The sequence below is a fragment of the Dermacentor andersoni genome, chromosome 2, assembly GCF_023375885.2.
Source record: "Dermacentor andersoni chromosome 2, qqDerAnde1_hic_scaffold, whole genome shotgun sequence".
Taxonomy (NCBI): Eukaryota; Metazoa; Arthropoda; class Arachnida; order Ixodida; family Ixodidae; genus Dermacentor; species Dermacentor andersoni.
The window spans coordinates 91,780,700-91,924,878 of NC_092815.1; the positions used below are offsets into that span (position 1 = coordinate 91,780,700).

Here is a 144,179-nt window from a genome sequence, read left to right on the forward strand (position 1 = left end):
CAGCTTGTTGCTGAGACACGAAGTCTCGCAACTTTCCAAGGCATCCTACAGCCACGACTAGAATTACAGGATTTGAATCTGCCTCTGCCATTGCATTTTCCTTGTTGCATTCTTCTTCTTCAGGACGGACACTGGAAACAATTTCCAGGTTCGATAGTTCAGCACAGGTAACCAGCTCACTGTCACACTGCACATAGCCGCCGCTGGAGGGATGATTTGGGGGCGGCGGGCATCGGCTATGCCAGCGCTGCAGAGCGCAAAATTTTGTTCAACTGAAATATTTGCCATTAAGAAATTCGTTTAAGTGAAAGATTTTTGTAATGAATGCCCAGGAAGGCTGCCAGGGACTTTTTAGAAGTTTGTTATTCCGAAATATGTTCTTTAAACTGATGTTTGTACAACTGAGAGTTTAGTGTGCGTGTATATATACACGTAACAGCGAGTATACACGGAACTACATGCAGAAGTTATTTTGTTCGTAAAACTCGACATTCAAATGCAAATTTCTCATTGCAATGTCCTATCAGTTCCAGAATGAACTACATCCAAAAGATGATAAAATAGGAGTCTAATGGTTCCAACTGGCTCGCGCCAACAACATGAGTATTCTTTACTGGCTTGAAATGTTTTAAACACAAAACAGAACTTGTCTTTTTTAAATGAACATTTAAAACAAGAAGACATGAAACAACATTATGTTATAAATAGCTTGTAAGATTTATTTCTTTTAAAACAGCTAACGACGGACTGTCCTGCACCTATTAGTGCTCGGTCACGTTGCTGTACACTGTGCTATTTACATTGAATGCTGTGTTTCACCATCACTTCTTTACAAAAAAAAAAAAAAAAAAAAGACAGAAAGTCAGATGTAGTTTGTCCGAAACACCTCATAGCACGATGATAACAGTTCACAGCGTCACGTTTATCACCCAGAAACAGTGCAGTGGCACTGAGTGTTGAGCGCATGAGTCCATCAGTCGCGTTAACCGGATCAGTCCAATCACTTCACACTGTACACGGGTCCACTTCAATGAGTTCATCTTCTCTGGCACTTTCTGCCTGGCACTATGGCATAATCCTCTCTTTGCTCAGCTGTCAGGTGCCTGTGATGTGTACATATTTATAAAAGGGAGAAAGGACTTGGACGAAGCTCTTTCAACGTTTCAGTCACTGTCCGATGTAACAAGTGCTGTTTTCTTCTTCTTGCGTGGGGGCTTGGGCTTGGCAGCTTCTTCATCCTAGTAAAAGCAATAAACACCACACTTGTGTTAAGCGCACATAAAAGCCACAACAGTGATAAAAATTTAAGTGAGACTGGTTCTAAATGACACAAGATTGGCACAAATTTGCAAAATGCAGTCAAAAGGTCGTTCTAACATATGACACCCTTACAAATATTACCACCCAGTTTACAGTCCTCATATGCAACAAACAACAGACACCTTGAATAAAGACAGTTACAGTGTCTGTGGGCAGGAGGTCCACCCACCAGTAACTTTTTTTCACTCAGTCCCATCTTCACAGCTAAACAATGATAAAAATGTCATTTTGCACAACAAAACACTTTAATGAAAGGCAGTACTGCTTGCTGTTTGTGTACCCAACGAAGAATGGAATGCAGTCACCAGTACTTCTGTATGAAAGCATGAAAGAGATTCACAAGGCAACTTGGAGAGAATATTGTGAGGAGAGCCCTACATTAAAATCATGGAAAAAATCATCAGTATAGGCAGTACCCCAAGAGAACAAGCACATGTGGCTTAGAACACAAAAATGTGTTTTCGAATGGTGGCAGCTAGAAGAAGAAGAAGAAGAAGAAAATATACACAGTAAAACCTCGTTAAACCGTAGTTGGCTGGAGCTCGGAAAAATTATGTACCAAACGGTAGTACTGCTTAACCGAAATAGCACGAGATCGTCCACTTACCTGCCAAAACGGAACTCACAGAGACTGTAACGAAAGGGGAAGAAAACTTGCAGCATTTATTCACTTTGTGTGACAAAAGTGTTATTTTCGTTTGATGCCACGGCGGCCTAGCAGCGACGACAGCGGCCTCAAACTTACTGAAGCTGCCAGCCAGCTTTTCAGCCAGCCCCCTCTTCTCGGCAAACACTCGCATGGCAGATTCCTCGTTGGCGTTACGTATTGTTCGTGCATGCGCGCGGTAGCGCTGCAAAAGTTGTGGGGCGCCTTTTTCATTGAGAGGCGCTGTTCTCGTCGTGATGATTGTGTTTGTGAGGCTAACGTAATGTGCAGCTTCTACCACTATCGGGCCTGAATCGCCCGTGCTGTCACTTTCCGTGTCATCCTCATCACTGTCGCTAGTCGACACTTCGGCAGCAGCAGAGGCAACGATGTCGAAAAGCTGAACCTCGTAGCCGACATCTCTTCGCCGTTGCAGCAGCACTGCCGAGCAACTTCTTCGCATTCAAAACGCCACACACCGCAGTCAACAGCAGATCCCTCTCGTGTGCCAGCGCCGACTTCTTAGTGTCGCGTTCCATAGCACAAACATGGCACGAACAATGTCTAATTTTTCTTCTATGCTGAGCACTTGGCGTCTTTTTTATCTGAGCTTCAGCATGACGTGAGTCCTTGGTTGCACAACGCCACAACGCTCTCTGGCACGGCGCCGATATGATGTTGATGTTGATTTGGCTTCACGCGCAAACGCACAGGGCGCATGGAGGCCGTTGTTCCAATTTCTGAGGCTTGTTGTTCTGCTGGGCCGCTCGATGGAGACGACGCAGCGCCGTGTTTTCTCGACGAAAAGTGGAAACACTATGTGTTAACCGATACGTATGCAATAAGCTGGTACGATTTACGCGGATACAAAACACATTATGTTCAATGGCCGCTGAGTCGAGGATTTGACTTTACTACATTTAAAATTAGATTGCTGTTTAAACGGGTACGGTTTAACGAGGTTTTACTGTATATAATACCAAGTTGATGCAGAGCATAAGTATTCTTCCTGAGAGCTTGCATTTTGGCATAAAATGTCGGGCTTCGAGAAGCGCAACAGCAACAAAGGTACGTTTTTCACATACGCAAGACTACGAACCAGAGACCCTACTCACTTCCCTCGTGTATGAACAACGCACGTGCCTAAGTGTGTGCATTTTCTTTGCTGCAGACATGTATGCTCCCGAGACTCTCAAGGGACACTAAAGGCAAATATTAAGTCAATGTGGACAGTTAAAATACCATTCCAGAAACCTCAGAGCTCTTGTCTCGTGCCAAGAAAAGACTTAGTTTAAGAGGGAATCATGTCTGAAGGGTCCGCATACCTTTAGCACAATTCAAATCACCTGTCCCAGAGCGGGGCGCAATGACGTTGCATGCACCATCATAGCCATTTGCTGCCGTCAGTGAGTAAAACGGCTCCCAACAGACAGCACTACACTTTTTTTTTTGCGCAAAACGCAAATGCGCTGCAATGGAGAAACCGAGCCAAGACAAAGCGTTGGATTCGCCTATACATTTGCTGCTGCAGCTGCTCTTGCTCCAGTGGCATGGTCCATTTGAATATTCCACAACATCACAGGGACATGAAATTTTCTTCTACTTGCAGTTTGTGAGTTTCGCAAGCCAGCACACGATAACAAAAATACAAAGCTAAACTATCGAAACGCAAAAGTACAGGTGGTACAGAGCCGAGCGAAAACCAAACCTTATGACTGCCTGCATCCTTGTCAAGGGTAATGCAAGTGAGTTCTTTATTCTAAACATTGAACAGAACTGAACAAGTAGCATTTTCTTCCTCTAATAGTGTCCTGCATTTACCTCAATTTCTCGACTAGTAAAGCCCTGTTTTCAATAATATTGACGCCTTAGATGTTCTCGAGCATTGATCTATCACTTTGGTTGACCTAATATTTGCCTTCAGTGTCTTTCAGTTTTACAGGCCTGCTAATAGCTAGGTCTTTGGGCTAGTTAGTGTACTACTAGACTGACCCAATCTGCTACAACCTGATATTCATAGTTCAAACACTGACAGTCAATCAAACAAGCCAGATATGTGTTCATGAATGAATTGAAACCTAATTAATACTAAACCTACCTGAGGAAACATACGAGAGAGACATTTTATTTACAGAAAAAGGCAGATAGGTTGGCCTGGGCTGTAGTGCTCAAGCCTGCTACTCTGCACTGGGGAAGAGGGAAGGGGAGTGAAAGTATGGGGATGAATGATGAAGCTGAGGATAAGAGGAGTAGTGGTAACATACAAATGGTTCTTTGCATAAACCTGGAGATGCTGCCACTGGTTTTGATGGGCCTTGAGGTGAACATTAATTCATTTCACCCTTTGTGTAATGTACAGGTGTACCTCACCTCACTGCTCTCAGTGCTGGAGTCAGAGTCTGCTAGAACGGCTTTCACTCTGGATGCGGCTGCCTTCTGCGAGGAAGAGGAACTAGCATTGCTAGCCTTTCCCCCTCGGCCACCCCTTGATGATGACCCCTTGGGAGGTGTTGAAGGTGGGGCTTTGATCTCTTCCGCATCATCCGCCAAAGCGAAAAGGTCACTGTACCTGAAATTGATGTGGTTCAATGCAAAAAGAATGAGATGTTATGTGCAAACACTTGCTTTTCTGCAAAGCAGTGCCAAGGTTTTGTAATGTTTCATAACTGCATTTTGGGCCAAAGCGCTCCGTTTTGTGTGTCTCTCTTCTGCGTGTCTCGTCAAAATGTTGCACAATCCAACCTCTAATATGCTATATCAACATGCCCAGTCTTCAACCTTTGCATTTTTCCCACCCTTTCATAGACATATATACTTAAGTGTGTAATGAAGATAATATACTGAAAAACAAGATACAGTTATGATTGACATATGTGTTTATGGCTCAGCTATTTTATTTGTTCTACCAGTTACTTTACCTACTGTTTCTGATTTTACATGATACAGTCAAACCTCGATATATCGGACACGGATATATCAAATTATTTCGTATATCGAACACTTTCTATATCACCTGGAAAATTGCATGCATTTTTATTTTTAATTTCGAACAGGGTTGAATGTAAAATGGATATACAGTCAACGACTGAATTTTCGGACACCCAAATTTTCGGACATGCCTGATATTTCGGACGTCTTCGCGGCACCGCCACGAGCCCCATAGAATCAATGTATAAGGACATCTGAAGTTTCGGACGCTCAAACCCCCCGCCATCCAATTTTCCGGACTTTTTGACGGACGGAAGGAATTTTTGGCTCCTCGCGCAGCGCCCTTGAGAAAGAAATCCACTTGCAGCCGAAGCATATCACCGCTTTGAAGCAGAACTAGCTGAATCTAGTCGTCACACACCGATTTGGTCTGGCCACGCTGGCTATGTTCATCGCCGCACTTCCGCCTCTGGCGGAGTTTCCGGAGCGGCGCCATTTTGTTTGTTTGTTTGCGCATGCCACGTTTTGGCTAGCGTGGTGTGTGGTTGTCTGTTGTGTCAAGTGTGCTCTGCGACGCTAGGCCTAGATGCTTCGACGCTCGTGAGCGAACTCCACTGTTCGCAACTTGAGGATTTCGCTTGCCTTCGATGGCACCCACTCCGTCTTCATCGTCCTCGCCGATGGCATCGAAGCGCGGAAAGCAGTACCGTGGGACGACGTGATCAACGACCTCCGCTCTGCTGGGGTTTCCATACCCACGGAAATAACTTTTGAACAGTTTGTTGACGCTGACAACGAGATCGACTTCCGCGCAGAACTGACTGACGAGGAAATAGTCCGTCGGGTTGTGGGGGATTCAGAAGACTCCGATGTTGAAAATGAGGAGCCAATGCCTGCGCCACCTACAGGCGCCGAGTTGACGCGAGCACTGTTGACTCTTTCATCGGTGTACAGTGCTGACATGACCCTTGCTCAGATCGAGGCGAATATGATCGCATGCAACCGGAACGCCGTCAAAACAACAATGAACAAGTTCTTCAAGCCACTGCAGCAATAACACCGCCTGCCCGACGATGCACATGTACATAATAAATCGGCAGTCGGCTGCATACAGAGTTTTTGAACGCCTCTTTTTATAGCCACTTCACTGATGCTGTGGCAGGGTTTCGGAAGCCTGTTACTTCGCCCTTTACCTCTAGATCTGAGAAAAAAATAAAAAGGGTGCGTTTTTTTGCATGCATTCATTTTTTCGGACTGCCTGAATTTTCGGACGTTTTTACGTTCCCTAGAGGGTCCGAAAAATCGGTCGTTGACTGTATTGAACTCCGCCATCCCAGACCACGTGCGCTCTGTGGCCAGGCGGTGAGCATTTCTGCAACATCCTCGAAATTAGCGGTGGTGCGATGAGCGTTCCCGACTGCTGCGCACTATAGCTGCACACATCGATTGCACCTTGCAATCGATGTGTGCAGCTATCGCGCCTTGCGATCGTTGTGTGCAACCAAGCCAGGCGGCTTGGCTAGTTCGGCAACGTCAATGATACATTGCATTCACCACACTGACTCCTCCTCAGTGCCACGCTCTGTGCCATTCCTCGTGAGGCAAGGAATGGCGGTTTGCATCCGCAAGGACGTGCGACAGCGCGCGCTCGCTGGGCTCACTCATAGATGCCTTGGCAGACGCCACTCAATACTTTGTTATTGACAGCGTTTCAAAACGTTTCGATTGACGGATGTGGAGATCGCAGCAGAAGTAGCAGCCAAACGAAGATGCTGCCAAGGTTGATCCTGCAAGCGCTGATGTTGCCCTGCTCCCGACTTCAACTGAGGCTGTAGTTGCTTTGGCCTTTCTATGCCACTACTGCAGCGCAATAGAGGGCACTGGCCTATCACTTGTGGATCGTTTAAACTATGTTGAGGATTCCATGTCTAAGCATGCAGCTCCCAATAAGAAGCAGGCTACACTACTGCAGTACTTTCAGCTAAATAAATAAATACTTTCTGTGAAGCTTCGAGTATTTACTGCACAACATTTGGGGCGCGATCGGGGATCGTTGTTCGGAGCACGCGATTGGCCTAGACCGCACTGACTTCGTGCGGCTGATGAAGTCGGCTTGCTCTACGCTAACTGCGCGCGGTGCTACCAAACGCGTGCTCCGAACAACAATCCCCGATCGCACCCTTGGTTGTATTGATTGATTTGCAGTAGCTTTTGACGCATTTTCTACGTGATTTTATATATAGAATCCTGGCTATATCGAACTATTTCGCGATCCCCACGCTATTCGATATATCGAGGTTCGACTGTAATAAGGTGAGCCAAGAATGCAAAAACATTATATTTTGCTGAGGCTGCCATGTCTGTCAACGTGCTCTGCAACTATAGAAATGTGAATCAAGAAAGCAAAAAAAAAATTTTTTTTAAATATTCTTCTGCCAAGTACACTCACTTTGTTTTTTGTGCTTCAGTGGATGTGGCCTGGACTTGAGAAAGAGCCGCTTGAATGGCCCCCTGACCAAAGACTGGGGAAGGAAAAGAAAGAGGGATGAGATGGCATCAAGTGCAGTGCTCTATCTGATATAAAGGAAAATGAGGTAGACGTGACTGCGCTTTCTACATCCCTCCAATACAGTTATTCATTGCTACAACAAAGTCAACAGTACAGTATGAAACTGTCGCACGGGTGGTTTTTCATTAAATGTGCAGGTTGTGCAGAACCCACGCGACCTTCTCCAGTACTCATGCCCCCCTTCCCACTTGTGTTATCGAGCCCTTTCCTGCTACCTACCACCTCACCGGTGCTGTGTAAAAGGCCCGATACCCAGCTTTGATTATGAGTGCTCGTTCTTCATGTTCTCCCATGCGATTGTCCTTTTTGTGTTACCTTCTGTTACAAGTTTGATTACAGCATTAGGATAGAAAATGTAGCAAGCTGGTACTTATGTTGTGGTTCGTGTAGTGCTCACATAAAAATGGGGACAACAGAATTGTGCATTTCCTTTTCTGCTGTCCCTGCTTTTACATGTGCACTGCACAGACGACGAGTTTTGATTATAACCCTGCACCATATTGAGTCAGGAAAGAGTTCATAACAACTATCACGACAAAAATCAGACATGTTAATTAGCAAAGCCATCTGCTCACATGATGTTTGTTTGCAGTGCTGCCTCAGTTGGTCTAGGTGCGCTAGTGTCTGCTCCGGTGCTGGTCCTTGGTTCTTGCCAGCCAAAGGTTGCCTGCAAGGGACCAAACAGAACAATTAGGTAAAAATGTAGAATTTCAGCCCAGCTATTTGGTTAGACAGGTACAGAATGGGTACAGCGGTAGAGAAACAACAAATTATGTTACCAGACAGGAACATGCATTGGATGTAAGTGGAAAAGCAAACCGTGGAGAAAACTGAAGGTTAAAGCTTTTTTAAAGCAAAGCTTTAACCTTCAGTTGAACCTCAGTACTATAGCATAAAAGAATATAACAAAACAAATCTAATATATGCCTTGCTGATATAAGTGTGTAACAAATATATGCTTACAATGAATATCAGATATAAGGAAGGCATATTTGTGTTACGAGACTTCGTTACAACAAGGCTCAACTGAATTGCACAGAGTAAGACTTGTATTTTAATGGACAGTGTAAATTGCAGCAAACATTTGCTTACTAGCTAGAACCGCATTGATACATTTTTAAGGAACCACAGAAAAAGAACTTAACTGTGTGAGGAAGGCTGCAAATCGCCACAGCAATGAATTCTGAGGTTTTACGTGCCAAAACCACAATTTGACTACGAGGCACGCCGTAGTGGGGGACTCCAGATTAATTTGTAACTCTAGGGGATCTTTAACATGCCCCCCAATGTAGTGCACACAGGAGTTTTTGCATTTCGCTCCCATCGAAATGTGGTCACCGTGGTTGGGATTTCATCCCACAACCTCGTGCCTAGCAGTGCAACACCATAGCCGCTAAGTAACCGCAGTGGCTATTGCTACAGCTATGCCTATAACAGTCCTGAATGGCTGCCAATGACGTTATTAGATGCCTCAGCATTCATACCATCACTGGGGACGGAGTGGGCGCGTGTGTATAATTAATGGCCAGATGTGATGTTCCGTGACAGCAGTCCCTCTCCACTTTTGTTATGCTTCACCTAACTATTTTGCATATGCTTCACCACATGATGCAGCTTTATTGCGATGAAGCTGACTAAAGAGAACCGGTGATTATGCAACGCATATAATACCCCTGACACACGGGCATTCTAAAGTCTTTTAGGTAAGGGGACATCTACCGGAAAGGCGTTCAAGCGGAGTGACACATGATAAAGGAGTATCTCCCTTAAGACAAAGTTCCTTTGTGGGAAAGGAGATCGCGCATCTACTTTTCGAGCGGAAAAGGAGTTACTCTCACACACAGCATGCACGACTCGTCAATAGAAGGGAACCTGCCACACAGCTTCGGTGCCCCATAAGTATTTTTTTACCTTGCGAAAATGTTTTAATTTTTAGCGGTAATGCGATTTGTCGAACAGTGAAGATACTCAAACATCCTCATCACGTCGACAGTGCCACCATGTTGAATTCCGGCAGTGTCATTTCCTGCGTCGTCTTTGGTGTGTTAGCATCGTGAAACCATCGTTCGTTGTGCACGTAGGCCCACCTTCCGCAGTTGGCGGCTCGAGGGTACAGTGCGGAAGCAGTCAACATGAAGCATACTCATGATGAGTGGACGTTTGATGCTTTCTACTTTCGCCTTGCCTGTATTTATCTAATCTAAAAGAGATCCAAGAGCGACCTCAACTCTTGCTTCATCGGTAGCGTTTCGCTGAGCCATGATGCAAATGCGCAGTTCTGTCACGCGAACACAATTGTGTGAATAACACATCGAATAAAACGCGTTGCGCCTGCACGTACGAAGGAAGGGACAATAAAGACGTGAAAAAAGACGACAGTAATGTGGCCAGCACCAGAATAAACAGCATGCACAGCTATTCTAGTACACTGTAGCATAGAAAAACACCGACTGTACATAGTTGCTGGACCAATTTAGACTGCTGCTAAGAGCGCGAAAACACAAATAACATTAACTAATATGCGCATTATAAGCCATCAACAACGAAAAAAAAAATGTTTTTGGGTTCTACAGTAGCTAAGTGCAATCTAAATACACTGCTTTTTAAAAATGTTTTGTCTCTTGCTGCTTTAACAAGCTATTTTTCTTGAGGAATCATCTGAGGAATCTGAGTTCATCTGAGGAATCATCTAAAGAAGTTAGAGCGGTGCCATGTGTCATCGGCGCAACTCCTTTCTGCAAAGGGTCCTTCAGAGTAACAAAAGGAGTTTACTGCAAAGGACTTTAGTTTTGCCTGTGTGTCAGGGGTTTAAGACCCTTGCTGGCCCCAAAATAAATGTAGCCCTGCGCTTGTCGGATCTGGCCCAGTGTGCATGGTTCCGGATAGATTTTAACCAGTGAACCCTTCTTTGGGTGCTTTGCCAACTGCTCTGTGCACGCTGTCTCCCTATATGCTTGTCTGGCTTGTGCAACATCGGTCGCTTGTTGAAATGTATACATTTATTGTGCGAGAACAAATTTTCCTTTGCATCACTACATTTAGGTGACCACTATGCAGGCACATGCCCAGGATTTTTTTTTTTTTTTGGGGGGGGGGGGGGGGTGAGGGGGCAGCCCAAGGTAACTTTTCTATGCAATAGAGGGGGGGAGGGGGTGTATGTACCTTTACTAGTACAATTGTGAATAATGCCCACCATTTACCATAAAGATGCATAAACCCGCAAAAGAGAAATGAAATAAGGTGTATCTCACAGGCGTGTTTGTGAGATACACCTCTCCTTTTCTTGACAAACAAGGACCCACATCAAATGGAGGACTCACGCAGGAAAGATGTGCAGGAAGAACACTGTCAAGAACAAGTAAACAAGCGAAAGAGTAAAATAAAGATTTCTAGTACCGTTTGTTGAATTAGCTCTGGAAGAATTATAGAGAAATATATATTTGCAGAAGTCACAGTTCTTTTGGATCTCTCATTTACTGATTTACCAAGTTATGTGCCAAAACTGACTCGTATTGTTAGTTGGGAAGTTGCGCAATGGTGCATGGCCGCCAGCCCCATACAACCATGTAGAGCAGAGGAAGCTGCGGTTCTAGACGAACTGCAGCCATCGCGGAAGGTTAGAAAAACACCCACTGTCGTCTTTCTTGTGTCTGTAGTTTTGCGCTAAACAAAGTATTCATGAATTCGCACCAACTGGCCCGCCAACGCATTGTGCTGACCCACATAAGCACAGCAGAGAAGTGGCTATGTCAGGTGGCTTGACTGATAACTGTAGAAGCATTATTCAAAACACACCGAATCTTTCTCTTCTACCAGCGGCGTTCTCTCTAAACTTTTTAAATAAAAAGATGTTGATCCATGAATATTTAAAAAAAAAAACGGTTATATTTGTTAACTTTCGCTTTTCCTTCCTGTTTGGCTGTTGCCTTGTCTCTCTCCCAGAGTAGATCACTTAATTTCTCAAGTCCTTGTGACTCTTGTTTCCAGTTGCCAATTTTGCACGAAAAGTGCCGTACAATTAGGGAAAAACCAGACGAGGTAACGAGTGACATTCATATTTCTTATGGGTTTAACGGTTATTGGAGGGTTTGATGATGGACTCTGTTTCACATGATTTTATTTTCCATTTTGTCTAACCCGTATCACGTGTATATGGTTCCGAAAATCTGCCAGCATAGCGGTGCACCGTCACTCGAGGAAATAATGAAGCAAAAGGAAAAGCTAAATGCAACTGGCGTTTTCTCTGGCCGCAACTAGTTTTACGAGCATAAAGACCAGCTGACTAGGAACTGAATCTCCTTCCTCGTCCCTGGATCAGTCTAAACAAAGAATGTTGAACTAACGAAACAACAGCGATGCACATGACCGTTGCAATATATACTGACACCTTGAGTTAATTGCGGGGGCATTGAATCGATGATAAAACTGGTCTTCACACCCCAGGAGATGCCGATAACTACCACCATCCAAAAGGACTGAAAAAGGCAGCAGAACGTTTACTACCAAATAGCTGTCAAGTCTCAAGGTTGATTTGGCAGTGCTTTAGGAATGTGTGTGAGGAGTGGTGGCATGGGCGCAGGGGGGGGGGGGGGGGCTGGGTACGTGCGCGCCACCACGTTCAAATGCAACGCAAGACGCGGGAACACTGCAGAATGGTGACATATCAAATGGGAACATAATGCAGTCAAACCTTGATATAACAAAGCTCAGGGTGTCGACCAAGTTAACATTTTTAAATTCTGAGTTTTGCAGGTTTTCTCTGAGCGACACAGAACTTTATTTTATGTCAAGACAGGCTGGAGCATCACGTTGCCCGATGCTGTTACTCTCAAGTAAGCATTAAAAAAAAAAAAAAAAAAAAAAAAAAAAAAAAAAAAAAAAAAACACATCTTCATCCAGTTTGAATAGTAAGGAGTAGTGTTTATTTTATTCAAAATAGGAAACTGAAGGGAGGGGATAGTAAAATGGACAGCAAATAAAATACATTCAAAAACGAAAAATGATAAAGTCCATTGTAAATCGAGTCGAACATTTTCAAATACGAATAAAAATATATGCATACAGAAGCAAACATTTTCAAAAATGAGCTATTTCTATAACGTGATAGCAAGATCATTGGTATTAGGCCCAAACTTTGTCACATGTGAGAATTCTTTCTCAGCAGTTGGAAAGTCGACCTCATATGTCCTCACATATGTTCGCCCACGCACAATGCCTCCGTTTTGTGTTTCACTGCTTTCAAGAGTTTATATTGGTTTAAATGAGGGTCACCTGCAACTTTGCGTCAGCCAACACTTTGCTTTTTCCGCTCAAGCTTCTTCAAAGAAGAGGCGGCACAGTTCCTCTCCCGATCTTTACTCAATAGGACGGTCATTTCTGTTCTTGTCATCGTTCCGCAGCGTGTTCACCCCACGAACGATTTTAAGCATCCTCTTGGTCAGTTGTACAGTCAACATTCATTTTTCCTACTGCTTAGGGGCCACGAAAACGTCCGAAAAATCAAATCGGACAGTCCCAAAAATTAATGCTCGTCTTTTACTGCACTTAAGGGCTCAAATTCTCACAGGCACGTCTGAAAAAGCTCTGAAGGCCTGCCAGTACACTTATTAGGTATATCGGTGCTCGTACTGTGACAGGAGACGACGCTGGTTCGAGGCGGCGAGATAATCAAAATGGCGGTGGTGGTGGCTTCACTTAATGCCGTTTCGGACCTGCGGTCGCGACAAAAAGTCCAGAATATCAGACAGCGAAGGACTCTTGCATCTGAAATCACAGACGTTCTTATACATTGACTCCATGGGGCAAGTGGCGGTGCCACGAAGCCGTTCGCATTATCGGGCATTTCCAAAAAATCGGGCGCCTGGAAAATCGGTGGTTGACTGTACGCTGGCAACTCCTCCAGCCAACGACACGGCGTCAAATCAATTCGTTACGATTCCTCCATTTTACTCAAGCCAGCAGTGGGAGACTTTTGTTCCTTTTCAATAAAATGACAGCTAATTTTCCCCGATTGAAGCACAAATTCCCTGAGTTTTTCCAGACTATTCAAGATCCCCTAGAGTTCTCGGTTATCCTGGTTTCCCCGGTTTGTAGACACCCTGGAAGTTGTACTTGTAATAAAAAACCGTTAAATCATAAATTTCGTTAATTCAAGATTTTAATGTTGCAGCAGTAAAAACAACTTCACAAATCCCCAAAAGCATTCCTGGTGGATAGAACTTGTCAGTAGGCACTTATAAACAAACACGAAAAGGTCGGGCCACAATAGCGCGGTTATGTGTGCCAGCACATGTGGCACAGAACGTGCCGACAGCAGTGCATCGGTGTGGCTCACAACATCCGGAATTCGCGTGTGTTGCGTCGCGCTGCGCAGTGTGATAAATCATGGACTTCATGGCTGACTACGCTTAGTGCCCGCATCCACTATCATATGGCGGCCACGAATTAAAAAGAAAAAAATTCGCCCTGTCCAATAAAGTGACAGTTTTGCTAGAGAGGCTGAGTAGGTGTGTTCGCATTGAATAGTCCCAATATGTAAAATTCAAATATTTTTCAAATACTTTTCGAATATTTCAAAACGTCAATAGCGCCCAATTAAACATAAAATTGGAGCAACTTAATGTGCAGTAAGTTTTCACCCCCGCGGGCATAGTATAGACATAAAATATGAGAGCTTGTGTAGTGCAGCAGGCTACTTCGCTTGATAGCCATACTTTACAGGCTATACAGCAATCATCTGCGATTTCTGAAAAATCCTGTTCATGTGAAAAAAAGAAACGACTTGTTTCTGAAAAGTCTTGTGCATGCGAAATAACTACTTATTTGCTCCTAATGCTCCATTTCTGTTCTCATAAACAATGCTTCATAACATACTATGTAATGACAGAAACTTGCTATTAAGGATACTAAAATGTGAACATTGCTTTATATTAACTGTGATAGTGGCTGTTCATTACCATATTTACTCGCATAATGAATGCACTTTTTCTCCCGAAAAATATGTGCAAAGTTGGGCGATGCGTTCATTAGGCGGGGTAAAATTTTGAGCGAATTTCTTTTTCTGCAGCCACCTTTAAAAAAGTCAGTTTCGCCTGAAATTAGAACCATCAATTGCAATAGCAAATGTGTAGACAGCTACACTAAGTAAGGACAGTAGTTTTATCGGCCGTATAAACGTGCAAACATTCGCTTCAACACAAACTGAGTGGCGAGAACGCAGCATGCACAAAGGTATGAGCCGCCACCAACTCAGCCCCTGACGCAGATCGCTTTGAAGATAGGGCATGCCGCGGCTGCGCAATGCACAGTTGCTGTCGGAGTAAACCCCCCCCCCCCCCCCCCCCCTACTCTCAACCCCAGCGCCATGCGTACGACAGAAGACAGCGTGTTTCCTTCCCGCTTTCCTCCCTTGTACTCAGGAGATTGAGCCACAATCATCGGAGCTGTGACCGTTGCGGTTGTGCAATATGCAGTTACTGCCAGAATACAATGCCACCTCCCCCTCCCCCCCCTCTCCCCAAGGGGCCTTTTGTGCGATGAAAGGCGGCGCCGAGATAAAGCCATGATCGTCGGCTTCTCTTGCACGCCTTCACTCACACCTACACCATGCGGCGCGTGGCAACGACGACGATGGCAAAATTGCACCTGGAGCGTCCACATAATTGATATCGCAATAAAAGTAGAAGGCACGGTACGATTCAGCATCCGACACGGCGTCGGACACAATCGCACCCGCCGGACGCCATATCAAACGCTGAATTGTATCGTGTGTCTCCTCCTTCATGGCAGCAAGTTCAGGGTGCAATCATTATGCGAGAAAAAGAAGAAAACACACTTCTTGTATGGAAAAGTGGGGGCTGTGTTCAATACGCGATTGCGTTCATTATGTGAGTAATAAGGTATTTGAAAACTATTTGTATTCAATTCAATCTCAAATATTACTATTCGCAAACCTCTAAGGCTGAGCATTGATGACGATAGCAAGAGACAATTACATGAAGTAAGGTTCGTAATTTTATTGGTGTCACGCGCAGTCAGGCAAACGTTAATCTCACTCAATGACCTAGAACTTGTTGTCTTGTCACAACACAAGCGAATGTTTTACACTGTGTCTCTGCCTTGGAAACTTGAGATTACAAGACTGCTAACACTAAATGCACGGGAACACAATGCGCATCAAAGCACCAAGTGCCTTGACCTTTGCATTTGCCACAGATTACCATCAAGATATGGCGTGTGGACCATGTGTGAGGAGGAGATTGACGTGCGATGGGGGAAAGAGCAGACATTCCTCCTCCCTCAGAAGGTGCTTGATCATGTAACCGCACGTTTACACCTTCCCCATCCTCCTTGTGCTGAAAGAATAATCAGCTCTAGCGCTTCTCTGAGCACTACGAGCTGCCGCAGGCTTCGCAGCCTCCTCAAGTTATTTATCAACATGACAATTGGCAGAACAATGTTTCCTGCCTACATCGTCCCAGCACATGCGCTTTGATGGTGTTTTTACCGCACAAGCGTCTCACGTGGAATGCGCTTCGAATTACTATTACCTCAACCGTCATTTCTATAGTTCCTTGCTAGATTTAATAGCCATAAAACCTCTAAGTAGATGCTTTAAATGGCAGAAAGCCTTGTTAAATCGGAAACGTGTCATGAAATTACTTCATTAAATCATGGAAAAATAAAATAAAATTAGAAAAGAAAATGCGGTTTTCAATGGAACTAAGACTGAAGAATGAAAATAGTTTGTTACCTCACCAATTTTGTTAAATTGAGATTTGTTATATAGAGGTATGGTAGTACAAATAAGAGTCGATGGGTTTCAGTTCAGGACCGTAGAAACGCATCGCAGCAGCTGAGAAAACACAACAGCTAGGAACTTATCAAAGGGGTTCCACAGCATAAATATGCAGCAATTGAAGTCATAGCGCTGGATTGGCATGTACAAGAAAGATAACAGAATGTGCACTATCAACTGAATTTTATTTCAGAAAAGTATGGTGCTTATACTGGCCAAATGAGTGAAAATCATCGCAAGGGCAGCCCAAAATTTTCCAGACAGGCAGTTTCTTTTCTCCTTAGAGTAATCGATGGAGCGCTGCTGCATTTAGCGCCTTCATTCGCAATCAAGCCTGCTTCTACAATTTCCCACGTATCTTTATCTGTATTTCTAAACACGACTAAGCAATTCCTAAGCAGTGGTTTACACCTGCAATCATCACAATGCACGGAGACATGTCCAGCTCGATAACAGTTCAATTTTTGCTTGTGTTCCCTTAGCCCGTCATTGAGGCATCTGCCTGTCTGCCCTATGTACACTTTGCTGCATCAGAAAGGGAAGCAATATACAACACCTTGCGCGCCGTGCACAAGCAGCGGCCAATGGTTCTTTGTGCATCCTCGGTGCGTCTTTCTCAATGGATCGGTGGCCTTACATATGCTGCATAGTTTTTGTGGATTTGAAAATATGACGTTTACTTCCACATTACGGGCCACCTTCTTCAAAACATGCGATATCCTATGCATGTACGGTACAACCACCTTCTTTCTCCTTTCGTGGCTGCACTTGTACCTGCCACCCGGTTCCGCACTGATAAAAGTATGTGGAAAGGGTAGCCTGCTTCCAGTAGCCACTCTTTTTGTCTCAAAGAACTCCTAGGCATCCGGTGGGGGCACAATTTGCGGAGCGGATTCACAAAACACAGGTTTGCGATTGCTCGCTTCACCAGCTTTGAATGTGACGAGGCATGCGAAAGCAGCATCTTTGTTTTCCTAGCGTAATATTCCCAACAGCTATGATTGGTGGTCAAATTTAGTTTGATATCTAAAAACTGGATAGCATTATTGTTAGGTAGCTCATGCGTAACAACCAGATTGTCAAGAGATTCATTGAACATGGCAGCCACATCATTTACTGTTTCAGTGTTATTTGAATTGAAATCACAGACCACGAGGTAGTTGTCCACATATATAAAGGTTTTTAAAATCTTTAGCGTCACGAGTTTTTCTTTTAGACGTCTGTCATGATAGGCGAGAAACAGGTTGCTCAAGGCAGGGGCCAGGCATGATCCAATACACACTCCTTCTTTTTGAAGATAGATGTATCCCTCACATTCAACATCGGTAGACCTTAGATAAAACGCTAGACGTTCTGGGAACCCACTGGATGAAAAGCACGTCCTGTCATCTTTCTTGTCCGTGTCAATCCAGCGCTTTGAGTTTTATCGATGCAACGAACGAACTAGCCCAAAAATCTGCACTCCTAAATATGCACATTGTCATGGTGCAGGGGCCATGCATGTGTTGTGACACCCGGGACAGCATCACGGCAGCATGAGCGCACCTCAAGTGTCTATATTTATTGGTATCACAATAAACGAACGGCAAACAACACACCGTTTCCGCTTGGCAGCTGAGCCTGACTTAGCGAAGAGGGATCCAACAAGCTCCGAGAGCTGCACCTCGTGCTCCTGGGTCCAGTACTTCAGTATGGAGACAACAAAGAGGTCGTTGCTCTTGACATCTCGGCACAGGATGTGTTTGAGCAGCTCCATCGAGGGCCTTTGTTAGGACAAGACAAAATCAGTACAAGGAGGCAAAGAAGAAGCAAGAGGCATAGAAAATGCCTTCTTGCCACTGAAATGCATAGGACTATTTATTTCAGGATCAATGTAAACAAAGGCAGAAGCTACACAACCAACAAGAATTTTCTGGACACACCGGGGTGTCAAGTTGACTAAATTCTAGTATACACCAGTTGCTTATTTTTGGTGTACAATATGATTGAAGACATATTAGAACAAGTTAATGTTGTACCAGCAGCCAAAAGAGCATGTTGATTGAAATGTGTTACAGTGAACATGCAAGTTGAATAACACATTTTGACGACAAAACAACCTTTACTTATTCGCACTGCAGCAACAGCAGAGAAATAGAGATGATGTTTGGAAACAGCTACTGACACGTTTTCTTTCCTCAAATAGTTTTGACTTAACTGCCTAAAGCTGTCGCTTAAGTTTCCTTATATTTTGACAGGAAGTAGGAAATAAATCTGAAAGCCTCTAGTCTGAAAAACAAAGAACCTAACAGGGTTTAAGTGAGTGGTACATAAGCACCAAAAAGCAACACCAGAGACTACAAACTGCTTTATGTGCAACTGCAATGGTAGAGTGAATGTAAAGAGGCATTGCCATCTGCTGAAAAGCAATAGAGGTTATCCATCTGTGAAGTTTGAACTTGGTTAAAAAAAATGCTGATTTCACCCATATAACACAGTAGCCAAGATGCAAAAGAATTTTTAGCATCAAATTTAAAGTCCTAAAACTTTTTTAAAGACATCACCAAAAGCAGAGAAAATTGCCATGCTTTTCATGTACAAAGGTAGCCTAACAGCACTTTGAAGCTGAGGATGCATTGTTAACCCATTTCATGACATAACACACAAAGAAAACACAATATGCTTCCCTCTTTGGCCCAACTCTCCTGGCACTTATTTCAGTACTGTCACTTTGACAACAATATAATTCTTTACTCTGGCCCACCACACAAAAACACAATGCATTACATTAAACTTATTCATCCATGTGGCAGTACTGCTTGTCGCAACCTATCATGTCACATGCATTTTTATTGAGCAGTCAATGTTTATGATATTAAATACCTGTTCTTTCAGGGACTTAAATGCCTGACCAACTTTAAGCTCTTTTTTACCCTTTAACCCCCAAGCCTCAGCTGTACTCGTCATGGGACCTTGTACCAATATCATCAATGACAAGTCGCACTTGTTCAGCCCGGTTTTCTGCTGCTCCCACGGCCAAAGACGAGTTAAGGTCAGCACTGATGAAAAGCTACCTTAAGAGTAGCCTTTTCTAAAATAAAAAGAGAAAAGAAAGAAAAGAAAAAGAAACCTATTAAGACGCAATGTATATTTGCAGAATCTGAATGACATAGTAAAAAAAAATTATGACTACATAAAACTTGGGAAATTTGGTACGTTTTTCTGAAGTTATTTGGCGGTTAAATGGTTAAAATCACCATACTCATAGAATGGCAGAGTAAAACTATTTGCGTGACAAATTTAGAAGCTAATTTTGAATACCAACAGACTCTGAGCAAAACCGCTTGCAATTAAAGATATTTACCTCTCTTGCTTCAGGAGCAGCAATATGCTTGTCAAGGCTTCGGCATGGGCTGCACATGTTTAACACCAATGAACACATATAAACAATACTTTATTTATATAATGTCATGCAGTATGCGCAGTTATATTGAAACTGACAAGCGCTGCAACACGTGCACACACAAAGAGCACATGCTTAAAAAGAAAGGTACACTACTACATACTACACACACTAATACAGACTACAAGCACACAAGGTCAGATCGAACAAAATGGCCAGTAGCACCTCAAAGCCTATGCAGTACTACATGGTACATGCCATGATCAGGCATGCACTGCTAGAGAAGATAGTAAGTCACAATGTAGACACCAAGAAAACTCAACTGTAAAGAACTCAACAGAAATGGATAAAGCCATTCCTCTATTGAAGCTTTGTTCTTCTCTTCTTCTCCCCTGGTACTTGTGCCACTTTGTCCTTGTCTTGATGGAACTCCACATTCTCTGGGGCCTCTGAATTCATCCTTCCTGGGATAGTACAGGATGATGTTCTTAACGGAGCTAGCTTCGACGGTGTTTACCCGAATCTCGTAGTAGACCGACCTGAGAATCTTTTGCTGGCTTGCCATCTTAGTGACCATGTACGGACCACTAAATTGGCACTTGGGTTAGCTTGCTCCTTTCTTTAAGAGTACGAAACTACCAGGTCCAATCGCAGGCAACTTGTCGAAGTTTCTCTTCATTCCAAATTTAATTTCATTTGCTGTTCAGTTGTCTTGGGGTCTCTAGAAGAATAACACGGCTGGCGATTGCTAACTGATGATCTGCAGGAAGCCAAGGACTTGTTCCATTTGCAAAAAAGTATGGACTACAGCCCAACTTCTCCGTGTAGCTGTTATTGTGGTGAGTCACTGCAGCTTCCAAGGTATATTTCCACCCACCAGGGAAGGCAGGGTATAAATCCAAGTAGTACTTCTTGAGGTCGCAAATTAAACTTTCTGCAACTGCGTTGCCTTGCAGGTGGTACGGCATCGAAAATCTTAGGGAGATGCCTCTCTGTTCTGCCTATTTTCTGAGCTTTTCGCTACAGAAACAGGTCCATTATCGGAGACCAATACTTTAGTTGCCTTGAAGATGACGCATTCCATTAGGGCAATTTCAGAGTTGGCATTCACTTTTCCACATTTGGCTGCTACCATTCTCGTACATTCATCTATGGTGACAAGGAAAGCCTGCGTCTTTGACACCCCTTCTCCCTTCTTTTCGGTGGACAACTTCAAAGGGTACACTCGAATATGTGGGCATGACCATTTCATTTTCTCTAGGTTTGTACTTGGCTTTCGCCCCTTGACACAGGTGGCAAGTGTAGACATATTCGTGCACATCTTTTTTCATACTTTCCCAACTAAAACACTGGTTTATCTTCCTGAACATCTTTGAGAATCCATCATGTCCTCCAGATTCGGCACTGTTGTGGTAAAATTGCAAGATTCTTGGCCTATATGTCTCTGGCACATAAAACTTCTCGCCCTGTGATCAAATTCCCTCTGTGCCCCCCCAGGTGTTGATGGCACATGCTTTTTCCGTATTTGCTACTGATGGAATGTGCAGCCTTGATAATGCATCAGTTTCTGGCAGCTTGTCCCCTGGTCTGTGGGTCACTTCAAATGTGGATTGTTGCAATTCGTTGATCCACCTCGCAATTCTAACTTTTAGCTGCGAGATATTGAGAAGACAGGTAAGTGCTTTGTTGTTCATAAACGGCTTGAACTGTTGACCTTCAAGGTGTGTTCGGAAATACCTTACAGCCATTACCACTGCAAGTGCTTCCACTTCCGTAGTAGGGTAGTTATCTTGCGCTTTCGTAAATGTGTGAGTAATAACCCACAGCGTTGAGTTGGCACGCTGGTGGCTGTGAGTCATCCCGTCGGTAGAGGACAGCCCCAGTTCCGTAAAGTGATGTGTCCGCGCAGAACTTGAAAGGCTTTTTCAAGTCCGGAGGTATGAAGACTGGATCTGAAGATATGATTTTCACAAATTCTTGATATGTTTGTTCACAATGTTCACTCTAAATAAACGGTACACCTTTCTGTGTTAGAGATATCAAGTGCTTTGTCATGGTGGCGTAGTGCGGTACAAAGGCTTGAAAATGCACAGACAGACCTAGAAAAACTCGCAGTTAATGCAAATCGTGTGGCCTAGGCAATGTCTTTATAACCCTCTCGACAGACTCTGCTCTGGTACTTTTCTGTGGCCATCAAACACCCTGCCAAGAGCCAAGAAATACCACAGACCACACCAGATGAACAATTCACTTTTTCTGACATTTATGCTTAACTCGGCCTTACTCAGTGCTTCCAAAACATCTGATAAGTGATTTGCATGCTGGCCCTCTGTCTTTAAGTACACAATGACACTGTGTACATAGACGTTGCAAAACTGACTAGTAAAAGCAGATAGATTATTGTTCATCATTTTTTGAAACCAGGCTTGTATTCAAAGAAAGGTTTAATGATACGAAATGCAGAGAGGTCGGCATGAGGTACATTCCTCTAGCCAGCTACTCTGTGTTGGGGGAAGGGGAAGAGGGAAAGAAAGAGGGAAGAAAAAGGCGCATGATGGGTGACGATGATGAGGAAAGATGTAAAGCATATAGTAAGCTGTTTGGACAACTTAAAGACTACAGTCCAGGCCCGTGCTTTTTAAAAAAACCAAGTAAGGCCTGGATAGCCTTAAAACACGATTTAACGTCTGACCAAGTGCCTAAAATAATGCCCTCCGACAAAGGTGGGCTGCCGAAGCACGTAAGGACATTATTAAAATTTTGACACTCTTCCAATACTGAGGGCAGTCACACAGCACATGACCTATAGTCTCTTTCACATTGCACAGTTCACAGTCTGGTGACTCGGTACATCCCCTGAAGTGCACAAACTCCCGTGTAAATGCCACCCCCAGCCTAAGTCTGTGCAGGAGGCTGGCACAGCTGTGTTGAATTTCGGGTGGTAGCCTAAATTTTATGGTGGGGTCCAATCTTTCGAGTCGTCTGTGGCAATTATCCGGATTGTCCCAGTGCTTTTCTGTTTCTGTTCGGATGACACTTGAGAGAAGGCGGTTGGTATCCGCTCTTGAAAAAGGAATCGCAAGCAGTGGCTCTAGTTCTTCAAGCGTCTTCTTTGCTTCGACATCGGCCAGTTCATTGCCGTGTACACCACAGTGACTGGAAACCCACTGAAATGTAATGTTGTGGTCGTTCTCTTCCGCTAGAGTGGATAGCTCAGCAGTCTGAAGAGCCAATACTCTGCAAGAGGTTTCTTTCATTATGACTCTAAGTATCTGCAAAGCGGATTTCGAGTCACTAAAGACTGTCCATACTTGAGGAGGCTGTTGCAAAGTATAGTGCACTGCCTCTCTGATTGCCACGAGTTCCGTGGATGTTGGTGTCGTCTTGTTTCGCACGCACGACGAAAGCTGCATCAGACGTATACGACGAGACCAATCCATCTGTATATACGTTCGCTGATGAGCCATATTCTTTTGACATATATTCAAGTGTTAGATGTCTGAGGCCCACGGTAGGTAGAGTATTCGCGATTTTCTAGAAATTCCTGCGACGTATCCGTATTTTGGACATTACCCATGGAGGCAAACATGGAAGGTCAGCAGGGGCAAAGTATGATGGTATGGCAGATTCTAGGCATTTAATGGCTCTTGAAGAAGTGGAGTCCGGCTGTATGTCGGGATGTGTCGATAAGGGGTGGTGTCAGTGACGGCACAGCAGCCGCAGAAATAATCGCAGAGGTTCGCATCGCAGAAAAACAGGTATAGGGGTGACGCAAGCGTTTTCAATTGCACCATAAATTGAATTGCAATATGGAACCCCTAGACATGTTCTCAGAATCTGTGCCTGAGCACTTTCCAGCGTTTGCAAAAACATGACGGGCTCATACCTGATAAAACTGGCAGGTTATAGTGAATGTAGCCAATGTAGAGAGCCTGGTACAGCCGGAATAGCGAATGCTCGGATGGGCCCCACTTCATACCGGCCAGAAAGCGAAAAACTTGAGCAAGTCCAGTTAATTTCTTCTGTAACATTGCTACATGCTTCAGCCATGAAACACTGCGGTCAATGACAACGCCCAGGTACCTGTGGCGGGTCACATATGGAATGACATTGCCGTTGATAATAATCGAATATCGACACATAAGCTTTCGTGTGAACGCTATCGCAGTGCACTTATCTGTGGCCAATCGCAATCCTTGGCACTGAAGGTACCAAGATGCTAAGAAAACCGCTCGCTGCAATCTTGCACGAAGTTGCAGTCCTGTGACTCCATACACCCATATGCATACGTCGTCAGTGTAGGTACTGATGCGTACTCTATCAGGAATTATTTCCGCAAGGCCAATAAGGGCAACATTGAAAAGGGTCAAGTTGAGCACTCCTCCTTGAAGCACTTCACGGACAGCAACATGCCTTCTCGTTTCGCTATCATTTGTGGACATGAAGACTGTGCAGGTAGGTAGCTAGGTAGCTTACAATCCACATGTAGAGACGGCTGCTGATGCGCAAATTAATGAGGGCATCAAGAATGGCTTCGTAGAGTACATTGTCATAGGCACCTTTGACGTATAGGAAAACTCCAAGCCAGCGCGTCCCCTTTTCGTGTTTGATCGTGGACACAAGATTAATGACCCCATCTATAGCAGACTGTCCACGTCTAAATCCAGTCATCATTTAAGGATAAAGCTCGTTTTTTTCCATCAACCACTCTAATCTAGTTAGCACCATCCATTCCATCATCTTACCGAAACAGCTAGCTAAAGCCACTGGTCGGTAAGATGACTGTTCGCAAGGCGCTTTTCCTGGCTTTAGGAGGGCCAACAAACGGCTGGTTTTCCACTGTTTCGGAACTGTACTGGACAACCACGTTACGTTATAGTACGACAGCAGGGCTTTTCATCTTTCCACGCCAAAGTGGCACAGAACAGTATATGAAATACCGTCAGGTCCAGGTGCAGAAGATCGTTCTGCAGTAGCAAGTGCAGCGTCCGATTCCGGCATCGTGAAAGGAAGGTCAAGATGAGCATGTTTAGGAGGTGGTGTGGGTCGATCCAATGTGATACATGTTAACATATCTGTACTCCTAACTCTCTTACAGAAGTCCTCGGCAACCTGCACTTCCGTCACAGATAAGTGAAGTGCTAGAGCATGGAAAGGATGTTTTTGCTGAGGAGGGGCACAAGGACTCCGTGCTATCTGCCAGGTCCTAGGAAGTGGCTTTCGAGGATCCAGCGACCAACAGAATGTCCTCCATCGTTGCTTTCCCATTTTTTGAAGGTGACACCATATTTTTCGTTGAGCTCATTGACATAAGACAAGGTCTAATGAAGATTTTCTTCGCCTACACTTCCTTTCCGCTCGACGACGGATCACACGAAGCTATTCATACTCAATGTCAATTGTTGTTCTTGATGTAGGAGCACTAATAAATTTTGTTGTTTTCTGCACTGACAATACAATAATGTCCTCTATATCAGATGGTGAGGTGATGTCTCCGCAATACTCTTCTACACATGTAGAGAATGTGGGCCAATCAGTGCGGCGTACAGAAGACGCAGTTGATTGCACAAACCATTTCATCTGCACATATGTTGGTATATGGTCGCTCCCATGCGTTTCTACGTCCGAGCACCAACTGATTGAGGACAGGAGGCTCTGAGACACAATAGTGAGGTCTAAGCAACTGTTGTAGGAAGTGCTGCAGATGTAGGTGGGAGACCCATCATTGATGACAGTCAGACCTTCAGTGTCTATGAAAGCCATCAAATTCTTACCTCGACAGTTCATTGTGGCACTTCCCCAGTAAGGATGTTGAGCATTGAAGCTTCGAACAACAACTTGAGGGCCTGGAGAACCTTGTAACACAGTCGATAGGTAGGGGAGGTCAAGTCTTTGTCTAGGACGTATGTAGGCGCCAATGATTGAAAACACCTGTAGCTTAAGTTTTAATGTCACACACACATACTCATTGCTGTCATGTGGAGTGACTGTATGCCGAACAAATGTCATGCTGTTGCGTATACACAGTGATACTTTGCTCTTATGTCCATCTTCACATGACCATTGCTGGACGTATACGGAAAGGCGAAATGGCGATGTGAGATTTGGCTCGCATGGGAAGTGGCATTTGAAAACTCGTTGCCTAAAGTCAAACATGCGACCACTTAGACCTCGAGCATTCCATTGCATTATAACAGAACGATGCATCTTCTGTTGCAATGTCCACTGTTTTATCACGAGAGCCATAATTGCCACTCTTATTTTAGAGCCGCTAGTAGTGGTTAAATAGCATCTAACCCCTTTGCAACAGATACTGCAGTTGGCATTGCCAATCCGGAGAGCAATATTCGCATAGTGATTACTAGCTGTTTAAACATGCCTATCACCTTTTCATTTCCAAGCCTTTCATTACCCTCTTGGCTCTTGGGGGATGCCGAAGAAATATCTCCACCTGATGCCCTCTGAGGTAGTGAAGGCTACTCAGCAGCTGAAGAGGTTGGACACACGTTGGAGGATGCCTCATTCCTTGGCGGGCGCGGAGTTACTGAGGGAGGCATACCTTGTGTGTGCGGTCCTTGCTCTCTCTGTGGCATGCTTTGCAGCCAAGGACGCAAAGGAAGTGCCTCTTTCGACCGGCAACTTACTCTAAGAGCGGCGACGCCGTTGCTGCAACCAGTGCCTTTTCTTGCCGAAGGAATCGACAGCCTCCTTGTGCGTGGAGCTCTCTGACCATTTTTCACAGAATTTGTCTCTCCTCTACCCTTTTGGGGCACTTCTTGGATGCCACTTCATGGGATCCGGAGCAATTTGCGCATTTCATGGTTTCAGCTGTACAGGATTCCATCTGATGGGTACCATCACACCTTCGGCACGATGCAGGATTCCTACACACAGCACTCATGTGGCCCAGTTTGAAACAATTGTGACACTGTAACAGTCGTGGCACATATGGTTGTACTGAGTGCCTCACATACCCTACTTTGATCGATGCTGGCAAGGAATAGGTGGGTGTCGAGGATTTGCACTGTTGACGAAAGTAGAGACCGCAGGTCTTCCCTTACGCTAGGAATGCGCGAACTGGAATGTTGCCAATAGTTTGAATAGCTTTCAAAGCCTCCAATGCTGCTTTAGAACTCACGTCCACCGTCAGAATGTTCTTCCGAGCACTTATGCGGATCTCTCTCACATGTCCTGAAGCTATTCGATTAAAATATTCGGTCAGCAATTGCCTGTTCAATGAATTCATATTTGCTCCTGCTGTAGTTGGCATGCAGCCAACGGAGAAGACCCGTTTGCCACATCTGCTTTTACGAGTGGAATCACTGCCTGTTGACGTCCTGCGAAGTTTGCGCTTCAAGTGGTGCGATTGGACTTGCGTGTGATCACTGTCTGAGTCCATCTCTGCTGCTGTTGAGCTATCAGATGAATTGGGAAGCCTATAATCTGCGATGTTGTGGTTTCCCAAGGGCTGGGCTATCGCCGTAGGACTCGCCTTGTCAGGAGGGCGCAGAGGTTCTCCGTCCCCCATATCCCGGAGGACGATGTCTTCGGTGAAGTTCCTGATAGCTAGAAGTCGCACAACTTTGAAGAACCACTAAACAAGGACGTTCGTTCCGCACTTCTCACATTGTATTCATACACATCAAAAGGTGTAATGCAAGCTGTAAACTTCTTGTATTCTTCTTGGAGAGAAACTTGCCAATAACCTTTGCATAGATTGATTTGCGAAAACCACTCACATCCTCCAGTTTCATTAATTATGTCATCTATCAGTGGCATAGGAAATGGAAACAAGTCTGTCTGTCAGTTCATCAATCAGTAGTCTGTGCAAAATCTGAAAGAACCGTCCTCTTTAAGCGCAATTGTTATAGGTGATGCAAACACTGATGTGGAAGGTCTGATGATTTTAGCAATTAGCGTTTGTGCGAGTTCATTTTTGATCCATACTTTCTTCTCGTGAGATAGTGGATAGGGCTTCTTCTGGACTACATTTGTGTCTAGCAGCTTGAATGGAACTTCCAGAAAAGACGTGGCAGGAGGGTAGGCTCCAATGCAGATAAGGTGAGAATACGTTGCCAGGGAAGATAGTAAACAGTGACGTAGGCACCAAGAAAACTCAATAAGCACAAATACACACACAAAACGTGTAGAAACGCCACAGCAGTGATCAGAGCTCACAAGCAGTGCCCTCTGTAGCCAGGCACTAGGTTGTATCTTGTCCGTAACTGCATCTTGTCTATTAATAATAAAACCTCATTCATTCAAACCAAACCATAACAGGCACACCCCACCACACCACACCGCACCATGCCATACTGTATACTGGTCTACATAGACGGTGCCCAGCTAGAACAAGAAAACCGGCTGAAGGCAGCACGACAGGCAGCAAAAGACGCCAGGTAGACAGAGTCACGCTGCTCAGCCAGAAGAAGAAAAGCACCTGAAGGAGGCACCACCAAATGTCTCAGAAAATCTTGATTCTTGCTCCATGATCTCGACGCAAGAGCTCACATGTTGGGCTACCACTGAGAGAAGGGTTGGCTTCACAGAGCATTCGCTCGCCAAGGCTGGCTATGCGACGTAATGCTCTCTCATATCTTTTTCGTTCCTTCATGAAGGCAAAGCAGCACATCAGACGTTTCCGACACCATGCCACGCTGAAGCTTGGCGAGCGTTGCATATCGAAGGCAAAGCAGCGCTTCTATTTGCGTCTGGCACTGCCACACCACACAGCAGCTCGGCGAGCGCAGTTGATTCGCAGCAAATTCTATTCCCCAGAATTGAAGTGTATGGTGCCCTGTATCTGCCTTTTGAATGTCGCTATTGGAAATGACAAATCAAACTTCAGCGTACTAGAAGTTACAGCTCAAGTGACTTGCAAACAAACATTAGGAAGAACTCGGAAGCAATATTTTTTGTAACTTGTTTGGGCAGTAACTAGAGTATGTAATGGAGTCCTATACAAAGGGTTGGGGGGTCAGAGACTGCATTTTTTAAAAAGTTTTGCCTGGTTGCCTGGATGATCTTGTTTTGTTCTTGCAACATGCCCGTATTTTCTAATTTGAGTGCCCAGATAATGGCTCTGGCTTTTGGCTCAAGGTCACTTGAAAGGTCGCCGACAACGGGAGCTAAAAGCATTTCATGTCTAAAAACATACGCATGCACATAAGCACATACAAGAAAACAAATGAGCTATGGCAACCGACTGGCAAGTATAAGGGATATGCATTGATTCCACTGAGGCTGCCATATGTGTAATGCAGCTTGTACAGTGAAAAGCTGAGCATTAGTAGTATCTCAATACGCTTATCTCCAGTAGCACTGTCAAACCTGAATGGGATAGCAATCTGGAGTCCATGATGTCACATGAGTACAGGATTGACTCTTGCAAATTCCGAACTAGTTATTTTTTTATTTTTTTTGAAGATGCGGGCCTCACACGAGGTAGGCCCTACTGCTATGCAATGTAGGGCAACCACTAGCGGTAGATTATGAATAGATTTACAGTCGGCAACTAATTTTGGTTCGCAGGACAACCAGGCGGCCTGTGAAATTAACCATCAAGCGCGTAGGTATGTAATCCTCACTAAAACTATCTTTTTCAAAAATTTTCTGACTCCAATGTAGGGCTGTGGGCCTTACATGAGTAAATATGGTACTCTTTACACTAAAATTAGCCTTTTTCTGCTATGATCTCAGAATAATTTCACTGAACCAGTCAAAGGCTGAACAGGTACAATAAGTGGTGCCTCTTGCTCTGCTTTACCTTTCTTTTTCTCACTGCTGCAACTTGCAACATTTTCAACTGTTTTTTCTTAACTAAATAGCTTTACGTTCAGCTCCCATCGTGTATGCTTTGCATCTGTGTCTCTTTTACTGTTCCAGTAACATGGTTCCTATATCCAGTAAGCAACTTTTCCACTGCTTACCTTGAAACTCCAGCTTCGGCAAGATGGGGAGGACATAGTCAACCGGGATGTTGTGTGCTGCTATCAACTGCCACAAGCAGAACTGCTCAAACGTTTCCCACTCGAGGCTTGCATCTGTCAGGGGTGTAAATAGTGCATGCTTGTGAATGATGCACAGTGCAGTCACCAAGTTGCACAGTGTAGACCACTCATAACTTAAGTCATCAGAAGTGTGAGTGCCCGCACCTGGCATGCTCTCCTTCACAATGTTTTCCTTAAAGGGGCCCTGAAACACTTTTATAACTAATCATAATATGGCCTCACTATTAAAGGATTTCATCTCATGAATATTGTACCGAAAAATTTTTTAATTCGACGCGGCTCGAGGGCTTACGGACCGAGCCGCAGTCGCAAGCGACACCCCGACCCCCTCCGGACGTGACAGTGCGGTAAATGAGTGGGAATGGGAGGACAGAATGACCACATATAATGACATCACGAAACAGTATAGGTTACAGAGGGGCATATTCCCGCGACCTCACGCAAAATTGACAAAAAAGAAGTCTGTCACATGGCGGCAGTTACAAACCAGGACGTATCCGAATCCTGCGCTCTCACACATCATATATCCAAATGTATATCCAACGGACAAATGCAACACATGTGAAATCCAGAGCCACTCTGGAGCATATATTATGGGAATGCTGAGGGATACATAACAATAAAAAGAACGCGACCTCTAGTAGCAGCCTTCGCACGCGCTGGGAAGCCGCACTGCTCAGATCCGCCCTCGAGGATCAGCCATGGGCCATCCAGCGGGCCGAGGATGCCACCAGGACCCACGAACTCATGGCCGTCACCTAGGCAGGGCCTTTGGCCCTCCCCTCCCACTCGCAGGGCACGCAATAAAGTTATTTCTTCCTCCTCCTTCAACTATAAGGGGTGTTATTGCACCGATACCTGGCTTTCTCTCTCTTCGTCTCCGCTAGCAAACTGGAAGCTACACAGCGGAGAGGGCAAAGCCCTGCCAAAAGCTGAGCGTTGCAACGGCGAAAGGGCTCACTGCAGCATCCCGTGGCGGCTGCAGTAGACAACACTATGCAGCACGCCGCTGCCATCTTGGAGGCTACGCAGAGTTGATACAGCTACATGCAGTGCAAACTTTAAATTATTTTTCTGTCTTTCTGAGATCGAAAACAGATATGTTTCATTTATTTAACTCAAAATTAGCAACTATGTATTGCTGAGAATGCTCTTGCGATCACGAAATCAGCCAATAGCGTTTGTAGACCAGCTGCTTTCTATGATGCTGTATGACAGGATTGCAGAAGAGGATGGATGGATGGATGGATAAAACTTTATCTGATCTATTTAAATGTGGTTGGGCCCCTAGATGTCCAGGAACCCCCTGGCCGACACCTCTATGCAGGCCTGGTCTACCAGCCAGAGCTGGTCATCTGAGCAAGTGGCCCGAAGAGGCCTCCCACGAGGAAAAGGAAGGGTTGGAAATAGGCTCTACTGCTATAGACTTGGGGCAGCTCCACAAACAGTGGAAAAGACCTGCCTGGGACGCTTGGCAGGTGGTACATTGTGGATTACAGAGACCAGGGTAAAATAAATGTGCCAGATAGGGAGATATAAATGCCTTGGTCTGGATCTGGTGCCAGATTGAGCTCTGATGGGGGGTAAGGGAATGGTGAAGGGGAAGTAAATCTTGTATACCTTTCCTGTAATATGTGGTAATCTGGGGGTAGGTGTAGATCCCCTCTCCTGGTTTTTCCATGGGGTTGAGTGAGTGGTCGTCCGGGGTGCAGAGGGACAGGCCTTGGACTTGCACATTAACGCGCTCATTCCCGGGGACACACTCATGCCCAGGCAGCCACGTGATGGTCAGCGGATAGGGAAGCGAAGGGATGTTACGTAACATGTGTGTGAATGTCTTAGGTGCTACGCCATGAAGGAAGCAATGGTATACACTTTGGGAATCGGTGCAGATTTCTATAATGGTAGAATCCACGGCTGCATGCGCCATTGCTAATGCTAATACGACCCCCTCAGCCACGTCGGTGCACTCTGTTATAATTGAGGCAGAGATGTTCTTGTGTCCATTCTCCGTCATGGTAGCAGCCGCAGCCATTCCTTCAAGCAGACCAACCGTGGCGTCGAAATAGAGGACCGCTTTGCGATTTTTATAACGTCAGGCGTAGTAATTAGCCCGCATCTTGCATCGGCTCAGGTAGCATTGTGAATTCATGTTTCGTGGCAATGGTTCGAGTTGCATGTTAGCCACGGGTCTTACGGGAATGGGGAACCACAGCTCTTTATTTGAAATCATGCAGCTTGGCTCACACTACAGAGTTCGGAGTAGGTTTTGCCCAGTGGGTGTTTGGGAGAGTATGATGCAGGAGCTGATTACTCCTCTGTTCCTCTATGATTTCCTGGACAGTATTATAGAGACTAGTCTGTAGGAGGCGAGTAGTGCTATGCGCACCAGTAGCCTCAGTGCGGTCTTAACCGCCCACCCTATTAGCCTGATCCAGTTGTTTTTGAGTGAGGTGGTGATATGGGAGGTGGTAGGTGAGGTGGCTGACCACCAAAGCTTCAATCATTTGCACTGTGTCTGTCTGAGACAGACTGTGATTGCGCGATGCAATCTGGCGAACGGGTCCTGAGGTTTGCTTTATTTTCTTATCGAGGAGGTTCAGGGTAAAATGCACATCTAGGTTAGATTGGATGTGCAGACTAAGGATCCTGATTTTATGTACCTTAGACACTGGTTGATCGTGTGCAAACAGGTCTATGCCTGAGTCACACCTGTGGAGTTTAATTGTGAGCAATTTTGACTTTTCTGGCGAGCGGAAGAGTCCCATTATGCTAATATGCTGTTCTATGACGTTTTAGCTGTTTGTAGGACATCTTGTGCCTCCCCAATGGAGCCTTGTGACACCCATAAGGTCATATGATCAGCCTAGAACGCATGGCGCAATTTAGGTATACAGTTGAACCTACTTATAACAATATTCAAGTGCCGCGAAAATTCCATTGTTATAACCAACAATTGTTATAACCGGGTTGCATGAAAAAATCAAAATAGAGGGATGGCAGAGCTGATGCAAGAAAAATATAGTGATGGGGAGGCCAGTGCCTCTCCCCACCACCTTCCTCCATTCGGCTGCTAGTTGTGTTCCCTCATTTAACTGCTTCCTGGGTGTTGCGATCGCGTATAAAAAGCTGCGGCTGTCAGCATTAAAGAATGGCACTGCTATAACAACTGCAAAGAGGGGTGACGGGCAAGCGATATGTGAGCACCGCAGGGGGCATTGCTTTGGTGGCCCCAAAAGGCCCTTCAAAGGCCCCAAAAAGGGCCTTTTAAATACTGAAAGAAGGCTGCCACGGCAGCCTGTCAGCTTGAGAAATCCAGAAGAAACACTGAGGCGAGATTGCCACAAGCATCTCACTTCTCACTGGCTTGCACGAAATAAACCTATATCCGCCAGCCTTGCATGCTTTATGCGAATTTTGCCGACATCCTTCTCCAAGGCATCCAGGTGCTCCATGTAGTGCAACGGAAGGTTCATCGTGAAAACGGAAGCACCGGAGGGACTGAGTCATTTGCTGGGCCTCCTGCGAGGACAACGCCGAGGCAGCCTGCCCTACTGCGTCATCACTGTTGTTGTCGCCATCGCTATCTGACGCAAACATGTTTGCGACGATCGCCTCATTGGTTAGAAACACTTAGTTTCCAAATCCACAGCCATACACTTTTTTTTCACTGGCAACGTCATGCATTGACGATGATCAGTGGGCACATCAGCCATCTTCCATTTCGGCGGTGAGTCACACCAACTGTTGGTCAAATGACGCTGAGAAACCGTGCGGCCAGGAACGATTTCAACGCAACCAACAAAGACAAATGCGAGCGATTAAGCTGTTTGCAAAATTGCGCTGAATGAGGAGCCAGCGAGCAACATGCGAGCAATCTGCCAGCAGCGCAGTTGGTGCGGACCATTCACGTTTCAGAGAATGGGGCGGCTTAAAGCTATGGGCGCAGCTCATTCATGTTCGGAAGGGTGGAAGGGTGGAAGAGTGACAGGAGACAGGCACGTGGAGATGGCTGGAAAATGAGCACTCGGCGGCTGTTGAAGCAGCAGACCATTGTGCAATGGTTCGAATTTCTTGTTTACTTTTTTCTTTTCAAGGATTTTGCATTTCACAACCTTCCGGCTCGGACACCCAGCAGCCAGACTTCATCGTTATAACCGATAATGCAGCATCGGGGCATTGTAGTAAGCAGGTTATTTCATCATGAAACACATAAAAAATTTGACGGTGCAGCAGCTTCTCATTGTTATAACCAATATATTGTTAAAACCAGTATCGTTATAAGCGGGTTCGACTGTATCTGCAAGCTCTCTGGCAAGTGGAGCCATGGCTACGTTAAATTACAGTGGTGATAGGACTGCTCCTTGGGGTGTGCTCCTGTTCGGGAGGCCAAAAGCGGCGAATGCCAGTGGCCTTAATCTAATCTCCGCGGTGCGATGTTTCAAAAGAAGTTTTCACATACTGCCAGATCCTACGGCTGCAACCTGTGGTGGCAAGGGTCCTGAGGATATGTTTGTGTCCTATGTTGTCAAAGGCCTTTTGTATGTCTATGCTAGGGTGGCTCTGGTGCGGGCTGTCCGTCGTCTGTGATGGAATAAGGTCTCTTTAAAATGCAGGAGGGCATCCTGCGCTGATAAGTTGGGGTGAAAGCCAAATTGAGTGTCGGAGATGAAATATTTAGTTTCTAAATGCGGTTGCAGTTGCCAGGCAATCACAGGCTCAAAAAGTTTGCCTACACAATTCGTGAGCGAGCTAGATTGTAAATTCTGAAGCAGTAAGGATATGCCCTGTTTGGTAATAAGATTATTCTGGGTGTGTTTCCAATCACCAGGCAAAGTGCCCTTTCGCCAGTGTTCGTTAAAGAGATCTGTGAGCTTCTGCAGAGATATGTCATCTAAATTTTGGAGGACTTTGTACGTTATCTGGTCGAGCCCTGATGCAGTGTCCCAGGTAATATGGGCAAGTGCCTGTTTCATCTCCGAGTGTGTAACATCTGCATCCAGGTTCTCATCCGGATCAAGCAACGTTAAAGGGAGTGCGTTTGAATGTGTAGGTATGGGCTTTGTGGAAGAGAGATCACGCAATTTTTTTGCTGTTTTTGACACCAGATTGTAAATACCCTGCTCCATACAGTGCAGCAACATTTGGCTCACCTGTTCACAGCAGCCTATATGACAAATCGTCAACATTTTCTTAATATGTTCAAAAAGTGCTTCAGGGACCTTTTAAAGGGACACTAAAGGCCAATATTGTCATGCTAAAGTTACAGATTAGTGCTCGATCATCTCTAATGTGTCAATATTATCACGAACAGAGCCTTATTAATCGAGAAATTGAGGTAAATGCAGGACATGGTTAGAGACTCTCCCGGAACATTCAAGCACTTGCCCGATGGCGAAAGCACTCCTCAGTTAAATTCTGTCACTAGCACTCAACCACTCGTTGCAAAAAACATCCTTGCATTGTATTATAAGACAAAATAAAATGCTATTTGTCCAGTTCTATTTCATCCTTTAGAAAAAATAACTCATTGAAATTACCCTTGACAACGACGCAGGTGGTCGAACGGTTTCGTTTTCGCTCGACTCCGCGCCGCCCACGCTTTCGCGTTTCACTAGTTTCGTTATCGCGTAGTGCTGCGCTGGTTTTGCTGGCTCGCGGAACTCGCACAAACTGCAAGTAGCAGAGAATTCAACTTCCATATGATGTCGCAGGATGCCTGAACAGTCCATGCCACTTGACCAAAAAGCAGCTGCAGCAGCGAATCCACCACTCTGTCTTGGCTTGGTACCGCCGTCTGTCGGGCACCGTTTTACTCTCTGACGGCAGCAAAGGGTGGTGATGGTATATGCAATGTCACCACTCCCCCAGTTGGGTGGCGGAAGATTTGAATTTCGAAAAAGGCATTTGGGCCCTTTAGATGCAATTTTCCCATAAACTAAGTCTTTTCTTGGCGCGAAACAAGCGTTGTGAGGTTTCTGGAATGGTACTTAAACAGTCCATGTCGACATAGTATTTTGCCTTTAGTCTCCCTTTAAAGCTCGACATCTTACACGTGCAACTCGCTCACTGAACTTACAGCAATCTATCCAGTACTATTATGAATTGTGTGGCTCCACTATGAGCCGCATGAGAGTGCAATACAGTGGACTCTCTCTAAATAGAACCTCAAGGGACCAGGAAAATTAGTTCTGTTTACCAGGAGTTCTATTTACTGAGAGACACTGCAGAGAGCACTGCATGAATACAAAACCAACCAACCATGAGGATGGTTTTCCATTTAAGCACCAGTTCCATTTAAGCGATTTTTGTTTATTGAGATTCCACAGTAGTCGCATTATTATTCAATTTCGAGGTACGAATGGTTACGTTTTTAGTAGTCTTTACTACATAGCCATGTGATACTCATAAATGCTCACGACAGAATGAAACTACTAGTACATAAGCCCTGAAAGAAATACAGCACCATGACATGACAATGTGAACAAATCTTTCTTACTCAGTATGGAGATGAATGAGTCCTTTCGGAACATCACCATGTTGCCCTGGAGTATGTGACAGACCAGGTCTTGAAGCTGCAACCAGAAGCAATGTCGGCTTCTAGGAGCGCAGTCTTCAGAAGCCCCTTTTCAGTAAGAGAACTTTTCAACCTTCAATGACATCCACTAGCAGTCACAATACAATTCTGCAATACTGCATTGACCCGTGTAAGGCCCGAATTTTTTTTTCAAAAACTTTACATGGTGCATTAGGTGAGTCAAGCTTACGGCTACTTATTTTATGCAAGTGATGGTAAAACAATTTTTCTTTTCTTTTATTCTTTTTTTTTTATTTTCAGGCTAGAAAGTGGAAGTGCAGGCCTTCCACGAGGGTGGATGTTAGACGAGTAAATATGGTAACTGGCTGTGAAAATGTTAAAAATGTAAACCATTTCTTAACTACAAATAAACTGCACAAATTGCGGCTATGACTGAGGATGCCAGTCTAGCTCAGAAGCACGTCGTTAAAGGCTTTATCACACGAACGACTCGAAGAGGTCGTGTGACCATTTGCGACTGGCGGCCAAAAAGCCATTGAAGGTGACTGATGCTCACACTGGCAAGTCTGGCTGAGTGCGACCTGCAAGTCGCATTCCCGGAGATTATCATTCTCAGCAAGAACTCCCTACCTACATAGTTTGTGCGTGCGTTGCTCGTTTCGCGTTCTGGGACCAACCATTGATTTTAATACGAGCGAAGAGGAAGACATTGTCACTGTGCTGAATGGGCTCTGCCATGGTGTCAGCTGCGGCAGCGTGGAAGCCTCCAAAGAAAAAGCAACACTTGTGGGTGTGTACGTGCCTCCATTTGTGATAAGGGACCGGTCATGCAGAAAGGCGTCAGGCAGGGAGATACGATCTCTCCAATGCTATTCACAGCATGTTTACAGGAGGTATTCAGAGACCTGGATTGGGAAGAATTGGGGATAAGAGTAAATGGAGAATACCTTAGTAACTTGCGCTTCGCTGATGATATTGCCTTGCTTAGTAACTCAGGGGACCAACTACAATGCATGCTCACTGACCTGGAGAGGCAGAGCAGAAGGGTGGGACTAAAAATTAATCTGCAGAAAACTAAGGTAATGTTTAACAGTCTCGGAAGGGAACAGCAGTTTACGATAGGTAGCGAGGCACTGGAAGTGGTAAGGGAATACATCTACTTAGGACAGGTAGTGACTGCTGATCCGGATCATGAGAGTGAAATAATCAGAAGAATAAGAATGGGGTGGGGTGCGTTTGGCAGGCATTCTGAGATCATGAACAGCAGGTTGCCATTATCCCTCAAGAGAAAAGTTTATAACAGCTGTGTCTTACCAGTACTCACGTACGGGGCAGAAACCTGGAGGCTTACGAAAAGGGTTCTACTTAAATTGAGGACGACGCAACGGGCTATGGAAAGAATGATAGGTGTAACATTAAGGGATAAGAAAAGAGCAGATTGGGTGAGGGAACAAACGCGCGTTAATGACATCTTAGTTGAAATCAAGAAAAAGAAATGGGCATGGGCAGGACATGTAATGAGGAGGGAAGATAACCGATGGTCATTAAGGGTTACGGACTGGATTCCGAGGGAAGGGAAGCGTAGCAGGGGGCGACAGAAAGTTAGGTGGGCAGATGAGATTAGAAAGTTTGGAGGGTCAACATGGCCACAATTAGCACATGACCGGGGCAGTTGGAGAAGTATGGGAGAGGCCTTTGCCCTGCAGTGGGCGTAACCAGGCTGATGATGATGATGATGACCGGTCATGCAAGCCACCTCCTGCCAGAACTCCGCGCGCACTATGAGTATTATCAACAGCAAGCTGTTTCTAGTTTGCGTTATGTGGGAATCAGTGCATCATTTTTTTACATTCTTTTGCTACAGTTTAACTTCCTGCGAATGCTACCGTGTACATTCGACATTGCTGGAACTGCCGTGCCCCAGCATCATGAGGCAAGCTGCCAATTACATTCCTGTAGCCTGCCATGGTGGCGTGGACTTTGTATTTGATGGGATGCAGGAGGGCACTGGATGAAAACACATGCTAACATAACTTTCTGCGCATCGCTGATTGGTTTAGCAGTTTTGTGACCACAGTAGCATGACTGAAAACAATGAGCAGCGAGCGACTGGCCAAATATAGTCGCTTTTCAAGAAAAGTGACTGTTTGTGACCGTTTGCGACTGGTCACTCTGCGACCAACTTGGTCACGCGACCACTGTCAGTCGCCAGTGTGAATGAGCCTTAAGAGAGACCAAAGACCAAGCTATGCCTTCCTTATTATTACTTTATGGGGAAGTTGTTTATTAACTAAGCAGCAATGCTAGGGGGGCTGTGCCCAGCAAGAACATTGCAGGTAATTAACTTCAATGTAATTACAGCAATGAGATTTAGTTTCACTTGCAGTGCCTATCTGCTTTACACAAACTATGACTTCTGAAAACTTTAGCTTTTTAATTTTTTATGCCAACCTGCAGGATTTGGTACTTTACCTGCAGTGCGTCGATGCAGGACACAATGAGGTTGAGGATGTCTGCATTACCAATGGCAACATTAGGGAACTGGAAAAAAGAAAAAGGTTGATGATTAAAACACAAAGTATAATCAATCATCAGTTCAAACAGTACTGCTCTGAACACCACCTGTGTATCTTACAATAACAGATCCTTATCTTGTGCGCCAAAACTTCCATTTCGATAGCAGAAAACACAAGACATACTTATATGACAAACATTTTAAGAAAACTCAAAAGATTGGTATCCGACATACCTGTGTGTATATTTCAGGGACCAGGTAGCAAAAGAGCCGGACATCATCCTCTTGGCAGAGCTGCCACAAGTTGACCAAAGGCAATAAAATATTAATGCTGCAACTATTTCTAGCCCAAGGAACACCAAACTAGCACAAGAAAAAGCAATCTTATAGTTCTACAGGCATGCAGTATACTTCAGAAATGTGCATATAGAAAACATGCAGCAGAAAGGTGTAAGGAGCATTGCTTAACACCAAAGTACAGTCCTGAATGCCAACTTGAGGCGTAACAAAAATGGTACACTTCTTTCTGAAACAATAGAAATGTTGTTGTCCCTTAACTCATCCCACGTAACCCTGACTGCAGTTCTTGAGAAAATAGCTGCTGCTGAGTCGGACATGTAAAAGAATACTGCTTTTGGCTTTCATATTTAAGGGGACACTGAAGAGAAAGACTAACTCCGTCTAGACTGATAAACGTTCTTCCAAAACTGTATTTTTTCTATTTTGATGTAATAGGTTGACTACCAAAAAATAAAGTGAAGGTCTGGGTTTCATTTCTTGACATTCTCGCTGAAACCGAAGCGCCGACACGTCAGATACGTAAGTGTGGCACGACAAATTTAAAAGTGTTTTCTCACATTTGGGGCACTGCTACTCATTAAAAATTCCTGAAATTACTAAATTAAGCCTTTGGCTCTTTAGTTCATCTTTACTGATAAAAAATAAACTAGGCCCAAGCAGAAATATTCAAAATGCATGATGTCACATCGGTGGTGCAGAAACTTCAAGGCCGTGCCGCCCCCATTTTTTTTTTTCTTGGGTCTTTTCTGGCTTATCCAGTCACTTTTCATGGTAAGTGTGGCTTTTTGATATTGTAGCAGGTAATATAAAGAGGCCCTGAACTACATTTTATTGAAGAGGCGAAATTAATTTGAAATTAAAATAGGCTATCTCAGAAATACTTTGCCACAAAAAGTACTTCAATGCGTTCAGCAGAAGTGGCGTTATTGGCCATCAAACACTCTCTTCGCTGTGCTCCCATTCCTCCTTCACTGCCTTGCACTGTGAAGGCTAGGGCAAAGCGGGCGTGCCCACAATGCTCCGTCTTCTAAATGTCACTGTGGCGCACACTTCAAATTTGCTTTTGGATGTTAACGTAGATGCCACTAGTTCCAATTTTGGCCCCTACAACACGCCAAAAGTAAGCCAAACATGGTTGCCCTCAGTGAGCCACAGTGTGCTTAGCCAGGAGACTCGTGGCGGCACACTCCGGCGGCCGCAGTATCTACTCTATGTAGAAGACCACAGCTACATGCAGCTGTAGTCCATATGCGCAGAGTTTGCTTTGTGCACGACAGGGCTCGAGTGAGTGCTCACGCTCATATGCTACAGTCCGACCATGCTCTGTGGTGCGGACCAGCTCTGTCCTTCACCAGCTTTACCGTTGGATAGCTGCCACATCCAACTTGCACATTTTTCGAGTGCTATAAATTAGTCTGCCAAGACGCCTAACCAGGAGGAGTCTGGCCAGGAGTGAGCATGCACTGGCAAGCGTGCGTGTGGTCTAACCTTAAGTTTTGCGTGGTTCGAGGCTAGTTGAGCGTACAAAACTAGCTGAAATTAGTGAGACACAATGGCTGCCACACCGATGGGCAGGGTGATAAAATTCCTATGCCAGGTGGTCGAGCGCACATGAGCAGATGATAGTGAGCTTCTTGTGGAAGTTCGTAACTATATTATAACAACTTCAAAGCACATTTTCGCTTACTTCAGTTGAACTTCGTCAATAAATATACACAGTAACAATAGGAACAAGCGCACTGATCGAGACACCCTTCTTGTCTGACGACAGCTATTGGGAAATAGCAGCTGCATAAGGGAATTCGCTTTATTAAGAAACTAAAGTGTCCAGAAGAGAATGAGTAGGCTGCTGTTGAAAACAGAGCGTTTCAGAGAAAGGTGACATTGCACTCCGCTTTCGAGCTCCACGAGCCGCATACGACAGCAAAATTTCGCTGAGATGTTCACGGCAGCATATGCTATTTGCAGACAATGTTTTTTTCACCAAGCCAGAGGGGTGGTTCAGGGCCCCTTTAAAACCCCACATGGTGGTGTAACACTAGAACTGATTAGATTAGTAGTACATCTGTAGGCATAGAATGCAACCTGTTGATACAGGACAGAAATAACTAAAGATCACTGGGAGAGGCCTTCATCCTGAAGTGGACTCGGCATATGATGATTGTAACAGTGCTCAAAGTCGTGAACATGAGGTCGTCAGTCTTGTGCATTACAAGCTCAGCTAGCTGGGCCTCTTAACTTGGCACAGGTTCACATGTAGACAACAAAGGCATAAGAACAAACCTTGAGGTCATGCAAGAGACAAGAGGACAAGGCGTTATGACTTCGGGCGTAGTCCCGATATGATGTGTAGCCTGACACAGTGCCTGAATTGGCACTGCCTGTGGCACGAAGGAAGTACAGCAGCCGGTAGCCAAGGCGAGGTTGGTGCTGCCCTAGTTCCCAGAGCAGCATCAGCTGGGCTTGCCTGCTGGGATCTTCCTCTGGTGTCTGGCACAGGTTCCTGGTGACACAAAATGTCAGCCTCATAAGCCTTTACTATGACCCTGTAACATGAACAGCTCAATGTTGGAAAATGAAGGGAAATCTCACCTGAATATGACGAACAACGGCGTCCCTAAAGACTCCTCAATGGACCTGTACAAAGTGGAAATTAAGTTAATTCTGGTATCCTCTTGTGGGTACCAATTTTGTTATACATCACTGGCTCAGGTAATTCCTGCACAATGCATTTTTATAGGACAAATGATTGTAACACCCACTCATCATCCAGTTCTTGGGGAAAGAGCTTTCTTGTAAATTCACTGTCCAATATCTGGGCGAGGCAGGTGCCAAGTGAAGTTGCAGTGTCCTGGTCAAAATCCTCCTATAGAAAACAAGAGAAATTCATTAGAAGAACAAAATTACTTTGCTCACGGAGGAACGAAAAATTTCCTTCTCAAAGTACTGCCAAGGAATTCTCCAACTAATACAGTAGTGCAATATCTTATTACTGATATTACAGCACAAAGCTTACTAACTGGCAACACCCATTTTAAAGAGGAAATCCTCCTTCAGAGGTGCCAAAAGGACACTTCCTCATTTTTTTCTGCTTTCAAAGCTATCAAAACTAAAAGCAAACTGATGGTAAACAGCAGTTGCACAAAATGGAGGACAAGGATGGATGCTTCCATCCTTGTCAAGGCAAAGGATGGCGCGGCACTTTGAAGAGACAGTCATCTCTTCCAACTCTGGCTGCTGCCTCCCTACTTGCAGTTTCAGCTGAGACCAACATATGACCACAGAACACTGTGGTGACTGGCTGAGGTACCAAGAGCAGCGCAAGAGGTGGGCCAAGCTATGTCTGAGATCTTTATGCCAAGACCAGCTGGTCGTGGCTGTGACTTCTTCAAGTATTAGCATCTGATGGAGTGCCGATAAATGTGCTCTGCTTCTGCTACAAGTGGTTCGAAGGGATGAAAAATGGTTGGTTTCCAATTCATGGTGCCCTGGCAATCCCAATGTGGCCGCCACTGATGGATCATGGATCACAGTGGCATCATTATTCATTAAAATAAGCATGTTTCGTGAAAAGTTATTGCCTGGGAGTCTGATATAGGCACCCAGGCAATGACATGGCTTGTCTTTACTTTGTGTAGTCAGTGAAGTGCTCAGTTGTCCTGATTTACACTCACGATGGGTGGTTACAGTGTCGACAGTCGCAAGAATGTGTGTGTACTACCTATGATACATAGTAACAAAGCACAAAATATTATGACTGAAATCACAGTACCTCTGTGGAGCCACAATTGTGCTTCCTGTAAATGCAATATGTCAGGACTGTTGGTGCCTTGAAATGTTGGAGATGTGACAGTGATGAAGACATCAAATGAGGTGGTTCATCTCTGGCTTGAAGGGACATTAAAGGCAAATACTAACTCGATGTGGAGTGTTTAAATACCATTCCAGATCCTCGCAACGCTTGTTTCATGCCAAGAAAAGATTTAGTTTACGAGAAAATTGCATCCGAAGGGTCCGAATACCTTTTTCGAAGTTCAAATCGCCCGCTACATAACTAGGGGAGTGGTGACGTTGCATATGCCATCACCACCCTTTGCTGCCATTGGTGAGGAAAACAGTGCCCAACAGACGGCGGTACCAAACCAAGACAGAGCGGTGGATTCATCACTGCAGCTGCTTTTTGGGTCAAGTGGCGCAAACCATTCGGGCATCCCGTGACATAACATGGAAGTTGATTTCTCTGCTACTTCAAGTTTGTGCGAGTTTCGCGAGTCAGCAAAACCAGTGCAGCACTATGTGATAAGGAAACTACTGAAACATGAAAGCGTGGTCGGCGCGGAGTCGAGTGAAAATGAAACCTTTCGACCGCCCGCGTCGTTGTCAAGGGTATTTCAATTAGTTCTTTTTCCTAAAAATTAAATGGACAAGTAGCATTTTATTTCATCTTACAATATAATACAAGGATGTTTCTTGCAACGAGTGGTTGAGTACTAGTGACACAATTCAACTCAAGGGTGCTTTCATCATTGGGCAAGTACTTGAATGTCCCCGGGGGAGTCTCTAATCATGTCCTGCATTTACCTCAATTTCTCTATTATTAAGGCTCTGTTCGCGATAATATTGACACGGTAGAGATTCTCGAGCACTAACCTATCACTTTAGTTGGACTTAATATTTGCCTTTGGTGTCCCTTTAATGCGGAGCCATCTCAACAATTAATGTTCAGTCCTCAATACAGTTAAACCTCGATATAACGAACTTCAATATGACAAAATTCTCGATATAAGAAAGTATTTTACTTTTTCTACCTTCTTGTCCATAGAATGCCATGTATTTAGAACCTCAATATAACAAAGTGTGTTTATACAAATTTCTATAGAATGAGATTTCGCTGCCGCTGTGAAGGAATACGGAGACAATAAAACAATAAATGGAAACTTCATGTGACGTAGATGGTCAAATGAATGAATTACAAGCGGTTGCCTGCGAACGCACCTCTCAAATTGTGTGCCAGGCAACCAAGGGTGACCACCAAAGTGGCTGCGTAAAGTCTAAGTGCCATAAGATACTAGTGTGTCTCGCTCGCTGTATGCTTTGGGTACGGGTGAATGCGTGTGAGGGTGAGCTGAGAAGGATGGTGGCTCGATGAGCACCATCTTCCTGTGCGAGCAAAGGAAAAGAGGTGGTGGGGAGTAATCTCGTGGTAACGCGATCAAGTGCGCACGAGGGGAGGAAGTGTGGGGCAAGTTGGCACACATCTCCTTTACAACGGTGGCAGTGGCTGCGCGTACCGAGATGCCGTGGCATCATGTGCGCTGTCTTCCTGTGTGCTTAGTGCTGGAGGCTGCATAATCCCGCAGAGGTGTTAAAGCAAGAGGCAGATGAAGCGTTCGCTTCGCATTGCCGGCACTTTTCATGACAGTGTCATACCATTGCGGGTGACATTATCAGGTGCAAACGTGCAGTGAATGCGAATGCACGGCTGCCTTCGTTTCCTTCCGCTGATGTGAAGATATCGTCCACATGGCATGAAACCGCATCTTTCGTTGCCAACTCACAAATTGAGCAAAACGAATTTTTTTCTCATTCAAATTTGCCTTTTCCAATTGCCCGCTAATTCTGAAGATATTGTGGCCCCTGATGACGTATGGGGTTTTATGGCGCAAGGGCCAGATATGACCAAAGAGCGCCATACACATGGTGATCGGTTTTCAATGAATTGTTCGTGAAGTGAAGAAATGTACTTCGAATGGTGGATGTGGCATGGCTGTAAATAGGCCTAAAATCAGTCGCTCTGGATTGCGTAAAATAAATAAGTATTAAAACAATGATGATGACCAGAGATGTTAACTATGGAACTGTCATGTGTGGGGATGCGCGACTCTCGCGCGTCCCCTGATGTTTTTCCCGCATAGCGCATCCCCTGATATGCTGTTTTCCCGCACGGCTCGCGTGGCCTGGCGGTCGGAGTGGTACAGGCGCGGTGCGAGAGATGGCGCGACTGTCGCGCTGCTGCGGGGTTACTTGGGCGCCGAAAGGGAAGGCGCTTGCTTTCTTGGGTTCGAGACAGCAAGCAGCACGGACGTGCCGTGCCGCGCGTGGAGCGATGCTCTTTCCCGGCGGGCCGGCGAACAGCGTGGACATTCCGCGCGCGCTGCGACCATGCTTCTGCGAGACCGCCTCGCGTGGCCGCCTTCGAACGCACGACCGTTGGCGTGACCGAACACGCGAACGACCAGGCGTTGGGATCCAGCATGGGGCGAACATATTCGCTCGCAATGCGGTTGCGGTAAGTCGGACTTCTAGATTTGTCGCGCGCCCATCGGCATGTTTTGGGGATAGCAACTCGGCTAGCAGGCATTGATCTATGAAAGGTGCAATAAATGCCCTTGTGATTGTTTGCACTACTGTGTTGTCGTTCCTTTGTCCCAAGAGTACGGAGGAGAACCCCTTATCTCCCACACATGTTACATGTGGATGATGAAACAAAACATGTAGTGAACGCAGCACTGATGTCTTACCAGGGCCCTTGAATGCAAGGGCCTGGAGACACGTGCTATGCTAGTGTAACAAATGCAGCAGCAGCCTCTACTAAGAAGCCGTACTACGTAACACTTGGTCGGATAATGTGCAATGTTTGAATGTCATTTAAATAATTTAAAACTGATGTGGTGTTGAATAACGGGTTCGAGCCAAGAAATGATTTTTCTTTCATATAAGAAAAATCCACCAGCGACTGTACTGATATGCGTAAAAATCGAAGCTCAATGTAACAAAATTTCGATTGTTTAAATTTACTGTTAATTTTAGAATGCCCTCATAATTTTTTGTGAAAGACAGACATATTGTTAAAAACAGTGTGCACATTACTGAAGCTCTAGCATAAAATTTAGCTATGTTGAGGACAACCCTAAAAATGCCAGAGGTCCTTAAATGCCTGTGCACCATATTGAACTGCCACTGCTGAACTCTGTAAGAGGTACAAATCAAGCATCATGACTGTGGGTGTGGATCATGGTGACAAGAGAGAGATGGCTTACCTCACGCAGGATATCTTGCAGGAGACCTTCAACAATTTCACACTGAATTTCACTGTTCCTGTAGAAAACCAGACCATAAAACTAGCTTAGTTCAGTAATGCTCCACAGACAGTGCAGACATAACAGAAAACAGTATAAAGAAAATTCTGCCTAATTATTTATACATTACAATATAACTTAACTAATTTATTTTTATAACAGAGCCTTCATATAACAAAGTTGTACTTGCAGTGAGAAACTTTATTACATTGGAAATTTTGTTTAGTCAACGTTTCTACATTTAACAGCAAAGTCATTCTACAGTTTCGGAGAAGTGTTGGTAAGTAGCACCTTGTCAGTAAGATTTCATGAACATAAAGCACTGCAACTTTACTGGTCAATGAGCAGCTTTAAATACACATGGGAAGCATCAAAGATGTCATGGAAATGCCTCTGGTGCTTAAAATATTGCAATAAATCAATGCAATTACACAACAGCCTCACAAAGCGCAACACCTTTTCAAAATAGCATTGTCCATGGATCAAAACTAGCATGTAACAAGTAGTTCAGTTTGCATCTCGGACTGCAGAAAGTTTAACAAGAAGCATAAATAATTATGCACATAAAACGCACTTTTCTTTCTGTAGGCCTAGTACTTTTTTCCGAATATCCCCACTGAGCTGGTTAAGGTGTTCCGAGATGTCCATCTGCTCTGCTTTGCTGGGCTCCCGGATGGGCTGGAACTTGATGTCCTTAGAACGTAGCTTGCCTGCATGAAAGTCCACCAAAGTCATCAAACGATATCTTGCAAAAAAAAAAAAAAGATAATAAAAAGAAAGCATGCAAAGGAAACTTCTATAAAACAGATGTAAAGTGGAATCTCGTTAATTCAAACTTCTTGTTTAGTTGAACTGATCCTGTGGTCCTGTGAAAATTATTTGTACTTCAACAGGCAAAAACGCCCAGTAATTTGAATGCCTAACCATTTGTGATGGTTAATTTGAAGATACTGTGCCGCTGACTATGCTTTCAGCAGCATATTGGCCGCTGCTCCCACCTACCATTGCAAGTATCAGACTTTGCTTTGCATAATCTGTATCACAAAATTTTTTAAATTTAACGGTAATGTTGGGGTGTAGGTTAATAAGTGAACATTGCCTTAAGGTGCAGCTTCACAGCAGCAATAATTTTGCGTAGAACTCCATTTATTTCAAACATTTTTGGGCCCCTTCAAGTTCAAATTATCGAGATTCTACTGTACCATAAACAAGCTTCTTCCTGTTTGCTATTGAAAGAATGGAGAGTTTATTTGTAAATGAAGGGCAATACGCTCATTTAGTACGTACACAAAGCAAGCAGTGGCCAAACCACAGAAGACAGGCAGCAGTGGTCACTTGCTTATCTCACAATGCATTTGGCATGCCCAACTAGTGTTCAAGCACCACACCTAGCTTTTTACTGTGCTCTCTTTTGTCACCTGCCTGCGTTCTTTCATTTTATTTGCTAGCTGATAAAATGTTCATACTGCCATATACAAGGAAGCAAGGAAATGTGACCAGAATGCAAGAACAGTGCCGGTCAGCTAGTTGGACTATGCCAACATTAATTCTGAGCAAGTAATTGTAATGGTGAAATTGGGCAACTGACAGCCCGGACTTTGTGATCTTTCAGCTGTATGTTTTGCTGGTGCGAAAATCGGTTTGCTGCATATTGCATTAGTTTCAAGCACTTCAAGTTCCCGCATGTCTCCACTCTTTGTTTTCAGGACCCCCTTTACTTCCTTAAACGTTTACTATTAGACAAAAAATGACCTTATACTGCTTCTTTTTTTTTTTATGCCATATTTTCCAGCTTAAAGCTCTTCTAAAATGTTTTCAACCAACTTAACTTCATACTTCATGTGTGTAAACCTGATTTTAGCTCTTCACTAAGCAATATGTATGTAGTTGTCACTGCCACAAAAGACAAATGGTACAGTAAGAAATGAAGAAAATGTTTTATATTGCATTATGTCAAAATTATGTATCCTGCGAGAAACATTCCAAAAATGTAGTCTTTAAGTGCTGACAAAGTGCTGCCACCTGTGTATTATAACACAGGGATCAAATTTTGTTATTATTATGTTATTATGCACTGTGTTTATTCTCTACCCAATCCCCTCTGTAATGCTTCAGCCCCTGAGGGTAAATAAATAAATAAATAAATAAATAAATAAACGAGGCCTTCAAACCTTGAAAAAGTCCTGCCACCTATGTAGTAAGACAAAGAGCGCAATAAATGCCAATTTCGATGGGTGACACTGAGCAGCCATCTGTGCAGTAAAATAAAAACTGAATCCCTTTCAAAATGATAATATCGCTGTAGGCGAGCTTTGCTTAAGGGTACTCTTTGGAATGAACATTCTTCTTGGGAGTCCTGGGAAGAAGCCAGCGGTCAGCCTTTCATATCCCACAAGCTTACATTTTAACTTTTTTACGGTTGTTCAGGTGATGACGGAGTGCCGACTACCTCCATTGAACATAACTTGCACGTGAGTGTTGGAAGACTCGCTGCCACACAGCACTGTCGTAGTGTGAAGCAAAAATATTCTTTTAGGAGCAGTGGCATTTCCTGCGGTGATAGTTTCAACGCTGATCTGCGTGTTAGTGATGACACAGCTCGCATCCAGTGGCCTCGTCAGGTACAATGGGTTGCACATAGTGGTTCTTCATTTCTATCTACCACTTGTGCGAACACTTCACGAGAATGATCCCTAGTTGGCACACCATCCAGTGAATATTACACGATCGAATTTCAGCTGTTTCACCTTCATTCTGAGCTGCAACATTGGGTGGCACTACCATTGCCTGCTGATACGGTCCTCACTGAGAGAGTGGGACAGGCAACTTGCCACTGCAGATGAGCGAGGCACATCAATATGTGATCTTGGTGCACTTATATGTCAGCAGAAACTCGTTTTCTGCATCTTCTTCCAGTACTAGTGGCTCGATTTCGCTGTTGATGGCACTCAGTTTCATTTGCCATTTGCCAGTCAAGCATACAGAATCATCACCTCGTAAGCTTTAGGGGATCATTTCCAATTCCCCATATTTCTTGCCGAGTCGCATTACTTGAGCAGATAGAACTTCTATATGTATAGAACATAGAACAGAGCAGTTCTATTTCTTGATGAGATGTTACATGGTTCAAAACAGTGAGCTATGTCGTTGAGCTCACTGAAATCAATTCATTTCCCAATCATTGCCATGGCTTTCATGGCATGGAGTCATTGACATTACGTTTCACAATAAAAAGTCCATGGCAAAAAAGTCCAGGCTTTTGGCACCCAGCGTTTATGATGTGAATGGTAAAGGCAAATAAAACAGGGCCTGGTAACTAGTAGTAACAAAGTGATTTAAATAAACTATTATGAAAGACGACAGGCCGACACGCTTGTCACAAACATTTCCTTTATTAGCACACTCGGCGACTCTTCCCCCACACTATCCACATGCTGTCCATCTGTGCACACCGCATGCAACACATGCACTTTGCGCCACCCGTGTCTTCGTTCCTCTGTCACTGCTGCACTCGTATCACCTGGTTCTTCCCCTGGAAACTACAGTCAACCACATGCATGGCTTCCAAGAACCGTGCCTTTCCTTGCCTCACCTGGAGCTCTTGGTCTGCTTACGCCGCCCCTCTCTCCTCAAGAAACTAGGGGTGTGCGAATATTCGAAACTTTCAAATAATAAATCGAATGCTGTACTATTCGATTTGGTCTTCAAATCTAATACAGTCTACGCTTTCTACAATGGACCCGCACACAACATACTTTTGGATATAATGGGCCTTATTCCAGCGTTAGTTTGTTCTACCTATTTTATGAATGCAACGAAGTTCACTTATAACGGACCACGCTACAACTGACTTTCAGCTACAGTGGGCCAAATTAGCGGCAATCTTTTACAAAATCGGGTGCATAAAACATGCTTTTGCCGTGTCGACACGCACTGACAATTGACTTGCGAGGGTCAGCCGACGATCATGGCTCAATACTGCGCGCACAAGAAAGAAAGGCGGGGCGGAAACGAGAGAGGGAGGGTTCTACTCTGACGGCTACTCCTTCTGGTATGGCCACTGTATCTTGGAAGCGATGTGCGAAGTGGACAAAGTGCTCACCCATGCGGGCACCTATCTTGAAAGCGATCTGCGATGTGGGCAAAGTGCACCCACTGCCGGTAGCTTCGTATGCGCTGTGCTTTAGACATTTAGTTTGCATTGAAGCGAGAGACAGCATGAAGGTCAATTCACTCGCTGCTGCTGCCGCGCTTATCTTGCTTAATTTTCTAGTGCAATCGATGCTTCTCCTTTCGGGCGAAACTGCCACATTTTTTTTTTTTTTTTTTTTACTTTGGACGTTCGTCATTCACTCTTTGCATTAAAGTTGTTAGACATCGTGACGAAAGCTTCAGAAGTGAGGCGTTTCGGATATTACGTACTCCAGATAAAATGGACGTTTTTTGTCGGATTATCAGGGCCTGTTGTAAAGAGAGTCGACTGTAGTCACTATTCGTAAATGTAAATATCTTTTGATCATATTTAGAATATTTCAATATGTCAACTGCGCCCAAATAAACATAAAATTGGAACAAAAGCACGGTAAATATTTGCCCTTGTAGGCATAGTATAGACATAAAACATGAGAACTTGCGTAGTGGAGCAGGCTATGTCACTTAGGTAGCCACACTTTACGGGCTGTACAGTGATCATTCGCACTCTCTGAAGAGCCATGTGCATTCAAAGAAACTACTTGTTTGTTTCTAATGCTTCATTTGCGCATTTAATAAGCAACACTTCAGAATGTACTATGCAATGACAGAAACTTGCTAACTTTATTTGTACAGTGGTGGAACAGCCCTTTCACCTTTCTGTGCAAGTCCTGGCACAGGCAAAAAAGCCGATTTGGTGCAGCAGCAAGCCCTTTTGGCTCAGTGTCAAACACAGATATGCTTACCATACACCATGCAAATATTAACTGATATAGTCGATATGTTGTGAAGACGAGTTTGCGCTAGGCTTACGTTGCGAGCGCGATCACGAAAGTGTACGACGCTCCTCACAGCAACACAGAAAGGGCGATCCGGCCAGCTTCATTGACTCTCTGATATGGCGCAGAGAAGGCACCAAATCCAGATCGTCAGCAAATGTGGGTTTATGAACCGAGGGATGCAACACAGTGCTTGTGGGCAAACGCTCACCGCAAGACCAATCGAGTATGTGCATGTGCACCGAATGTGACATCATGCAATACACTTATATCATGCTATGCACATTCGAGAGTTTTCAAACAAAGAAACAGCATCAGTGCAACTGCGCAAGACGCAAGGAGGGTTTGGGTTCGCATCAGTGACGCTAATTTGCGTACATAGAGAAGCGAATCAAACTAGACCACAATAGACTAGACTCAAGAAGAAGCGACTCAAACTAGACCACAATGCGTGAACAAATGTGGCGGCACACATCGAAGTAGCGGTTCCTGCCGGGTAACACATTCAATTCAGTCTTCGTAAATCTGCGGCTATCAAAAGCAATAAACGGAGTCGTAGGTTCTCGCTTTCTCTTATTTGATTCAATAAAGCAAGGCGCAACATAATAAAGTTGTGCAAAGAAATTTTATTTTTGCACCTTTGCAATTTTCGCATGAAAAGCATTCTTGCATCTCTCCCTCATCAATATGTGGCCGCCGCAGTCGCAAGCAAACCCGCAATCTCGAGCTCAGCAGTGCAACGCCATAGCAATTGTAAAAGCTACCCCGACGGGTTACCAACTTCGGGGCACACTGATAGCTAAGTGGCAAGTGCGAAATGACGTTGCAAAAATCGGCTGCAATATCTGGTCATGGAAAACAAGTTCAAGAATACATATAAAACGTGACTGTAGAACACACTTAGACCAGCCACAATACTCGCACGGTTCTATTTTGTTTTCTTTCTCAACCATGTGTCCACCTGGAGTGCTCATACATAATGCCAAAATTAACATGGCCCATATCAATGCGAGCAGTAAAACTGGTGGCACTACTATAAATCATAATCTATTCACAAACTCGAAGAAATGCGGAAGCCATCATGTGGTCGCTAATAATATCCTTAACTATGCACCCTGTGCGATTCTGATCACAGCGGCTCTTTTACAAAACATTGCTATTGCCCATAAACATAGAAAAAGCTAAGCTTTAATCCTAGAATGTGACATCCTCCTTCGGCAAACTCTGCGATACCAAGTGGGTTTGATGAACACCAAAATAAATCACCAGCAAGACGGTACAGCGGCACTACATTGTACGTCCGTCAGAGAAAAACGCGGGAATTTAGAAATGGACGACTCTGATGGGCCTCTGCTTCCTTCTATTATGATGATGATCGCATGCCGTTGGTTTTGATTTCAGTTTTGCGAGATGTAAAACATCGATGGATAAAGGGTTTCGCTCGTAAGCTTGTATTAGCGCAGGCTTGGCACAAAGATCCACTCTCGGCGCAGTTTGGTGCGATTGGACCAGCTGTTCCACCCCTGAAACCACTACGATGTGAACATCGCTTCATATTACTTGAGATAACGGCTGTTTATTATTCGAAAGCTATTACAAAAGTATTCAATATTCTATTCAATTTGCTTCTGTCACTATTCGATTAGTATTCATTTCGGTTGCAAGGATCACTATTCGTGGACCCCTACACAACACTTAAAAAGGTTGCCCAGCTGAATTTTCTGTGGACAACTGAATGTTTTTTGTCACATTACCGTATTTACTCGCATAATGATCGCACTTTTTGGTCAGAAAAATTGACGCAAATTCATGGGTGCGATCATTACGCAAGTTAAATTTCCCACGAAAAGAGAAAAATTTTTTTTCGTCCCGCGTTTGTTGCGGCATGCGGGTGCGGGACACCAAAACAAAAATGGCGGCCGGCGGAGCAAGCTGAACGCGCCGAACGAATTTTTTTTTCTTCTCGTGAGTACATTACGCGCATTGCAACAGTTTCTTCCGTATCAGTGATGAATAATATCGTTAATATCGGCAAGTTTGCAGCAATAACGTAGACATGTTCACTCTGAGGGGACAGAAACAGATGGGCACGCTTAGCTGCCAGTGACAGAAACGCATGGCCGGTGTGCTGCGGAAACTACGGCATCTGCCTTCGCTACTATCCTAATACGGCATGTTTCCACAAAGGGTGGGCGAATATCTTAGCTGTGTTATAAGCGTCGGCGTATGAATAAGGTACACTTTTAACATATCAGTGTAAACGTGGCTGCTATCATTGCCGCTCACGATTTGTTGCGTGCCCACGAGTGCAGATGAGAAGAATCGAAAGGCGCCTTTTTTTTTTTTTTTTTAACCACAACCATTATAAAGCTTACCCATAATAAAGGCAAATTTGGTTGTGCCTATTTTTGTCATGGAGGTACGGAAAGTGATGAAAGTAATAAAATGAGGCATCTACTAAAGAATGTTTGGTGCATGCAGACCGCTTGGCTTGTCTTGAAGAGTCGTTCGCATAGCATTCGACAAATGTTAAGCGCGATCATTATTAGCTAGACTTGGCACACAACATACCGCTGCGGCAAGTTCGGAGTGCGATCAATGCACGGGAAATTAAAAAAATCAAATTTTGACGACAAAATTCAGGGATGCGATCATTACGCGAGTGCGATCATTATGTGAGTAAATACGGTACTCTAGGTGCTCTGTCAACCTTTCCACACGCAGTCACTGCCTCTCGCCTCCAGTGCAGGGCCAGGTACCCATGCTGGCACGGCTTCGCAGCACAACCTGGCTCCGAAAGGGAGTACAATTCTGGGGTGCGCCAAATAAACGGGTGAATATATAACGACCAGGGATGGGGGCCACATAGCGTATGTGGGGTCCTTCCGGGAAACTTCACACTGTTTGCCAAGTCTGGGAGCTGTCTGTCCGCAACAGACATAGCCGTAGATCAAGTAAAAAGCGAGTACAGTGGAGCCCCGGTTACACGTCCCCTGGTTTTGGCATGACCCGGGTTTTACAACGGATTAGCGCAGTCCCGGTGAAGTCCCCATAGAAGCAATGCATTTAAAAACCCCGGTTATCCGACACAATTTTATGCCTGACCCGCGTTATACGACGACCCTCGGAAAGCGCGTTCATTTCTCTCTCCCCCACCATCGGCCACCCGCAACAGTCGTGCTGAAATAGTGCCTTTCCTTCTCCACAATCACTTTCTCCCTCTCTTTTTGGTGGCGTCACCTCTCATTGTGCTGGGGAAGTGTTTCTCTCCTTCCAGTTTCCCAGCAGCAGATCGCCGACAAGCTAGCGCGGAAAAGCCTAGGTTTATCGCACGTGTTCTTCGTCGTAATCCTAGCGACCAGCGTTCAGTGGAGGTTCTAAGTTGTGTGAAGATGTCCGATGTCTCGAAAGCGGAGAGTTCTGTCGCTCGGCGATAAGCTGAATATTATCGAGGAAGCGGAAAAGCGACATGGAGCCACGAAAGCCAGCATTCCCCGGGACCTTAAGATACCCGAATCTTCGGCATCATTAAGTGCGTCAAGCAAGGGAACTGGAAGCAGTTAGTGCAGCGTCGGCTGGTGGCTATGGAGCGTAGCGAGTCGGAAAAAAAGATCACTGTGCTCGACAGCATGCATTTTATTGCCAGTTCGTGGAATGCAGTGTCGTAAAGCACAATCGCTAATGCGTTCAAGCACTGTGGCTTTAAGCGAGACTGCTTCCTCTGCTGGGGACGCAACAACCTTGATGCCGCTTGAGGCCGATGCAGGCTTCGCCGCCGACGATTTCGAGGGTTTAAACCTCACCACGACCTTCGCTGAGTACATGGAGGCCGACGACAACGTTTCGATCTGCGGCGAGGTGTTGCTGCATGACGCCATCGAGGAGGCTTTGCCTAGTGCCGACACCACTGTGACATCGGACGAGGACAATGACGACGCCACAGATGCTGTGCCTGTGCCTACCACATTTGCTGAGGTGCTACGGCACATAGACGGCATCCAGAACTTCATCTGTTCACACAACACTGCAGAGGACCTCCTTTTGGACGTTGCCCAACTCGAGCGAAAGCTCTTGGTTCACGGATCAAGAAGGCCCAAAAGAAACTTACCAACTTTTTAAAGTGCGCGCTGGCCGGCGGGAATCACGGCAGTGGAGTGCCGTAAAGGTTTGTTTGAATAAAGCATGGTTGGTACCTGTACTGCAGCATTAATTCTTATCGCATTTGCTTTTTTTGGTAATTTGGGTTTCTAAGCCCTGCAGAATATGTTAGTAGTTTACATTGAAGTTTCTCATAAATCCATCGCGTGAAATAAGTAGTATTTTTATAGGCATAACTTATGTTCGGATTTTACGACGTTTTTTCGCGGTCCCGAGAAAGTCGTATAATCGGGGTTCTACTGTAACTGAAATGTGCCATCTAAGTATGCCAGAGCTGCTGTGCCAAGAGCTCGCAGTGTTGTCAGTGTTTGGGGAGAGGCACAGGTGTAGTTCTCCATGCACTTTGCTATGGGTGTACTACAGTCGAGCTTTTTTATAACGAAGTGCTTGGGGACTCTGAAATCATTTGTTGTACAGGTCAATTCGTTGTAAAGGTCGCGCATCTCACAGCTTGCAATAGAACCGGGACAGAATTATTCCTTCGCTATACAGGTCACTTCATTCTAGAGTTGTTCATTGTAGAAGCGCTTGACTGTACTAAGTTTCAATGCTACCCACGTGTTGTCCCATGAAAGTTGAATTGTCTGGATGTTAGTTTGACTGCCTTATCTGGCGAATCAGCACACCTGCCTATCGTACTCTGTGTGCCAAACATTCATACTCACCAAGTGGAATGTCATCTTCATCTTCACTAAACTGAGCTTCATTCTCACAGTTCATCACAGAGTTGTGGTTGCCATCCAAGATCATCGCTCCCGGAGGCATGGGCACAGTTTCCTCCACTTTTCCTGAAAACAAGGGAGGATCAATGCATGGGTCAATTCAACAATCAACTGTATCCACAAGCCACTCCTTGCACAAATTAACGTTTGTTTTATCAGATGGGAGTCTATGAAAAGGTTTCAGGTGCAAATCATTATATTATCCCGGCATAACGAGGCAAGATGTACCTCTGCATACTAAATATCTGTTGGTATCACATCTGAACTTTGCTTTCTAGGGATGGGCGGATATTCAATGTTGTCGAATATTCGATCGAATAGTTCTCTATTCGTTATTCGCTTTGATTCAAATTACGGTATTCAATATTATTGAATTATTAAGTGGCCTCGAATAGGCAGCCAAAAGCCACAAACGACCAGCACAAATACAAATCTCGGAGGCTATGTTTTATACCTCATGGCCGCCATACAGCAGCTACAGATCTCGAAGGCTATACATTTTTTAATTAAAAAGCTGGAAATACGTCATCGCTGTATAGCTCACTACGTGGGCGGCCCCGTATTGGTGTAGACATCAATTTTTTTTCCTTGCTTTTCCCCCGACCCCCCTGACAAAGCCTCGGCATTGCCCTGACCTTCAGTCGCACCACGCCAGTTGCGCTTATTCATGTGTTGGCCGCTGCCGCTTGTGGGGATGCGCGACTCTCGCGCGTCCCCTGATGTTTTTCCCGCATAGCGCGTCTCCTGCAGGGCGGCTTCGCCTGCCGCGTGGCCTGGCGCCCGCGGCGGTCGGAGTGGTTGAAGCGCAGTGCGAGAGATGGCGCTAGTGTTGCGCAGCTGCTAACGCCGCCGACAGGCGAGGTTACTTGGGCGCCGGTAGACAAGGCACTTCCTCTTTCCCGGCGGGTCGGCAAACAGCGTGGACATTCCGCGCACGCGTGGCCGCCTTGGACACCATTCGCGTGACCGTACACGCGAACGACCAGGCGTTGGGATCCAGCATGGGGCGAACACATTCGCTCGTTTTCCGGTTGCGGTAAGTCGGACTTCTAGATTTGTCGCACGCCCATCGGCATGTTTTGCGGATAGCAACTCGGCTAGCAGGCATTGATCTATGAAAGGTGCAATAATTGCCCTCGTGACTGTTTGCACTACTGTGTTGTCGTTCCTTTGTCCCAAGAGTACGGAGGAGAACCCCATATCTCCCACACGCTAAAGGCGAAGATGGCGTCGACCTCGCCTGTGTCTGGGCAGTGCGCACATGAACATGATACGGAACTTTTTTCTGAAAGTGCCTGCTGGAGGTGAAGCGCAGTGCGAGACCTGCGAAGTTGTTTTGAAGACGCCTACTAGCACTACGACAATGCCTGTCACCCACTTGAAGAAACATAAGGGCAAGTACAAAGAATACTCGGAAATGCACCAACGTTACAGTTTGCCGAAAAGAAAGGCGAGTCAAATGGGCTATCATTGCAGTCATTCGTGGACAGTTTGTTTAAGCCTAAACTTCAGTCGTCATCGATAAAAGCGCAAGAAATGACTAAGAAGATAGCAGCATTCGCTGCACGTGGCCTGCAGCTGTACAGCGTGGTCGAAGAAGAAAGCTTCATCGAGATGATGTGCTGTGTAATTTCGAAGTACGCCATTCCGTCGTGGAACACCTTTTCACGAACGGTCATTCCGAACTTGTACGCGACGAAGAGAAATGACCTAAAGAAGCGTGTTAAGGACGTATTTGACAACGGCGGTGCCGAGTGCTTCACTTTTACAACGGATGAGCGGACATCGAGGGACGGTGACAGCTACATGTGTGTTACGGCCCACATGATGGATCACGACTACAAACAGCACGCATACGCCCTCGCCTGCAAACCAATGCCACAGGAGCACACTGGAGAAGATATAGTTCAGTTTCTCCAAGACGTGATCAAAGAGTGTGGTCTGCCCAATAACACCCTGACTTTTGTCATTACTGACAATGGCAGGAACTTTGTTTCAGCTGTTGCCAAATCGCAGTGGTCAGGACTTCTCTGTTTTGTGCAAACCCCGCAGCTGTGTATAAATGATGCTAAAAGGGAAGTGGCAAGTTTTTCCCAGCTTTGTACAAAGTGTCGAGCGATTGTGGGTCGCTACAAGAGAAGCGTGCGTGCATGTGCGCGGCTTATGGAGATTCAAAAGGATATGCACATGATCCAGCATGAAGTGATTCAGGTTCCCACATGCTGGAACAGCGAGTACGCCATGATGGAGAGACTCGTCGCACTCTGTGCCCCATTTCAGTTGAACTTCGTGAATGTGATGCAGACAACTTGAACTCCAAGGAATGGAAATTAATGGCTGCAGCTGTAAAAGTCTTGCAGCCCCTTGACCAAGCAACGACCAAGGTGTGCGCAGACTGCTACCCTACAGTTTCCCAAGTGATACCTCTAATGCATTGTACACAAGTGGTGCTGCATTGTGTCTGAAGCTGAGGAAGCAGCATCATTTGCAAAGAGACTCCTGCGCAGTCTAGCAACAAGGTTTCCTGGCTTAAAAATGGCTCATGTTCCAGCAAATGCAATGCTAGTCGACCCTCGCTACAAAGACATTTGCCACACTAATGAGAGACAAATAAAGTGGGCAAAAGCCACACTTTCAACTGCAGCAAATGAGCTTATGTCAGCCCAAAACGATTGTGCCCAGACATCTGTTTGTCCACATATGGAGAAGCCTCCAGCTAACACTCTGTGGAGTGTCCTTTCTTCATTAAGCTCCAACGTAGTGCAAAAGAATGCACATGAAAGTGTTTTTTGACAAGTGGCAGACTACTTGGCTACCCCTGTGCTTCCAAGGTCAGAAAACCCTTTGGAGTGTTGGATGAGCCATGACAGCCGGTTGTACCCAGCGCTGGCCAAGGTTGCACAAAAGTACCTCTCGATTCCTGCCCCACAGGCAAGGAGTGAGAGGCTGTTTTCAACATCAGGAAATGTTGTTAGCAACCGGCAGGAACTGCTGCTCCCAGACCACGTGGAGCAGCTGGTATTTTTGCATGAAAACTTCTGAATGCAGTAAAGAAAAGCAGTGTGTGATTTCTGAATAAAATTCAACTGTTAATAGTGGTCAATTTCACAAAATGCTGTGCCTACATGTGTTCTAATTCTTCCAAATTTGTGTAAACTAGTCAGGTCATGATAAAAATGTTCTTTTTTTAAATATGTGATACATACTATTCGAACTATTCGATTCGAAATTATTCGACGAAATCACTATTCGCTTCGAATTTGCTTCAAGCCTCAGTTTCACTATTCGCCCATCCCTATTGCTTTCTTCAGAATTTTTAGAAAACCAAGTGTCACTGTACAACACTGATAAACTTGAAGAAACGAAAATGTGAATTCCACGACAAGTAAGCTTTCTCAGATCACTCTACGGCACATGTAATAACATACATCAGCTGTCATAGTTACGGAGAGCATCCAACACTATCAGGAATCTGGAAACCCCTTTCTGCAGTTTACTATTCCTCCATTCCCTTCAACATCATGCTGGGGCTTTTTGATGTGTTTGTGTTTAAGAACAATGGCACAATCTTATTCTGCAGAAAAAAGGTTATTTACAAAATCGCTCACCTTCAACCGGAGAGCAAAACTCTGTGAACTGCTCCCTGATCATTGTTCGAAGCTCCTTGTCAAGCTTAGGGTTGTCGAACAGAGGAGACAATGATCTGCAATATGATATAATGCATGTGAGTGGCTGATGTCAATATTCTGCAGTGGAAAGTGAATACAGTTTTTACACAAAGAAAACTGACTTACGCGAGGACCCGTTTTTCCAAGATTTGTCGCAGTGATGTATAAATGCCCTGTTTCACCTGGGCTGCTAAGCTCTTACAAAAGTTCGGCATAATCTGTAAAAAAAATCCCCTCACATAAGCACATATAAGTGCATAAAACCACACATTTTCAAAAGGAATGTCAAAAATAGCTGTAACATAGTAAGCAGAGATAGCCGGATTCTGAAATCCTCCTAACCTTAGACCGTTTCCTTACCTTCCGCAAGGAGCCCTCCATGCTACCTAAACGTTAGGCGCCCTCGGAAGGCCACCGCGAATTCTAAAAGCTTCCTTTCGCCTTCCCTGCGGAAGGAGCGCCTCGCCAAAGGAAGTGTAACGTTAGAGGCTTCTGGTTTCGAGATTACCCACAAAAAATGCGAAATATTTGTAATGAGTTGCCGAGACAAAGTGCTGGGACTGTTAAAATTGCATTTCTACTTTTATACTGGGGCATAAATTACATTTCTTTGGTTAATAACGTAAAAATGGTTCGAAAAGGATGCGCGTCTAGCAACTATGGCAGCATCTGAGTTCGTTTGGTCAGGCGTCGCTTTTTTCCTTTCTTTGCGTGCGCTTTCTTTCGTGTGTGTGTGTGTGTATGTGTATTTGCCATGCCGGGCAAAGCATATTTTACGGAAGAAGAAAAGGACTTGTTCACGGAACTTCTACAAAGGTACAGCAATGTGATTGAAAGCAAGAAAACAGATGCTGTGTCGCTGAACGCGAAGGCGAAAGCGTGGGAGCGGCTGTGCACAGAATATAACAGCATGCCGCACGTGCGTCGACGCGAAGTAAAAGAACTAAAAAAACTGTGGGATAACCTGAAACAAAAACTGAAAAAAGCAAAGGCGCAGCAGATCAGAGACGTCATGGCCACAGGTACGTTTTCGTCTTTGTTTCCCCTAAACGTTGCAAATATTTTCCACCTGAAAACTTGCAAAAAGAGAGCGTAACGTATTTCAGGTGGCAGACCACCGCCTGAGCCGCTAGACGACAGGCTCACCCGAGTCGAGGCGCTCGTGCCGCACGTGGCGGTGCGAGTGCCGAACCCATTTGACAGCGACAGGCAGTCGCAGACGCCAGCCAGTGAAGCCGTTACAGACATTATTGACAGCATGATGCATGAGACCGATTCACGGTACCACGACAGCGACGATGGTAAGTATAGTTTCTACGACTACAACTGTTTTTTTTTTGTAGTTTTGCGGCCACCTTGGCACGCCTCACCGCTCAATATGTGCAGTAATTGCTCGAGTGCTGCTCACGGGCCATTTCATTACGATAAAAGCCCAAACACTTGCTGGCCTCGCTGCCCGACGTTTCCATCATATAGCGCGGCAAAATTTGCGGTTGGACCGCATGTCGTATGTACTGTAAGGAATTAATGAATGTCAGTGTAATTGAGGGTTGGGATACACACACAAGGTCTCCTACAACAGTTTGCATGGAACCCGTTCCGTAAAAACGCAGTGCAATGAGGACCTTCAAGAGAGCAGGTAGCGGCGCTCCTCTGTTGTCAGTGTTACAATGCAGTTGCAGCTCTGCCAGTATGGCTGTAACAGCTCGCTTGGAAAAACGATACCGGGCTAGAAAGTCCCCTTCGTCGTAGTATTCCAGTGGATTCTGCCTGTCAGTCAGGCGCCGGGCTAGAGTCAAAGGTGGAGGCTTGTACACAGTCCCGTAACGGAGTTCATTTGCTCGTCGAAGAAACCGTGCATAGCTTTCGAAGCTATCGTCTTGCAAGGCCGTCATTCTCGCCGCTCGCTTTCCACAAGATCACAGTGCAAAAAAGATATGGCACAAAACGCGGTCCGCGTAACCAAACTGGGCGTCAGTACACGGCGGCTGGCTACCGCGGCCTTGGCTGCGCACGGCACCTACCCTAGCCGAGCGTACCGCGTGCAAAGTCATGCGGAGAAGCATACGTTCAGGTAAAGGAGCGCGGTTAGGACGCATGAAGGTAGCATGCCGGCTCCCTAAGCGCGGGGAAGCACCAAGGAGGCCCTAACTTAGTGCCCCTTAGTAAGGTACGTTCCAGAATTGACGCCAGGTCGCCTCACAGCGTGTGAGGCATCCTTAGTTAGGAAAGGAGCGTTTCAGAATCCGGGCCTAGAGTTACAAGGACTTTTACTAGTGCTACTGCTTTCAAAATTTAATCCTTTGAGGGTCGATTTTTTATTGCAGATTCCGATTCTTCTTAGGGAGCTATTTAGAAAAAAAATTACCATAATTTTTCTAGGTTGACCGTAAAGTGAGAAAAAGATATTTTGCGTTGGTATATATGTACTCTTCATTCATGAATAACAACAATAAAAAAAGGAAATAAGTTTAACAGAATAAAAAATTTGATGCATTTTTATGCACATAGTTCAAGGCTTTGAAAATCCGCACACGAGAATATTTCGCAAGCCTCAGATGTTCCTGCTCATACGTACGTCCACAGCGTAACCGAACTGCGTAGGTGCGCACACTCAAGAAAACTGTTTGGTTGTGTGCCCATCAAAAAAAGCAACACGTGTGACAAACTTCCGCTAATCTTCATCTTATCATCAACCAGCTATCGCAAATAGTTTTTGCGAGTGTTAAAAAAAAAGAAAAGAAACAGAAATGCATGCACGGGGGCATCCTTCCTATGCGCACCCCTGTGAGCACTAAACGAGCGAGAAACAAGCGGTCACCCTCTGAGCGATTAGGAACGAGATAGCCATCAGTTTCGCAAGCGCAAAAAGCCGAAGCCTCCCGCGAAACAAAATCCAAACGGCCGCCTGCCCGCGCGCACGCCAATGAGCGAGCGGTGGTATGTAGACGTGCGGGAGCAAACTAGTGCTAAAATAAACCATGCAACGAAAATCGAGAGAGGGAGGCGTGCGAAAAAAATTCCCTGTATCCCCACATAGTAGTGGCAGCACATGACAGAAAAGAAAAAGTTAGGAAAATGGCACGCTTTTTAAACGTACAGACGGCGCCGTAAATATACGGCATTGACCATATTCGCACTTGTTCGTGGCGCCGTATATTTACGTCATTGACCGTCAAAGGGTTAATGATTTCACACTGAGCGTTGAATGCGATCGGATGGGAAAAGAAAGACACAACAGTGCAATGGATCAGGACTAAGAAAAGAAGCAGACAATACAAGCAGCACTTATGATGCCCCCTTCCTTTTTGCCTTCTGCATCTTTTTTCAGTTCCTTTCTCAACCATAATGCAAACAAGAATGAACTAAACTGCTGAATTGCCTTGAAACACTAGGAAATGGAAAAAGAAAGAAGCACATACTCACCCTGCAAAGAAAATCTAATAGTGTGGCTGTAATGGCTGGGTGGGGACGCATAGAATGGTACATGACCAGAATGGCAGGCTCTGTAAAGATGGATAATTTTTTTTTATAGACTTGCTCAATGCTGCCTCTCATAATTTTGGTTCATTTAGAGAAAAACCTTGTTAATGTTTGTTAAATATGACAACTAATATGGGCTCACTGTACCGACAACATGCACTATACAGTGAAACCTCGTTAAACCATAGTTGGCCGGAGCTCAGAAAAAGTATGTACTAAACGGTAGTACTGCTTAACCGAAATATCATGAGATCACCCACTTGGCTGTCAAAAACATAACACGGAGAGAGTACGAGGAAAGGGGAAAAAACATGCAGTATTTATTTACTCTACCTTTTCACTAAGCCCGAGGGGCAATTCAGGAGCTCTTTAATACTAAGCTAAGAAGTTTTTCAAGAAGATGCACGTATGGAGGGCCGTAACTATTTTGCATGCATTCAGGTAAACAGCTGAAATGCTACATTAAGCCTGTTTGACGACTGCACAGAGTCCGAAGAAGTACCAAATCGATCAAAGGCACAGTCAATGGTGATCTGCACCTTTGGAACAACACAACTCTTGTCTACATGCACAATGTGTTTGCCGTAGGCCTGTCGTGGAGGGTGCTCTTGCTGCGACTCAGAGATTGCAACAGAACATGCACTCATGCAAGCCAGCGTTTCCTCACCTATGTTCATGATGTTGTCCCTGTCAGGGGAAAAGAAGAGCCAGTCATAGAACAGAGCCAGCTTGGCATTGGAAGCAGCCACGTTGGAGGTGCATGTTGTGAGCAGCCAGCCAATCACGGCCCACCGGGGGATGATGTCCGAGCAGAGGAGCTCGTTTGATGGATGAATCACGCCACAGATGAAGCGAATGAGGTCGCAGCGAAGTGACTGGCTCTCAGGTGTACTCAGGTACTGCGAGTGGACAAACCATGAAATGGTGAGGACACCTGTCCCAACACTAACCAAAGGCAAGACAAATGACAGAGCACAGAGAAAGCAATGACAGCCACGTGTCATACCCCCTACGCCTGGTGTCATCTACCTTCTTTCCTCTGTGCTTTGTTGGTAGTTTTAGGCTGTAAACAGCTGTTCCCCAAAAGGCTCAGAAGACACCAAAATTTATTTTGCTTAAGTACCTGAGAACACTGCACTGTCACCATGGAGTGCCAACAAATTCTGGATTCATGCTTGCAAACAACTCCAACTTTCAAGTGCATCAGTGCAATGAATCAGACTCTGGCTGCTGCAGCCATTAAGTTACATGCCAGTGGTGACAACTGAAACTGACTAAAGCTAAAACAAATGCTTCCCAGGCTACTGCAAATTCTTGCATGCTCATTTTTAAAAGAAGACATACCAGAAAAAATATATGTGTATGTATATACAGGGTGTCCCATCTAAATTGGACAAAGATTTTGGAAAAGACCTATGCGTTCTTCAGAACAAGAATCGCGTGAATGTTCTTAGCGTTTATTTAAACTTACAGTACCATTTTTTTGCTTGTCTTTTTTTTTTGAGTAATTAGCCGAGATAAATTAACCTTTTAAATATAGCTTGAAACGTTCAGGTGTCAATAGGAAAGTTGTGGAGCTTCACAAATATTGCCCAACCCAGGTACTCTTATTCGGGAAAAACGAAAGACCGCGGAGTTTAAAAAATACCACGTGACAGCGCGCTCTGTGCGCTCGAATGCGCCGCGATTACAGCTCTCTCATGAGTGATTTGTAAAAAGATTGCCAGCGCCGCGCCTTCCTTTCACTTACGAGAAAGGGCTTCAACCTTTGCTTGGCTCTGACATCACCGGAAGCGGCTGGTGACAGCGCTCCGAAAAAGCACTTCATCAGCAGCCGCTCGCGCCTGTCGCCGAAGAACGCGCCGTCATCAGCTATTTATTCTTATATGATGAGAAGAGCAATTTTTTTTCCAGCGTACAAGTCGATGCGGAATAGAAAAAATACACACAAAACATGCATTATACATCTGGAACCTGTGCGAGAGAGGGCATCATTTGTTACAACGCCATTTTTCTTCCAAGCTGTGCCAGCGGCTAGATGCATTTGAGCTCGACTGTTTCGAAGAATTTGTTTGCAGTGCCTAAAGCATGCCGTACTCAAGCGAGCAGAAGGCGAACATGGTCTTAGCCTTGGGAGCAGCACGGGGCGACAAGAGGAGAGCTGCCAAGGTATCCCGAAATTGGCAATGTGGGGGAAGACCCAGCACGAACACAATTATGAGGAGTTACTTGACACTGAAAGTAGCAGGCAGCTTCAAGAAGATGCGGCACAGAAAGGGGACCATCAGTGAAGAGGCTGAAGGAGACATTTTGGCTTTCATGACTGCAAACGCTCCTTCCAGCTTGCATGATGTGAGTGGTAAGGTCGGCATTTCAAGGTCTTCAGTGTCAACAGTTCTTAGGAAGGCTGAAATGCATCCGTATCACCTCCAACTGCATCAAAAGCTGCAAGAGAGAGACTTTCAATGGCAGCTTGGTTTCTCAAATTGGATCCTTGTGAACCGTGACGAAATACCAGATTTCGTTGACAAAATGCTCTGGACAGATGAGGCAACCTTCTCCAGAAATTCTCAAGTCAACATCTATAATGCACATTACTGGAGCGATACGAACCCGCATTGGGTGGCGCAGACTAGATACCAGTACCAATGGTCATTCAGTGTGTGGTGTAGTATGTTTAAGGGAAGAATAATTGGCCCCATATTTTTTTACCACATGCTCACTGCTCAGCGGTACGTGAACGACATCTTGGAAGGCCCAGTCGAAGATTTTCGCTGGGATCTTCCTCTTGCATTTTTAAAGCGAACTTGGTATCAGCGCGACGGTGCACCAGCTCACAGCAGCAGCCTTGCCTTAGCCTGGCTTGACGAAGCCTTCAAACGCCAGTGAGTCGGGCGGCATGCACCAGTGGCATGGCCTGCAAGGTCACCGGTCTTGACACCTCTTGACTCCTTCTTGTGGGGACATGTGAAAGACCGCGTGTACTGCAAACCTACAACTACACCAGAACCGCTAAAGGCAGAGATTGCTGAGGCCTGCAGCGAGATACTGTCTTGCGTCATCAAAAAAGCTACATCGGACGTGCTGAAAAGACGCCAATAATGCATTATGGCAGAGGGCGACTTGTTTGAGCACATTCTTTAGACAGACATCACAGCGAATAAATCTCTACAACCGTTATCCATGAAAAGAGCCATCTGTGTGAAACTTTTGTACGATGTGGAAAAGGCGCGTAAGTAATATGAAATTACAAATTCTCTGCTGACAAGGAATGGACAGGAAGCTAAAAAGCAACCTTCCGTGTCAGTTTACAATTCTTACTTTTGTGACAAAATATGAAATCACGTGATGTTTGTACCACTCCTTCCTGGGCTTCCAAATGGAAGGCGGCAGTATTGTGAAATAAATAAATAAATAAATAAATAAACTAAAACCAGCGTAATTCACACGACGTTATCAAGCTCGTTATAATGCGTGTTTGCTTGTTGGGGTCTTGCTCTCAAATTCGAACTCATGAGCTTGTAATTTTTCCTCCACATGCATTCTGCTAGCGTGACAGCACAATTAGTATCGCCGCAGAAATGCGAGCCGCACTGTATTTCAACTGCGGCCTGAACCCATTAGCGTTTATCTCAGAACCAAACCAACGCAAAGTTCTATCGTGGGCAGCATGAAAGGCGCGAAGCGAGCAATGTTTTTTACAAAGCACGGTTGAGAGCGCTATAATCATGGGACATTCGGGTGCTCAGAGCGCACTGTCATGTGGTATTTTTTAAACTTCGCGAGCTTTCGTTTTTCCCGAATAAAAACGGCCATGCTAAGTCTATCTCGTTGGAAGTGCCTGGGTTGGGCAATATGTGTGGAGCTCCACAACTTTTCTCTTGATGCCTGAACGTTTCAAGCTATATTTAAAAAGTTAATTTATCTCGGCTAATTACTCAGAGGAGCAAAAAAATGGTACTGTAAGTTAAGATAAACGCTAACAACATCCACGCAATTTCTGTTCTGAAGAACGCATAGGTTTCTTCAAAATCTTGGTCCAAGTAAGCTGGGACGCCCTGTATATATATATATATGTGCCACACTTATCGTGACAACTTATGGTATGCATGCTTCTTGAGTATGCGTCAGAGACAAGGATACTTGCAGGTTAGCAGTGTTTCTTATAGTGTAATGTAATTTTTGCAGGAGGACATGCAGCCGATTGATGCTATGATGTTTCCAACATATTGTGGCTTGCGGCTCTAAACGAGCTGTTGATAATGACAGCTTTTACTGCTTGCCCCCGGTGTCATTACACATTATTATCATCATCATCATCCTCAGCAGCAGCAGCAGCCTGGTTACGCCCACTGCAGGGCAAAGGCCTCTCCCATACTTCTCCAACTACCCCGGTCATGTACTAATTGTGGCCATGTTGTCCCTGCAAACTTCTTAATCTCATCCGCCCACCTAACTTTCTGCCGCCCACTGCTACGCTTCCCTTCCCTTGGAATCCAGTCCGTAACCCTTAACGACCATCGGTTATCTTTCCTCCTCATTACATGTCCGGCCCATGCCCATTTCTTTTTCTTGATTTCAACTGATGCCAGTAACTAGTGTTTGTTCCCTCACCTAATCTGCTCTTTTCTTATCCCTTAATGTTACACCCATCATTCTTCTTTGCATAGCTTGTTCCGTTGTCCATACGTATTATAGTATTATGTATTATATTACATATTATAGGAAGACACAAATAAAAAAAAAGCTACGATCATTACTATTATAAACATCATTATTGCCCAGATTATAAACCTTCATTTGCCCTCTGATCCATATTGCTGTTTTTCTACGTCATTACAGTGCATATACAACTCCTTTTTTCATTATTTGTTGCATTTTCCCGATAACTCCTGGATAAAAAAGATAAGATTGTTGGTACTAGTAGCAGCCAATGTGATGGAACAGGCTGCCACAAATGCTCGTTCACCGTCACTGGTGTCCTTTAGAAAGTCACAAAGCCAGACAGTGTCTTGTGCTCACCTGCTTCTGAAACCATTCCTGGTAACGCTTTTGGTTCCCAAACTTGACCTGTGATGTAAGAAACGTAATCTTGCGCTCCATATCTGGCGTTAACCGGCACTGAAGAAACCTCCGCGATGTCCTCTGTGTGAGCAGCTGCTGAACTCCTGCAATCAAAGGGCAGCAGCCAGCTCAGGTGCACTGATTCATACATGTGCACTGTTGCTGGTACTGTACGTACCTCTAGCGGTGCTGCCTATGCTTACTTTTCCAGTGCCCAAGTACAATAACTAATGTGTGCTTGAGCTTCTTAAAAATGAAGGAGCTTCTGACATGGAAGTTGAAGTGTTTCTTTCAATGAACCGAGTTACTCAGGTTACCTATCACCGATACAGAAGCAGGCAGCACGTTAGAGGGCCAAGAAAACCTATTGCTTCAGCACTGCAGAGCCCAATTTCCAAAACAACAGCTTGACATGAATGGAACGGAGGTGATTTTGAATACTGTGACAACACATCTTAGGTTCTACTGCTGATTTCAATTGAAACTTTAATTCTGCTCTTTTAAACACAGTATGCTGCTATACAAAGCAGCATACTGCATTTTGCACACAAAACAAGAAAAAGATCAGGCACCTGTTAACGTTGGTGAAAGTGAAGCTGGGTTGAAAAGCAGGTCCCGCCACAACTTCTCAAATTCAGGTATCCGAGCCACATTCTGGAGTAGCCGGATCAGGTCCCGCCCGATCATGCCGCACTCTGTAAACTGCACCGAACGATGCGGACGACAGCTCATCACTCCAAATGTCAGCTTGGGGATTGAGAGTTAAAACAACTTGAAAGTTATGGCGAGGTTAAGAAAAATTCTGCATAGACAAGAGTATAATGTATTTCACTGTACAATGTTTCTGCCACAAAAGCCTTTCAAGATTAACAAAATATAACATTTAGTAAAGGACAGTGAAACCTAGCATACTCCTAATGCGGCTCCTTTAAGAAATGTCTAATGTGTTTACCGCATTGTTTACATCAGAAGTCCACCAATTTACACCTTTGCGAATTAACTACAGATAATTGCGCTTTGCAGTGTCTGCATGTGAGGGCAGTACTTTCTTTAGTGGAACACCTGAATGAATTCTTACGTGCTTTTCGTGATGTGAAGCACCGAGCAACGTTCTCGGCAAAAGAATGTATTTTCAGTATTGTGCTTCACGGAAAGAACTTGCGTTAGTTTATTGAATCCGAAGATACTTTTTGTGCACAGGAGGAGTATGTTCCACCTTCAGATGAGAGCACTGAAGAAGAAGGCGATGATGAGGATGCAATTATTTCTGTGGTGATTTCTTACAAAGTGATCCTGGTTGGAGATGGCAGACTGTACGAGAGCCTAAGAAACAAACAATATTTTCTGAGATAAATCACCTAATACAGTAAAACCTTGTTAAACCGTACCCACTTAAACAGCAGTTTCGTTTTAAAAGTAGTAAAGTCAAATCCCCGACTCAGCAGCCATTGAACATAATGTGTTTTGTGTCCGCATAAACCGTACCAGCTTATTGCGGACGTATCGGTTAACACGTAGTGTTTCCACTTTCCATCGCACAAACACGGTGGTGCGCCGTCTCCATCGGGTCGCCCGGCAGAACAAGCTTCAGAGATCGGAACCATCTATCGGAACAACGGCCTCCAAGCGCCCTGTGTGTTTGCGCATGAAGCTACATCAACATCATTTCGGCGCCGTGCCAGAGAGCATTGTCTTTGTTCTATATTAAAGTTGGTTTTTTATTCTATGATGGCGCTGTGGCCTCTTGCAAACAAGGACTCGCGTCATGCCGAAGCTCGGACAAAAAAACACGCCGGGTGCTCAGCATAGAAGAAAAATTAGACTTCATTCGTGCTGTCGAACGTGATGCGAAGAAGTCGGCGCTGGTATGCGACAGGGATCTACTGTTGACTACGGTGTGTGACATTTGGGATGTGAAGTTGCTTGACAGCGCTGCTGCCACCGCGAAGAGATGTCGACTACGAGGTTCGACTTTTCGCCATCGTTGCTTCTGTTGCCGAAGTGTCGCCTAGCGACAGTGATGAGGACGACACGGAAAGCAATAGCACGGGCGATTCAGGCCCGACAGTGGCAGAAGCTGCGCTTTACGCCTGCCTCATGAATGCAATCATCGCAACGAGAACAGCACCCCCCAACGAAAAAGGCACCCCACAACATCTGCAGTGCTCCTGCGCCCGTGCACGGAGAATATGCAACGCCAACGAGGAATAAGCCATGTGTGTGTTTGCCGAGAAGAGGGGCTGGCGAAAAGCTGGCTCGCAGCTTCAGTAAGTTTGAGGTCGCTGCGGCATCAAATGAAAATAACACTTGTCGCGCGAAGTGAATAAATACTGGATGTTTTTTTCTCTTTCGTTGCACTCTCTCAGAGTTGCGGTTATGACAGGTAAGAGGCCATCTCATGCTACTTCGGTTAAGCAGTACTACTGTTTAGTACATACTTTTTCCGAGCTCCAGCCAACTACGGTTTAACAAGGTTTCACTGTACACTTTTGTTTACACTTGCACTCTTTTTGCATGGTGTCCAAGGTGTACAAAAAAGCTCTTCACTGGAACAGCCGTAAAGTGGGTAAATGCTTGTGGCCCCAAAGTGTGAAAACCACAAAGCAAGTGCATGAGAATGAAGAAACGAACAAAGTAGGTTTCGCGTGCAGCATAGCAGACCCAAAGTGAGCTCACCTTTTCTCGCAGCATGGAAATGCAAAAATCCACTTCTCGTTGCCGCAGTGTAAGAAATGGTAAGTTTCCATGGTCCACGATGAGCCGCAAGTATGTGTACACAGCCGTTGCGATCAGCACGGGCAGGGAGGCTAACCATGCACTATAACACAAGAAGCAAGCGCAACACATGTTCACGCATGACAGACAGCAATGCCATCGACCACTTACTGCCTATACAACCACGGAGGCACATTTGCAAGTCCTTGGTAAAATGGGGGGCTCGTTAAGCAAGACAGTAAAAGAAAGGCTGTGTGTATGTGTGTGTATATATATATATATATATATATATATATATATATGTAAAAGTAGCAAATGACTATTTCTTACAGAGAAACATTATGATGAAAAATTTTACCAAGAAGTGTGTTCAGAGTGCAGTAACCTTAGCATTGACGGGCAACAAATGAGCATCAGGTGGCCTCACCTGTTTTCGATGAAGATGTCGAGCATGGCTTCCGCAAGCCATATGTTTTTCGGCGTTACGTCGCCGCCTGCAAAGAAAGAAAAAATTGGTGAAGTAAGAAGGGAGTGGGGGGGGGGGGAGGACATGCATTGAAAAAATGTTTCAAAAGCCAGGGGAACTCCTACTTCAACGTGTTGTTTTCACTGGCTTTACTCAACAATAAAATAACAAAAACAGACGTTTCGCCACCTATGCGGGTGGCATCGTCAGTACACAAATGGCAACAAATGAGAAATACGTCTTATTTATGTATGATACTGCCGTAAACATCCGGCAGGGGGCCACGGGTAGAATTGCATGAAGATTGATTGCAACGGATGAGCCATGATTCCACAAATTTTCTTGGGCCCCATCGGTGTTCCCGTGCTAATGTGGCTACATTATCAAAATCGGACATGTGTCCCTATGTTAAACAATGATCCACCAATTCCATCTTGGCATGTGTGGCTTTCGTAGCATCCCTTAACTGTTCCTTGAGTCGAGTGCGATGTCGCCGCCCCGTCTCGCCAATGTAGCTGGCACCACAGTCCGAGCAATCGACCTTGTAGACGACACCACTTTGTCTGTCCGGATGTGTGCGGACGAACAAAGTGAGGATAGGAGGATAGGATAGGGATAAATAGGATGTATTTCTCATTTGTTGCCATTTGTGTACTGACGGTGCCACCCACATAGGTGGCGAAACGTCTATGTATTTATTTTATTGTTGAGTAAAGCCAGTGAAAACAACACGTTGAAGTAGGACATACATTGTAACTGAAACATGCAAGAAACACCTTTAAAAAAAAAAAAGACATTAGCATTTGCAGAATGAGGATCAATTAGGCACCATATTGCAAGAATGGACATAAATGTGCTGATGTGAGCACTATGATCATAAAGTTGATGGTGCAAACACGAAGGTGCTGGCTGGAGTTCCATTCAGACTAGCAAATTCAGTGTTTAGAGGCACACCCAGTGCTACTATGTTCAAGGACCTATAAACAGAAAATGCAGAAATCTTATAGTCATTCCAAGAAACAGCAACTTGCTTATAACTGCAGGTGTCCAACAATAAAACAACACATGATTCATTCCCCTGATGAAACCTACAGCCTACGTCTAAATAGAATCAAGGCATCAAGCTCCATGGTCCATAATGGAAGCAAAACTTTGCCTACGTCTCATCTTCGTTTACCCCTTCTGTGATATTTCACAAATGTAGTCAACTTAAAGCACCAGATACAGAAGAACTGGGGCTGTACTCTCGGTCATTTAATTTCGGGGATACTTTTACTTTTGTGTGAAGTACAGTCCAATGCAATGACTCTCGGGAGCAACGGGCACCTGTGTGCTGGCTTACCTAATGAATGCGCACCGAAAGTGATTTGCACTAAAGTGACTGACCAAGGAACGGCCACTGCTAATCAATCGTTATAGAAGTTTCTTTAAAGGGCCCCTCACCAGGTCTGGCCATTTTGAACTGACAAGTGCAATTCATACAATGTATTCTAACGATAGTGTCTGCTAAGTATTACATTGCTATGTGCCGTGAAAAAAAGCTCAGCATATTAAACCAAACGCCATTTGCCCTTCTCCTCATGGGCACCGTGCTCTCAGCCGGAGAGGTAACGTATTTGCACAAGTGTGCCTATGTACATGTATATGCTCATAGTCATCTCTCATAGTGACACACGAGTTCGAGAATTATTCAAGGCAACATCTGTTATTTGTGTAATCTGTTGCTTCAATTGACTAATTAAAGTTTAGAGAAATAATAAAACACAAAAATAATGTCTGCGCGTTTTTGTTTTACTTTGTACTGTAGCAAGAGAGATGTACTTCTGCTTCGTCTGCTTGTTCCCATGTTGTTCAATTGCGAGTGCAGACAACGAAACTATGTACGTTTCTAACGTGTTTTGCTGTGTGATCCGCTTGTGTCTGCCTCAGTGTTCGCATAGCGCTGACTTATACCGCTAGTCAGGTGTTCTCGTGCACAGCACACAAAATTTTGCGCTGTGAGAAACAAGGCAAACGCAACAGCTCGTGTTCAACACTGCCAGTGGAAGTGCACTGCACATAAAGAAAGCGAGGGGAAAAAAAGAAAGGCGGGGCCTGTGATGTAGGCATCACGTGATCCTCGTGCTCCAGTATGAGAGAATGCGAGGAAGGAATTTCGCTTATAGGGGCTAGACAGGGCAAATGGAGAGAGTGTTATGTTGGCGGTGACGCTCGCCTCCTGAAATCATGGGTTCATGGCGTTGAACTATTTCTGTGTCGGCTATTAATGAACCAATTTGAAAAATTGTTGTGGTAGAATGCTTTCTGGAGGGCATGCAAGAACTTCAAGCATACAACCACAATTTTTCATGTGGCCTGGCGAGGGACCCTCTAAGCTGTAAGCAGCTGGGATGCAGACACACACACACTATGTCCAGATTAAGAACAATGGGTTGGTAAATGTTTCATATGTCAGAGGATGGGAGAGTGTACCTGCGATCTGCCTGAGAAGACTTTGACAAAGATTGTCGACTCCAGGCACTGAATTCTTGATGAGCTCCTTTATTAGCCATATTAGCTGATGAAAAAGAAAGAAAGGACGCGAAACAAATGAGTAGATGAACACAAGCATTGGTTAAGAAACAAAAAGTCAGCCAAGTGAAGTTTGTTGACACAGCACAATTATTATAACTGTTTCTTGAGGCCAACTCTGACTGGGAGGCACAATGAGGGGTCCTCCAAACACTTGTGGCACGGTTAAGTTTTACGCAAACCAGCTAGCGCACAGGAACTTTGTGCACATCTAGACACCCTGTAATGAGATCGCAACTAACAGATACACAGTCAATGGTAGGTTAACTCTGAAGGTAATGATTCAAGCATGAACCAAACAAAATTGAAAATTTTTTTTTACTGATTTCTAATCAAAATTTGCTGATCACATGAAAATGTGTGAATTGGTGATAAGCAAAACTTTCTTTTATTTTTACTGAAATGTCCTCCCTTGTGCTTTTCTTCTATGCAGCTCAACGGTACTCTCTCAAGGCACGCTCTAGCCTGATTTTGTTCACTCAACTTTTTTCTCCAGGATCCACTCCACTCCATGCTCCATCAAAATAAAATTTTTTTTTATCTCTCTCTTCTCCACGATCAGCTGCTGTTGCCGACTTCTTCAATTTTCTGCTGCTTACTACTTCACTTCTTGCATCTTGTTCTACTTGTCTGTTCAAGCGCTTACACAGTGACGCAAACTCTGACTGGGCTATTGGCTAAGAATGTTCACATACTTAGTTGCCAGCACTCACAAAGTGGGCAGAAAAGGCAAAGAAAGCTTCATATTAAAAAACGGAGAGCCACTGTTTTTCCCATTTTTCCAATGCAGGCTGGGGTGTCGTGAATAAAACTTTAGAGTAGTCCCTCCAACACATCTCGGGCACAATCTCCTGATCGTTGCGCGATGGTCCCAGTTGTCCCTTTTCTTTTTTATTTGTTGATGACTGCACAAGAAGATAAGGCCACAAAGTTCACATTATAATATTCACATTAAATTTCAGAATGAACCATCTCCCCACAATACAAAAATAATAGACTTCAAAAACAGTACAAGGAAACTTTCGATTATTGTTTTTTAATTTAGGAACCAAACTGTGTCGATCACTCCATATACTGCCATCAACCTGACAGATGATCTTGGCCATGTGAAAGCTTTATGGCACATAGGCAACTTACGCTGTCAAGTTCAAAACATGACAGAAAAAAAAAAGAGCAACTGAAATATTTGTATGGAACTGAGTCTTGGAATATACAACATCCCACTTTATGTTCAAAGTGATGTTTAAAAGTTCAGTGAGCACAGAGAAGTAGGACTTTGGGACGGAAATGAGGTTACGAGATTAAGTCTATATCTAGTCATCATCATCAGCCTGGTTACGCCCACTGCAGGGCAAAGGCCTCTCTCATACTTCTCCAACAACCCCGGTCATGTACTAATTGTGGCCATGTCGTCCCTGCAAACTTCTTAATCTCATCCGCCCACCTAACTTTCTGCCGCCCCCTGCTACGCTTCCCTTCCCTTGGAATCCAGTCCGTAACCCTTAATGACCATCGCTTATCTTCCCTCCTCATTACATGTCCTGCCCATGCTCATTTCTTTTTCTTGATTTCAACTAAGATGTCATTAACTCGCATTTGTTCCCTCACCCAATCTGCTCTTTTCTTATCCCTTAACGTTACACCTATCATTCTTCTCTCCATAGCTCGTTGCGTCGTCCTCAATTTGAGTAGAACCCTTTTCGTAAGCCTCCAGGTTTCTGCCCCGTAGGTGAGTACTGGTAAAACACAGCTATTATACATTTTTCTCTTGAGGAATAATGGCAACCTGCTGTTCATGATCTGAGAATGCCTGCCAAACGCACCCCAGCCCATTCTTATTCTGCTGATTATTTCCGTCTCATGATCCGGATCCGCCGTCACTACCTGCCCTAAGTAGATGTATTCCCTTACCACTTCCAGTGCCTCGCTACCTATTCTAAATTGCTGTTCTCTTCCGAGACTGTTAAACATTACTTTAGGTTTCTGCAGATCTGCTATATCTAGTGATCAAGAGGAAATGGCTGTCCCAGGACTGGCTAGTTCTATTAAAGATTATTAATATGTGACATTTAGTAATGGCTACTATAATTTTATTATAAGACCTGTCACTCTCCTATCACACACTATCACGCACACCAGAGCACAATGTGTTGCCAATATGGACAAGGTTCTCTGGTCAGAATCTACCATTGGCAAAAGTATGCTCGACTCACTTTTCATACATGCTCACCTGAGATCGGCAGGAGTCTAGGAGCTTTGTGTACTTTTCCAGAATGAGAAGGCTTAAGGTGCTGACAAAATTCTGCAGGCCATCGCGTGTGGTAAATGTCACGTCACGGTAGTACTGCGCAGAGGAGCAGGGGTCAAGCAATATAAACTTCTTCACCAAACTACGCATGCTTAAGCTTATTGATCCCATTTAATAAAAAGCCTGACAAAATTCCTCAGGTAGAAAATGGAAGGCAGGGATGATCATTACTTGCATATCCTGGTAGGTGCCATTCTTTAACATAAAGAACTAGAGCAAGGTATGCACCACCACAATGTGTGGTATGACCTTCTTGTCTGCTTATGTCATGCCTATGTGGTGCAAGCCTGGTGGTGTTAATGTGTTGACTATCACAGCATTACTAGAAATTTTGGACACCGATGGACATCACTCAACTAAATTGTACTTGCAGTGCTAGATGGCAAGCTAAACACGGCATTTTATAATAAAACCACGCCACTCAACAACAAAAAATAACATTAACTGCTTTTTTGCCTTAAAGTTTAATGTCAGTCATGTGGTGCCACACGAAAATGCTTAAAGGCATTAAATTTAATGCCATTTGCAGCATAGTGCATTCTCGCAACTCATGTGGCCATTGGACATAAGCGGCGTTTACATGAATACGACAGAAGCGTATCGTATCAACTTTCAAGCGTATCACATCTCATGTAAACGAGATAATTCGCTAGGAAGGCGTATCGCATCGAATACGCCAAACAAGGGTAGTTTGAGGTGGAGAATGCGCATTTCAGCGGTGCATGTAAACAGAAGCGTATCGCATCAGGAATTATGGGAAAGCATTCGCTGCGGGATTTCTACCGGCCAACCAACCAGCGGTGCGGCCGTATGGCAGCGGAAGCATGTTTACCGGAAGTAGGGGGCTTATTTTGAAATGTGACACCAGATGGCGCTAGCTTGCCAGCCAGTGAGATGCGCATACATGTAAACGGAGGTGCATCAGCGGAATGCGATACGGCGAGATAATACGATACGCTTCTACCGTATTCATGTAAACGCGGCTATACACTTGCTCCCAATGTTGGCAGTTTTGGCTGCACATGAAAAATAACTTTATGAAGTAAACTGAAATGATTCAACATAAGTTATGCCTAATAATCTTTTTAGTGGTATTTCTTGTATTTATGTCTGCTAAATAATTTTTTGTTTATGTATTACAATTGGTAAAATAACATTGCATTCATTGCAGCTACCATCACCATGATGTTTAATGTCACTAAAGATGTATGATGAGAAGCCAACAAACACTGACACCAAGGACAACATAGGGGAAATTACTTGTGCTTAATAAATGGAATGAAGAAACGATAAATTAATGGCTTCTCATGATATGACTAATAAAAATCGGGCCCCTCGGTTAACCCCCTCTCTTCTCGTTTAAAGATGTATGTGTAGCAGGAACTTCAGACATCATGGATAAAGAATGAGAATGATAGATCCTAGACTCTGAATGGCACTAACGCCGCCTATGTAGCACAGGTATTAGACCCATCATTAAAGTTTACCGAAAAGGAAGGGGGCATAATAATGACAAGTCATTTAGTGAGCATGGAGAATATCAAGGGGAACCTGTAACATGCACAATGACTAAGCCAAGCCAGTGATAGATTATTAGAAAAAGAATGTGCAAGTTTGCTGAGACAATTCTGAGGCAACGAGCATAATGAGAATAATGAAAACATCAGGTTCAAAGAAAAAATAAATGCGAACCAGGTTCGCAAGCATGCTAACATTTTGAAAAGCGTGGCTTAAAGATATAAACGAATTGAGATTGCACGCAGAACGGAACAATGCAACACCAAAGTGTCGTAAGCTACGCACAATGTGTACGACGTCGCACATCTTTGCAGCCACAAACATAAACATGATGAGTTATGACAATCACACAAAGTAAATTCAAGGATATGCACTAAACTGCTGTACTTTCAATAGCTACGTTTCTGGTGCATGAAAATTATGCTGAAGTATGGTTTTGAACTAAAGGTCTTTGAATTTTCTCAAGTGTTCACAGTGTTTTGTCAATACGATGTCAGATGTTGTGTACATGTGGAGTCCGCAACAGCAAATGGTAAAAGGCAAGCAATATAAACAGTGTTCAAAGAATACAGCAGCGAAGCCATACTTCTTAATAAATTGCAGTAAGGCGGGAGTACTTGAACACAAGTCACTACGTCTTTAAAAAATGACGTTAATCGGGAGATTCACTTACTCTCGCTGCATTGGTGGGGTCGATAAGGATGCCATAGAGAAATCCACAGCAGATGTCATCATGAACCTGTGCTCCCTTGCACACCTTTAACAGAGGACAGTAGACATTTTAGCAAAACATTCACAATCACGCAGCCTTAAACGTAACATTCAGCGCGAAAAACAAGTGTCAAAACGTTTCTTACTGCTGCATTCAAAGCGTCGTGCGCCTCTTTCTCAGACACACCACTGATGAGAGACTGTAAATACGTGTAGCTCCTCTCGAGTTTCTGGAAGGAATGATTATACGGCGTTAAGACTACTGTACCAACTGGCACCCACAATTCCGCTTTTCCGGTGGGCACCAAAAGTTATGGGTAAACCAGCACAGAAATCGGGTACTTCTAATGCATACTTAGCTGGCATCCGGCTTCAAAAACGATTCAGTGTACCTACAAGAACATTCATATGTGATGCACGCAGAAATTTACGACCTTTGACGCATGGTTAGAACTTTTATTCGAACGAATTTTAGAAGTGTGTAAGCCAAGGATGAGTACGGAAAGCAAAATACGGAAAAACGGCGTGACCAGCACGCGCAGCAAGGCAAGTTGCCGGCTCTGCTATAGCCACGAATTAAATGTCCGTAACTCAAGTACAATGGTTTTTCACTGGAATGTTATAGGAGTGATGGTGATCTATTTAATAGTATGTTCACACACACTCAACAAAAAATGTCACCGCGGCAACTGCGTAAAATGTAACGAACGTACACTCCCGAGCACATTGCGCGCAAGTGAAAGTTCGAGCCTCAGGCAAACGCTAGTTCGATAAGACCGGCGATCATGCAAGCTCGTTCGCCATCGAGCCCGCTTCCAAAACATTCGTGCAACTAGCGCCGGGAATGATCACGACAAAGTTTAGTTAAATTAAATCGTTGACCAGTGTGCAACGTAAAAAAGTGAAACCCAAATACGACAGTGGCGACACCGTGCGAATAGAACCGAAAATTCGCGCCTTTGTGCACGTATGCAGGGGAAGTGGGAGACATGCTTTTTTAAATTGCGCCTAGTCCAGTCCCGTTACCTCGTCTATTTCTTCTTTAGCTTCTATCGGAGAAAGAGCGAATATCCTCGATGGCGTCCCTTTATTTGAATCCATCCTATACGCGAAATCCTTGGACTGGAGTCATCCAGCCGACTGCAAAACCCTACCCTCTATAAGGGCAGCGCCATATTCGCGGAATGATACTTTTCGACCGATGAGAGCAGATTGCGAACTACTTTCCAGGCTCGCGTTTTTATTTGCGAGAGCAAAATCTGCTACTTCATCCGCTACAACATATAGTGACACTTTCACTAAGCCCTTCCGCGGCCTTCAATGCCTTACATTGCAAAAGTAGTAATATATTACAAGAAGAATGCATATTAGAGCATTAATAATAACCTATTAGATACTTGCAGTCGCTATTAAATTTACAGCGCACATAGAACTTAACAAGCAAACACCCCAATTTGATCTAATTTGGCAATTTATATTGTATTGCACAATTTGCATTGTAAGGCAAAATTACTCTTTTAAAAAAACTATTCAAATACTAAAAATATTATCAGAGTTTAATAAGTCCTGCGTCCAATGGTAGCGATGTCGATGTTGCACACACGAGGAACTCTCTCGGCGAAAACATAGATGCGAAGTGGAGCTGAAAGCAATCAATAGTTTAAAAACACGCTGTAAATAAACACCACAACAGCGCTTGCCAGAGGCCAACACAGGTAAGTCACGAAGAGACCGCCGAGCAAAAGTGTAATTATTAACGCCTGTTGATGAGTGCAGTGACGCAACGCCAGCGGAACGCTGCGCCAGACAGACCTCACGCGTGTACACCACGCTCGTTTCTCGCCACTGGACGTTTAAAACGACGTAATTCAAAGCGTTACTTTAGCGTTTGCAAAGAACTGTATGTCCAAAACCTCAGATCGAAGCTCGGTGCCCTGTAAACGCTGTTGCGGTCTTCGCAGGCGTAGCGTGAGTCCGATCTGGTGAATGTTGTCGGAATCTCGCTACTATCGTCTGCCTATACGCCAGACTATCCACTTGCCTTCATCACAACTGAGCTGCCTATTTAGGCTGGTTCGGGTCCGCGAATTTACCGGTCAGTATAGAGCTGTGGGCATGTTAGCTGTGCACAGGCGTCTTATCAAGCGCAGGCAAGCACTGTTTGAAATTGGGATCTCGCGCGTCTCGTGCTTTAGGCAGTGATGATGATGATACATTTGCGCTTTGCGTAATGGATTGGACGACGCTGGATTGAAATATGACTAGTAGGTGGCACTGGCGTTCCAGCCGCGCCTTCGCTCATGGGTCACGCGCGTCTGCGAGCCGTTTCTGTGCCCCTTTGGCGGTTCCTGCGAAGTGAGTTGTTACGACCACGGGCTCGGCGGGTTTCAGGCTGGATCATGGATCCAGGTGCCTTGTAAGCCCGAGCGGCCTTTCTTATCGCACTGGGAAAAAGGACGCGTGGACTTTTAACACGCAACCACTGACGAGTAGGCTTAGATGTTGCCCCGGTGTAGCGTTGTGTATCGCACGCCTCCGGCGACGTTGACAACAGGATGCAGATATCGACAGACTCTTTCCCATTCAAGTTGGGCACCCGGCGCAATGTGCTCCAGGTGAGCGACGCTTCTCCGGAACAAGAAGCCATGGGCTCCGAGTCGAGACTGAAGCGCGCCGGCAGTTCGTTCGTCTCTTATGTGGACCTCGGTGTTGGCGAGCGGTCGTCTGCACGCCCACCCGACGCAGCGCCTCCTCCACCGGATCTCATACCGCAGGTGACACTGAAACCCGTGTTGTGCGACGGCGAAGTGGTGGTGACCGAGGTAGACAACGTGCTCAAGTTTAACACGTTTAGTGACCTGCGTAACGGCGTATCAGGCGTACTTTTTTGCACTAACTTCAAGTTGAGCTTCGTCACCATGGACACAAGCGGCGAACGCAAGCCCCGAGCGCTCTGCGCAAACCGCGTATTGGGTGAAAACGACATTGGTCTCCTGAACGTGGAAGCCCTGTTTCAACTCTCCGGGGGCCGCCGCAAGCGGCTGTCGCCACAGGCGGCCGCTGCGCAGTCCGTCGAGGTGCTGCAGGTCCACTGCAAGGACATGCGCATTTTCACATTTTCGTTCAAGTTCTGTCAAAGTGACCAATGCAGCGCCAAGGTGCTGCAGTTCCTTTCGCGACACGCGTTCGTCTCCAGTTTGGATAAGCTGTTCTGCCCGCGCGGTGGCTCGATCGGCAAGCGCGAACCGCCTTTCGAGAGCGCCCACGAGTGGGACGCCGAGCTTCGACGTTGCGCCGCCTCGAAGTTGTGGCGAGTGACCGAGCTGAACGAGCGTTTTCGCCTGTCGGGTGCGCTTCCCGGCCGGTTTGCGGTTCCGCGCCGTCTCGTCGACTGCAAGCTAGAACGCCTAGCGCAACACTTCTGCGACAAGCGTGTCGTCGCCTGGTGCTGGAGCCACGCAAGTGGCGCGGCGCTAGTGCGTGGTGCCGCCTCCGACACGGGCTCCGAATCGGCGGACGCCGAGCGGCTGCAACTACTCGTCCAGTGTCTGGGCGCAGAGGTCCACTTGGTGAACCTGGATCTTGAGTGCCCAATCGTTCGCGAAGTTGGTTCCAGCTATCACAAGCTACAGGCGCTCTGCATGCCAGCTGATGAAGCGGAGTTTCTTGAGCAAGAGGCGCGTTTCTACGCGGCACTCGAGTCGACCCGTTGGTTGGAGTGCGTGTCAGGTTGCCTTAAGGTGGCACTCGCAGCCGCCAAGGTGATAACAGAACGCAGAAAACACGTCCTGGTGCGTGAACAGACAGGCGCTGACATGACTTGTGTGGTTGTCAGCCTGGTGCAGATTTTTCTCGACCCTTACTATCGCACACAGGCGGGCTTTCAAACCTTGGTTGATAAAGAGTGGGTAGCTGCAGGTCATCCGTTTCCAGAACGCCTGGACCATCTGGGTCAAGGACGTGCATCACCAGAAGCAGCACCGCTGTTTCTGTTCTTCCTCGATTGTGTCTGGCAGCTTCAGACACAATTTCCTGCAGTGTTCGAGTTTTCCGAGTCATATTTGACTAACCTTTGGGACTGCACTCACGTGGGCATCTATGACACGTTTCTTTTTGGGAACAACCGGCAGCGATGGGAAGTGTTGAAGGTACAGCCCTACCGCAACGTGTGGGATTGGGTTGGTCCACAGTCACGCCTTTCTCCACAAGACCTGGAACTCTTCAAGAATCCATTGTATCTGCTTCAGCGGTCCAAGGAGTTGCTCAACACGAGATCACAAGAGGGGGCTGGTGACCGAGGTGTACCATCATTTAATGAAGATCTGCTCTGCCTGGACCCCACAGTGAAGTCACTTTCAGTGTGGACACAGTGCTATTACCGCTGGATTCCGAAAGCAGAGGTGGTTAATGGTGATCCAGCAACTCTCTTCCTCCACAACGTTCGCGTGGCCAGGGATATAAACTTTTTGGCTGCTCAGATTCGACTGCTGAGAGAACACCGCGAAGGTGGGGAGATGGTGCAGCTGCGGCACCGACGTTTGCCCTCAGACGAGTACTTCTTTGCCATCCAACGTAGTTCTGCGCGCCCTGGTGTAGCAATAGACAGTCAGCATCTTGTGACTTCTTCATTTCCATTTGCACCTCCAGGTCCTGTAGATTGGGGAAGCTGCCATGTGCCTTCAGTAGCACCACTTCCAGACAATGACTATGGAGACTTGGATGACTAAAACAGTGACCTTAGTTTTCCTTTGAAGGGGGTCTTTTAAGTTAATGGGCTTGTTTTGCAGAGTGCAGTGTCTGGTTTGGTTTCTTGCAAGGCACAGCAGGCACATAGCTGCTGTAAGGGCATCAGCCAAGCCATCTTGGGGCATTTCTTTATCACTTCTTTGGCTGCTGTTGAATGTTTAAATTGAAAATGTTCATCACAGCATGGGGTGCCAGATATTTGTTATATTAGGTACTCTTACAGCTGTGGAAAGTTGTTTGACACTCTGTTCTGTGAAAACTTTTTGGTGTAGTGGGTTTTAATAGCAGCTAACCAAACAGCTCGGCAGCCAAATGTTAATGCCTTGTTTCCTTGATTTTGCGTTATTCTGTGTTGGGCAGGGATTTTGTTTTGTTAGTTAGTCGTTCCCACTGGAGGCTGTGGTGCTGTATTGTTTGTGAAAGTTTTTTCATTTTTCATGTTTTTAGTGGCTCCTGTCTCCAAGCTTGAACATGTGCTTGGCACAGGGCATTGTTGGGCTTAGAAGGAACGTACCGGTAACTTATTGTACAAATTGTTTAAGCTCCTGCTTGTTTACTAGTGGCGGTATGTTGTGGCTGTTAATATGTATAGAGAATGTATTTTTTGTTTGAATCTGTTCCTATGCTGTGCGGATTTTATTTGCAAGAAAGCTGAGATGGTGCAACTTTTCTATATATATATATATATATATATATATATATATATATATATATATATATATATATATTGTCTTGAAGAAGCCACTCTTCTTGTAATTAGTGTTGCCAGTATTGAAAGTGGTGATGCATAGTCCTGCAATATTATGCTAAAATTAAATTTACAAAGTAAACACTACTGTGAGAGACAGTATCAAAGTAGGCAATATGTCCTCTGAACCAGCCATGATTTGCTGGTTTTCTATGTTATTATGGCCCACAAGCAGCATATATCGTTGCTTTTGCTTTTCATTCTTTGATCCCTGGGCCAAACTAAATTCAGAAACTGTATACATTTTGGATACAGTTTCTTAATGCAATGACATTGTTCCTAGCTTAGAACAATGGTAGATCTTTTAAAGAATTGGTGGTACTATGTACTAACCAGTACTTGAAAAGTTGAGAAAGCAAGTTGTACTGTGATGCCCAAAGAAAGCAGTAAAGATTGGCCCTTGCATGTGCAATCTGGTCCTATCGGTATTAAGCAGGTCTCTGCTGTCAACCTCCTGTCTGTATGAAGGAGGCAGACTTGAGGCCACTATTACAATGAAAGACGCCTATGCTGTGATAGTGCGTAAAGACACCATGGTATGAGTTTATAGTTCTGCATCTACAAACTTGTGCAACAGGTATTGATTTTTTTCACAGTAATGCATTTTAATGGTGTAGTAAGCTTGATAATATGTTTGGCACAGCACAGCTATTCGCTTAATTGAGCACTCTTGCATGGCATTAAGTCCTGTTGTACCTTACCTACAGCTGTCTGCTGAGAATTTAGGCATTCATGTTGATCAGTTCTCTTAGGCTTTTGGAAATGTCGATAAAGGTAGAGTAGTAACTCTGTGCAAACAATTCAATATTTTAAACCATGTGCAAAAGCTGCGGCTAGTTTGATAACATATGCTTTGCTTCAATTGCTGTAAGCTGCCAGCATTGGTTGTGTGTGGGTGTCCTTGTGCTCTTTGTGACCACATAAGTCTGCAGTAGCAATTTGCTAGGCTACTGTAGAACTATGTCGAGATTGTACTGACTGTCATGCCTTTTTAGGCATGTTCAGATGTACTGGCAAGCTGTGTATCATTTTGGCATAACTGTTGCTGTTCCATCTTTGACGATCTAATATTGCATCTTTACCGTCTTTTGATACTGACAGGCATTCAGTATGTTGTCTTACATGTTCATGTAGATTTTGACAAACGGCCTTTGCACTTCAAAAATAGTTTTGTGATACTAGCTTAGCTGATCTATAAGTCAATGTGTGGGATCCCAAGAGAATGGAAGGAAAAATTCCTAAGAGATGGACCTACAAAATATGGCCAAAGCCAAGTTCGGTGCCATACTGATTGGCAACAAGTATTAAAATTGAGATCAGAAAGACCAAAGCTATGGAGGGCGACAGCTTTGCTTATTGGAACCACTTGTTATGCATGCAGAAAAAAAAAAAAAAACTGAGTACATGTACATGAGATAGACTAAGCTTGCCCAAAGTAAGCCTTGCATTCTATCTTATCAGGGCGCAATTAATCAGATTTGCAGCCCTGTAAGGATACCTGTAGGGCGCAAATTCTTTGTGCTGTTTAAAAGCAGGTCTATAGTACTTGTCGATCAGGCACTTTGATATGGGACCTGTGGGGTGCACCCAAGTGTGGAATGAATTAAAGAGATTATACAATATGCCTTGTTTCCTGTTGATTTGCTGCTACACCTGTTTTAGGAAACAGGTTGTCAAAAACAAGGAGCTTGATCACTCAAGTTCATGTATATTTCTTTGCCATTGCCACTGATTTTTTTTTTTCAATCGCTCGGTTGTTGAAAACGAGGAAAAATAGCATATGCAGTGTGTGTTCAGATAAGGACAGACTTAAGGGGGTGCCACTGTTTTATGTCTTCAGTGAAATTATGTGAAATGAGCAATGTCTCTGTAGAAAGGAATCGAACTTTGTTTTGCAAGACGCAGTGCGGATTTTTAGGGAAGAAAATTCACTAAAGGTGGAAAACATTTTGCAATAGCCCAGTAATTTTAGTATAAAATTGCCAAAGAATTTCGGCAGTGTACAATGTTTTAGGTTTGGAGTGATAGGTCTTGAAACTTGTAAAATCTGCAAGTTGAAAAAATGCTTTTCTCCGTGTTTAGTGAATTACAATCTTTTTTTCTCGAAATCTGCAGTGCTTGTTGCAAAACAAAGGTTGATTCCTTTTTATAGACATTTGCCCACCTCATACAAAAATTGCCATGAAAACAAGAAATAGCTTGGACTCACTAAGTCTGTCCTTATCTGAACAGACCTTGCAGTGTTCCTGGGAGTTGTTTCTTTTTGCTTGCAAGAAAGAAGGAATGTTGATGCAGTGTAAAGCAGCTTTGGGCCAAGATCTCGTAGTTTACATCTCGTGCACCTCTTCTAACATTGCCGAGAATTTCAAAACAAATCATCCGTCAACACTCAAGAGTACTGACTCACAAATTTTCTTTTTTTTTGCTTAAGTAGCTGATGCCTCTAATTGTGGTTCCAAGCCTCAGTTCCGCAAGGGTATCAAAAATTAATTGCAGCTCTGTTTATGTGAACCATTCTGTGCCAAGTGCACTGGACAGTTTTGGGTGTGAGAAAAAACCTATTCACGTGACGAAGTGAAGCGGAGGTGGTGGTATCGCAATAAGCTCCAGAGCATGCTAGTTGTGGGGTTCTCACCTGTGTTCTTGGGATGAAGGAACGACAACACATTAGTCTAAACAATCGCAAGGGCATTTATTTCACCTTTCATAGACCAATGCCTGCTAGCAGAGTTGCTATCCACAAAACATGCCGATGGGTTTGCGACAAATCGAGGAAGCCCGACTCGCCACGACTGGATAGCGAGCGAATATGTTTGCCCCATGCTGGTACGCCAACGCCTGGTCGTTCATGTGTATGGTCACACGAACGGTGGCGTGCTCGAACGATCAAATTTGTCCATTCTGGTATAGGCCTCGCGAGATGGTCTTGCAGAAGCATGGAACAGCGCACACGCGGAACGTCCGTGCCGCTTGCCGACCCGGAGCCAAAGAAGAGCCTTCTACTTTTTGCGCCCAAGTAACCCCGCTGTTAGGTGGCGTTAGCAGAGCCATACTCGTGCCATCTCTCGTACTACCCTGCAAGCATAGCGACTGCCGCCATAAAGCCACATGGCGAAGCCGGATTACAGGAGACAGGAGCTATGCAGAAAAGCAACATATCAGGGGACACATGAGTTGCGCATTCCCACACAGTCAGCCCACCGTGGTAGTTGAATACCTTGCAATGATAGTGTTGCCAGAAGCTATTAAAATGGCCCTTGCAATAGTGCACTTCTCTTGGAGATTCAGAGGAGACTACAGAAGATAGGTTGTTGCCTGCCTGCAACACTGGCGCAATGGCTGATCCTCAATGGCTATGGTATTGCGCTGCTGAGCTTGAGGTCATGGGTTCAATCTCGGCCACAATGGCCTTATTTTGATGGGGGCGAAAGGCAAAAATGCTTGTGTTTTAGATTTAGGTGCACATTAAAGAGCCTCAGTTGGTCAAAACTTATCCGGAGTCCCCCACTATGGCATGCCTTGTAAGGAGATCGTAGTTATGGCATGTAACACCCCAGAATTAAAAAATAATGGAAAAGCGACTCAATGGGTGTGGTGTTCTCCCACTGAACAAGACATTGTAGGTATCATTTTCCAACTATGGTGGCTGTATTCCAAAAGAGTGTGGATGCACACACATTTCGCCCAAGATTCCAGAGCAGGTTAGAGGACCCCAAGTTGTTAGTTAATGTGGAGACTTGCTATGGCATCAGGCAGCCAAGATGTGTGTCAGTATGTAATACCCAGCCAATTAAGATAGCCTTTACCCAGAAAGTGGCCAAAGATTGTGAAACAGGTGTAGTGGTGGTGCCATTGGTTTGCAAGCAGCATTTCTGTACTGATGCCAAGTCCTCTAGAGTGGTAGGTGTGATTTAGAACACAGAAGGTAAGTATGCTGATAATGGGTGGCTTTTTGAGTGAGCACCCACTTCTGTGGATAGGCTGTGCTGTTGTTTTCACTTGGACAGGTGAGGCAGAGCCGCCATCCATCAGATCTGCAGTGATGAATGCAGGAACTCTTTTCAATTTGAATGCCAAGCAGGAAAGCAACATTGCAAGAGAAATAAGATGAGTTTGTAGATAAGAGCAAAAATACAGGTACTTCAGTATTGCACACTGCTAGAGGCACACCCAGTGCATTAAATTGGAACATAGCACATGAGGGAATAGGCATCAAAGAACTAGGAAATGGTGGATGGCGAGATGCATGTGCCAACAAAATGTTTGCATACTTGAGAAGCAACAAGACAAACAGCACTATGCATATGTAGAGCCCCGACTCTCTTGTACATAGTGCTGATGGTGTTTGCCAACTTTGAGCTCACTGTGTATGTCAATCTTCCTATTAACCAAAAAACACCAGCTTTCTCCGCACTTCTAACATCCTTCTAGCATACTGATTCTAGCGCTGTACACATGTTGGCGAAGGTGAGCATCATAGAGTTTCATACAATTACTAGAGGGAACTGTGGTGCTAGTGTCTACGGGAGCTGCAAGCAGGGCAGTTCATCCAGCATGTGAACGATGGGTAGTACATGGATTTGCCTAAACTTCATCCTTCTGGCTTTAAATGGCTTCATGACTTTGTAAAATGATCTTTTTTAAGAAAGTATTGCATTATAATTTATTCATGATGTGTGGTGCTTTATGGCGCAAGGGCCAGGTATGGCCAAAGAGCGCCATGACAAGTGGTAATGTTAATGATGCATTCTGAATGGCGTGGACAATGAATTTCTCATGGTAGATGTGACATGGCTGTAAAAGGGCCTACATTATAAATAACTGAAGTAACATTATTAAAATTGCCCGATTGCAGGATTCGAACACAGGACCTCTAGCACAGAAGCCCAATATTGAAACCTTTACACCATGGATGCATCAACACACGGAACCACTACAATTGGCAGCAATTATGCATGCTTGTCGAGTCGTGTTACCTTCTGCATTAAAAAAGCATAAAGTGCTTTGAAAGTTAGGCTAATTTAGGCCTGGTAAAGCGTAGTAAATGAAACTACAAGATTGTCCGAAGCCCCCGAGCACAAAGATCAGACAAATCTACGTATGACCCATCATTCAAATGATGGCTGAACAATCGCTGCGCCAGAGTTCCCTCTAGTGTTTGTAGGAAACTCTATCGTGAGCATTGCTTTCCCAGGCCTTGACTCCTTTGCTTTACATACTGTAAATCATTGCCAACCATTTCAGGCTGCTTACTTTGGTGCTGATTAGTGGGATCCTCTTCTTATGCATACTCCAGCCCAGCCGATCAGAGCTTCAGCAGCAGACAAAAGGGACATGTCCACTAGGTGGGCGCTTACAAAATACTCTCCCTAGTTGGCTGTCCTGAACAGGAGCAAAGGCACAAAAAGAAAGGAGAGAAGTGCAAAGAATGCAAAGTGCACACACGCCATAGAGGGGTGTCGTGCAGCAGCACTGTCAAAGTATCACGTAGGCCTGTAAATCTCAAAAACAGGAGTAGCGCAGGTATAACTTGTTACATGAACGCCTGTCTCCTTCTCATGCGTACCCCAGCCCAGCCAATCAGAACTTAGGCAGTAGACGAAATGAAGATGTCCACTAGGCGGGCACTTGCAGTATACCGCTGAGAGCTACCTCTGGTTAACCTTCCTTGCCAGCGAGACACCTGTCTGGTCAACTTCCATGCCTTTTGTTGTTTCTCTAGCTATCAGTGGTCTCATTTGAGTTTTGTTTCTTTGCCTTGCAGAGGCCAGGTAGAGAAGATGACTCGCTGGGCAAGGAGCAAAAGTGTCCTAAAGCATGAACGGCAGCCAGGAGAGGCTACCACTTGGTCTGAGTTTGTAGCACAGCGGCAGGAGGCTGCGAAACCAAGTTGTGCACGTGATGGCAGTAAAGCGACAAGGTTGTCGAACACTAGCAAGAAGCATCCCATAGGTATTAACATTGCTATCAAGAGGAAGCTGACAAGCACAGAAACTGGTGGTGCTGAGGCCAATGTTTACTGTAGAGGTGCAGCTGCTGATGTAGTCCATCTAAAAGGAACAGCAGCAGTGTCAAGTAACAGGCCTTCACAACATGTCATCGGAAATAAGAGCAACATACAGGTGAAGTGTTTTTGTCATTATCTGATGCAACCTCAGGGCAGCTTTTGCTGACAGAGAGGTTATGTAGTTGAAACATTTTCTCATGCCAACACATTCCTCTTCGCTACAAAGTGATGTAAAAAGCTTTTGTGATGACCACAGTGACAAAAAGGCTGGTTGCAGTGTTCGTTTCTTTAGCATTGGTCATCATCTGTATTGTGAGTAAACATTTGCTTTTTGATGAAAGAAACAAATTCTATGGAAGTCCACAAGGGGGAGGAAAATTCCTTAAAAGTGTAAGTTTGAATCCATCTCAAAGCACAAAGCTATAAAGAAGGCCACAAGAGTTCACCAGATAGCTTTGCAATTGAAAAAACACTTGTGCTGATCTGGGGTTCGAATCTAATAGTACCACCGACTCTCCATGGCATATGCTCTACCAAGTGAGCTGACAAGGAGGCTAACAGGTGACAGAGCAGTAGTGAATAAATCAACAACTCGAAACACCACATCATTGTTTTTAAAAAGGTGTTGTGTGGTAATCCGCAAGGTGAGAGACGTTCACCTGAGAATATCACAAAGCTACATCCAACTAATTTGGTGCTACATTTTAGTTGATGCAAACTTTTTCTTTCATGGTTGGCTTTTGTGTCATAATTTTCTGTAGAATTGCAAGTAAAATGTTCCAGACTAAACAAAGGAACATTTTGGAACACTAATTCTGTTCTACCACCACCGTCATCAACCCTGCCAGACACTCATTACAAATGTGCACTACGTTATTCATAGTGTATGCCCAACTTGCAAGTGACAGTTGCTGAAAAAAAGGCAGTAATTTGCAGGCTAAACTATTCTGGTAATGTGCCAGGGGCCAAAAGATTATGAGCTACAGACATATGAACTGAATTTCCTTGTGATCAATGCATCAAGCCTGAAATTGCAATGTGTGGCCTAAATTTCAGTGTGACAATACATTAGTGCACCCATCAATTTAAGTATCTCTGCCTCAGCCCTAGGAAAGTTTGCCATATTAATGACACCCAGGGTTGGCAAAGTCTAGTTCCTGTGTAAGCATGTAGAAAAAGTGATGCAAATTTTCACTTTGTAAATGTTGTTTTCCTTCTGCTGAATTTTTGCTTCAATGCAGGCTGAAGGCAAAAATGCTGCCAAAAGAAAAGAAGCTGCAGTGCATGATGAAGAAGCAGAAGCACTTGAGAAGTTGTTGCAGAAGCACAGAAAAACTGAACCAGACCTTCCAGTTGCACAAAAGACAGTGGAGGTAGCTCCTGAAAAGAGACTTGCTGTAGTGCCAGCGCCAAGTTCCAGTATGACAGGTAGCAAAAGTAACGCATTTCCCAGAGAAGTTGCAAAAAGAAGATCGTCACCCAGTGCAAAAAAGAAAGCCTGTTTGCTTAAAACAAGAACTTCTGCTGCCGAGACTGCTGTGCCAGCCTCAAAGAATCAACTCTCACTCTCTGGTGTAACTAAGAAATGTGGTGATAAAAAGGAGGTTCAGTCTTCTGCTGATATGTCAAAAGCAAGGAAAAAGAAAATTATTTCTAAGAAGCTTCTCCCATCAGTCAGGAAGAAGCTTCCAGTTCCGCCCGAAAATCAAGGAAAGTTCGGAAGTTCTGACACTGAGAAGTTAGGTAAGGTTAGGAAAACCCTCGGCCATAAAGCTGATGCACCATTCATGAAGGAAGAGGCCTTGTCCTTTGATGAAAATGAAAAGGACAGCAACAGTGAGGTAGAGCAGCCTGTGTTGAAGAAGCCAAGAACAGGTGTACTCGTAGACGGTAGTGGCAGTGGCAAGGCCAAGCGACTGCATCGGATGCGCCAGGAGCGGGAGGCCAAGGGCATGCTGCTCCTGCCGGAAAAGGTAGAACGACGCATATACCTGACAAAAAAGGCCATGCGCAAGAAGGGCCTTCCTGGAGAGCAGATCAAGGAGGCTGTGCGCAAGATGCGTCGAAAGGAAGAGCTGCTGTTTCGCAGGCAGCTGGCCAAGGTGAGAATGCTGCTGCCAATGCATTGCTCTCATCATGTGAAGGGACCATTCTGTCAGGAGCCGATCATTTCCCGTTTGCGCTGGAAAGCCAAAGTATGTTGCGACTCAAATAACAATTTTGCTGCAATAAAATGGTGGCACCACCTGTCACGGTTACAGTGAACACTTTGTGTTCATTGTAGTAGTGCCAGATGGCACCACTATTCCATTCAGTGAAATCGAACACTTTTGAATGGCATCCCTGTAGAGAATACCCACTTTGATTTAATTGTGAATTTAATTATGGAATTGTGGAGGTACTAGGTAATGACCACAAGTGTGGTATTAAACTGAACTGGTTGCAAATTGCTGTGTATGTGTGAAGCAAAATATGATCAGAAATAAGCCAGCAGTTTAGCTGAAAGAGTCGTATTCCTGGCTTTCCTATTTGTGCAACTCTCTGTAGCTTTTGGCAGGATGCTAACACCAGTGCAAGGGCTGCGACACTGGGCTTTCCCCAACAGAAACTGCTTCCAAACTAAATTGCCATTGAAGCAACCAAAAGACACTTTAGAGGGATTGACAACCAATATTTATGGTGCCCGTTTCTTTAGTGCAATGGAAAGCTTACTGGTCTGAGTGTCCAATCATGCAGTGGTAAGGCAGAAAACGCTGTGTAACATTTTATATGTGTAAGCATTTCTGTGCTTACCCAATGAGTAAGTGAGTCAGTAAAGACTTTTTTGGAAAACATTCATTGTGTATGCCTACCCTATGAAAAGTTTGTCCGTTCATCACATAAGGCAAATGCAGTGGCTCATACCCACATAAAGCAGAAGCTACAAGCGCTCAGCAAAATGAAGCAAACTGTGGATACATTCATTGAAATCACCCATACAACACACAACACAACATACATTTTAATAAAAACAAGCTCAAGACAAATATCTAAACAATCAATAAAGCATTGCATACCCTCCTTAGCAATTGTAGTGGTGGTTTTGCAAGAACTTCGCTGGACATTCAGGTTGATAAGGACCGATAAGAGTTGATAAGCATTGGATCATGTTCTATAAAGATGATAACGACTGATGAGGGTTGATAAGGGTTTATGTTGGTCGAATCAAGTTTCATAACATCGATAATTGCACCGGGCTGCGTGGAGATGAGCAAGTAACACAATGCTTACGTATACTTAGATAACTCCCAGAGGAGCTTCTGCATAAATTTTTTAATCGGAATTTTCCAATCTGCATTGAGGATGTAGTCGGGCTCAAGAAACATGCCGGAAACAGTGATAGGTGAGCACGATAGTGATTGCACGCCGACATTGGTGGTAAGCAGATGACAAGTGCAGCTCTAGCTGTAAAAGAGTAATGTTTGTTTATGTCTGGTAAAGCGTTTAATTACTTTTACAGCAATAAGTGGTATCTGAACGTACACCCCAGGCAATGGCTACAGCAATAAATAGTGTTGGATGCCAGTGCAATGTGTTTCGTCTCTCTATTTAATTAAGAACTCTTTAAGATCGTTAATTAAGCTATCTTAATTAAACAAATTTCAATTAAGGGTTTAATTAAGAACTGATAGATGGGCTAGTTGATGACAGAGCACATTTATAAAAGCAACACAGGCACAGAGCACACCAAAGAATGAGACTGTCTTGTCCATTTTTGTGTCCAACTTTTTTGCATATTTTGTGTATGCATTGGCTTTACATTATTTGTGGATAAATAAGCTGACAGCTGGTTTTATGGCTGTGCCCGTTGTATAACTTCCATAACTGTACACATATTTTTTCACTGATAAAGTGAAGATGGGCTCTGTATTTCAGTTTCAGTTTATTCTTCATTCAAAAAACAATGAGTAAATAACAAATAGTATGCAGACAAGGGTCCCAAAGTCAATGACTGCAATGGGACCCTCGGTTCTAAAAAGAAAAAAAGAAAGGCATGTGCAAAACGTAGGTTAAAGCAGCAAAGATTTAAAACAAGTACAAGGAAAACAAATTAATGTGCGTAATGCAATACATTGGTAAGAGAAAACAAACAAAAAGTACATATATCAAAAAGCATAATTATACAAAGAACATGTTATAGGACATGAAACTATTTACAAAAAGAAATAAAACATCTTAACTCATGTTTGAATACATTCAAAGATGACGTTAGTTTAAGTGAATTGGGTAGGGCATTCCATATTTTTAATGCTGAAAATGAGGATGTCATTTTTCCATAGTTTGTGTTACATTTGTTATTTGTCTGCGTGAGCTCTTTTAGCCATGCCAAGAAAACTTGTAGGATATGCCATTATTGCAGTTCTGGCACCCATTTGTGGCACAATTCCTCGATGGCATTTTGTATCTTGGAGACCACAGAACTTGAGGTTCTAACTCGCATGTGTACAACAGCCTTCATGTGCACCACCGTGCATTGAGCAGTGCTGCTAGTGCACTCGTTACTACGAAGGCAGTGTTGCTCATTAGCATGCACTTGTTTTACTTTGTAATACACATATAATAAGGTGCGAAGGCCTACTAATATACGAACTGCAATTTTTAAGCAATAGGTATTCTGTTTAATAACAGCGGACTTACGTACAGTAATCTCATATACTACATCCGGAGTACCATTGTGGTGGCTTGCTAACAATGGTGTTGCGCTGCTAAGCACAAGGTCGTGGGATCAAATCTCGGCTGCCGAGATTTGATCTGATTTGATGGGGGTGAAATGCGAAAACGGCCATGTCGCGTGCATTGGGGGTACGTTAAAGATTCCTTGGAGGTCGAAATAAATCCGGAGTCCCGCACTACAGCATGCCTCATAATCAAATTGTGGTTTTGGCATGTAAAACCCCAGAATTCAATTACATCCAAAGTAACAAGATTTCATCGTCAGGCCATGCCACTTACTGGTTTTTGAGACTTTATTTGCAATTTAAAATTATAATATTTTCTTAACTCGCAAACAGCATGCCGGATTCTGTCACTATAAATAATGGTCATTTTATTGCCATCAGCGTCTCACAACACATCCTGGCCTGCTCTCAGTCCTTTTAAGCATTGGTGACAGGCAGAATTACCTTTGACGCCACAATAAGGGCAATTTGTCAGGCCTGATGTGATACAAAGGGCACAGTGATAAAACCAGTTGTAAGCTCATTTATCCACAAATAATATAAAGGCAACGCATACACAAAATATGCAAAAAAGTAGGACACAAAAATGGACAAGACAGTCTCTCATTCTTTTGTGCGCTCTGTGCCTGCGCTGCTTTTATACAAGTGCTTTGTCATCCTCTAGCCTATCTATAAGTTCTTAATTAAAACCATGTACAGCATGAAGGACGAGAACTAAGAAGGACGACACACACTGCATTGACTTCCAACACTATTCATTGCTGTAGCCAAATCATATGTACATGGGGGTGTCTGCACAGAAAATGAAAAGAAAACGGAGGAGGCGCCCAATATAGCAAGTCGTTTGTACTAAGCACATAGTCACGTGTAAAAAAAAAGGCACATTAGTATCGCAGTCTGTTCAGATGCATGACTTCACTGGGTGTCTGTGCGATAGAAGGGGACTAATGCACAACCTGCCTAGTTTTCTGATGAAATCAGCTTCTATGATTTCTCATGCGTGCTGCAGGCTGTGTCTCCCCAAACTTCAGCACATTCATAGAGAGGCACACCATTGCAACTACAGCAATACATGCCCAAATGGCCTTGGCTCTCTTTGATCGTGCTGAAGTTTTGGCGAGACACAGCTTGCAGCTCACACGAGAAATCATAGAAGCTGATCATTGAAAGCAGTGGCTTTCAATTTATTTGTTATTACGCCATTGTCAGACGTGAGGCGTTGCATACCAATTTTATGTTTTCTGGCCTTTTTTTCTGGCAAGCTTCCATATAATATTGTCATTGTTTCGAATCTTTGGCCCTAAACTACTGAAAAAATGATGCTTCGCTTCACTAATATTCGACTTGCATATTTGCTGGACAGAAAGTAAATTTTCCAAAATAACTGGCATTTTGCTTTTTTGCATTTTGTTTCTAAGGAGTTGACTGATTTTGTGGGTGATCCATGGCTTATCTTTCCGACATTTGGCAGTTAGAAATTTTGATGGTACTATGTGCTCTGAAATTAGTGCAAGTATCTTATCCTTCAGTACGCTCCAAGCAATGTTAACATCTTTTTCTGCACAAGCCTCTGTGAAAGCTGGGAGAAAATTGGTTAGTTCACTATTCACTGCTTGATAGTTTCCCTGATTGTAAAAGTATATCAGTTTTGGAGTAAGCCAAGCTCTATTTTGGTGTGGATAAGAAATGCTGGCTAAAACGACAGCGTGGTCACTGATAACGGGAACACAGACAGCTGGAGACACCAGATCAGCTTCATTTGTGAAGAGGAGATCAAGGGTGTTGGACGACAGAGCAGTAACTCTGGTTGGAGATTGCACGGACTGAGTTAGGTTGAAGCTACTTGTGAGGTCCAACAATGCAGAATGTAATGATGAGTTTGATAAATTGGTCGGTAGACCACGACTCCAGGACACATCTGGTTGGTTAAAGTCACCCCCAGGTAGTACTGCATCATAAGAAACTGACTGCAGTGCTTCAGACTGTTGAATAATTCTCATTCAAAAGAGTGAAAATTTGCTCTTTATTAAAACACAGATTACACATCTTTGGCTATGTCCTTCTATTCCATCGTCTGCCATCATATCGCAGGCTGCTATCGTTAGATGTGTAGATGATGCCACTGTTTCACAAACATAGTGTGATAGGAAAATATGGTGACCACCCTGATAAGAATTCAGGGCAGCCAGTGCACGAAGGAATTGTAGTAACTGAAACTGTGTGCTGAAAGCGTGGCAAGTGCGATCATTGTTTAGCTGCATCATCGTCAGTACATTCTAGTTTTTCGTGCCTTCAATTTTCTGTTTATTATTCTTGTTTTGCTCAGTGGCACAGCTATTTATGTCATCCTAAATAGAGTAAAGAGGTGTATTTTTAAAATTTTATACATCCGTTTCTTCACTTGTCCATCTGCACTTTATCAGTGAAAAAATATGTGGACAGTTATGGAAGTTATTGGGAATGGTGTTGCCCTTCACCATTGCTGTTGATTTACTATAGTATATGCAGGTTCACTATAATGAGGTTCCTCTGTAGTAATAGTGATTTTCTACAGACGCATGTAATTTCAATTTTCCTAGCGACTGCGTGCTAGTTCCAGTAGTCGAATTCAGTTGGGTACGCATGCTGGGTGGGAAGCAAAAGGCTTGCTATGTAGAGTGTAGGTAGCGGACCTGTTCAGCTTGAATGATTTTGAATAGCTTTACTGTTTGAAAAACCCTCTAGCATTGTTTCTCTTAAGGATTGTCTTTTTTACAGTTCCACGATTTCTTAATCATAGAAATCACACATTTAGTTTCAACAGCTCTTGACTCACGCTGGAGTAACTGTGTTTTGATTTTGTTTGCTTGGTGTAGCTATGCTTCAAATGTCGTCAGCCTGGTCACAGGGTGTCCGACTGTCCTCAGATGCTTCAAGATTCCAGCGAAGGCATTGGAATTTGCTTCAAGTGTGGATCTACAGAGCACTTCTCATCTGCGTGCACAGTTCAGACAAGCAAAGACAATGGTATGTATCCAATCTCTCCTCAGAAGAGAGCAGTGACAGTAGAGTGGAACCAAATGGGACTCTATTTCTCACTTATAACTTTTAGTTATTAGTACTTTTTTTGTCACATGATTTAACATGTGCAGTGTATCACCACTGCGATAAGTACTTACCGGTGTGTGTTACGGAATGGTTATACTACACTTGCAAGCTACTTTCTGTGGCATTGAAGGGAAAGCTACAGGGGCAAAGCTTCTGCAGCTGTGTTATTGTGCCAAGTAGTCCGGCAGTGTTTGACAGCACTTTTGGTTTACTGCAGCCTGGTGCATGTGGCCGTAAAGTTACACCATAAGGTGAAAGTAGCACTGCCGTGAAGTCACATCTCAGGGTGAAATTCACATGTAACCCGCACCAATTATTTGGATTATTCCGAGGGCTTCCGAATATTTGATATTGCAAGCAGTTGCTGCCAAGTCTGAACAATCTCTCGGCTACTCTATATCGCCTTCTATTAATGTGCGTACTTAAAGGGGACACTAAAGGCAAATACAAAGTTGACATTAAATAGTTAAAATACTATTCCAGAAACCTCACAGCGCTTGTCTCATGCCATGAGAAAACTTAGTTTAAGAGAAAAGCATGTCTGAAGGGTCTGTATATCTCTAGTGCGATTCAAATTGCCTGCCCCTGAGTGAGGAAGCGGTGACATTACATACGCCATCACCACCCTTTACTGTCGTCAGTGAGTAAAACAGCCCTTGACAGACGGCGCTACGGATTTCTGCGCAAAATGGAAATGCACTGTCATGGAGAAGCTGAGCCACGACAGAGCATTGGATTTGCCACTGGCAGCTTCTCTTGGTCAAGTGGCATGGACCATTTCGGAATCCCGCGACATCATGTGGACATGGCATTCTCTGCTGCTTGCAGTTTGTGGAAGTTTCGTGAGGCAGCAAAACGAGTGCAGCACTACACCATAACGAAACTACTGAAACATGAAAGCGCAGGTGGCGCAGAGTGGAGAAAACGAAACCTTTCAACCTCTCACATTGTTGTCAAGGTTAACGTAAGTGAGTTCTTTTTCTAAAAATCAAATAGAACTGTAGAAGTAGCATTTTATTTTGTCTTATAATGCAATACAGTGATCTTTTTATCACGAGTGGTTGAGTACTAGTGAAAGAATTATATAATGAGGACTTCCTACGTTATCACACTAGTACTTGAATGTCCCAGGGAAGTCTTTAATTGTGTCTTGCATTTACCTCAATTTATCAGTTACTAAAGCTCTGTTCGGGATAATATTGATGCCTTCGACATTCTCGAGCACTAATCTGTCACTTTAGCTTGACTTACTATTTGCCTTTATTATCCCTTTATAGTGTCCCTGAAATGGTTTGGACAAGTTTTGTAGACGTTTAGGGTACAGTTACAGTAAACTGTAAGACATTAGTGCCTCAATTTAGGTGAAGTGTCTCATATTCAGAGGGCTAAAGATGATTACAAGTTATTCTCCCTAGCCATGCTTTTCCTCCTCAACTCGTTGGCCAAGTGATCGGGGCTAAGCTCTGCCTTCACTGGCTCTGCGTCATGGTGTGACATTGTTTTGTCTACTTCCTGGAGCCAGTGCGCGAAGCCTCTCCAACCTCTCCACTAGCTGCCTGGCCTTCGATCGTCCGTGAGAGCTATCCAAGCAGCATGCTTTGCGAGCATTCTGCCGCAGCGCAGAGCTTGTCCGGTATTTCAATTACCGCAGGCGAGCTGGGCGTTTTGGCGGATGAGCGGAGGCGTAAGCTAAAGCCCCTCCATACTAATATCGCTGTGATGAAAGGGCTTAGCATAAACGTGAGCGGCCTGCACCGTGTAGCCACCTGGTGGTGCAGAGCTTGATACGCCAAACACAGAACTACTGTTGCTGTAACCAAGTGTAAAACATTTTAACCATTTAAAATGATGTGTTTGTTATTACACTTTTGCGGAATATTTACACCAGCAGCAAAGTAGAAACGATTGGTTACTGCTATGGCTCTGTGTTTGTCTGCTTGAGCTCTGTGCCACCAGGTGGCTGCACCATGCAGGCCGTTCATGTTTGCATCTCTGTTCATCCGGTAAAATGCCTAGTCCGCTTGCACTTGCATTTACTTAAATACCAGACATGCTGAGACTCTATTACGATAGTAATCCTCCGGTGTGAAGTAACAGCTGCAAACGCATAGATCCTGGCGCCGATCGTATACCAATAGTCCGATGTGCTGCAGCCACTCCGCTCGTCTGCTGCCTTGCAGAGGGACATGATGTCGCAGCTTGACATATCGCCGATCATTAAGTTTGCAGCCCGCAACGCAACAAGGGAAACCATGATGCTCGGGAAAAGAAAGCTCAAGACCAACACTGATCGCGCAGCTCGCGTGAACACGGAGCACATTGTAACACAAGCAGATGACACTTGCATGCTGTGTGCTGGAAGTGCTTGAGTGTAGTGATAAATTGTCGTTGTGTATTCTCTTTGTTTTTTCTTTTTTATGGAAACAATTTAACCAACATGCCAACTATTACAAACAACATTTCTTCACCATAAAGTTGGAAAAATTATCGATCACGCGACATGGGTAGCCATTCGGATAGCTCGTTCAACTGATGTCAGTTGGGCAAGCACGCCAATTGGGATAGCGGGGCAAAAAACTCGAGCGAGTCGTACCACTGCAATTGGTAGTGATGCATATTTTTGAAACCTTATAATAAATAACACACTTTATGCAGAGCACTTAAATGTGTCACTTAATGATCAGAAGAACCTACCATAACAACTCAGTATGTTTGTACAGAATTGTCAGAATCATTTCAGGGTCACTTTAAGTTCTTTCACTCATGTTCTCCAACTGCACCCTCACCTTGTAATCGTGACCGCTTTGTAATCTGTAAACCCTTATTGTGGCAACAGATCTCTCATGTGACAAGACCACATTACACTGCCTCAAGAGCCTCATGTGCACTTGCCTGGGGAAGTTGTGCCTGTACAACTGAATCTCTGCAAGTGTATATTGCAGTCGTGGACCAGATTGTTGAACATTTTTTTTTTTCATAGCCACACTTTTCTTGTCGTTGCACTCTTGCTAGTTTTATTACACATGATTTTTAGTGCCACAGTAGGGGTGTGTATGCCTGCGCATAGAAATTGCACACAGAAATCTTGTTTTATATTTTTATAGATATGGCACTAATATTTAAACGTGATAAAGTAGGAATATGGTGCCAGCAGCTTACACAGTAGGAACTGCATTCAAGGTTCCTGTGCTTATGAACTTTTCAAATGATAATGCTGCAGTACCTATCGTATTCGTTGCTTGCTGGTAGATGTTCAAAAAGCCTTGATAAGGTTTGGGTGGGCATTCATTCCTGGCAGCAATGTGGAAACTTCGTCACCAACCTATGAAGTTTAGTATTGGGAACATTCTATATCTGAGTGTATGTTTTCCATTTATAATAGCCTTGGCTTAATTGGATGGGTCCCCCCCCCCCCCCCCATGATGTGAGTATATATTTACTATAGGTTAATAAAGAGATCATAAACAAAAGTTATGCATTATGGAAACTGTGGTTGCGTTCGCTTATAATCTTTCTGGTATTAGTCTTTCTTTTTTTTAATAGAAGATAAATTCTACAGGTTATGTGAACAAGCACGAGCACTTCATTATGGAAGTATCAGTTTTTGACTGTGCTTGTTTATGCAGCATATGTTCTGCACAGCAGTATGTGTCACTCTGCAACACTTGACAGTGGGCTAGTTGGTGCCCTTGACTGAATGTCACATATGCATGCAAGATGGCACATATAAGCATACGAAATGGTGCACACTTGCCCTTTCTCTTTCTACATGTCTTGTTTGTACTTGCACTTGCCATGTGTATGCTTGTGCACCATTTATATCAACATTTGTAAAATAGCATTGGCATGCACATTGTGACAGAGTGCATAAATGTTTTCCTAGCTCGGTTGCTGTTGTACATGCATAAGTTCCAGAATATTGATGTATTTTTTTATGTATAGTTACAATACCTCCAAGTTAGCACTTCAGCCATTTCTGGCATTGCTCTGATGGTCATTTTTTATCATTCTATCCAAACAGAGTTCCCATATGCGAAGTGTTTCATCTGCAAGCAACAGGGGCACCTGAGTCGCAAGTGCCCACGTAATGATAAAGGGGTGTACCCAAAAGGTCAGTGGTTATAACTTTTTTTTTTCTTTATGTTCAGAACTGCAAACAGCCGCACAATTCAGTGCACTGTAATGACGTACCATGCGCACAAAGGTCACATTGTGTGCTAGGGGCTGGGGAATTGTCGCCAGGAAATTGTAATTACGGTAGTTATTACAGACAAGTAAATGGTCTCATGGGAAAGAAGTTAAAAGAAACTTATAAATGATTACTCTTGGAAAGTATGGCAATTGCTCTGTTTTCGAAGTATGACATTAATTCTGCTATGAAAGAGTTGCAAATGCTGCAAAATGTAGTTTTCTCTAACTTATTTTCTTTGGATTTGTTAGCAAACATGCTAAAAATATTTTGAAACATGCCCCCTTTTCGCTAATTCATTTTCAACTTTAGCAGGAAACAAGGTGACACAAACTGTAAACCAGTCCTCAGGCATACAGAGAAGTCTGCTTAGCAATTTAACCGAATCTTGTAGGAAGTAACTTTTGAAGATAGAGTAGCTAACTGTACTTCTTTTTTACCACGATATTCATCATTCATGCATGAAAAATGTTCAGTGCAAACCGCATGAGTGTGTATTCATAATGGCTTCAACTGGTTATCTGACTCTTGGAGTGTTAAGGGTAGGCATCTGCTTTGCCGTCAAGAGAGATCTGTTATTATGGGCCTACAGCTGGTCCTGTTAGCTCAGTGTCATGTAATAACTTTCACTGCTCTAGTGCGAGGTTGGCAAAGAAAATTAAGTGCTGATATAATCACTGTTCCTGCAATCGCAGTTGTGCATTCCTATGTTTCCATAAAAAGAGGCACGTGTCCCGTGTCCATGGTAGATTTGTATAATGCTGATTCATGGTTCTTATTAATTTGGCATCAGTTTGACGCTTTTGTGTTCATTGATGGCAGCATGCATGAAATGTACAGCCTTTTGCAAAAATATAGCCTACTCTTTTACAATATAAGTTGTCCGGCTGCTTGGTGCTGTTTCTATGGTGCTCCTGACAGTCTGAACATCTGGATAGCGAGTATGAGAGCTCTTTTCGTTTCCCAGGGTGTTGGAACTTGTGGTTTACCAAAGAAACTGCCTTAAAGGGACATAAAAATATGACCACTTAAAATCACTTTAGAACTTTAGACTGACGAAGTATTCTGAAAAGCTATCTTTGTATTAATCTCTGAGTAATATGTGCATTATTAGAAGAGGAAATGAAGGTCAGAGTTCCATTTTTTAAATTTCATGCTGAAATGCCAGCTCCAGTGCATCAGTATGATGTCATAGATTTCAAAGTAGTATTTCATATTTTGGCCCTTGTAGCTCATTAAAGTTATTGAAACTTGCTAGGTTCAGTCTTTTACACCTTCAATATACAATGCAATCCATCTTAAATGAAAACAATTAGCTAGGCCTAAGTAAACGGCATCAAAATCTACGACATTGGCTCTTGTGTTGGACTGCTAAGCATGAGATTGCGGGATTGAATTCCAGCCACGGCGGCCACATTTCAATGGGGGCAAAATGCGAAAGCAGCCGTGTACTTAATTTAGGTGCACAGTAAAGAACCTCAGGCAGTCCAAATTTCCAGGGTCCCCCACTATGGCGTGTCTCATAATCAAATCGTGGTTTTGGCACATAAAACCCCATAATTTCATTAACAGTGAGCTGGTGTGAGAACTTAAGACAACATCGCCACCTTTCCATCATAATCACACCTTTTCTTGCTTGCCAAGCCCCTTCTTGTGGCAAGAGTGGGTTTTTTGGTATTTCAGAAGGGTAGTTTACTAATACAGCTCCACTTAATTTTCTCTTTAGTGTCTCTTCAAACAGCCTGCAGTCAGCCTGGTCATCGCAGGCAACACAGCCTGTATAATTTTGTCAAAGACTGTACATTTTCTTTTCCTGAAAACATATCTCAGCACTTGTGGATATATCGTTCCCACAAAGATGCATATTGTTGTTGTTAAAGGGTCCCTGAAACGGTTTGGACAAGTTTTGTAGACGCGTAGGGTACAGCTACAGATAATCATTCGCACCATTCGTGTGAAGCGTCTCATATTAAGAGAGCTATGGACGATTACAAGTTATCCTCCTCCATAGCCATGCATTTTCTCCTTAAGTCGTTCGTCGAGTGATCAGGGCTAAGCTCCACCTTCACTGCCTCTGCGCCATGATGGCACGTCCTGTCGTCTACTTCCGGTTGACTAGGAGCGAGTGAGCGAAGTCTGTCCAGCCTTTCCGCCAGCCGCCTGGCAGTTGGCCCCAAGCAAGAGCTATCGACGCAGTGTGCATTGCGAGCATTTCTGTCGCAGTGCCGAGCGTTTCCGGTATTCCGGTAACCACAGGTGACATGGCCGTTTTGATGGATGGGTGGATGCATAAAGTCAAGCTGATGTAGGAGGTTTAGCGTAGACGTACGTGAGCGGCCTGATTGGTCTGCATGGTCCAGCCACCTGGTAGCGCAGAGCTTAACCAGCCAAACAAAGAGATAATGTTGCTCTAACCAAGTGTAAAACATTATAAACATATTATTACGATAGTATCTGGAGATACTCAAGAGACGAGCCGCCGCGAGAACGACGATGAAGTTGGTCTGTGCCTTGGCGCGGGCGAGTGTCGGCCTGGCTGTCTGGCTCCAGTGTAAATAGCCTGTAAATAGCCTCTTTCATCTGTGTCTTTCTACACGTAACATTCTGGTGGAGGTTAGCGATCCCCGTCCTCACCACGGAACTCCGAAGTGGTCGGTACATCGAGCTTGTCACCATGCCTCCCGGTGACGAGATCGCCTCTGTAATGGCTTCGGCTTGTCCAACTGCTCCAGTCGTCACGGTTGCCCAACATTGCGACACTGGTGTGTTCTCTGGCCTGGAGCGACAGGACGTTGACGACTGGATCAAGCTCTATGAACACGCCAGTGCTAATAACAGGTGGGGCCCAACGATTATGCTCGCCAATGTCATCTTTTATCTCAGCGGCACCCCATGCGTATGGCACCAAACGCATGATGACGAGATAACCAGTTGGGACAGTTTCAAAGAAAAGCTACGGGAACTGTTCGGTGACCCCATTGGCCGCAAGGTTGGCGCGAGAAAGGCTCTTGCGTCTCGTGTTCAGACATCTACAGAGCCGTACGTTTCATACAGCCTTGACGTCTTGGCTCTATGCCGCAAGGCTGATGATGCTATGTCTGAAGCAGATAAAAAAAAAGGGCATCGCCGACAACGCTTTCAATTTGCTTGTTTTCGGCAATGTCTCGACTGTCGACGCCATCATAAAAGAATGCCGGTGCCTTGAACAAGCTAAGAGCTGCCGTATCACACACCACATCACGCGGCTACCCAACACTGCTGCTACGTCGACATGTGAGGGTCGACCGCGTCAGACCACCACCTGTGACGACGTAACCCGTATTGTTCGCCGCGAGCTCGAGGCCGCCTGTTTGCCAGCTTTCTCCGCGACGCCTCCCGATCCACCAGCAACCACGATTGCGATGATTCAGGACATAGTCAGACAAGAACTTGAGAACATGGGTCTGAACTCCATGTGTTCAACGTCTCAACCCAGTGTTCCCCAGTTCTCTACCGGCCCTCATCGTCCCCGGCGGTCCTTTTCTGCCATGTCTCACCGCAACCCGTACGAATGGCGTACCCCTGATGACAGGCCGATCTGCTTCCACTGCTGTCACATCGGCCACGTCGCTCGTCACTGCCGCAACTGCTGGTCACCACCTCCTTGGACATATGCCGCCACTTATTCCCGCACCTTTGGACCTTCTGTTCCCTATGCCACCCGCCATGAACCCACTGCCCCTGATGCCCCTGCTCCGAACCTTCGCTACAGCCGCTCGCCCTCACCTCGACGCCGTCAGTCTCGTTCGCCCCAACCCCGCCGCTTCTCTTCGCCACCTATCGCCTCCCGGACCTAGCCGGAAAACTAGGCACTGCAGCTTCTGGAGGTGAAGCTGCGTTGTCGACCCTGCCTCCAAATCCTCTGCTCATGTTACCTACGAACCAAAACTTTCTTGACGTTGATGGCTATCCTGTCACTGCACTCTTCGATACAGGCGCACATCTTTCTATTATGAGTGCTGCCTTCTGATGACGACTCAAAAAGCTCCGCACGACAGTGTCGGCACGTGTCGGCCGCGTTGCGGATGGCGGTACTGTGCCTATCGTCAACATGTGTATGGCACGTGTCAGCATCGCCGGCCGCCACACTCCTGTCCTCTTCACCGTGATTGCTCATTGCCCCCACGACCTAATTCTCGGCCTCGCCTTTCCCTCCGCGCATTCTGCTCTTATTGACTGCTCTGCCAGTACCCTTCGCCTTGAGTTGCCGATTCTCGCAGAACCTTCCGACGCACGCCAGTGCCGCTTACACCCCACCGGCTTTCTTTGCCTGCCGCCAAAGTCAATAGCATTTATTGAACTGCTGTCTTCGCACCAGTTCCTGATGGCGAGTACCTCGTCACTCTTCTGCCTGACATTCCCCTACAGTATGATGTTACCGTGCCTCACAGTATACTTACTATTACTGTGAACCGCACTCGCATACCTATCATTAACTTTGGATTGGCAAAGCGAATTCTACCGCAAGGTCTTTGCCTTGCCAATGTTGACTGCCTCGGCAACCATCACATGGCAGCGTTATCAACTGATGGTTCTTGCGAGCTTAGCAGGCCCCTCGCGCCAGCCTCGGGCGCCGATCCCAACATAAGGAAAATGGTTGCGACGGACTTGTCCTCTGCGCAGGCTGAAGACCTTTGCCAAGTATTATCGTCCTACCGAGACATTTTCGACTTCGACAATCGCCCTTTAGGCCGGACGCTTGCGGTCAAGAATCGGATTCTTACTGGCGATGCTACGCCTATTCACCGATGACCGTATCGAGTTTCTGCGTCGGAACGCCGAGTAATTCAAAGTGAACAAAATGCTAGATAAGAACATCATTGAGCCTTCTTCGAGTCCCTAGGCGTCACCTGTGGTGTTGGCTAAGAAGAAGAACAGCACATGGTGCTTCTGTATAGGCTACCCTCATCTGGACAACATTACTAAGAAGGATGTCTACCCGCTCCCACGTATAGACGACGCCCTTGACTGCCTCCACGGTTCCAGCTATTTCTCTTCTATTGATCTTCGTTCTGGATACTGGCAGATTGTTGTTGATGGTATGGACAGAGAAAAAACAGCGTTCATCGCACCTGATGGCCTATACCAATTTAAAGTAATGCTGTTTGGATCATGCAATGCCCCTGCCGCCTTTGAGCATATGATGGACTCCTTGCTTCAAGGTTTCAAATGGTCAACATGCCTCTGCTTCCTCGACGACGTCATTGTCTTCTCGCCAACGTTCGACACTCACCTTGGGCGTCTAACAACTATACTTGATGTATTTCGAAAGATGAAGCTGCAACTTTACTCGTCGAAATGTCGTTTTGGCCACCGTCAAATTACTTGTTGACGCTTCCGGAGTACAGCCTGATCCCGACAAAACTCGCACTGTCTGAAACTTTCTGGTTCCGAAGACAGCCACAGACGTCCGAAATTTTGTAGGGCTATGCTCGTACTTTCGTCGTTTTGTTCCAGATTTTGCGACAATTGCTAGACCCCTGACTAATCTTTTGAAGAAAGGCATACAATTCTCGTGGGGCACTTCAGAAGCCGCCGCCTTCTTTAGTCTCGTCACTCTTCTAACCTCGCCACCCATTTTCGCCCACTTCGACCCTGATGCCCCTACAGAATTGCGTACAGATGCCAGCGGTCATGGCATAGGTGCCGTCTTAGCCCAGCGTCAGCGTACCGTCTTAGCGTCAGCGTCAGCGACGGTACTCAGTACCGTCATAACCTTCATCCGGACGGCTCTGAGTTCCTATTTGTAATACCTAAACGCCTCCGCTCCACCGTTCTAGAAGAGCTTCACGACGCACCAACGGCAGGACATCTCGGCGTATCTTGAACCTATGACCGTGTACGTTGCCGTTTTTTCTGGCTAGGCCTTGCCCGTTCCATACAACGTTACGTCGCCGCTTGTGAACTTTGCCAACAATGCAAGAAGCCTTCCCAGCTCCCCGCTGGTTACCTGCAGCCGCTCGACATGCCTGCCGAGCCCTTCCATCGTGTTGGCTTAGTCCTTCTCGGCCCATTTCCGGAATCTACATCAGGAAACAAGTGGGTTGCAGTCGCGGCTGACTACGTGACTCAGCATGTGTTGGTGGGCTAGTTGGTTAAGCATGATTACAAAGACGGCGCCGAATAAAACAACACACTAAGAAGGGGGACACGAGACAGTACGTAGGCGAGACAGCCTACGTGCTGTCTCGTGTCCCCCTTCTTCGTGTGTTGTTTTATTCGGCGCCGTCTTTGTAATCATACGTGACTCGCTACACCGTAACCCGCGCTCTTCTAACCAGTTGCACAACTGATGTTGCGGACTTCCTTCTACATGACATCATTCTGATGCATGGTGCTCCGCGTCAATTGCTAACAGACCGTGGCCGTACGTTTTTGGCCAAAGTCATTGACGACATCATGTGTGCCTGCTCAATACAGCATAAATTTACGACCTCCTACCACCCTGAAATGAACGGCCTCACTGAGCGTTTGAACTTCACCCTTACAGACATGCTGTCAAAATACATTTCAGATGACCACCGTGACTGGGACCTGGCTCTACCTTACATTACCTTTGCGTACAACTCTTCCAGTCTCGAAACTGCTGGCTTTTCCCCGTTTTACCTTTTGTATGGCCGAGAACCTACGCTGCTACTAGACACTGTGCTTCCGTCCACCACAGCTTCAACTAGTGCTTATGCCCGTGATGCAATCGCCCGTGCTGACCATGTTTGCCAACTTGCGCACATTCGTCTACAAGTGTCTCAAGACAAACAGAAGCAACGCTACGACCTCCGTCACCGTGATGTCCATATTGTGCCCGGCACCCTCATGTTGCTTTGGTCACCATCGCATAAAGTTGGCCTTTGTGAGAAACTGCTTTCCTGTTATACAGGCCCATATCGCGTGCTCTGCCAAGTGACCAATGTTACCTATGAAATTGTTCTCGCCATGCCCACTACGTCCTCCGCTGTGACAATCAGTGACATTTTCCACGTCGCCCGACTCAAGCCCTACAACTCTCCATGCGTCTTGGATATTTAACAGCACTGTGACGGCGCTTTTGCCGCCGGGGGGGGTAGTATTACAATATTATCGGGAGATACTCAAGAGACGAGCCGCCGTGAGAACGATGAAGTTGGTCTGTGCCTTGGCGCGGGCGAGTGTCGGCCTGGCTGTCTGGCTCCAGTGTAAATAGCCTGTAAATAGCCTCTTTCATCTGTGTCTTTCTACACGTAACAATATACAAAAACAAAGTGTTCACGATTAATGATTATGCTCCTGCGGAAAATTTACGCCAGCAGCAAAGTAGAACACACTTCATTACTACTGTGTTTGGTTGAGCTCTGTGCCACCAGGTGGCTGCACTGTGCACACCGTTCACGTTTGCGCCTTTGCTCATCACATAAAACGGCATGGTGAAACAGCCAGGACCAGTCCACTTGTGCTTGCGTTTACCCGAATACCGGACAAGTGAAACACGGTTGTGGTATTAATTCTCCGGTGTAAAGTGAGTGACAGCTGCAAACGCGCAAATCCTGGCGCCGATTGGATAGTGACACTCCGATGCGCTGCAGCCACTCCGCTCGTCTGCTGCCTTGCAGAGGTATGCGATGTTGCAGCTTGACATATTGCCACTCGCTATGTTTTCCACCCACAACGTAACAAGGGCGAACCATGGTGCCTGCAAAAAGCAATATCGAAATTAACACTGACCACGGAGCTCGTCAACATCGAGCATGTTATAACACAAGCAGGCGACACTTGCTTTGTGTCGGAAGTGCTTAAGTGTAGTGAGAAATTGTCTTTGTGCATTCTCCTTCTGTTACTTTATTCCTATAGAAACAAATTAACTAACATTCCAACTATTACGAAAAGCATTTGTCTACCATTAAGTTAGAAAAGATATTGATGACGCGCCCTGGACAGCCAACCAGATAGCTCGCCTTACTAGCGTCATTAGGGCAATTTACATCAAATGGTTAAGGGCGGCTGAAAATTCAGTCAAGTGCTGTGCTGCGATCAGCAGCGATGTACATTTTTAAAACCTTACAATAAATTAATTACATGCCTTAGGCAGGGCACTGAGATGTGTCAATTAATGATCAGGACCTACGACTCAGTACGTTTGCACAAAATCCTCAAAATCGTTTCAGGGTCCTTTTAATGTTTCAGGCACCAGAAAATGTGAAGGGACTGCTTATCCCTCCTTACTAACTGACAATCCCCCCCTTTTTTTTCATTCATTATTCATATAGTGTACATATTCGCTGTGCTGTGGTTTGCAGGAGGTCACTGCAATTTCTGTGGAGGTATTGACCATTTCAAGAAGGAGTGTCCCGAGATGGAGAAGAATAGGAGCAAAACCAGTGAAGAGAGTGAGGTTGCAGCTGACATTGCGAGCATAGGCCTGAGTGCCGACGCCGAGAACATTGTGCCATTGCACCAGGACATCCGGGTAAAGAAGAAGGTGATCAGCTTCTGAAGCTGTGTTGCCTGCAAAGTTGGCCACATGCCCTTGTATTGAAGCGTCGTTTCATAAAGAAGTCCCTGAAGGAAAACTGCCATTTCAGTCAACACGAGAATTGTATTAATTGCATGGATGGCTCATCATAGAGCTTACAATACTGAACAATCTTTGTGACTTGCATTACAAAGCAATGATAATTTGACCTGTTTTAATCCTGTGGTTTATTTGTTTTTGGAGCTTTCTTCAGAATATGTTATAAACATAGAAAAGAACAATTCACCCTAAAGTTAATGGTGCTATTTAAGTACTATTACCTAGATTTATTGACACACACACACATACAGAAGATCGTAATCATTCATATGATGCTCTGAAAAGTTTTGATAATTAGAACTTGATTTGTATGCATGAAGCTGTTTCATGCGACTCTTTTTGGGGTCTTGAATATAAACATCCTTTATTATGGCTGTGATGTATGTAATTACTTATAAAACAGTGCCAAGCTTTGGCTGGGTATACAGCTTGCTTCAACTTTGTGAAGAAGTAGATCATGTGCTAAAATGTCATGTCATCCACTAAAGCTCATCTCTGCCACCGTCTTTTTTTCCCCTGAAGATTGGCACTGCAACGCAGCTAGATAACTTGTTATTAATAGCATCAGATGTGTTCCAACACATTGTCATGTTAGTGTCAGAGCACTTTTGATAACATGTTCAATTAGAGGCTGCTTCTTCAAAAAGGCTTAAGTACAATATCATTCCAAGCAGCTGCAACCCCTGCTGTGATATGGCTGATGCAGTGAGTGTTATTCAATATTTCAGGCGGTACCATTTGAGCAGCCAGAGCGCATATTCTATAGAAATGTCTCTGCTGACGGTTGTGTGTTTAGATGACATGGAATCCACTGAAATTTTAGCACGTGGGAACACTTGAGCAAGTGATCACATTGTGAGGTGGCTCCTTCTCCGTCCAATCAAATAATCAGATCAATCAAGTAAGTAATTTTTCCTTTCATAACGAGAAGGATGGGGCAGCCACTAAAAGCTACTTTTACAAGGGGCTTGATGAGGCAAGGGTTCCTGTATTAGCAACAACTTATAGCACATCAAGGAACCAAAGTATGTACAAGGTCACCATTCACTTCATGAGGAGGAAACATACATAAAGGGTGTTTTCTAAGCACACTGAAATTCAGACAAGATAATTCTAACACTAGGGACACTAAAGGGAAATACTAAGTCATAAAGTAATAAAGTCATAGATTACTGCTTGAGAATCTCCAAGGCATCAATATTATCGCGAACAGGGCCTTAATAATCGAGAAATCAAGGTAAACGCAGGACATGATTAGAGACCCCCAGGACATTCAAGCACTTGCCCAATGACGAAAGCACTCCTCAGTTGAATTCTGTCACTAGTACTCTACTAGTTGCAAAAAAACATGCTCATATTGTATTATAAGATGAAATAAAATGCTTCTTGTCCAGTTCCATTCCATGTTTAGAAGAAAGAACTCATTGAATTTACCATTGACAATGACGTGGACGGCTAAAAGGTTTCGTTTTTGCTCGACTATGTGCCACCCATGCTTTGCATTTCAGTACTTTCCTGATCATGTAGTCCTGTGCTGGTTTTGCTGGCTCGCGAAACTCGCACAAACTGCAAGTAGCAGAGAATTCAACTTCCATGTGATGTTGCGGGATGCCCAAACGGTCTACGGCACTTGACCAAAAAGAAGCTGCAGCGGCGAATCCACCGCTGTCTTGGCTCGGTGCTGCCATCTGTCGGACACCACTTTACTCACCGATGACAGCAAAGGGCGATGATGGCGTATGCAACGTCGCCACTCCCCCAGTTGGGTGGCGCGAAATTTGAATTTCGAAAAAGGTATTCGGACCCTTCAGATACAATTTTCTCATAAGCTTAGTCTTTTCTTGGCACGAAACAAGCGTTGCGAGGTTTCTGGAATGGTATTTAAACAGTCCACGTTGACTTAGTATTTGCCTTTAGTGTCCATTTAATTCGTACGGGGAATTTTCTTTGTACAAGATCACACATTTTAAAAGAAGCAAACACAATGTTTCAGACACTTCAACAAGTACAGTTGACTCTCTTTACAAGGGACCCTGATAGTCAGACAAAAAAATGTCCGTTTTATCCGAAGTCCGTAATATCTGAAAAGCCTCACTTCCAAAACTTTCTTCGCAATGTCTACCAACTTTATCATTGCAAAGAGCGAGTGACGAACGTCCAGACTAAAAAAAAAAGTTGCAGTTTCGCACGAAAGGCAAAGCATCGATTGCGATAGCAACTGAGCATGTGCTGGTGGGCGAGTTGGTTACCTATACATGATTACAACGAAAGCGCCAAATAAAACAACGGATGAAGGAAGGAGACATGGGACAACCACTTAGCTGCCTACATGGTTGTCCCGTGGCTCCTTCCTTCATCCATTGTTTCATTCGGCGCCTTCGTTATTATCAAATTAAGCAAGATAAATGCGGCAGCAGCAGCGAGTGAAGTGACCTCCGTGCTGTCTCTCGCTTCAACGCGAACTAAACGTCTAAAGCACAGCGCATATGAAGCTACCAGCATTGGGCGCACTTTGTCCACATCACAGATTGCTTTGAAGATGAGGCCCACGCGGGCGCGCACTTTTTTCACATCGCAGATAGCTTTCAAGATACGGCACCCGTGCGGGTGCGCACTTTGTCCACGTCACAGATCGCTTTCAAGATACGGCGCCCGCATGGTCTCGCATTTTGTTCACATCGCAGATCACTTTCAAGATACGGCACCTCCGCAGGCGAGTACTTTGCCCACATCGCAGATCGCTTTCAATATATGGCGGCCGTGATGGAAGCAGCAGCCGTCGGTGTTGAACTACCCTCTCTCACCTCCCCCCACGCTCTGTGCCTCCATGGTAGCTGGGTGAGGTCAGCACTAGTCTCTGAAAATTTGTCTAACAGGCAGGGAAGCGTGCAAGTTATTAATTGCAAGTACGTAATAATTGTTCACTAGTGTAGGAATAATCCATGTTTCTGGACAATTCAGATTGTAGGTATACTGCCTTTTCTTTAACATTGACAGGTCGACAGAGAATGAGCTATGAGTATGACTGCGCTAGGCGGTACATGTAGAGGCAAGTAATTTTCATTATTCGATAGAAATCAAACATCTCTTGCGTGCGAGAATTAAAGGAAGCATTTGTTCTTGCCCTCGTAGATTTCTTCTTTAACATTAGTAAACAGATTAAGTTTTTCTTCGTCGTCACTCCCCAAACCAAGTCAGCATAATTCAATTGGACTAAGGTTAGGAATTTATACAGCTTTCTTTGTCCCTTGTGTTTGCGCTGAAGTATCGTAACCATGAATCAAACATTCCAACTAGCCCAATTAGCAGTCTTTATTATACAGCAAAAGCTTTATGCATTCAGGTAAGAGATATTTATATTTATTAGCCCAATAACTTTGCACTGTTTTTTTTTGTGTATTTCAACCATGTATTCATCCTAAGTTTGGGTGCTAGAAAAGTATGCGCCTAAAGCCTTTACACAATCCAGTACTTTTGATTGCATCTGATCCAAGTTTAATGTGAGACAAAGCAACAGTTTTTCTCTTAGGTTGACAGAGGACTGCATTTGTCTTTTGCGAGTTGATAGCTAAAAAAATTCGTTTTACCCAGGAAAAAAAGTGAGGCAGAACACATTCACAAACCTCCTCAATCTCTGTCGTTTCTCTGCCCAGTGAAGCAAATACACTGTGGCGAGGAAAGCATATGTCGCCTTGAAGAAGACAAGTCCACTTGTCGAAACGTTGGCTCCTGCATTCACCTTGTTCACGTTTTGCTCATCGTCATAATCAGAAAGTGGTTTTGGCACGTAAAACCCCATAATTTTTTTTAGGCATATCATTCACGTACATTTCACACGCCGTTGATAAAAGACTCTGCTGAGGGGGTCACTGAATTCTCCAGGTTTTTTTCAGGGTCAAAAAAGGATGCAAAGCAATATGAAGTGAGGTGTACACACAGTAACATATTCATTCTCGAGGCACAGGCTCTCCACACCATTTTGAATAATTGTTAGTTGGCTACCTCCTCCTATTTAAAAATATAGTAAACTTTGTACTGTGTATATGTTTAAATATATTGCGTCTGTGTATGGTGTTCACAGTGGAAATTAAAAAAGATATACTGAAGCAAAAAATATGGTTGAGGTAGCCACCAATGATGCTTCTGGTGCACTTGTCCTCCCATCGTCAGAATTTGCAGAAAACAAGTGAAAATATGATTTAAAAGCCATGCTTGTCCGCGCCGACATTGATGCAGTAAGCTTTTAGCCACAATAAAATTTTCACTGGAAAGGTAGAGGCAGCTCAAAATAAACCTCAAGAGATGTCGGTAACAGAACTCTGGTAATAAAGCTATATGGGGGGGGGGGGGGGGGGGGGGGGGGCAGAAAATTTCGGAGGGGGCTCGGGCCCCAGACCCCCTCATAGTTGAGGCACCTGCGAGACTGCATGCCATGACGAAAGTGCTACTGCTGTTCATGCATACATAAGTTTTCATTCTCTATGACCCATCAATTGAAAACATGCTCTCGATCCCCAATGTCTGCCTTCTAATGCTGATGAAGCTAACCTTTCCAGAAGTCGCTATATGAAGTTGGCAGCATGGCCAAATGGAACTGCATGCCATGTGTAACATATTGGTGGTGCTTTTGGAGCTGGAGGGGGGAGGTGTCCTAACTTGTTGGAAGAGCCTTTAATCCACACTCAACTTGAAAATTAACAGTGGCAAGAAGTTTTCGAAATTATATTGTTACACCAAAGTTACAGGCGTTTGAATAAACATAAGCAGTCATCACAGTTTCTCAAGAATGCTCTCTTGACCTCCTTGTGTACTTTCACCAACTTTACGCAGTACAGCAAAAGCTACGAGTCACATCAGCTAACTAGAAGGGCTCTAGCAATCATCATATTTAGCAAAATTCTGACTGAATGGAATGTTCAGGGATTAGAGGCTTCTCAAAACACAGTTGGCTCATCACATTGGTGCTCTTGTCCTTCATTGATTGACAGACAGATTTTGCCCTGTAGACGTCATGCACATTACCTCTCTGGCATCATGACAAGTGAAGAGACTGGGAAAGCCCAGACAGGAGCACAACACAGTTTTCTGAATTTGTGGCTTCCCTTTGCGCATGTAGCACTGCCATGTTTGCCAAAGATGATCGCAGTATTTTATAAACAATACCCGCGTGCTTACGCATATTCAGTGCTTTGGAGATGGTTTGGGGGCTTCTTAACACACACAAGCTGGACTTGTGTTGCTTCTGTTCATTCAGTAACATAAGGCATCGATCTAGTTTGTGCTACAAATGAAAACCTGACTACTCTGTACAACACATACATAAAAAATGCATGCAGCTAGTTCGATGCTGAATAGAACAGTGTTATTCATGTCCTCTTTCCAGGTATGTCTCATGAGTGCAGGGTACTTTTAGACCATTTGTCACGTTTATTTATATGCCTGCACGGAACACGTAATGAGAACCCCACCCACATGGCTGAAACAGCTTTGCGCAATTTCAATTCACCTGACTGGCCAAGGAAAAAATATCCAGCAGCAAGAAAAGTCAACAGCTCCGTTTATTCACTGGTACAACACTGCCTACACATGTTAAAAGGCACGCCCCATGTTCAGTAACAAAACAATTCTGTGCTCGGAGCGGCACAGAAGCAGCAACTAATGTGACTGATTGAAATGCAGCACTGAAGGTAAGATCACCGTAAGCTACAGGTGTGACCAAAGCTTATGTATAACAACTGTGCCTGTGTGATTCACTTTTCGCGGTGGCCATTGCAGGGGCAACACACTAGAGAGCTCTTCAGAACAAGACACAAATGTTTGAACCAACACTGTCTGCTTGCATGCGAAGCAATGCAAGCTTCATGCAAGTTCCAACATGGATTTCGTTCTGCAATGGTTAAAGTAGTGTGCGGAGAGGCGATGATGGAATGTGAAATAAAGTCAGAAACTATATCATTATATATTTTTAAAAATCTGTTCATTTGATGTAACTCGGTTAACAGTTTTGTTCACAACATGGCAGAAAAACAAAGCACTTTTAGAGCCAAGGTGCCAGATTTTGTCTGTTATATAATTAAGATAACTGCATTGAGCGGCATGTCAATATCATCCTAAATTTTATATACCTATACAAAGCATTCAAGCTTGCAAGCACCATGCACACACTGCAAGTAAATAGAAAAAGCACAGTTCCATGAATGTTGCATGAAAGTTGCACAGTTGCACGAGAGTTGTGGCAACTGCCACTGTGGCTGTTGTATAAGGGTTTCTATAACTGGAATGCTGACACGATGCCTGCAGGCTATGGCATCTGTTGGGCTGACTAGCTACACCTATAGACTCCCTGCTATATACGAGCCCAAAAAGTATGGTGCTGGGAACCCTTGCCCTGCGCAAATGAACTTTGCATGGCTTCTTCACTATGCTCAATTACTTGCAATAGCATCAGAATGAGCAGGGGAAAAAATCCATTCTGAATGTAAACCAAGCTAGCTGCAGCAATACTTTTTCTAATCAGAATCATGATTTATTTATTTATTATTTATTTAATATCTGCAGGTACGATTCTGTCTGGACTAAAAGGGGAAAAAAATAGAGAGATACAATGAAAAGACACACCGGGCACAAGGTTAGTACAAGCTACAGCAGTCACGTTACAATAAGCACATTAAATAGGTCACTATCCTCTTATGTATCACAGCCTAGAAAATACAGACAATCTTCACATACTGCCAACTCAAGGCACAATTCTTTGTTATTACTCGTTGAAAAATTCGGGCTTGCTCTCAGTGAAGTGGCTTGAAAGGCAACTTTGCTACGAGAGCCATTTAATTTTGTTGCAAGCTTGGTTGAGACAAAACCACAGTAGCCTTGCAGCTCTGTCACCTAACACGAGTTGTACTGGAGAATAGATGGTAAACAAAACACAGTACTGTGACACAGCTGCATTTGCATATAATGTAGCTTGAAACTGGACTATGCAGGCAAATGAAAAATGTGCACAATTTTACTCTTGATTCATGTGGAAAGTTCTCTGTTCTGTCCTGGAGAAACAGGTATAATGCAATGATCGGTACACTTCCTACAATACTTAGACATGTGAAGATAGAATGCTCCGTTTGGAAAATTTGCAGAGTATGTCACAGAAAAGAAGAAAAACATGAGAAAATCTACAATCTTGCTTTTGTCTGAAATGGCTATATTGCGCCACTCAGATTACATCTAATGCCTTTGGCATATTTCTTCTAATTTGGTAAGAACTATAATGGATATTCCAATATTGTGGATATAAGGTATCCTGGTCGGGCACTCTAACTGGCAATGAATGCTTCCCACTACTTACATTCCATATTAGGATATTATATTTTTGAAATGGGTGCATGAATTCAAAGCCAATCAGGGTGCTAACTTTAGATAGAGGTTCACTCTATAATGTGCAGATTTTGTTTCTGGTTCGCTTGCTTCACTGTGTTCACACTGCACACATTAGCTGCCAGTGTATTGAAACATCTTTCACTTCTTGTACATGCTGATAATATTTCACTTATTCAACTGAGCAGCAGTAGGTTAGGGCCATTCACTGTGAATAGTAGCTATAGGGTACAGTGCTTTCAATGGAGCCGCATGGGCCCATTTAGATAACATACCAACTAATGGACCCACACTGTTGCCTGCAATGAGCCATGCAGCGACAGGCAAAGCTTTTAGCAAGCACAAGCATCATCAGTAGCAGGTAATTAAAAGATATGTGATCAGTGAGGAAGAAACAAGAGCAGCATTGTGATGGTGCCAACACCTAGGACCATAGAGAGCACCTTTGGTAGCCTGTTATGCGTGTGGCTCATTTCGTGGGGCAGCACCTCAAAGAAAGTCACGTAGAGGAATGTCCCACATGCCAAGCCCTGAAGAATGCCATTCAACAAAGCTGCTTCCCCGGTGTCTGCTTGCATAATAAGTATGGCAAACACCATGCCAAGCGGAGCCATGAGTGAAAAAGTGAGTGCACTCGTGAAAATGCTGCAGCGCCCGAGTCGGCTGTGCGCCAGGTTGATTCCTAGGGTAACAGCTAGGATGCTCTTGTGTATGGACACTGCCACCAGGATTTGAAGCAGGAGCTGTACATTTGGCTGCAAGCCTATGGCGATTCCTTCAAAGATTGAGTGCAGTGAGAGGGACAGCACAAGCACTATGGACCGGAGGCTGGAGTGAGAGTTGGGGTCTCCGTGCATGGATTCCATAGTATGCTCCTCTGCCTCTGCATCTTCTACGCCGGTGTTGTCGGCCACACCACGCACAAGTCCGTCACCATATGAGTCTGACTGCTGGAGGCTACCATAGTTCGCCACAGGCGTGTCCCGGCCAAATGGAGACGAGGCATTAAAAGTGGCCCTTGAATGAGCTTCCTTCCAGAAAAGTGCCACCTATTAAAAGGAAAAATGTTTCAGCTTCAAAGCAGTCTGATCACTTGCAAGACCTCTGTTCACATACCTCTTCAACATGTTCACTGTGTTGCGGTTAAATGACGGGTCACATTGGTTACTCATGCTTGCAGCAACACGTCTTTCCATTAGCGAAGCAACAATACCTTCGTGAATAATCAAGATAAGTAAGAAATCCTGGCGTATGCTCACAGATCTGATGAAAGTCAACCTTAGTGGGAGTGTTCTGACCCCTACACTCTAGCACAGCCAGATGGGTTGCTCTCTCGGTGCAAAAAAAAAAAACTATATTAAGAAAAATTAAGATTACTTCGTTGGTAGGCTGATGCGTGCCTTTGAATGTTAGCAGTTAAACAAGGTTGGGGCACTCACCTGCTCAATTATAAGAACGAGGAGAAGGCCCCCAATGCAGAGGAACTCGACAAATGGAAAGTCGGGTACATTTTCCCAACGGTCCACGATGCCTTTGTTAAACTGGTTGCGTGCCTCAGGAAGCAGATGAAGTAGGCATGTAGCGAGAAAAACGCCACCACCAAAGCAGCTCACAAGTGAGACTGCTGCCTGATAGACATGTCTGAAAGTAGAGAGAAGCAAAAGCGCTCATGGAGTGCATATTTCTGGCACTGCGACCAAATTTGCAGATCTAATGCCTATGCATCTACTTGGGTGAAGAAACAGTGCATTAGAACAGGACACGGGGAAATGACAGACGTGAGCACTGTGTCTGTCGTCTCATCTTTTCCTGCTCTAAAGCACTATTTCTTCACCTAAGTACATGCCAATAGGCCCAAATTAACAGTATTTATGTACACCTGGAATGTGGCATAAATGAACATGCCAGGTGTATGTAAATGTTTTGGCTAAACTGCTCACTCATCTGCTTGCGAATTTCACACAGAGGTGGAATTTTGCAGTGCTTGCTATGCAATGCAACGTTAGAATGCATTACCTGCCTCTTGAACTGAGCTGCCCACCTGAGTCACGCAAAACAGCAGACTAGGTCATAGTTCTTGTGTGGCGCTGTGAACAGAACTATAAGCAGCTACGTACCACTTGATTTGCCAGAAACAGGCTCATCACTAGTATATCTTTTATGAGCACCTCTGTCTAGCCGTGGCTTAAGCAACCAAGCATATTGGTACACTGGCTTAGCTAGTTTCATTCATTACTGGATGACACATAATCTGTTCCAGCCAAATATATAGTTGAAGCCATATTGAAGTTACTTGTAAATATTACAAATATAAGGTCAGTCCAATTGATTTAAAATTTTTATCTATTTCCATAACAACTATTTAGTTTTGTTTAGCAGCAGCAGCGCTTTAATGTGATATAGGATGCGAGGAGATTTGGCACAAGCTTAGCACAGCAGGCAAGCTGAAAAATTCGGCAACTCTCTACACATGCTCATATGCATTTGCATGCCCTCTCTGCATGGCAACAGCAATGTCGATACATATAGGTTGCAAAACTTGGAACTTAAAATGTGCCAAGAACTTGTAGCTAGAGACATCATGTATTACACACCGACTGAAGCACGACTAGGTGAGATGAGGAAAAGAGACGAGGAAAAACACTGAAATAAAATAATGCTATGTAGAAAATTTTTTTTTTAAATGTTAAAAAATGTTTAAGCAGAATACAGCCAACTAAAGCAACAATTCACTGAGGTAATACTGGCGTCCAAAAAAGGCAATTGCATGTTTTCTCTATATTAAAATATAAAAGTTGGTTCATGGTAACCCCTACAGAATAGTGCTTCTGGCACAAAATTTAGCCAGTCTGTAGAAGCCTTTTTACAGCTTTTAGGTTGTGCAGAATGGTGCTGGTCGATTGAGTGTCGCGGTTTGGTCCAAGTTTCTTTAATTTGTTTGCCCAAGGCGTGGCCTGCTCTTGACTTCAAATTTTGCTGGAGCTAGCACAGGGCATAGGAAGATGTGACTGCACATTGTGTGTTATCATGCATCTTGATGCTGCTGCATCCGATGTGCTCTGTCCTACCGTGATGATAAAAGCAGAGCGCTATGTGAGGATACACCGTGCACTTTTTGCTCACTCTTCGTAATAGGAGCTCTGAGTGCACTACAGGCAGCGATATTGGCAGGTTGAAATGCTTTTTAAATGGTAATATGGTGCAATGCTGTCATGTCAGATAACTGTCTCGTATGAATACAAGGAGGTGCAAAAGCTTTTGAGTGCTTTGTGGATTCTGTCAATAGGTTTTTAATGAATTGCAATATTGTGGCAGCGTGTTGGCCATAGTACTTTTCATCCATTGAAACATATTTTCTTCGTCGTTCATGTATTTTGGCTTTATAGTTCTACGCTAATAAAAGTGAAATGGCTTTACAAACCACTTTCGTACTGTCATTCATTCCCATCCTAGTCCCTCACGTTCTTAGGGAATGTGAGCCAGCCTTATTATGTTCACCTTCAGACAGAGACCACTCTTGAAGAGACATGCTGGTGCGTAAGCTGAGGCAACCTGTACGCTAAAAAAATAACAAATTAAAAAAAAAGAGAAAGAAATCTATTTGAGTAGCGGTCAAAATGCCGGACCTTGTAATTTAAATATTCGCGCCAAGGAACGTAAATCACGACATAAATCCCACTTCCTAATGTGACGGCATTATTCACTTTTTTTTTTCTTGACAGAAGTTGTCAGCTCAACACAGAGATGGTGATGGTCGCAACATGCTGCCAATGAAGCTGCACAGGGTGATATGGGCTGGACAAGTTTTGAAGTGAGGGAAGCTAACAGTAATATTATGAAGAACGACTGAGGAATACGGAAGAAAGTAAATAGGCTGGGAGAGTGCTCAGGTATTTGTACAGGAATAACATTGATTCACAGTGGAGGAAAAGAACTAGGAAGCTTATCAGCAAGTATGCTATGGTGAGCAACACAGCAATAAAGAACGTCAAGTGGAAAGTCAGAGAGGCTGGGATAATCTGATGGGTGGCGGCAATGGAAAAGAAACCTGCCATAAGTAACTACTTAAGAGGAAAAAAACAAAATCAGGAAAGAAAATTTATAACTTAAAGAGAAGCTCATTACTTTTCGAAGCGAGATCAGGATGCCTTAGAACATGCACTTATAAAGTGAGATATAAGAAAGAAGAAGAAGAAGCATGTGATTGCTGCAATAAGGCTAGGGAAACAATAGAGCATGTTTCATTGAGATGTGAAGATATCTGCCCAGCAGTCGGCCTAGGAATGTCTGGCCTCCTTGAAGCCCTTGTGTTCAGCGAGATCAGGGGGAAAATAAACATGGCTGCAATAGAGATTAGTGAGAGGTGATTGGAAGTTTGGTGGAAGTAGAAAAATGACAAACAACGGAGGCATACAAAAACAAAATTCACAATCAGGGTTCAGAAACTTTGGTTATGGGAATTCATTGTGGGGTTTTCTTTTCTTTTTTAACATAGGTAGGACATTAGCTAATAAAATAACAAGAGCATGTTGGCGCTACCAACCGCCCCGTTCCAAAGGGGATCGATGCTCATAACATTCATCCATGTCATTTTCTGGACATGTGCATTTCGATGAAAGCTGCGCTACCATTTTACATGCACAGGCGCCCAAATCTTTAACTGGCGTGCGCGAGCGGCGACTTTTCCGTGCGTCAGCGCCGTATGACGGGGCGAGGCTGGAAACAGTCTGAGGCTGTACAGTCTGAGGCTAAGCGCATGCGGACACAGCGCGCTCAGCTGGGCCCATCGTCTGCTAGGCTGTTTCCAGCCTCGCCCCGTCATACGGCGCTGACGCACGGAAAAGTCGCCGCTCGCGCACGCTAGTTAAAGATTTGGGCGCCTGTACCTTGGTAACAGCATGCACTTAACACATGATTGCGTGAGTTAGGCAAATGTACACGTAGTGCGCGACCTGTGTTGTGACTCACCTCCGCCTCGGGTCCCTCACGTGACGAATTCTGTGCGAGAGACTGAGAGGCAGGAACACTAGGGTCGCCGAGAAGATAAAAAACACGAAAACCATAATATACTTGAGGGGGCGGAGCTCCATGTTGGCTCACATGAGAGAGTTGCTGCCGCGAGCGAACACCACGTCCTGTGGGGCCTTAATTTGAACCAGGCGGAGATCCACCTGTACTGAGAAGAAGAAGTTTTATGAAACGTCCCGCGCACATGACTAGACTATAAGTATCTGCACACGTTACTCCGGAAGTAAAACTGCGAGTGAATAATGCATATTAGGGAGTTTTGGTTCTGATTGGTGTTGTAGAAATAGCGGGGCGCTTTTTTCGTTGCTGGGTGCTTTTCTCGTCGCGACGATATATTGAATTTTTAACAAGTATTGCCACAGGAGGGCACATATAACCAGCAAACGGAGGCCTTAGGAAAACACCCGTCGCACGCACCTGCTTTGCTTTATCCGTTTCGCCAACTCCGCGGCTCACGCCTACCGATTTTTGCACATGTTTTTGCAGAAGGACTTTTATTTAACTCAAAGCGGGTCATTAAAAATTATTACGAAATGTCCCAGAGAGAAGTATACTAAAAGCTTGGCGCGAGCGAAGATACCCCAGGAGAGCAGGCCCGGTCTCTACTACGGCCCCTACTGCTCTCCCAGGGAAATCAGTGATTTATTTTGAAGGTAGGGCGCCGTAAGGCGCGAGAAAGGTACAATTTGGCATGACTGACTCAGCACGAGCGCTGGAGGCGCGAGAAAGTGTGTCCGACGTACACCCAGCAACGAAAAATGCGCCCCGCGACTTCTACAAAATTCAGAACCTTGCCCGCAAAGTTAGGGGACGCAACCGCCGGACTGACAAAAGAACGCGTACAAAAGAACCCCAAAGATGTACAAAACAACGTAAACCGGGCGTGGCACTTCGCGTACGTAAATGTCCTTTTGTGTACGCAAAATCTAGACCTTCCTATGGTCATACTAAAGTGCGCGACCCATGAAAGTTACTAATACATTCGTGCGCGAGATGACGTCCAGTCCCGCAGTCAAGACGACAAAATCATGCATTCGTGTCAGCGTCGGGCATCACCACAACACACAGCACACATAAAATGTACAGACATTACAAAAGGCCATAACGACTCACTCTGTGCAGCACAGCTCAGCAGCTGACATTCACATAAGCTACACAGTGAGGCTGCACGGTCAGCTCCGAGAATGTCCCGACACCTAGAGCAGGAGCATGGCTTGTTCTTAGCAATGTGTTGTACCGCGGTCCGGCATTTGGTTTTGGGCTGAGCACAAGACAAGTGAACGTTGTATACGCGCTACCAGTCGCAGTAGCAGCCAACCACTAAACTCGGTACAGACTCAAAACACTGATACATAACGTCGGATGACATCGTAAGACGCACTAGCAGCACCGCTGTCACTTCTTCGTTGCAGGCTTGTTTTCGTCGAACCGGTTCATGTCATCACAGCAGTTTGATTAGCAGTGAAAAAATAATAATTTTGCAAACTTCGTTGCCTAACCGCTCGCAGCCTCCCGAAAGAGGCGGCTGGCTGACGACGCAGACGATGTTTTCTCACATGCATCTAATTCAACGACGGAGGCGGCATCTAACTGCCTGGCCATTGAACTAGAGCGTACACATACTACATTGGTCTGAAAGTGAAAACTTGCGTGCACAAATATTTTGAACAATAAGAGCTCGTATAGCAAAGCATATGTTATTAGTGTTGGGGCAGGAATAAAAATATCGCAGTATCGCAATACAGCCAAGAACCAAATACAACTAAAAAATTAAATGCTAGTGCGCTTTACAAAGAAAAGCAGCAGATGGAGCCACCATACCGAGCGTTCGTGCACATGGTCCGCGCATGGTTCGCGCTCGAACATTTTGTTAATTTTGTGTAGAGTGGGACAAGCGAATGGGGCGATGCAAGGGTGATGCGTGCTTGGCGTACTTTGCAGCCTCGGGAAGGGAAAAAAAGAATTGGCTGGGGCTTAGCTAAGGTTAAGCCTGGATATCTCGAAGCGAAAAGGTTCGGTGATGCTTACGGTTTAGCTTATGATTATGCTTTATGATTTAGCCTATGGTTATGCTTACGGTTTAGTTTATGGTTATGCTTTATCATTTAGCCTATGGATAAGCTTACGGTTGCACTTATGGATATATGCTGGTTAGCTTATGGTTATGCCATACGTGTGCCTTGTGTAGCTATGTAAATTGCTTATCAATGATATATACCATAAGTTATGCCGGATTATTAAAGTTATTTATTCATCATATTGTTGGGCACATTGTCTTGCGATTTCTGTACAGCCATAAACACAGCTCTCTGTATCGGTAGTATCACTCTCTTCTCCTGCCATTATGAATGCGCACACCTATTCTCTGGCAAGCGGTTATATAGTCGGCCTCCGCGATAATCACGCGCTTGCGGCGAACGTCTAACGATGACGCATAGCGCGTGGCAGTGGCCACCTGCGCCTACTCCGAGCACGCTTTACGGAGCCAATTCCGACATACGCCGGCTCGCGCGAAGCGCGGTGTTGACTAGTGTAGTGAAGCTTTTCGCTTCAAAACTGAGGAAAGGCTACACCCATTCCGCGCGCTAAGAGAAAGTGTGGAAAAAGTGACGTGGTGGTTTCTTCCATCTATGATTTCTTCTTTATTTTTTCCTTTTGTCTTCCTTGTTATGGTTGTGTGCGCTCACACGTGTTGCTCCTTAGGTTTCGTACTGTGGCAAAGGCGTCGTGTGGGCAGGTTTGCGTTAATCTCCGTGTTTTGTGGCGCTGTGTTATCTGGACCGTGCTCTCCAGTGGCCAGGTGTGACAGGAGGAACTAAAACTCGTGAAATGAACTCGCGTGCAACGCTGTGCGCTATGTACCGCGCCACGGCAGGCAACGGACGAAGGAATATCCGCGGAGCATTTTGCCCTCTTCGGCGGAATCATGCTAACGTGCCATCGCAGGCCGAAACAGATGCGTTTCAGAACCTGCACAATGAACGCCTTCAAGGCCAGTGATGCGTAATCCTGGTTTTAGAACTTCGTGATCAGTAATAACTTGCTTTCGTGCATATTAGAACACGTACGTTACTCAACACAGCACGAACTCTTTTACGCAGAGAGCGTTCAACGGTCATACACATTTATTTATTTATTTATTTATTTATTTATTTATTTATTTATTTATTTATTTTCGATACCCTCAATCGCCGAGGCATTGCAGAGGGGAGTGGGTGTAACAACATGTGCATAAACGAAGAAAAGAACAGAATGAAACGTGCAGCGTTATACAGCATTAGCGACAAATGCACAGGTGCATACACGTGCTGGTAGAGCTTTACGCAGAATATCTGCATTTTACTGCCCTCGATATCGCACGTAGGCCGGGTCTATGCGCGCATTGTTCGGCATTTATTTCTACGTTACACTTATTATCCGTCTCTCAAGGCTGACTGATCACGTTGAAAACAAAAGCCCCTTGATAACGCGGCTGAAGCGCCGCTCTGACCACTGTTAAGAATGGCGAGCTGCAAGGAAAAATTGCCACCCAATTACGACTGGGGGACAAGGCGCGCATCCCCCACTCTCCGTCGCTGCAGCTAGGCTGCGTTTGAAGAAGCGGGCTTTGTGCTGAAAACCGCCTCCATCCACCAGCCCCATCGCCGTTGTGACGAAACGGGTTCGACGGACGAACTATTGTGCCCGAGGTCCCCAGCGCGAACCTGATTTTGTTACGCGTGAGCAAGCCGCAGCGGGACAACGAGCTACCCAGAATGTCTCCGAGCTTCCCGGAACGGCGCCCCTCCGACGACGGCTCCAGACCTTCGCACCTGTGTGTTTGCGTGTGTGTGGACGTAAACGATACTGCGGAACGGCGCCCCTCTGTCGTCGGCTCCAGACCTTCGCACCTGTGTGTTTGCGTGTGTGTGGGCGTAAACGATACTGCGGAACGGCGCCCCTCTGTCGTCGGCTCCAGACCTTGGAATGTGTGTGCCTTTGTGTGCGTAAACAGTTCTTCGGGGCGGCGGCGAATTTACAATGAGTAAATGAACGCTCGCGTCACCTTGTCGCGGGAGGCGGCTAGTTTTGTGATGACGAAACGAACGTTCGCTGCCTTGTATCGCCGGAGGACCGAGTGTTTAAAAACGGCTGTTGGGCGGAGGCTCGACACACTTCTCTCGTGCAGTCATGTTGGACTGACACACTTTCTCTTGAGCAGTCATGTTGGACTGACACTCTTTTTCTTAAGCAGTCATGTTAGACTGATTTAAATTCTGTAAATAAACCCATTTTCCTCGTTCTCGATGAGAAGCAGTTCTTCCCTTCATCAACGTCCTCAGCGTGTTTAAGTTGGACGACGGCATGGGCCAGCTACCTTCGAATTCATGCCGGACTCCAACCTTGGCAACGGATCTCGAGCGATGGGACTGAGCCCCCAATCCTGACACCACGCACGAAATGCGAAAAGCAATGGAATAGGCATAGCATGTTTCAAAATCCGGGCATTGCTTGCACCGCATCGAAAGAGTGCGCGCGAAGCTATATTTCGCGCCAAAAACTTGCTTCGATCGGACCGAAGCAAAATTAAAGTGGCCGTTTTATTTTTCATGCAAGTGTACACGTGCTGCAAAAACAGGTTCGTGTCAAAAAATAAAAGCGAAATAAACAGACCGGGAAGCGACCAACGTGTAGAGAGAATTCTACGGCAGACATCCGTTATCCTTGCCTTGAACTAATCTGACCTCCGTCTCGATCATGTCAGCACGATCTTTCACATAACCCCAAAGAAAGAAATCGAGTGGAGAGAGGTCAGGTGACCTGGCCGGCCGATTTACAGGCCCGTGCCTTCCAATATGTTGCGCATGAAAAGTCGCATCCAGTCAGTTTCGTGCTCAGCTGCTGCTGTGTGCTGGTACCCCACCTTGCTGATACCACAGAAGTGGAAGATGTGATAGGGGGACTTCGCTGAGAAACTCATCCATCACTCCTTCAAAGATTTCGTTCACGTAACGCTGTCCAGTCAGTGTTTGATCGAAGAAGATCGGACTGATTATAGCACCGGCGTAAATCCCGAACCACACACTGAGCGACCACTCCTACTGGTGCCGATTGCTCTTTACCCAGTGAGATTGGAGCAAACTTGCCTAAGCGTTTCTGTGAAAATTGGCTTCATCTGTGCACATGATGATGCCCAAAAAGTCTGGTGACGCATCGGCTTTTGTGAGACCCAATTCGAGAAATCTAGACGATTCCGTAGGTCCCTGTCTTCCAAGCGCTGGTGCTCGTTAATGTGGTACGGATGAAAGACCGTCGTTTAGAATCCTCCAAACTGATGACTTGGAAATTCGTTCCTGGGCGGCCACATTCCGCACTCTAGCGTGAGGGTTTGAGACCATAAATGCAAGAACATCTGTGCGTATACGCTAGGACTCAAAGATGGAGTCCTCCGCCGCTGTTTCTTGAAGCTGCCGGTTTGTCTCAGGTTTTCATAATTCATGATGCTAGTCGATGGGTTTGGTCTACCATCACACTTCGATGTTGGATATGTATATCTGCGGCCTTCCTCTTGTTGCCATTTGCAGATTACAAGGCAAGTATCATGCCTACCTTCTGCTCATTAGAGAAAGACATGGTGACTGGGACGAAACAAAATGCACCTTTACACCTTTGCACTGACGTTGTCAATTCGCTTTTGTGGCAATAGGTTTTGTGGAAAAAAAAAAAAAAAGAACCGTGCACTTTAACTACGCTAAGATAACAGCTATCACAGCTTGTTTCCAACTAACGCCAAACGCGACGTGTTACTTCGGCCGGGGTGCGGCAGATATAAGGAACTAGGTCGATCACAATGTTTTCCTTAATTTCCTTTATGTCGTTCTGGATAACTCAGAGGCAGCCTGTTCGAGGGCGCTGCTTTATGATGCGGGTGGGAACACAGTCACGTGGTATTTTTCATTTCTCGTGGGGTTTATTTATCAGTCGGAAAAAAAAAAAATTGTACACAATTAGTACGTCGCTGAAAATACCGCATTTAGATGTCCCTTGGCTCTGCCTTCAAATGCCTCATTGACACTTTGATAATTAGGATACTACGACTCGAGTTATATAATTACAATAACCTAATTAAATCTCAGTAACGAAACATTCTGGCAGATACTCCACTGTACTGTAAACAATATGCGCTAGGTTTTTTTCGAGTAACGCATTGCTCTTTTTTACGCTTGGTGCATTATATTTAATTGGGACACCCTATATATATTTATTACATTTGCATACAAGAGACGATGTTTCCATGCCTAACAAATGTTGTAAATTATTAGAAATTATTTTTTTCATGAGTCGTTACCATTGCTTTCTGGAAAGAGAAGCAATAACGAGACACACAACAGTCATGTGCATTTCACATGTCATTCATAAATGACTCTGCCGATGAGGTGTACAGGTTTTTTTTTCATGGTCAAAAAAGCACGCAAAGCAACTTGAAGCGTGTTGAACATGCAGCAACATATTCATTCTCTAGTCGTAGGCTATCCATACCTTTAGAAAGAATTTTTAATATGCTAGCTCCACCTCTTTCCAAAGTATAATAAACTTCGTCCTGTGTGCATTTAAATATATTGTTTATGTGCATGGTATTTACAGTGGAAATTTAAAACAATGTCGCAGTCAGAAAATACGGATGAGGCAGCCGCCGCTATTGCTTCTAATGCCCGTGTCCTCCTATTCTCACAACTTGCAGAAATAAAACGAAAGCACCTCACGATTAGGTGCCCTTTAGGTGCCCTCAAGTATGGCACTTTAGGTGCCAAACGTGAGGGCACTTTAGGTGCCCTCACGAGAGCGTGTGCATGCGTGTGAGGAGAGGGGGCTTCGGAGGGGGAGAGTGCATCGCCCGGGGGAGGGGGGCTTAGTCCCCGCCGGAAAAATTCAAAGCCAGTAAAAGCAGTGAATTCGACCTCACGACCCAATTTGCGAAGTTCATTATGAGGTTTCAACATGGCTTCGGCAACGGAGAAACACTTTTATTTATTTTATTTTATTTATTTATTTATTTATTTATTTATTTATTTATTTATTTATTTATTTATTTATTTATTTATTTATTTATTTTCAATACCCTAAAGGTCCCGAGAGGCATTACATAGGGGGGATACAATTCACACATGATATCTCAACGTAATAAAGATGAATGAAGGCAACAATCAAGCACAGATTTCGGTAAAAGACACTCTCTGTAAAAAAAAAAAAAAAAAAAAAAAGAATAAAAAAGATAATAAAAAACGAAAAGAAATTGGGGTGAGAGTACATGGTACAATTCACATTTGCTGTACATGGCACTTTTCAACAAGGCACAAGTGGCAGGTGGGTGTTGGGAAAATGTACATTTAAAAATTTATACATATATATAACACAGGCCAGTCAAGAAGTGGCAGCTGAACATTTTATACATTTAAATACGTGCACAGGGCTGATTGGAAGGCAGACGGATCAGTGATCGTTACAATATCTTGGGGTAGGGCGTTCCATTAATTCACTGATAACACCAAAGGGGAATTTTGGAATTTTTTGGTCCTAGCAAATATGGGAGACACTTTGCATACATGGTCATTTCGGGTGGACAGATAATGGGCGGGTAAGATGGGAGCAGATGAAAAAGATGAACCGCAATAGTAAAGGGAGTGAAAAAAAGACAGACGGAAATATTTCCGTCGTGTGTCAAGATCCGGAAGTATAAGGGTCTGCTTTAACGCCGACACAATTTGATATGGAGAGTAGGAGCGCAAAATAAAGCGGGCAGCCTTATTTTGAATTGATTCGATACAATTAGAAAGGTTAGCTGTGTGAGGGTTCCAAATAATTGAGGCGAAATCGAGGGTTGTTCTGATAAGGGAGATGTATGCACGAAGTGTTGTGTCACTGTTTGCAAGGTACAGACGGCGCTTTAAGAAGCCAAGTTTCTTTATTGTCTTGTTAGTAATATGCTCAACATGCACGGCCCAGCTTAAATCAGATGTAAGAATAACGCCCAGATATTTAAAGGAAGATGTTCGTTCGAGTATGCAATTGCGTAGAGTGTATACGTTAGACGGAAAGCTTAGCTTGGAAGAAAATGTCATGTAGAACTTTTATGTAGAACGTATTGAGCAACAGAAAGCTACATCCGGAGTTTTTCATGTTCTGCAACTTTCTCATTGACTCTTTTCATCGATTATAATAGTTGAGAAGTTGATTAATTAATCAAGATTAATTATCTAATTAGGTGGGATGCAAAAAGTAATCTGGGTATCTCCAAGCGGCGGCAAACAACGTTACCTTGGTTCTGTCCAGCTACGTGGCAGTCGCTCATTTTAAAATCTTGGCGCGTGATAGTTTGGACACTCTGTATATTCGTCGTGAATATGTACGTGTACCCTTTGAGTCAACTGCCTGTCAGCAAAACCTGGCACGGTTTTCAAAGGAAGCTGGACTTTAAAGAAAGGATGGAGCCGGCTGCCGTCCGCTACTTTGCCAACTCCGATCTCCCTACTCTTTCTCTCCTCTCATTGCGCATTCACACTCGTAACGGCGTATACCCGCATTGCATCGTTACCTCGAACCTCACTATCATTTCGGTCTATCACGCGCTAAACCCAGTTTGTTTTTTACCCCGCCGTGGTTGCTCAGTGGCTATGGTGTAAGGCTGCTGAGCACGAGGTCGCGGGATCGAATCCCGACCACGGCGGCCGCATTTCGGTGGGGACAAAATGCGAAAACACCCGTGTACTTAGATTTAGATGCACGTTAAAAAACCGCAGGTGGTCAAAATTTCCGGAGTCCTCCACTACGGCGTGCCTCATAATCAGAAAGTGGTTTTGGCGCGTAAAACTCTATAATTTCATTTAGCTAAACCTACGTAAGTTCGCTGCGCCGGAGGATACACAGTTTATTGTTTTTTTCTCGTAGTCGCGTTATGGCTCACTTGAACCGGATGGATAGACTAACTGTTAATGTCGGTGCTAACCTACGGGTATTCCCTATGCCATAGACACGCACGCTACCATAGTGGGTATGAGACATGACAAACAAACAAGTAAGCAAGGCAAGCCAAGCAAATCTAAGCTTAAGGGTGTGAAACCGGCTACTCTGGCCATATATGGACCACGACGGATCCCGAAGGTCTACAGTTTGAGAAAGTAATGGGGGTAGAACCTGCTCCGCAAGGACGAGCCTATCTCACAGGCGTCGATGGTGTGTGACAATTTCGAGCTGCACATTCTTTTTACGCGATTTAGTGGACATAATTTATTTATTTATTTCAATACCTTCTAGGTTCGTAGGGCGTTACAGAAGGGAGTGGTTGTTTACGAACATATTACAGAACAAAAAATAAATCTGGTAACAGACGTGGAAAGTCGACAATTACGATGACAGCAAAAAACACAAAATCACTCGTGGAAACTAAAACACGCCACACAAAAATGTTTTAAGAAAAAAGGAAACACAGTTAATCAGATACAAAGAAGTGCTCGGCAGCGGTTTTGAAAGCAGCACAATCAGCAAGATTTGCAATGGAGGACGGCAGGTTATTCCTGCCGAACGAATAATAGAATGAATTGGCACACACACACACACACACACACACACACACACACACACACACACACACACACACACACACACACACACACACACACACACACACACACACACACACACACACACACACACACACACACACACACACACACACACACACACACACACACACACACACACACACACACACACACACACACACACACACACACACACACACACACACACACACACGCACGCACGCACGCACGCACGCACGCACGCACGCACGCACGCACGCACGCACGCACGCACGCACATTATCCGGATCACCGTCAGTTGCACTTCGCTCCTCGAAGAGGCAGGACGTATGTCGAATGAGCTCCTAAACTTTGCATCCGGAACCTCAGAGAGGTGTGACATAATGCTAGCGCATTTACCGCTAAATCGCCATTGCATTTTAAAATGAACTTTGCACAGTTAAAAGCTAAGCTTTCTGTTTTCTTTCACCGCTTCCAGTCTTCCTCCCTCAATTTCCCTTCCCCCTCTGTCTCTCTTAAAGAAAAAGAACTGTTCACCATAGTTCGCAGCCAAAAGGGAGATATATTTATTTGTAACTAAAGTAATGATGTATGTTTAGCTTAGCCGCAGTTGGACACGCCTTAAAAAATGATAAGAAGTTAAGAAAAATGATCAGAAGGAGACAATCCGCCCTAGTGGGTACCCGCCATAATATACCAAGCAAGCAAGCAAGCAAGCAAGCTCTTCCAACAACCCAATTTCTGGCCGGTCCCCCGTCAGTGGTATGTACCACTGATGTGTACTTTGTAGATCAAAGTAGATATCAGTGGAATGTACCATTTGTGCAGAGGAACAACAACAACTGAAGCGATATATAGTCTGACACAGTCACATGATAGTCAGTGAGTGAAAGCACTTTATATGGAGGTCCGGCGAGGATGCGAACTCGTCGCGCACCCGGCTAATTTGACGTAGAGACCGGCAGGTCTAGCCCACTGGCTCGGTCGCGGGCACACCGGATAGCCAGGATTTGCTTGTCTACAGTGCGCAGAAGCGAGTCCCACCCCTCCTTGCTGAGCTTGAGGTATCTCGACCCGCACTCCCAGAGCATGTGTGCTACAGAGTGGAGGTCTGCCCGCAGGACGGGCAGGCGTGTAGAACGGCCAGACACGGATAGACATAATAGTCGCAGCAAATCGAAGTCAAAGCAGTGTTGCCGTTACCTTGGTGCCACCAACCCGCTAGTGGGGGGGAGGTGGCAATATTCGGCAACTCAAACGCTGCCCCGCAATGTATTTTGTCAGCTCTTCGTGGCGGCTTCTGTGAACAACTCGTGTCGTAGATGCGAGGAACGCATAACCATGCGATCGCGAAAGGACGCGACGTCGTGTTTTAGTGGCTGCCGGGCCGTTGCGATATTTCTGGCAACGACCTCGCCGACGAAGCTGCTAACAAAGCACATCAAGGGACGAACCTGGTGTTTATACCTTTGTCGAGGACTGAGGCAGCCCAACACTTAAGCAAACTAGCGCAACGTATGAAATTGCATAAGTGGCACGCACCTGAATTCATTCAGCATCGGTTGCATTATCTCTACCATCTATGCAATTGTGCCTGTTACCTGGTCTTCCCCGAGGGGTTGAAACAGTGCTTTGTCGCTTACGCCTGGGGGTTGCATTCACCAATACATATATTGACCAATACAAATGCCTTCTTTTCTTTTAAATTTTACTTTGGTCGGCGTAGTGCTCGGGGTTTTTGTTTACCTTTAAACCATGTTTCATCTAGACCAGACGGGCTTCCGTCAAACACTGAACTTCACATATTCGTGTTTGATTGGAATGGCCGATAGCGCCGAGTACAATGCCTGCGGTTTCAAGGAGACTAAGGTACAGCTCCCAATATACTGCCCGCGTCCTTTGAAAATGAAAGACATTACCTCCGCAAATATTGAAATCAGCTAGGTAGAAAAAATTTCACATTGAACAAGATCTTGGCACCATGGCCTCCTATATCGCAGCTACAAACGACCACCATAAAGCTGCTGCGATTTCTGAAGGCTGCTGGACTAAGTGACCGTCTGTAGCCTACCGGGCTCAGTCTTGCCTTGCCTCGTATCCCAGACAGCGGCGCATACCAAGGAGGATCGGCCAAGAAGCAGGCGATTTTCCGTATGCTTAGAAGTAAAGCGAAACTAGATTTAAATAGTGGAGCTAGGGACTTAGAATCGTAATTTAGAAGGGTAATGAAAATATTAAGCATTTTGATAAAGTAAGTTAACGTAAAGAAATGATATAATAGAAATTATTGATAATTTTAGAAATTCAGCAAGGTACTCTTTTGGTCTCTCTAATAAAATTGTAAACTGCAAGAAAAGCATCCCTGTGGCTGGATCCCAGTGAAGTCGCCCCAAAAGAAAGAATTTTTGGCGAGGTTAGCGATAGCACAAGTTTGATAAATGAGTATTCTAATAGTTTTCTTTGTCTTAGAAATCGGCAGCGACACAGTCCTGGCTAACCTCCCTGCCTTTCATTTGTCCTTTTTTTCCCTCTCTCTCTTTTAGTACGCTCGCAGAGGAGGTTGAAGTTTCGCGTGCTCGCGTTCGTGATCGCGTTCGTGCTCTTTCTCGCGCTGCTGGCATTGGTCGAAGCAGAAGAGGACATCGTTCGAAGGTGACCGAGTGAGCAGAGCCTGCCCATCAAAGCGATTTCTCTCCGGTCCGGAGCGTTTGACTTCCAAGGCGTTTGAAGGTATGTGCATGCGTTAAGCCTTCTACAGGCAGGGTGTAGAACCGAACTGGAACTAAACCGAAAACCGGAACAGGAACGTTATCTTCAGCTGAAACGGACATGAACCGAAGCTTTATTTTCCCGCCAGCTTGTAACTGAAGCCGAACCGGAACTTACTGAAGGAACCAAGCCAGTTCGATGAACATTTCAGGAAGACCTGTGGATCCTCTGCTAGGACACGTCAAACGGGAAACGCCAGACAAAGGCTCAAAGGCTACCATTGCCGCTAAACGATTCTCACGCTACAGGCAAGGCTCAAATAAGTTCAAGAAGCCTCAACTCAGTGCAGACACTCATGTTGTTAATGTTGTTAAATGCCGCACGTCCATAAAGTAATTTACGCCCATAATATGTGCAGCAAACTACAAAACGTTGCAAAAGTCCATAGTGTACGTGATAGTTAAACACAAAAGAAATGTTAGTGTCTAAGTTTCAGCCACTTGCATGGATGGTCGTGGGCTGTAGACAACAGATTATCCTTAACGCCTTTTACATAGCCTTATGTCGCTGTGAAAACGTAATATATTAGTCCCTCACTGGTCCTTCAACTTCAATGTCTGAAATTCCCACATATGTAAGGCCGTTCGATAATTCAGAAGCACACGGACACTGAATATGGCAAATCAGTTCCGCTGAAGCCCTCAAACCGGAGGAAGGTTCATGAAAGAGAAAATTTTCATACACTTGACTAAATGGAATCAAATTAGTTTTCAACGAATTGCGCGTCGTGGCCTTGGCAAAGAAATTTCAGTACGTCTGCGCGCCTTGAGTGATGATACATCCAATGTCGTGCGCAATATTAAAGCCACAAGATATACATTAGTCCCCTTCACGTAGAAATAAAAATACTGTAAAATCATATAACGTATCAATAGTTGTTGCTGGGCTAGTTGCTTCATCTAATTCCGCAAAGTTCCCAGGGGCGGAAAAAAGCTTTAGGACAGGAAAGAGCGTCACTTGCAACTAATTTATTGAAAGCAGACGGTCACATTTACAGGAGAAGGTGGCCTCCAGGACCACTGGTTATAGAAAATCATTAGAGCACGCACAGCTTTCTGGGTTGAGTATTAGAGAGGCCAAGCACCTGCAGGATCTTCGCCTGTGTAAAGGGTCGACCATCGAGTTGGCTTTGCGGAGCCTGACATCGGACGTCAGAGCGGTTGCAGCGGCACAGAAGGATGCTCGATCGTCTACTAGCAGTTATAGTGGTCGCACATAGGGAATTCGGCCATTCCGACGAGGAAGAACTACATGCATTTGTGAAGGCCACAAGCAGTCATAGGTGGTACAGCAATGTAATGTCACGCCGGGAGGAGGTCGGTGGTGATCGTAGCTGCGGTGATGGATCAAGCATGCGCAAACGAAGGTTGGATTACTCCGCAGTTTTCCAAAGATCATTTACCTGCCAGCGTCCGTTCTTAATAATGGCATGAGCATTACTTGCGCGTTATCACGAACTGATATGGCGGGTTGGTCAGCAGGATGGTTGCCGCAAATGGCGCAATGAACAGGCAGCCACTACGAAATAACATCATGTCATTTTTCGTCCCCGCTGACGTAAAATACTATTATATTTGAAATCACTAAAGGAATAACCGTAATCCATCTGACTGTAGCACGAAGCTACAAGAGAAGCGCATACGGGCTTTTCTGCAGAAATAAAGCTTTGCAACTGAAGAAAATTTCGTCATGTCTGGGGATCGAACCTGGAGGAAAGGTATTCCGGGACGGTCGCTTTACTATATGAATTAACCAGGAGGCTAACATATCGCAGCGCGTGGGCGAATTAATCGACAATTCAGAAGGACACGGACACCGAATATGGCAAATCAGTTCCGCTGAAGCCCTCAAACCGGAGGAAGGTTCATGAAAGAGAAAATTTTCATACACTTGACTTTAGCGCGAAGCTACAGTCAGGCACTTTGTCTAAAAGCAATAAAGTAAGCTGACTTGGAACTGTTCACGTTTGGGCCTTCTCAGTAATATCAGTTATTTGGAGGCGTACTTCAAGCATATGCCATAAGGGAGATTATCTTGCAGTGGTTGCGAAAATCATTGGAAGGGAAGGCTATTACGTCAACATAATTCATGAATATGTAGCTCGAGGCCTCTCATCTGGCAAACAAGTGAGACGGTGGATATCCCTGACCACAAAGTGGACAATGTGCCTCTGGCGTCCTCACGGATGAAACATGAAGTAACCTATCTCATAGAAATATGTCACTCCCTCTCTTCCCAGGCCGGTGGCTCCCCGTGCAATTCTGCCCCTTCGCTATGCAATTCTTCCCAGGAATTGCATAGTGAAGGCGTGCTCAGCCAAGTAAACTGCACCACGTTATAGGAGCCAGCAGGCAGGTCTGTCTGCGGCGGCTGCTGCGAATCGCGTCACGCTTCGATTCGTTTGCAGCGCGCCGCACGAGACAGATTGACCGCGCCAGCCAATGCATCGCGAAATGAAAACACCGTACGGAGCTGCTCTCAAATTTCGCCTTAGAGTACCGTAATCACCGGCGAATCTTTACAGCAAGGCTGTGTACAGGGCGCCCAGCTAACTTTAGCCAGAGTTTAAAGATATGCGAATGCCACGTAGCTGGACAGAACCAAGTTAATGTTGTTTGCCGTCGCTTTGAGATGCTCATATTATTATTTTCTTTCTACCTAATTACATAATTAATCCTAATTATTCAATAAAGTTCTCAAACATTAAGATTAGATGAAAAGTGTCAATGAGAAAATTGTACAGAAACACAAAGAACTCCGGTACATCTTTCGGTTGCTCCATACGGGCTACATAAAAGTGTTTTTCCGAGCGTTAAAGAAGCCCCCGAATACACGCAAAGTGCCCCGAGCGGCCAGTCGCGCGGCAATTTTGCTAGCATTTGCGGGCTTCTTTCACGCTCGGAAAAACGCTTTTATGTAGCACGCATTAAGCTACAGAAAGCTGTGTTGGGAGTTTTTCATGTTGCTCTACGATTTTCTCATTTACACTTCTCATACAACTATAATATTTGAGAAGTTGGTCAATTAATTAGGACTAACTATCTAATTAAGTGGAATGAAAAAAGATATAATCCGAGCATATCTAAGTGACCGCAAAAAAGATTATCTTAGTTCTGTCCAGCTACATGGAATTAGGATGTTCTTAAACTCTGGCTAAAGTTAGTTGGGACACCCGCTATATACCCCTCGGCGGTGGCCGCCTACGCGTCGCGTCGACGCGAACAAATTTTCGTCTCCAGCATCTCGCGAATGCTCTGCAGCCCTCAATCTAATGCAGGTATATTGAAAAAAATTATGCTGAAGTAGGCCGCTAAGACGACTCTATCATTGCGCCGAGTTTCATTTACTTGTCATAATTAATTCACACTGAGGTTGTAAACGTTACAGAATTCCTGTCAATACGTGACCGTCTATGGAGGGAGTATGGTTACAGAAAACGGCTGTAACTCTTGTTTTATCAAAACTATCCCAAAGCAAACCAAACTGAAATTGGCCGCTAAGATGACTCTATCATTACGACGAGATTCATTTACTTGTAGTCATTAGTTGGTTTACAGTGAAGCTATAAACGTTACAGAATTCCCGTCGACTGTCAATACATGACCGTCTATACGGAGGGAGTTTGGTTACAGAAAACGGATGTAACTCTTGTTTTATCAAAACTGTCCCGAAATAAATTGCATGACAATTAGCCGCTAAGACCACCCTAACCTTACGCCGAGTTTCATCTACTTTTCACAATTATGTAGTACACAGTGGAGTTGTAAATATTGCGGAATTCCCGCCTGCCATGCCGCGGTACTTGCACATGTCGCCATAAAAGAATAAGAATAAATCACTCCACAGTGAAAAAAAAAAAGATGTATTCGTTGTCTGTGTCCTTCAATAATAATAATAATAATAATAATAATAATAATAATAATAATAATAATAATAATAATAATAATAATAATAATAATAATAATAATAATAATAATAATAATAATAATAATAATAATAATAATAATAAATCAGTGGCAAAACTGTAAGCGACCTTTTATTGGCCGAACCTTTGCCCACAAAAGCAAGTTACAACTCGAAGAACATGCAGCGATAGTGGCGAACACGGTCGGCGATCGTCGAAATGTCATCAGCTTGTCAAGTGCGTCGGCTTTTGTGGATGTCATAGAACACGTTCTAGAGTAATCGCTGGTGCCCGCGTGTCTTCCAGAAGGTACTACACACATTGCGTCGCTGATGTCACCTTGTGTTCGGTGACATCAGTGACATCACATTCGGTGTTCGTCTTTCTTCACAGAGTGGTGAAAATGAGGGCTGATGAATTTTTTTTGAGCTACTTTGTCTCTTCTCTTCACCCAACGCGCACTACATGATATAGTATTTTTCGTGCTCTAGTTTACGCAGTACCACTTCATTTTCCAGGCACTGGCCCCATCTACTACTTCGTGTAATCCCTGGCTTCTCAATACTTCCTCGACACCTGTCTACGACAGTTTGTAACGCAGTAGGGCGGCGCCTCCTGGTATTCTAAATCGAGTTGTTTTGAGCCACGCGAAATAACTCGGAACGAGGCGGCCGAATGGTGAGGAGGGTCTTCTGAGGGCGGCTAGCGCTACGGACAGGGCTGGTGCGCAAAGCAACATTACTGCTATATGCTTTAAAGGAAGTGCGCATTGGTGCAACGGGGCACAGAGGGACCGAAAAGAAGTCTTGACCGAGAGACCTGAAGGAAAAGCTGATCGAATTTGAGCAGCCATACACCAGTGCTTGGCGCCTTAAGACATCACGAAAAAATCTGTACCAACTAGCCAAAATTGCAGTTTCTGACGAAAAACAGAAATAAAAACAAGAGGCTTGCGGTATACTCGAAGGCGAGGCTTCTCCTTATCAATTGAATTTTCGCAGCGCTCCCATGGCTGATAATGACGATCACGGGGGCCCAAACAAGGCCAAGGACAAGAAAAGCCTACGGAGCGCGCTACGCGGCCTCGCTCCCGCAAAGAAGCCCGAGAAGCAGGGGAAAGCCGCGCTGCCCAACTTGGCGGAGGGGAGGCCTGCCTTGGAGCCTCCACGCCAGTCCTCGGACATTCCGACGATCGAGAGCTCGGCGCCGGCCCCGCTGCCTCCGACCGAAGGCGACCGCCGCTCGCTGAACGTGCGCCAGGATCAGCCCGCCCTGCATCAACTGCTTCCCGTACAGAAACGCGACGACAAATCGTTGGTCGCTTCGGCGCCCCCCAAGGACATTGCTCCTGCGGCAGCTGCCCCACCTGCGCCCGACGAGAAGGCCACAAGGCCGAAGAAGGAGGAGGGCTTGCCACGGTCTTCGAAAAACGAGAAGGGCGCACAAGGCTTCGTAAAGGGCAGCGAGGCAATGCAGCGGTCAACTAAAAGCTCGAACGTCAAGGAGAATCAGGCCGTGGCCGAGCAGGATAAGGTCCCGATGGCGGAAACTTTCGGCGATGCGATGTTCCCTGACCCCGAGCCGGAGCCGCAGGCGACACCACCACCAAGCTGCAAGCCCAATCAGCGGAACCTGCTCGCCATCGTAGTAGCGGTTCCCGTGGCGATCGTCGTGCTGCTGGTAATCATGATGCTCCTCGGAGGCTCCTGGACACGGACGGGGGCCTGCCAGTCTGAACACTGCAAGCACGTCGCCAAGCTGCTACTAGATAGCGTCTCGCCAGACGTGGATCCCTGCGACAACTTCTACCAGCGTGTCTGCGGAGGGTGGAAGTACGCGGTAAGCGACTGAACGCGATGATTTTGACCCATAGTGTGAGGAAAAATGCCGCCCTCAATCTGACTTGACAGTTTAAGTTCGTCTCGTTTTGTTCGATCAGGAATGAAACGTTGCTTTATTCTTTTTTAGTGCGTGTGTTCGAATTATGGGCAATCTGTGGGCAGAATTCACAAAGCTTTTCGCTCGTACAACTAAACTTTGCTATTGTCCGACCACCTTCGTTAATATGTCCGGCAGCACGATGGACTGGCATCTGGTCTTATTTACGGACAGGAAGTCCTTCGTTGCCACCACGGTCAATAAGCAAGGTCATGTCGCAAACGCTCTTACAGTCAAGACCCACAACTCTGAGATAGCAGAACAGGTTGCAATCCCACTCGCGCTCACAGACCCGACCACCACCCACGTCTACAGCGATTCACGCTCAGCCGTCAAAGCCTTTAAGAAAGGAGCCGTTGCAAGACAAGCACTACAAATAGTCAATACGTCCGCACCGCTGCAGCATCACACCATCTGCTGGTTCCCGGCACACCTCGGAGAGATCGAGGACGCCCCTCCAAATTTCAATGAGATGTCTCACAGGAGCACGCGAGACCTAACCCTCCACGGCGCCGCCTATTCTGGTCGTGACCATCCCAGCGAGAATCGGGACCCTCCCTCCACATAAAACGAGTTCACAAAGCACTTTTATCTAGACCGCAGAATATACAGCACAGCTCACAATAAGCTCACCATGCTTCAAGCCCTCACGTTAAGAATGCATCAAACCAACACGTACCCCACGCAGAACAGACTACATCACTACATGCATGAGCCATACACAGCATGTATTGCGAAAATTGCCTTAGCACACTAGACGTACATCAATTGCTCTGGCCGTGTGGTCGGACCCACGCAAACAAGAATCAAGACTCCGCCAGGCTACAAGGAGCATTACGCAGCACGGACCTGGCGGAGCAGCTCTAGGCAGCCCAGCGAGCCCACGATGCGACCAGGGAGTTAAAACTCCCGGTCCCAACGTGGGAGCAGCCCGCTCTATGGGGCCTTGCGCCCCATAGCGCGGGCTACATAGAGCTGAGAGCTACGGGCCTTGCACCCCGTAGCTCGCAGGACCTTTCAATAAGGTATTCCATCCATGCATATATAGCTTAAGAATATCTTTGTACATATGGGCCTATATATATATATATATACGCCCACTGCATGGCAAAGGCCTCTCCCATACTTCTCCAACTACCCCGGTCATGTGCTAATTGTGGCCATGTTGACCCTGCAATCTCACCCGCCCACCTAACTTTCTGCCGCCCCCTGCTATGTTTCCCTTCTCTTGGAATCCAGTCCGTAACCCTTGATGACAATCGGTTATCTTCCCTCCTCAGTACATGTCCTGCCCATGCCCCCCATTTTTTTCTTGATTTCAACTAAGATGTCATTAACTTGCGTTTGTTCCCTCGCCCAATCTGCTATTTTCTTATCCCTTAACGTTACACCCATCATTCTTCTTTCCATAGCTCGTTGCGTCGTCCTCAATTTAAGTAGAAGCATTTCCGTAAGTCTCCAGGTTTCTGCCCCGTATATAGGTGAGTACTGGTAAGATATATTAATAAAGGGAAAATCAGACATCCACCTGTTCGTAGCAATTGCTACAAAGGAAACCCATACGGGTTCCTCGAAAGAAAAGCCTACTACTGGCAGCCACTCTACCATCTGAGCTAACCAGGCGGCTAGCAGATGGCAGGGCGAAGTCGAATTTGTCGACAACACGAAGCAAAGGCAAGTGTTTGACGCAGGTCATTATATATATATATATATATATATATATATATATATATATATATATATATATAAGCACTGTAGCGCTGAACCTAAGTCGAAACCATGTGGACGCCATTCATTTTTTCCACCCGTCACAACATGTTTCGTAAGGGCCTTCATGACCTGCATGTAAACCTTGACTGTAATCAACGAATCGACACTATTTTTCTCGATTATGAAAAAGCATTCGACAAATTCTCTCACCGACACATGCTACAAAAGCTTTCGTTCTTAAATTTAAACCCCGGTGTATTAAAATGGCTTGAAACATACTTAATTCACGCGCAATTCATTTTCTATCACCCCTCTTCCGTTCTTCTCTCGGTCTCTTCGTGTGTTCCTCAGGGATCTGTTACTGGACCGTTTTGTTTTTTAATCTATAATGATGACTTACCCTTATGTAAGTTACACAATTTGGATGTTCGCTGGCTATTGCTAGATTCACCACACTGTTAGTAATGCTACTGACTCCTAATCCCAGTAAATGTAAGCACATGTTTAACCGTGGCCGTAAGCCCATTCTATTTTCTTGCACACTGGCCGATAATCCACACCGTTAATAATGCGACTGCTGCAGAGACTTACAACAAAATGTCAACCGAGTGTAGTCTTGGCGTTCCCACTGGCTGATGTCTTTCAGTCCCAATAAATGTAAGCGCACGTCATTTACCCGCCGCCGTAAAGCCTTTCTAGTCTCTTATACAATAGCTGATAATCCCATACAATCAAATCATTGAAGCACGTAGGCTTTACAATTTCCTATGATCTCATCAGGGGGCACACGCATTATTAGAGCACTCAACTTGAGTCGCCACTTGCGCCATGCTCTGCAAAATAAACTTCTGGCGTACTAATAGGCTTAAAGTCGGATACGCGTCCCCTATAGGGGCACATATCAAAATTATCTTGCTAACGCACTTGAGTCCTTTCAAACTTGTGCTACCAGGTACTCATCGTACTCGTACGACATAAGCGTGTCATCACAAAAAGGCAAAATATGATTTACAGTCGCTCTAGCACCACCGTACTATAGCCAGCCTTGGTCTTTTTCGTAAGTTCTTTTACAGTTCACTGAATCATGTGCGATGCCTCGAGCTACCTGCAAGAATAACAGAACGCACTGCTCACCAAGTTCGTCTTAAAACCATCCTCACACACAACTACATTCTATGCTTAATTCCCCCCCGACAATATCTGATTGGAATACTCTTCCTTACCATGTTGTCGCTATGAGTAGTCCACTTTTTCTTTAATTGAAGTGTGCATATCTTTTTTCCTATGTATAAAAATACTTATGTGAAATTGCTCATTTTTGTACCGGACCCCTTATGTAACACCCCTGATAAGGGGCCTTTAAG

The 144,179-nt window shown here is 44.8% G+C and overlaps 4 protein-coding genes across 5 annotated transcripts; 2 read left to right on the plus strand and 2 right to left on the minus strand.

Annotated features, from left to right (window-relative positions):
* Positions 1–693: 693 nt before the first annotated feature.
* On the minus strand, positions 694–79,637 carry IntS3 (integrator complex subunit 3). The gene is made up of 29 exons (XM_050188990.3): positions 79,465–79,637; positions 78,585–78,668; positions 78,401–78,484; positions 76,132–76,245; positions 73,803–73,887; positions 71,292–71,358; positions 70,826–70,967; positions 68,722–68,851; positions 68,108–68,253; positions 63,753–63,984; positions 63,029–63,108; positions 59,729–59,820; positions 59,543–59,637; positions 55,878–56,000; positions 46,659–46,794; positions 46,046–46,103; positions 41,768–41,871; positions 41,598–41,642; positions 41,289–41,508; positions 38,940–38,999; positions 38,663–38,731; positions 36,152–36,227; positions 29,572–29,685; positions 19,604–19,652; positions 17,859–18,023; positions 8,039–8,130; positions 7,344–7,416; positions 4,337–4,535; positions 694–1,238 (listed from the first exon to the last, which is right to left on the minus strand). Exons 1-29 carry the CDS (start codon positions 79,537–79,539, stop codon positions 1,164–1,166), a joined length of 3,084 nt encoding a protein of 1,027 aa, XP_050044947.1. The 5' UTR covers positions 79,540–79,637; the 3' UTR covers positions 694–1,163.
* Positions 79,638–80,010: 373 nt separating this feature from the next.
* Positions 80,011–110,891, plus strand: LOC126542036 (uncharacterized). Of its 2 annotated transcripts, XM_050189007.2 has the most exons (6): positions 80,013–80,153; positions 89,697–90,054; positions 91,181–92,041; positions 97,513–97,663; positions 101,766–101,855; positions 110,243–110,891. In XM_050189007.2, the coding sequence occupies exons 2-6, from the start codon at positions 89,713–89,715 to the stop codon at positions 110,437–110,439; spliced, it is 1,641 nt and encodes a 546-aa protein (XP_050044964.1). In that variant the 5' UTR covers positions 80,013–80,153; positions 89,697–89,712; the 3' UTR covers positions 110,440–110,891. The 2 variants fall into 2 exon arrangements, with proteins under 2 accessions (XP_054932777.1, XP_050044964.1); XM_055076802.1 differs by lacking the exon at positions 101,766–101,855 and having other exon boundaries at positions 80,011–80,153.
* On the plus strand, positions 80,702–85,557 carry LOC126542029 (myotubularin-related protein 10-B). The gene has a single exon (XM_050188997.3). The coding sequence runs from the start codon at positions 80,994–80,996 to the stop codon at positions 83,163–83,165; it is 2,172 nt and encodes a 723-aa protein (XP_050044954.1). The 5' UTR covers positions 80,702–80,993; the 3' UTR covers positions 83,166–85,557.
* Positions 110,892–116,057: 5,166 nt separating the features above from the next.
* On the minus strand, positions 116,058–124,518 carry LOC126542043 (zinc transporter ZIP1-like). Its single transcript, XM_055077039.1, has 5 exons — positions 124,473–124,518; positions 124,030–124,043; positions 122,989–123,059; positions 119,328–119,529; positions 116,058–118,937 (listed from the first exon to the last, which is right to left on the minus strand). The coding sequence occupies exons 1-5, from the start codon at positions 124,516–124,518 to the stop codon at positions 118,269–118,271; spliced, it is 1,002 nt and encodes a 333-aa protein (XP_054933014.1). The 3' UTR covers positions 116,058–118,268.
* Between the last annotated feature and the right edge of the window lie 19,661 nt (positions 124,519–144,179).

Excerpts from the sequence above, each read along its gene's own strand:
- IntS3 (XM_050188990.3), bottom strand. The coding sequence starts at position 79,539 with ATGGATTCAAATAAAGGGACGCCATCGAGGATATTCGCTCTTTCTCCG. Across the intron at positions 59,821-63,028 it reads TATTAGATTTTCTTTGCAGG|ATTATGCCGAACTTTTGTAA; the intron begins GTGAGTATGTGC and ends TTTTTTTTACAG. Across the intron at positions 59,638-59,728 it reads TTGGAAAAACGGGTCCTCGC|ATCATTGTCTCCTCTGTTCG; the intron begins GTAAGTCAGTTT and ends ATCATATTGCAG.
- LOC126542029 (XM_050188997.3), top strand. The coding sequence starts at position 80,994 with ATGCAGATATCGACAGACTCTTTCCCATTCAAGTTGGGCACCCGGCGC.
- LOC126542036 (XM_050189007.2), top strand. The coding sequence starts at position 89,713 with ATGACTCGCTGGGCAAGGAGCAAAAGTGTCCTAAAGCATGAACGGCAG. Across the intron at positions 92,042-97,512 it reads TTCGCAGGCAGCTGGCCAAG|CTATGCTTCAAATGTCGTCA; the intron begins GTGAGAATGCTG and ends TGCTTGGTGTAG. Across the intron at positions 97,664-101,765 it reads TCAGACAAGCAAAGACAATG|AGTTCCCATATGCGAAGTGT; the intron begins GTATGTATCCAA and ends CTATCCAAACAG.
- LOC126542043 (XM_055077039.1), bottom strand. The coding sequence starts at position 124,518 with ATGGCCAGGCAGTTAGATGCCGCCTCCGTCGTTGAATTAGATGCAT. Across the intron at positions 119,530-122,988 it reads CGCGGCAGCAACTCTCTCAT|ACATGTCTATCAGGCAGCAG; the intron begins GTGAGCCAACAT and ends CTCTACTTTCAG. Across the intron at positions 118,938-119,327 it reads TCGTTCTTATAATTGAGCAG|GTGGCACTTTTCTGGAAGGA; the intron begins GTGAGTGCCCCA and ends TCCTTTTAATAG.